We start from the raw sequence: 144179 nt of genomic DNA on the forward strand, positions 1-144179 counted from the left end.
ACCAGGGTCTTTCTTCATTTTATTTGCCAGTGCCACAGTTGCATGGCTGTGCACTGTATCACTCCTGGGGATTACCATCCATTTGGACTGCAGAAATAGAGGAGTCTGTAGAGTTGTACACTGTGCTGGACCTCACAGGTCTGCCCTGATCAAGAAGCTTGATGCTAGTGCATAATTAAGAAGTGAAGAAAAAAGTGATGGCCACCATTATGCTACAAACAATGCTGTAAAGTTGTTTTTTTCAGGGAATATGAATTATTTTAAGTGAGCATGTAAGGCTGTCATTTTGACAATAGCTTTATTAGATGTACATGGATGAAATAATAGCAGTAGTAAGTGAAATATTTTAACTTAGAAACTCTGACTATTATTCTTTGAAATACCTCTTCATATTAAAAAAAATAAACTAGTGTTTTCACATTTTCAAGTTGAAGAACACTGTGGATGAAGCAACAGTAATCATCAGAGCATTATCCCATGAATCAGAATGGAGAATGAGTTTCAATTTCTTTGAAGACCGTGCTGTGTTTCAGTGAAAATAGTTTTAGGTCTATAACTTTATCGCAGATCCCATGATAACCAGGACCCATGATTATTCATTCATAAATGTATTTATTTTAAAAATTATTAAACACTGATAAGAGACTAAGAATGATCTATGAGTTACTGAAACCAATTGGAAAACTACTTATTAAGATCTAAGTCTTTGAGAATGTGCGATACATATTTTCAATACATATTTAAAGATGTGCTGTTTAGAATACAAAAAAAGTTCTGTTGATAGGAGAGCAACATAGAGTTCAGAATAAGAAAATGTCTATGACTGAAAAAATAACCAGGCATCAACTTACCTATAACTTATTCCAGTTTCCTTTCAAAAGAAGGGCTATGCAGTCAAGACACCGAAGATTATCACCAAGCCTTTGGGCACTTTCTTGCTGCATCACCTCACTGACCATTCCAGAGATGTCTTTAATCACTTGTTCTCAATCCAGCCACTATCTCATTGAGAATTCTCAAAGTAATATTTTACAGAAAAGTACAAAAGAAGAACCAGAAGCTTTGATTAACGGAATCATTTTTGTAAGAGTTAAACATCCCCCACCCCCACAAACAACTTCTTTGTAAAGGATTTGTCCTTAAGATTTTAAAATGTAAACATAGATTAAGGCCAGAGATAGAAATTGTTCAATGTCATGAACACAATGTTAAAGAAGACCTTTGAAACTGGATTTTCCAGCTACCAATTAATATTTTAGAATTATTACCATATTTGAATTATTACAATATGATGGCATTTCCTTATTTGGGCTTTGGCATCTGACACTAAGCACAGTTGCATAGTAGGTCTCAGGAAACAGATTCTCTGCTAGTAGAGATTGACTCATTACAAACCAGATTGATTTCTAATTCCTTCAAAGCAGTCTATAATCTTAATTTTTCATCATTCATATCACATTGTCATAACTGCCACATTTCAAAGAAAAGTAATTTGAATCCCCAGGTTCTAAAAATGGTGGATATGCTCAGAGAAATTAAATCCTCTTGGGGTCTGTTAATTAGCCAGTTCCACTTATCTGAGAAAATGAAATCTTAAGAAAATCTGATGCTGCTTGGTATTTGGAGTTTGGGAATTTCAGTGTAACTAATGTCATGTTGTGCCAGGATTCACTGTGTGGAACCATGAAGCCAGAACATAATCAATGCTGTGAAATCACAATACTCAGATTATAGAAAAATAAACTCTCCAATATCTGCCAAGGGAGTCATGAGGCTTCTTAACTGAAAGCCTACCTGACTACAGAACCCTTAATGGCAATTAGCTATTTGTCTCTGTTTTTCAATCTCAAAAAAATTTAAAAGTAGTCTCTGTCCCCATTTTGCGGAGGGGGTTTCCATTCAGAGGTGTGATGGACATGAAGTTGTGCTACCCAGATCGCCCCTAAAGAAGGAACTTTCTGCCCCAGCAGACAGCCTCCAGTTGTCAACTTTGGTAGGGTTTGACCCATCTGCAGAGAGCCACATTCCCTAGCACTCACTTTTTTTTTTCAGGCAGAGTACCTGATTAAGGCAGAGGTATAGAGGCCCAGCCATCTCAGCCCAATGTGAGTCGTGTCTGATGGGCTATATGCATTCCTGCACTCTCTATGGGGAGTTCTCTCTCTGCCATCCTGCTTCCTGACCTTCACTTCCAAAGATGTCAACTCCTAATAATAATAGTAAGCCCCTATCTTTACCAGACTTTGTCTCAGTCTTTGCTTCTAGACAACTAGGCCTTTGACAAAAGATAAAATGACACAGATTTAGACATATACTATCTTGTGTTTGAGGAAATTCTGAAAAACACAGTCATATACAATTCAGCATGAAGATACTAGCAAACACAAAAAAAGATTTATTTAGTGCAGTTGGGCTAAAAATTGCATGTCTGTTGTTTAATTTTTCATCAGCTCCTCAGTCAAAGCCCACAGGCAAATCCCACACTGTTGACGCCTTTCTAGCTTTCTGGTAGCGCCTTCTCTTTTACTACAAAAATTGCCAACTTAAACAACAATGTTTCTAGGGGAATTGGATTAAAAGGAACTAAGGCAGCTGAAAAAATATTGCTATATAGAAGCCTTGGAAGAAATACACAAAATTCTAAGAATGTGAAAAGGATTACAGAAAAACACTTTCATTAAATTCGGCAAAATATAAGCCATTCTAATGTAAATGATCTATTGAGGATTATAGATCTTTGTGGTAAACAATTCAATGAAATTATTGTTTAATTAGTGCCTATAACGTATATGGCCTGCTGTACAGTGTAGTAAGAATTACAATAAAGTGAGAGCAGGAGATTCCTCTCTTCTGATAAAGGATGAAATATGAAAATATGTTAAGTGCATTTCAAATGTTGGGGATGGGGAGACAGGGAGAGAAAGAATATGCGTCTGAGGAAAAACAAAGCTTCCTGGTATCTGAGAAAGGTTATTAAAAATGAGTAATATCCTGCCAGGTAGGATTGAAGGGGTATGAAATTCCAGTTAAGGAAACAGCACGAAGGATGGAGAAGAAACTGTGTGTTTTGTTTGACTTCCACTGGTCTCAGTGTCTCACCCATGAAGGGAAGTAGTTGCAGAGAAATGGGGCATTTCAGACTGTGTTTTTGAAAACCACTTAGCTCATTAAATAGTTCTTCTGGGTTAACTTGCTTGAGGGAAGTTCTTGGAAAAAAGACCTATTATCTATTAGTACCTATTTGAGCTCCTTGCAAATGTGCACAGTTTAGAAAGACTTGTTTTCTGTTTCTTTTTAAAATTCAGGTCTGTGCTTGTTCTTTCACATAAAAACGTCTGAGTACACTGTCACCGCACACATGCGCCAAGTCCAATTAAATGTTAGGGCTCAGATGCCGGTATTCTGTACACGTGTTCATCACTGCCTAACAGTAGTTGTGCAATAGTAAGTGAGTGGGTAGGATGAAGAATTGTGATAATATCTTTTATGGGTTTCATCTGAAGGTTTTGGAAGCTTCTTGGCTGAATTTTATTTTTGTGAAGGGGAATGTGAGCAGATGGTAGATGTTGTCAGTGATTTAACTTTGAAATAAAAGTGTCCAACTACCTCCTTTTTCCAGCTTCTAGATTACATTAAAGATACACAACAACTATGTATCTTTGTGAAAGTGTGTAATCTTAGCAATTACAAAAGTAAATGAGATGTTGAGATTGACATGATTGTAAATGTCACTCATAATGTCGCTCTAATTTTCTACTTATGTTTATTAAAGCTGGCTCATTGTTCTTATTTAGTGATGTTGAAATTTTAAAAAGTTAAAAATTTGGATATATAATATATAATACCTTTGTACTAGAAAAATAGCAATTTTGCGTATTTTAAATATGTATGATATTACCTGAAAAAGAATACATTTAACAGTTTGGAAACCTCCAAAACTGAGATACCTTCCAAAGAAGTAATTTAATGATCTCTTCTAATTTCAAAGAATTTCCTATGCCCTGATGTTTATTTGCAAGAAGTAAACGGATGAGAAAGAGTATCCATTACTATTTTTCAGGAAATAAAAATAGTAGAGCAAAATACCTTTTGTTTTCACCACAAATTTTCAGTAACAAAAAAATAAGCCAAACAAAAACTGCAATTAACATGACTATGAAGAAATATTAGTGAACATCTACTATATGTCAAGAACAATAATTGACACATAGTAGTTACTCATATTTGTTGAATGAATGAGAGTTTTTGGATATTAATTCCTAGTGAGAATGTAAAGAAACAGCCAAATACATAACAATCAGGGTTTTAGAGCTAGTTTATTTAAGCTGAGTGCAGTGTCTCATACCTGTAATCTCAACACTCTAAGAAGCTGAGGCAGGAGGATCGTTTGAGCCCAGGAGTTTGAGACGAATCTGCGCAAAAAAATGGGATACCGTTTCTACAAAAAAATAAAAAAATTAGCCAACCGCGGTGCACTCCTGTGGTCTCAGCTACATGGGATGCTGAGGCAGGAGGATCCCTTGAACCCCGTAGTTCAAGGCTGCAGTGAGCTGTTTTTGCGCCTCTGCACTGCAGGCTGAGTGGCAGAGTAAGACCCTGTCTCAAAAACAAAAACAAAAAAGAGAGAGTTTATTCAACTAAAAATGAGCAAAAATATGAATCAGTATAGTTTTCAAAATATTTAAACATGAAATCTGAAAGTTATAACACTGAGTTCAACAAAAACTTGAAATTCTTAAGATGTCCAAAATAAAGCTTTACATCTAAAGAGAAGTTTTGAATAGTGATTTTGTTATGTATCTAGTATTTGGGCCAAAAATAGTAACATATGTTAAAATTACAAACAACAACAACAAAAAATATATTTCAGAGCAGAGTTGAGGAAAAGATAAGATGTAAAGCAATTGAGAAATAAGGAGATAATTCAATGTGATTACTAGCATCTTAGTATAATGTAAACAGTAATTTCTAAGAGCTCTGTTGGAAAAAAATGTATAGCAGAATTGATTACAAGGAAATATCTATAAGAAAATTGAAGTTATGGAAATCGATTTTTAAAACATCAATTTAACCTTTCCAAGAAAAATAATGAAAGATGAACAATAGGGCACTGATGGAGGATAAAGGGAAAAAAAACTATCACATCTTCAATACTTAATCGTAGAGCTTGTAAATCATAAAGGTGTAAGCCCAAATTTCATCTGTCTTGCTTTTAACAATTTAAGTAGCTTTGTTCCCATTTTACAGACAAGATCATTAAAGTCTAAAGAGATTTCTGAGTGAAAAAAAGCTAGTGCAGTTTTTCAATGTAGTAATTTTTACTTCTACCTCTAATTTGAATTTTATTTAAAAATTTATTATCAAAATATAATTGTGAGGAGCCATTAAAAAAATCAGGAGACACTTTAGGGGTCTATCAGATATCTATATCTATATCTCTGTCTATCTATCTATCTATCTATCTATCTATCTATCTATCTATCTATCTATCTATCATTTCTATCTATCTATCTGTCTATCTATCTGGAGATTGTTTGCTTAATATTTTTTTCAGCTCTTCTAAACACATTTAGCTTAATGTTATAAAATACCATAATATGTTCCTGGTGGTTATCTGTCATTTTATAGAAGTGGGATGCTCTAGACTATTCACTGCATCTTTCTGTGACCCCTCCCTGTCCTTTCAGGAGTCTCCTGCAATGCCTGTACCCTCACATAGTATGTGGTGTTAGTGGCAGTTGGTGTCAGCCTCCCACTGGATAGCCCATGTGTGAGACCTCCCTCACCCTCTAGCCTACTCTTAAACTCAGAACTCCCACAGTTAATCAAGAAATTTTCTTTAGGTTATCCGGGGTCATTTTCTGATGCTTGCAGTCAAGAACATTGAAAAATCACAATATTTATTTTTAGAAAAGATAATGATCATCTTTTCAAAATCATACTAACCCTTTAGACCTTGAACAGTCTTTAGTGATACTCAAATCAATTCACACATTTTATGAATAAAGAAGCAAAAGCTTAAAGGGTGTTATGGGTTGAATTGTGACCCTATCTCCAAATACAATCACATTCTAAAGTACTAGGATTAGGGCTTTGACATATGAATGTCATAAGAAATTCAAAAATAATTTATTCATATGTTGAAGTTCTGACCCTAGTACTTCAGAATGTGACTGTATTTGGAGATAGAGCCTTTAAAGAAATAACCAAGGTAAAATGGGGTTGTTAGGCTGAGACCTCATGTGATTGATGTCCTTGTAAGAAGAGATTAGTACACATACACAGACAAGCGACCGTGTGAACACACAGAGTGAAGGCAGCCATATGCATACCTAGTATGGAGGCCTCAGAAGAAACCAGCCCTGCTGACGCCTTGATCTCAGACTTCCAGACCCCAGAATTGTGAGAAGATAAATTCTGTTGTTTAAGCCATCTAGTCCATGGTAATTTGTTGGGCAGCCATAACAAACTAATGCTAAAGTTGCTTGGCCACTTTAGTGGCCACTGTTGCTTGGCCACTGTTAGTCATGGGAAACTAGGACAGAAATCCAAATCTAAGAAACCCCAGTCTAGTGCTTATGCTGATTCATACATGCAGCAGTAAACCCGGGGCATGTATATTATAAGAATCACAGATATTATTCCAAGCAGTACTGTAGCTAATGATGTGACTGAGTAGCATGTCATTTAAAGTTTCCAATTATGTTTACCAATCTGTAAAAATGGCTCTGAGATGGAATACAGGAATATGACGATCCACATACTAATATTCACACAAAAAATGGCTCCTGATTTTCAAACTCCCAAGTCATATGACTTCCAAAACAATCTATTAAATTTGGATAGAGACTTGTTTTTCAAGACCCACATTCTGGAGTATGATTCAGTGTGTCTTAAGAAAAGACCACACTCAACTGTGATTTCAGAAATAAATTACATTCTAAGCTTCTACCAGACAGCTTTATAGCTTCTGCCAAAGTCCATAATCAATCATTTTCTTAACTCATTTTGTAACTTAAATGCTGTTAAGCTACCAAAGGAATAATGCTAAATACAAATACACAAAAAAGAAAGAAAATGCAGCCTCTCCTTAATTCAGTGGAAAAGGGAGGGTGAGTAAAAGCTTCTCTGGGAGAATGAATTGATTCAATTAACTGTCTTAGTTAAATTAATCCCATTAGAGAGCCAAACACCATCCACTGCTCTGGAAAAAGTAACTTACTAAATGGTACTCTGGTCTCCTAGCAATTAATATAATATAGGTAGATAAACACACATACCCTAGAGTGTTTATTCATTGTAGCTCAAAGAAAACAATCAAAATATTCTTATTTTCTGTTCTGTCCTTGAAAGAAGTCCAGTATCTAGACTATTATTGTTGGATGAATCACACTCAGAATTTTATAAAAAGAAATTTCCCTTAAAGCTACCTTCAAAATAACCTCATTCAGTTTCTTACTAAGTACCTTTCCCAAACTTTTATTATATAATACTTCAGAAAAACAGGAACTCTTAAATAAAAAAAAAAATAAGACTTTTTTTTTGATGGATTAAGTGGGAGATAGAAAGGAGGCCAAAGAATGTCTTGAAAATTTCAGCAAGAATTGTGAATTAATGAACAGTAGACAATAGTTTCTTAGAAAATTTAAATGAGTGATATGTCCTAATGTAAATGTGTAGTCTCCTTAGGAATTAAAATTTAAAAAGCAAGACCATTTAAAGTAGCATCAGAAATATAGAATAGGACTAAATCAGACAAAAATCTGTACATTTAAAACTACATTGCTTGAAGAAATGAAAGAAAATACACTAAGAAAAATTCTTTGAGGTAGAGATGCAGTGAGAGTTTTTGTTGTTGTTTATAGGTTGCAAGACTCAATAGTATTACAACGTCAATTTTCCCAAAATTGATGAATAAAGTGACTGCAATCTCAATCAAAATACCAATAAATCTTTTTGTGGAAATTGCCAAGCTGATTCTAAATTTCAAACAAAAATGCAAAGACATAGAATAGCTAAAAAAAGAAGTTGGAGGGCTAAAACTACCTGGTTTCAAAACTAATTATAAACGTCTCTGTATATAAACATGTAACAGTGTGTCATTTGTGTCAAGATAGACAAATAGACCAAAGGAAAAGAGGAGAATGCAGAAATGGAACCACAAATATATGAACAGTAATTTTTTGACAAAAGCTTAAAGGCAGTTCAGTAAAGAAAGTATAACGTTTTCAACAAATAATGGTAGAACAATTATATATTGATATGTAAAAAAGTTTATTTCTATCTTGTTAAATGTATAAACAAGTAACTTAAAGTAGATAATAAACCTAACTGTAAGACTTAAACCTATAAAACTTTATAAAAATTTTGTGACTTTGGGTTAGGCAGTGATTCCCTAGTTTTGATATCAAAAGCACCATCCAAAAAAGAAAACAAATGGATTAATTGTACTTCATCAAAATGGAAAATGTCTGCTATTCAAAAGATACTGAAAGGAGAATGAAAAGATGAGCCACACACAAAAATATTTGCAAAGCATGTATTGGATAAAGGATTTGTATCCAGAATATATCCAGAACTTTCAAAACAATAATAAAACCCCAAAACCAAAGTTTAAAAGGATACAAAAAGTTGAAAAGACATTTTACAAAGAATATATATGGTTGACAAGTACATGACAAGATGTTCAACATCATTTGATAGTAGGGAAATGCAAAAAAAAAAAGCCACAATAAGATACCACTAAACATCCATAAAAATTGCTAAAATTAGAAAGACTGACCATATCAAGTATTGGTAAGGATATGGGTGAACTGAACTCTTATACACTGACGTTGAGTATGTAAAAGGGTACAACCACTTTACTGGACCAATCAGATTCACATTGAGGTCTGTTTTAAGCTTTTAGCCTTTTTATTCCTTCAATATCAAAAAGCTATATATATATATATATGTCTGTGTGTGTATACATATATATATAGAGAGAGCAATATATATATGTGAGTGTATATATATATATATATATATAGAGAGAGAGAGAGAGAGAGAGAGAGAGACAGAGTTCTTCAATCTGAACTAAATTACAGTAGCCTCCCCTCTTCTGCAAGGGATATGTTTCAAGACCTCAAGTGGATGCCTGACACTGCAGATAGTACCAAGCCTTATAAAAGTACTATGCTTTTTTCTTATATACCAATGACAAAGTCTAACATAAATTAGGTACTCTAAGAGACTAGCAATAATGAATAATAAAATAGAACAATGATAACAATATACTGTAATAAGAGTTACGTGAATGTGGTTTCTGTCTCAAAATATCTTATTGTACTGCATTCACCCTTCTTGTGATGATGTGAGATGATAAAATGCCTACATGATGAGATGAAGTGAGGCAAATGGCGCAGGCATTGTGATGTAGCATTTGGCTGCTGTTTACTTTCTGATGATACACCAAAAAGAGGATCATCTGTTTCAGGAGACCTTGGAACATCTAGCCATGACAATGTCAATGGCAGGATGTCAGGAGCAGGTGACGATGATGACTACTGAGCAGGTAGGGTATGCAGCCTGGATACGCTAGACAAAGGGATGAGGCATGTCCTGGGTGGGATGCAATGAGCCAGCAAGAGATTTTATCACACTATTCAGAACGGGGTGAAACTTAAAACCTACAAATTGTTTATTTCTGGAACTCTCCACTTGGTATTTTCAGACCATGGTTGACTGTAGGTAACTGAAACTGCACATAAAGGGATCTACTGTACCATGTATTATTTTATACTATCAGTAGAATGCAAAATGAGTTAAATTTCTTCAAACTTTCTAACACCTTTCTTTTCATTCCCACTTTTTGACCTACAGAAGCCTTATTACTTTATTTTCTGCTTGTTTCACCAGCTCATGACTCCAACAAGACTTACCTGATTTACATTCAGATAGACAACCCCCCTCCTCCTTGATCACTTTAGTCACTTCTGCTAACTTTGCCATGTTCCTTGTGTCCTTTGTCCTTTTCTACACCTCACCTCTTTCGCTTATCTAGCCTTAATCTTAAACCAATCTAATATCTTAAGTCCTTCAGTTCTGGTGAGGAAACCATACCAACCCTATCCACCAGGGCAGGCCTGCAGTCCACTCTGGCCAACCATGTATATGCTCACCGTAAGTAGTCTCTGCCATCCCTCACTTTGGCAAGTCAAAACCACCCACTAGCAAACTGTTACATTGTCCTTCACTTTCTCTGGTGACCCTCCATCCTACTTGCTCTGTGAAAGGAGTATCAGCAAAGTTGGGGTGGACTTTAATTCGGGATCAAATATTTGAATTGGCATTATCTCAGAGTTTCCTGGGCTTTGATCACCGGAAGTACATCTAGGAACTGTGCCAAGGCAAAAAGAAACATGCAGAGGAGCATAAGGAGCAAGGTGTGATGCTGGGTGAGAGGAGTGAGATTGACTGGGGAAATTAGGAAGACATAACCTTCAATATAAGCCTTGAGATGGAACTAGTGGAAAAGAAGTTTAGAGAATTTTTCAGAAAGGAAGACAGTAATGCAAAAATGTGGAAGCACGAGCACATTTGGGGGAGTTCATTAGCTATAGCAAAAAGCCCAAGAGCTGTAGGAGATAGGCACAGTGGAAAGAAGTGGGAAGAGATAAGGCTGCAGCTGAAGGTGATGCAAAATTTTGAAGCCTAAATTTTGCTAGGTTAAGACACTTTTACTTTATCCTAGAGTAATAGCTGGTAAATAAAAATTAAGAAAACTGCAGAGTAAATTTTTTTCCTAAAGTAGTAATTAACAACAGTAAAAGATGATAGAGTGGGAGATTGGTAGGAAGGAGCAGGACTGGCCATGTGGGCATAAAGCCAGTGGAATCACATAGGGCCCAGCTCAATGTGGTCAGAAGGGTCTACTAGAAGGGATTTAATGCTCTGAGGTTGCTGTCTTGGTATTCTAAATGATAATTTTAACTTTCAACAATAAAGCCTGTGCAGGGGCTTGGAACCTCAGCTTGCAGGCATCCTCCTCCTGCCACTTCTCTTGGACAGCACACATTTTCCACCTCAGCTAACACTGCCATTTTTTCCACCTTCATCCCGGTGCCATGGGCAAGGAAGTGGGTATTAGCAGAGGCAGGCACAAACGCTCCAGGACATCTTTGGGGCCAGACAAGGCAGGGGCTGTCACTGCCCCTAGTTAGCAGCACAATGACATATTCAGCAGGCAATTCAGCCCACGTGGGCCTCTCACTTAGCTCCAATCCAGGTACCAAGTAAGTCCCATCATTGCTACATTGCATTTGCTACCTTCATGGAGGTTACTATAGCTTGGGAGGAGGCCCTGTAGGAAAGGAAGATGATGCCCGGCTCGGCTTTCCTGTTGCTGGTGAAAGCACCATGCATTACTTATTCCAAATGGCATAGGTGCAGCGGCTGGTGGGAAGAGAACCCAGCAACTGGAGGGCTAAGTCAATGTGTATGCTCCAAGTCATGGGGTGGACCACTGGGGGGCCTATGAAGGTTGGCTCTTGCATCACTGTGCTGGGGGAATATGACATCAAATAGTAAGTATAAAATACTGTGATAGGTCAGGAGACAGGGACCACAGAAGAAAGGAAATTGTTTTATGTTTTAATACCTTTAAAGGCACATTTTCATTTTATACTGGGCCCCACAAATTATTTAGCAGGCCCAGAGAGGAAATTAGTTGCACTTACTGTGGTCCAGGAAGGGGCCTAGAGTGGGAGAAACAGGATGATTTCTTCTCACCCTGCACTAGGTCAACTGAATTCTAGCAGCTCCTAGATTACTCAATTCCCTAAAATAATATTATGCACACTGCATTGTATTTAGAAGTTCCTAGTCAGTTTAACCTTCCTCCATTAAACTGTATGCTCCTTAAGTGTAGACTATCTTTTTAATTAAGACGTAATCTCAGCTTTCAAAGAGAACAAAATAATGAATCCTCAAAAATTGTGTGTTAAATAGCAGAAGACTTCAGATAGTGAAATACAGAAGAATAAGAAGTAAAAATTATGGATGGATATGTGTGTGTGTTGCTTTAACAGAGACCATAACCTCTGATATTAAGAAACGTGTGTAATCTAACAACCGTAGAGTAGTGGAAGCTTCCCTCTCCCTTATGCTAGAAGCTAAGGGCTATTTTTGTCCTGAAGGTTGTTGTTACCTAATCAGAGAAAGAAGTCAGGATAATTAATATGTTAATGGTAAAGCATCGGTCCTCCTTTCTTGCAGTTTAATAGAAGTTCCACATATCTTGAAAACAAAACAATATTTGAGGAGCTTATGGGAGGGAAAACTCTATTGCCTTCATTCCCTACCCAAGACATAAAAGGCACAGGAGAGAAAGTGAAGAGGGTTTGGCTTTTTTGAGACACAAATTTCATTATTTTTCAGTTTGGGACAATAATTGTTTTATTTCCTAATATCCAAAATTGTAAACAATTAAAATATTATGTCAGTAACAAGTGTAAAATATTCTGGCAAATCAATATCTTTACTTAACACAATCTCTGGAGTCCATTACTTATTACTTTGTCGTATGATTTGGTTCCTGCTGAATCTCACCAAATCGCACCAAAAGGGTGACAAAACAACTTCCTGTAAGCAAAGGACAAACAGTTAAGTAAGGTAAGTAAAGGGCAAAAGACATGTGCCAGGGGCAAGGAATTGGGGAGGGCCAGGGGCATGTAGGGCACTCCAGGGCAGACCCCGGATTTAAAAATACATTTTTAAATTTGTATAAAAATTTAATGTAGTTGGAGGAATAGAAAAAGCACAAGGACCTGAGAAAGGGCCTTTGCAGGCAAAATTTATTGAATTTTTAAGCTAAAGAGAGTGAGAAAAAAAACCTCTAAGAAATACAAACAAATTAAGGTACTGTGTATGTTAGAATGTTAAGAAGTGCAAGGGATTTGGAAAACATTGCTGCAGAGCCTGAGAAGCATTTGCCAGTTGAGGTCACTTGTGTCTCAGAATCCATTGTAAACAAAACATAAGAAAGATAACAGAGCCATGGATCTCTATGGCTCTGTGACTTTAGGCAATTTCAACCTCTCAGATCCTTAATTTCCTTATTCACTGAAGGGCTGGATAATAATAGTTGATAGATTGATAATAATAATACTTGCCTTATAAAATTGTTATAAGGGTTAGAAATAGTTAATGCATGTGAAAGACTTAGCTCAACCTGGCATGTAATGAACATTCGTCACATGTTATCTGTTGTGAATGACAAGAATTAGTGAGAAAAATCTCAAAATTGCCTTTGTGATTCTGGAACTGAAACAGAGGGCAGGTTTTGACTTAGTTCTATGGTGATTAAAAGCTAAATGCTTCTACCTTTGTTTACCATCAACAGCTATATCTCTTTCCCATTTTTTTATCTGTCAAAATTCAATGAAAATATGCAAGTTCCTTTCTCACTGAGTCTTTTTTTTTTTCCTGTGTGTGTGTGCTTAGGGAAACAATATATTTACAAGCATTTGTCTTTCTCCTCAATTACATACTTAAACATTTATCTTTTAAAGAAACAAACAGTAAACACACATACACACACACACACATGCACACACACTAATGGCAATACTCTTGGACAAATGATAGTTGCTTTTTTTTTTTTTTTTTTCATGGAAAGAAGGAGGTTTAGTTTACAGATGTTTGAACCAGCTTAAGCTCCCCCAGGTCTCAATCTCTGTAAGTCTTCTGTTTTCTTCCTGTTTACCTTAGAGTCTTTTCCAATGATACAGTTAGACATATTAACTTTATTTTTTAAATCCATGCATAATTGGTATGATTGTAAAAGCAACAGTAATTAGTTATTTCTTTGAAGGAGGAGATTAGAATAAAAAGTTATTTGTAAAGGGAATGAAAACAATTGTTTAATCACTGCTATTGTTATTTAGGGGTGGTGAAATCAAATAAAATTTTGTTCTTGGAGAAAGAATGGAGTCTTTTCAGAAGTGCCAGGAACTTTATAGGAATTTTAAGAAAGCCTGACCCAAATTACTTCTAGATCTAAAATATTTGTTCTTTTCTATGTAACATTGAAGTGAAAGTGATAAAATATTGTAAAGGCTGACATAATAACTGATGTTCAGAGCAGTAACTGTAAGTGACAAGGAGCTGTGGCTCATGGAAAATAAAAGCAAAACAGCTTTCCCAATGCTCTGATGATATTGACTAACTAGCAACGAGGGCTCTCATGATATATTTATGATATTTTCTAAATAACTCATGCATTTTTTTAAAAAATCGATTCATTTTTCAGGGTGATAAGAGTAGCTGTGGTTTTCTTTCACTTAAGGTATGTGTGTTTATTCCTGATGTCTTTGTAAACACAGAGCTGAGGGTGGTGATCCATCTTCATGAAATTCACTAGGCGCAGGCTTCACTGTACTTAAACAGAGTGCCAAAGCTGACATCACCTTCCTTGTTCTCACAGGGCTCCAGCTGGGTGAACTATGGGGCATTTGCCCTGAGTTCATGCTCAGCATCAGGGTCAAAGCAAAGGGAACTCTGACAATGATTCCATTGTGAACTTGTTCTGGGAATGCCATGATGATTCTCTATCATGTTCCTCGTACACTGCACCAGCACCACTGCTTCCCTTTCCAGTGAGATCCCAATCAAGCTTTATCATGCAGCCCAGAAGGGTGGGGGAAAGAAAAAGAATTAGGAGAAAATGTAAGTTGAAACAATTGCTGTACTAACCTGTTGCATCCCCAAATGATGAATCTTATTTTTCCTGCTTCTGTAATTTCTGCCATCTACTCTAAAATAGAAATATTAGAATAGAGAAAATGTAAATGTCATTTTACATGTAAGGAAATCAGGACACACAGTGTTCAAAGTATTGACTCTAGAAGTGGAAATCAGGGGTTCTGTAATCCATTCAGGATCTGATTCCTATATATTATTTTAGAAACCCTTAATACATTCTAAATCTGTCTCATTATTGGCAAGTAGAAATAATCTGAGTACAGTATCAAGACATAGAAAAATGTACAGTTGGTATCTTTCCTAGCTTTAAGAGTTAAACTGTTAGGAAAAAATGTGAAAAACATTTCAATGGACAAAATCATTACTGAATGTTCTGTTAGAGTTATCTCTTTTCCTTGTCTTTGAACTATTTCACAACTCTATATGTTGTAAAAAAAACTAATAATAGGGGCTGGGTGCAGTGGCTCATGCCTGTAATCCTAGCACTTTGGGAGGCCAAGGTGGGCGGATCACCTGAGGTCAAAAGTTCAAGATCAGCCTGGCCAACATGGTGAAACCCCATCTCTACTAAAAATACAAAAAAATTAAGTGGGTGTGGTGGCACACTTCTGTAATCCCAGCTACTTGGGAGGCTGGGGCAGGAGAATCACTTGAACGCAGGAGGCAGAGGTTGCAGTGAACCGAGATAGCACCTCTGCACTCCAGCCTGGGTGACAGAGTGAGACTCTGTCTAAAAAAGGAAAAGAAAACTAATAATAGGTATCCATGGCAATGCAAATGAATTGTGTGTGGTAGAACTTAATTAGTTATTGTCAGGTGGATATTGACAGTATCACAACTACATGTATATTCACTTCCAAATTTCTGGGGATGTCTGTTGTATATGTGTGCTCTAAGAATTCTCCTTTGACGTGATTATAACATCTTACTGGTACTCTCATTAATTAATGAATTAAATAAAATATTTGACAAAGTTTGCTTTCTATTTGTGTGGTAATAGTTTTACAATAAAAAATCCTTCATCAAGAGCTTTAAACAATTTATAGATGCTTTGTTTTTTCTTTCAATTATAAACCTATAAGTAAAAAAATTCGCCACAAAATTAGAAATGTTCTGATTTGCTTAGTCAACTCCTATTAAATGTTTCTGTCTTTGGTGTTGAACAAAGGTTGTAAAAGTAATGAGATAATATGAGAATGTGCTTTGGGAACTGCGAATCTGGAGTCACTGGTCCATGAGGAATCTAGGATAAGAAGAAGGAAGCTGTGAAGAATGGTTGGCTAACAGTGCTGGCAAGGAATTCAGATCAACATACCTCTCAAAAGAATGGAAGTCTCTTAAATTCAGGTAATTGTTAAATTGGTTCAAGTGTATTATGGCAAGAATGCTTCTCTCTCCTTCCCTAATATAACACTGCCCTAAATGACTCCCTACCTCCCTGTTTTGTCTCACGCTTGACACTGAAAACAAAGATAAATATTTGAGGAAACATAAACTCAATAATGTCATTTATTGGAAAGCTACAGTTTACAGATTCTTTGCATTTATTACCAGAGCTGTTCCTTACAACAACTTTATCTGAACGGTATTATTAGCTACATGCTGTAGATGAGAAAAGCAGTGCTCAACGAAACTAACTTGCCCTAGAGTATCCATCCAGTAACTGGTGAAGCTGGGATTTCAACTTCCTTTTCTTTTTTCTTTCTTTTTTTAAAAATCTTAATTCTGAAGCTGTTATGCATTATGGAACCTGTGTAGTTCTGTTCTGAGTTCTACTATCTGGTTCAGAATCTTGGCTCTACCACTTCAGCCCTCCCCCTCACTCCAGGAAAGAAATCACACAAGCTTTTGGGGGGAAAGATTAGAATGGAAAGGTCTGAAATACAAGAGGAAAACCATAAAAGTGTGTGTGCCCAGAGGGAAGAGAGGAGAGAATTTCAATAAGAATGAGATGATTACCTGTGTAATCAGGTAATCAGCTAATATAGATGAAAACAGTATTTTGCATTGCGATATTAGATAGTTATAGGCCAACTTTGCCAGAAAACTTTAGCAGAGTACAGACAGAAATGAGATAATAGTCTGTTATAGGCAGGGAGAATGTGGAGACAGGAGAAAGAAACTGAAAACACAGGAGAGGGATGAGACGCTGGTAAATATTTCTTAACAGACCCTAGAGAAGTAGGCAAGACCATCTAAAGGAGAGACAGATGCATGAGTCTTGGAAATCAGATGGGAAAAACCTGGTGGCAGGTTTGAATGTCTCTGTGAAGTAAGAGAGAAGGGTGCTGCTAGGGAAAGGGATTAGGGTGAAGGAGCAGCAAGGAAGGTGAAGGACAACTGGACAGTTTGCATGTGGATGGTTTTGACTTGCCATTGTGAGGGATGACAAAAACTGCATTCTCTGAGCATAAACATGGTTGGCCAGATAGTCTGCAGGCCAACTGTGAGTGTAAATTTGGAGCAGCACCTGTCTGAAGGGTGGTGTGGTTTCCCCACCAGAATTCAAGAACCTAAAATAATGGAGTGGTTTAGGATTAGGGCTGGGGCCAAGTGTGATAGCTCACGTTGGTAATCACAGCACTTTGGGAGCCCAAGGCAGGAGGATCTGTAGAGTCCAGGAGTTCGAGACCAGCCTTGGCAACATAGCAAGAACCTGTCTCTACAAAAAATAGATACATTTTTAAAAATAAAAAAAAGATTAGGGCTAGGTAGGTAAAATAGACAGGTTTAGGAAAGGACAAAGAATATGAGGGAAACAGGAATGCTAACAGAACTGGCTAAAGTGATAAAGGAGAAAGATGGCTGTCTATCTGAATATAAAAGCAGTCGAGCTTGGTTGGGGTTGTGAGCTGGTGAAACAAGCAGAGTACAAAGTAATGAGGCTTCTCTAGAACAAAAAACCGTGGTGATGAAACATCCTCGGTCAGATTTCATCTAAAGGCAAGGTGAGCACACATAGGACATTGCTGATTAAATTGGAAAACTCCCTCTGTGTCTCAACCCTGGAAATATTAAAATGAATACATTATTAAACACTACTTTTTATCCTAATATAAACCATTTTAAACAGATTCCTCTTCCAGCTAAATCCAAAATAGCATTAGAATATGATGAGCTTATAAATCAGTAATGGTCTGTAGATGTATCTTATTATTTCTTTTTCCTTTGGGGGTAGGTAATATTGTTTTTGTCTGTTCGTGCTTTGCTTAGAAGCCATCCAAGTCATCTACCCAAACCCAAGAAACATGATAGCAGAAAGCCCATTTAAGTAATTCTTATAAGTGATATCTTTAGAGTCTTCTTGAAAATATAAAAGGGAAATGAGAAACCACCACACAAATCTCAATGTTCAAATTTCAAGATCTTAATCTATTTTATTTATGGACTTGATTGGGAATAAAGAAAAGCTAGTCACCTTTTTTTCTTTTTCTTTTTCTTTTTTTTGAGACAGAGTCTCATTCTGTCTCCCAGGCTGGAGTGCAGTGGCGTGATCTCGGCTCACCGCAGCCTCCACCTCCTGGGTTCAAGCCATTCTCTTGCCTCAGCCACCTGAGTAGCTGAGATTACAGGCATGCTTCACCATTCCTGGCTAATTTTTGTATTTTTAGTACAGACAGGGTTTCACCATGTTGTCTAGGCTGATCTGGAATGCCTGAGCTCAAGTGATCCACCTGCCTTGGCCTCCCAAAGTGCTGGGATTACAGGCGTGAACCATCGTCCCCGGCCCCCAAAACTAGTCACTTTCTATTCACGCACAGGAAAACGACCTATTTCCAGTCAGATCTCTGGTTCTCATGTTGAAAGATGGCAGAAAGCAAAAGGAGGAGGAGCAATTTTGATAGCTAAATAAAACTCATTTATCACCAGTTTCTATATTTTTGTGTGTTTGATAGATTTTCGCCTTGTGTTACTTGTTTGTTTAAAAACTGATGAAAATCTTAAGAAATTTAAAAGGAATTTGTCATTACTTAAGGACAGCAGAAGGGTTTCTTTTTCTTGTTTTCCTCTCACCTCTTTATGAACTCAGTATTAGTTGATTCTCTATGTTAATAGCAATATAGACACTATAAATACAAATCTAGAGAAAATCCTAGACTTAATATTTGCTGAAATTGCCCAAGAAAATGAGACATCAATTCTACTAGTCTTGAATCTGCTTAAACTTTCTCATTTTTAAGGAAATATTAAGTTAAAGTATCAATTTGGAAAACTTGCAAAATAATTTGGGGCAGGGTGGCAGGGCTGGAGGGGTCAGTGGAAGTGTTAATGATGGACTCCCTGAGATGGAGTTGGCAGTGGCACTCTGCAAATCAATCCAGAGTCAGAAGGCTAATGTATGCACACAAGTCTATTAAGCTCTTCTCTATAACAGGCTCAGCATTTTCCTTTCCATTTTTCTACCTGGAAATACTGTTAGTCAGCTAATGCACCTTGCTACAAGAAGCAAGAAAGACTTTTGGGATTTGGAATATAATAATGCCTTTGGTATTGTACAATTAATTAATTAATTGTAATTAATTGGTATTGTACAGTTTACGTTAGGCACTTTGCCTAACGTAAACTGGCCTAATGCAAAAAGGTTAACTTCTGATAAATATTATTTTCAAATCTTAATTTTCATTTCAATATTTTAATATATAGCAATATAATTTTAATAATCAATTTCCCATTCAAATCCAAAGGGAAAGGAATGCAAACGAAACAAATGCAGGGAATCATATCAGAACCAAAAGAAGTTAGATGGAATTTAAGGGCCTTCTACATACTTAGTAATAGTTAATTATTTTAGGGATTTCAAATTCTATCTTAATTCAGTAAAATTTTAAAATGAAATTTAAATGAAAACATTTCAATGAATAAAATTTAAATGAAAAATTTTAAGATGAGTCATTCTTTTTCTGAATATGTTCTTTTCTGTTTTAATTAGAATATAGCATATGCACAAGGTAACCATCTGGGATGAGCCCTGAGCAAACTCAGAACTACATCAGGAAAAGGTGGTTTTCACATTTGCTGCCTTTTCCCATTATCATGCTTTCTGGTACTCCTATTTCATGCAAGTGTTATATAATCAAGTATCTTCATTCTTGAATTAATTTGGGGGGAAATTTTAACCTTTTTTCTGGCTTTATTGAGGTAAGTTAAGACAAACAGTATAAATTCAAGGTATACAATGTGATGGTTTGATATACATATACATTGTGAAATGTATCTAATTACAATTAATTACAATTAACTAATTACTGTTAATTATCAGATTAATTAACACATTCATCACCTCACATAGTTAACATTTTGTATGCATGGCAAGGAAGGAATGAGGACACAAGTTCTATTCTCAGCAAATTTCAAGTAAACAATACAGTATTAGTAACTATATTCACCATGCTGTATGTTAGGTCCCCAGGACTTACTCGTCTTGTAATTGAAAGTTCTGGATTAATGTATTTGAGCATTAACTTGTAAATCATTTTTTTGAGAAAACCTAAAGTGTTCTAGAATGCTATATTTTAAAGAAGAATTCTCAAAGTTTATTTATTTATTTTTTAGCTTATTTTCTTTACGGCTGCCCCATAGCCAGCCCCCTAGCAACTGTCTGCTCTTGGGCCTGATGCAAAATTTCAGGTCACTTGCTGGGAACAGAGTTTGGAGGGCGGGGGTCTGGAAATGAATTTAGAGCCGTAGGATGCAGGTTCACATTTTCTCCTGGATCAGCTGTATTTCTCAAGGCTTCCGGGTATGGATCTTCAGGGAAGAAGTATCTAGGCACTCCCAAGAAAGCTCTCAGTCTCTTCAACTTCCTCATTTCAGCTTCCCTGCACTCTGGAATTAAACTGTTTTGTGCAGCCAGGCTGTGAGAACTGATGCATAAATCATGAGATAGGGCTTTATTAGGGGGAGTAAAGAATTCTCTCACATGGAAAATGTTCACAAACAGATCCTCAACAGTTGTTTAGAATGCCTGAAATTTGTTATTGATATATATGTACCACTGAAGAGTTACAGTTAATGTCAATAGAAGAATATAATTTTGCATGTCTCCATTTTGTCACCATTATCTTCAGTGTTTCAAAATCCTTTGCTTCCTTCCAAAAAAGATTCTGGGATTTAGTAACATAATGATACTAAGTTACTTTCTACTTAAAAACATATTAAAGGTAGAACTGAAAGATATTTTACAAGCCAAGAAAGAATCCCGGCTCTGGAGTTCTATTACTCTTGTAACCATTGATAAAATCACTCAACCTGAAGCTGCTGCTTGGAGCTGCATTCTGCAGTGCTAATTTTAAGTGTTTGATGTTATCAGCTGTACCAGGGAAAACCAAAGCAACAATGAGTGTCAAGTCTTGGTAGACCAAAGAAAAAGTATGCCTAGACTATTTTGTGAAAATTCAGATATCTCTAATTACTGTAAATCCAGATTCATGTGCCAGCAAACATTAGTTGCTAAAATTGTTTAAAATTCACTTCCATCACCTTCTTCATGAAAGCAGAGACCAATTTGACTATCATTGTTTATGCTGCCCTTTGAAAACATTTCTGTGATCAAAGATGACAAAAGCAATGCAATAGCCTACTTCTCTGGGAAAAGCTAGCCCCAGTGCCTAAGGGAAAACATTCACTAACTCTTTTCATATGAAAATCAGTCTTTGTTCAGAGAAGGAGGGGAACAAGCAGAGACTTTTACTGGGACAAGTAAATCAAGCCTTCAGCAACTCAAGGAACAAACATACAAGACAAGCTCAACTCCTCATTAAGACCAAATTAGGACAACACTACAAGAAAATAAATTGTTTTATCTGGTTGTGGTGCTTTGGGGAAAGTTAATTGACTACTCAAATAACAACTTTGATAGTATATGAACTGTGACTGTGTTAGTAGGTTTTAATTAGCAGGAACTTTTTGTAAATTGGACAAAAACTTTTTTTATTATGACTAGGAAAACTGCTATTTTCTATTTTTGTTTTGCTCTTTTAAATGATACCGAACTTTAGTTAATCCCTCAGTCCTAAATTATGGCTGTTGCGAATGAGGGCTATAATAGTTATCCCATATTATTTTAAATTTTGTATTAATGTTGATAGAGATGAAAGAAGAAAAATATTTGCACTCATGCTGAAATTGCAAAGGAACATGTGTGAATGACCTCTTGGATACTTGTTGCTTGGAAATGCGAGCAATAGTTTCTTTATTTTTATTTTATTTTAGTTTTTTGAGACATGGCCTTGCTCTGTCACCCAGGCTGGAGTGTAGTGATATGATCAGGGCTCACTGCAGCCTCAACTTCCCTGGTTCAAGCAATCCTCCCACCTCATGCCTGGCTAATTAAAAAAAAATTTTTTTATAAAGACACAGTCTTGCCATGTTGCCCAGACTGGTCTCGAAGGCCTGGGCTCAAGCGATCCTTCTGCCTCTGTCTGGAAAGCAGCAGTTTCTATGCAGTGACACCTATACTACTAACTATAATTGAACTTAACCTAGAAAAGCATTTTGCATGTTTAGCTTTTAAGTGTGTTTGACAGAAAAGGAGAAAGGAACCTGAAATAAGAAGTAATTTAGTGATAAAATTGTTGATGTTCTCCTTCATTGTAATCCATTCCAAATATAGTTTATTTTGCTACAGAGCATGTTCTGTAATGTAAATGGAAATAAGATTGTTAAAGAGGGAATGATGTGAACATAACTTGGGTGATGAGAAGGCTCCTAAGGGATTTTCCCCCTGCATTTTGCACTGCCAGCATTTACACTGCAGCAGAATGCAAAATATGCTAACAAAGCTGCATACAGCAAACCTTAGAAGAATACAGTACTGTACACGATGTCCATTCATCCAATCTTCCCAGGAGGTCGATCATGTGCAAAAGAAACAATGACAAGATAATGATCCAAAATCACCAGCCATATCTTTGCTATGGTATGTGTGAAACTTGCATCTACTTATTACGTAAAATGCTACACCTGTAACTTCTGATGGTGTTGTGCTTTTTTCTGTAATTCAGCAGTCTTTCTTTTACCTCATTTTGATAGGCTACTTTCATTTGTATTTAGAATAAAGTCCTATTAGTTACTGTAGTATTGCTTTCTTTATTATGATTTTAACATTTTTTAAAAACTGTGATAAATTGTTATTGAGTAGGGTTTGTTATTGTTGTTAATGCTCTGGTCATCAAGTGCATTAAGTTTTGAGTGGACTATGCTAATTCTATTTTTTTCCCCCATTAACTTTGTAACTTGAAGTGTGCAATGTAGCTTAATGCAAGCTTTTCAGAAATGCACGTGTATGTTATATCAGATGTTTGTACTGTGGTAGGACTTTCTCCCTAGTTCAGCTAAAGATGGGGTCCTTGCCATACAGCTATGAAGTATTAGGCCTGCAGACACTTTGAAGGGTGAGAAAAATGGAATTTATTGGAAAAAAGGAAAAAAGGGGAAAGAGGGACCCTCAGCAGAGTGAGAGTCCTGCTAGTATATGCTTCCCGCGTCACAGATTGAATTCCAGGTTCCACCCAGGAAGAAGAGGGGCCAGGCTCCTCCCCAGGGCAAACAGAGTGAACTTCCCGAGGCTCCACCCCAGTGTGCATTCCTCCCAGCACACAGGCCAGTTGGGGGTTCTCCAGTGACTCCTTTATATTTGGCTGTCTCGTTACTTCTAAAATATTTCATATTCATAAAATAAAAATGTTTTAATAATGTTATATATTTGTAAAGGCATTTACAATCTTCAAACTTCTGCATGAAAAATCTCTCAGAAGTAAAAAATGGATTTACTGTCCTGATGTAAAATAACCTGCAAATCTTACTTTCTAATTTTGGTGATATATGTGTAAAAAGAAATAAATCATCTCATGAACAAAATTAAAAAAAAAACAAAAACTGAGAAGTTGCAGTGAGTTCTGAGGCAGTACGGTGTGGCATAAGAATGCAGGCTCTGAATCTACAGACTGTCTGGTTCAAATACTAGCTCTGCCAAAAACTAGTTACATAAATGGAGCAGATTATTTAACCTCTTTATGCCTCAATTTTCTCATTTACAAAATTGTTATTAGCATTAAGTGTGTTAATACTTATAAAATACTTCATATTTATATGTATGAAGTATTATTACTGCTTTAAAATACAATTGACTGATCACATTATTATACAGTACATATCTTCTACTGATATATGAGTTCCTTGAAGTAAGACCTATGTCTTATTGCTGTTACATCTTCAATGCATGAAACATAAGAAATGTTCAATCAGTGCCAGTCGAATTGAATTAAATTTTTTAATTACTATTTTTTGTTTTCCTTTGACTAGATAATTTGTTTGGAGATTCTTCCAAAGATAATCACTTTTCTTCCTGTGCAACCTATATATTTTTTAAAACTATTTTAAATTATTTAGTTTTAGAATTCTTTCTTATCTCTAAAATGTAAAAAGATATCAACAGATGGCATCAACAAATAGGTATCAGATGGTGAGATAAGAGATAGCAAAAGCTGATAAATGTAAAAGCAAACAACAGTGAAAATTTGTGATATACAAGTTTCAGTTCCAAAGAAACAATGGATTAAGCTTTTATAAATAGCTAAAATGAATAGCAATTCAAGTGAATACCTCTTAAGATGTGCTACTCAACAAACGCTTTTTGAGCCAAACACTCTTTTGGATGCTGAGGACTCAGAAAAAGAAAAAAAGTGCTTTTCCTGAAAGTCTTCTGATATTATTAAAGGGATGAAACATATATATTATAACCCTTGACTAACACAGAGTCATAAAGTTTTGAATATGAAGTCGTGTCATAGGTAATTAACCAGATTGGGATCTAACCTTTAAATAATCTCTCCAAGCCCGTCAGCTGTAAAAAAGTTGTTAATGTTCCTTCAAAATGTGAAATTCTAGAGCTTAATATCTATAAATAGAGCTTTCATTGTTATGCCTCAAAATTCAACAGCTTTCTCAGTTGACAGACATTTGTCTCATATTCCTTAAGTTACCTTTTCCTACTCAGGAATAACCTTTTCTTACTTTTCAAAGAATAAAAGACATACAGATTTGGCAACAAGTAGGTTATTAGTAACATTCAAGCAAATAATAGTGCAACTTTTTAATGATAGTAGATTTAATTATAAAGCCTTATAAAGGAAATTGATAATATATTCCAAATGAGACATCTTATTCGAATGCTCTGTGGATCATTAAAACACATTTATTACTGTTGGTCAAGGAACGCAACCCTATTCCACTTCATATTAAGGTGAGACTTATGAATTAATTCCTTAGTATTCATAATGTTTAAATAGATTAAGATCAATTTCCTTAAACTCCAGTGTCTCTAAATACCTTTCTAATTTACTGTTTCCATTGTCATCCGTTGTAGAGCATGGTGTCTTTTACCTGGTCAACATATCACCTCCTCTTGCTGGCTAGTCTATGTATGTTCCAGTTTGACTGTTCAGCTATAGTCTGAGTAAGAACTGGATATGTCCTTGCTTTTTTGATGGCATAGTCCTTGTTGATTAGCTTTTCTTTCATCAGTACTCTTGATTCAGTCTTACTGTGCTCTGATCATGCTGTCTACAAGTAATGGTAAAGGGGGTGTTTTGCCTCCTATACACCTTAACATAGAAAAATAGATCACATAGTTTTTCACTGTGCATGATATTGAGTGGTTGTGTCTGCATTCTTTCTTTTGTGTCTCATACAGCTTGGCTCTGTGTCCCCACACAAATCTCATGTTGAATTGTGATCCCAAGTGTTGAAGGAGGGATCTGGTGGGAAGTGTTGGATCATGGGAGCCAATTTCTCCCTTGTTGTCCCTGTGATAGTGAATGAGTTCTCATGAGACCTGGTTGTTTAAAAGTATGTAGCAATTCACCCTTTGCTCTCTCTCCTGCTGGCCATGTGAAGAAGTGCTTGCTTCCCCTTTGCCTTCTGCCATGATTGTAAGCTTCCTGAGGCCTTCCCAGCTATGCTTCCTGTACAGCCTGTGAAACTGTGAGCCAATTAAACCTCTTTTCTTTATAAATTACCCAGTCTCAGGTAGTTCTTTATAGCAGTGTCAGAACAGACTAATACAATGTCATTTAATAATTTGACTTTCACTTCATCCTAATTTCCAGAGAACTTTGCTCCTAAATTACTTACATATTTATTATTTTATAGGGTTTCATACATATGTAGTATATATGTATGAAATATATATATATAATAGGGTTTATATATATGAGAAATATATATTTTGTAGGGTTTCATACATACATATATATACACACATGTATGTAGGATTTCATATATGTATATGTATGTATGAAAACCTAAAAAATAATACAGGCAAAATAGGAGTAAATCTTCATGATCTTGGGTTAGGCAATAATATCTTAGATACCACACAAGCATAAGCGATTTAAAAATTTGATAAATTGTACCTAGCGAAATTTAAAACTATTGTGCTACAATAAACATGGTCAAGAAAATGAAATACAATCCATTGACTGGGAGAAAAGTATTTGAAAATTATATCTCTCATAAGAGACTTGTATTCAGAATTTATAAAGCATACCTATAAATAAATAATGAAATAAAAATGGACAAGAATTGAATAGACATTTTTCAAAGTGTATACACATTAACACGTGAAAATTTGTTCAGCACCATTAATCATTAGGAAAATGCAAATCAAAACCAAAATGAGTTACTACTTTACACCACTAGGGTAGCTATAATAAAAAAAACAGAAAACAACAAGTATTGGCAAAGATGTGGAGAGATTGGAACTCTCATACATTGCTTGTGGAAATGTAAAATGGTGTAGCCACTTTGGAAAACCATCTGGCAGTTTCTTAAAAAAAATTAAGCATAGACTTGCTATATGACCCAGCAATTCCACTGCTTATTACCTACCTAGGAGAAATGAAAACATATGTTCACTGGAAGACAAATTTACACAGCAACATTTTTCATAATAACCAAAATGTGGAAACTATTCAAATGTCAATCAACTGGATAAAAGACATGAAAAAACATGCCTTATACACATATAATGGAATATTACACAGCAATAAAAAAGAACAAGGTACCCATACATACTATACTATGGAGAAACCTCAAAAATATTATGCTAAGTTGAGGGAGCCCAAAACAAAAGAACACATCTAATAATTGTATTTATATGAAATGTCTGGAACAAGCCAATCTATAGAACAAAAAGTAAATTAGTGACTGCCTAAGGCCAAGAGTTTGGGATGGAAAGGGTGGGTGGTGGGGAAGGGGAAGGGGTAGGAATAGGAATAGGGAATAATTACAAATAAGCAAAATATTTCTTCTCAGGGTGATGGAAATATTTCAAAATTAGATTGTGGTGATAGCTGTGCAACTCTGTAAATACACTAAAAAATATCACTGAATTGCAAACTTGAAACAGTGAATTTTATAGTATTTAAATATCTCAATAAATCTCTTTAAAAGTAATAAAGTACATCCAAGAATTATAAATTCAACTGCTATTTACATACTGCTGAAGTAAAATAAAATATAGAGATGAATGTCTGAAATTAAAATGTTTTTTCTGGGAAGAAAGAATTGCAATTTGGGGCATGTATGCAGACTGGCTGGTCTTGAGTATGACAGAACAAAGAGAAGGTAAGAGGTATTATTAAAAGGAGAAATGTTATGTATTGCTCTTTAAGAAACGTCATTGGCAATAGTGAAGTTTGGGGGAGCTGGTAAACTCTGACTAGTGAGTGACTGAACTGGGTAAAACTCGTCTTAAAGTTGCAGCAGTTTGTTTCAGTAGTCTTTAGATAAAACTGGCATCGGGTTACAGTTGGCAGGTTCAGCAGCCAGGCTTACAGACAATTACATTTTTGGAGCAATGTTATGTGCCCTGAGTGCTTTTCCCTGCTGGCTTTTCAACTCTGTTTTAGTTGGGTGTGATAAGAATAACCCAATATGTATTATCAACTTTCGCAATACCAAAGATGCTCATAGCTTTAACACAGATGTATTGTGAGGGAAAAAGACTCAGTAGTGTTGGAAATTGGAAATTATTCTATAAATTCTTTCTCTCTATAGTACACAAATTCTTCATAAAGTTTTCTCTCTTTTTTGGGGGATAGGGTCTTGCTCTGTCTTACAAACTTGAGTGTAATGGCACTGTATTAGTCCATTCTAACTTTGCTGTAAAGAAATATCTGAGACTGGGTAATTTATAAAGAAAAGAGGTTTAATTGGCTCACGGTTCTGCAGGCTGTACAGGAAGCATGATGCTGGCATCTGCTCAGCTTCTGGGGAGGCCTCAGAAAACGTACAATCATGGCAGAAGGCGAAGGGGAAACAGCCACATTAAATGACCAGAGCAGGAGCAAGAGAGCAAGTGGGGAGGTTCCACACTTTTAAATGATCAGATCTTGTGAGAGGTCACTTACTATCACGAAGACAGTACCAAGGGGATGGTACTAAGCCATTCATGAGAAATCCATCCCCATGATACAATCACCTCCCACCAGGCTCCACTTCCAACACTGGGGATTATATTTCAACATGAGATTTGGGTGGGGACACATATCCAAACTATATCCAGCACCATCATAGCTCATTGCAGCCTTGAGCTCCTGGGCTCCAGCAATTCTCCCACCTCAGCCTTTCGAGTAGCCACCATGCCCAGCTTATTTTTAAAACATTTGTTTTTGTACAGTTGGGGTCTCCCTATGATGCCCAGGCTAGTGTCTTACACCTGACCTCAGTTGATCCTCGCACTTTAGCCTCCCAAAGTGCTGGGATTACCGGCATGAGTCCTTGTGCCTGGCCCTACAAAGTTTTTTTTTTTTTTTTTTTTTTTTTTGAGATGGGGGTCTCACTCTGTCGCCCTGGCTGGAGTGCAGTGGCGCGATCTTGGCTTACTGCAACCTCTGCCTCCCAAGTTCAAGTGATTCTCCTGCCTCAGCCTCTTGAGTAGCTGGGACTACAGGCTCACGCCACCTTGCCCAGATAATTTTTGTATTTTTAGTAGAGACAGGGTTTCACCATGTTGGCCCGGATTGTCTCAAACTCCTGACTTCGTGATCTGCCCACTTGGGCCTCCCAAAGTAATTTTTAAATAAAATTTAGTTAAAACCAAAACCAAACACTTCCCATTAAAGATGATACACTAAATTTGCTGTTTGTTTTTCTCACTGCATGATATGTAATTTACTCTTTTGAAAGTATAGACATTTGAAACACATCAGAAGTCTAATACTTCACTTGCTTTCAAATTTATTTTCACTTAAAGAATGAAAGCCACAATTATGAATATGATTTGCTTTATGTTTCATGTACCAACAAGTACATAGGAATATGTATTTCTTAATCCAAGCTCTGTTACTAACAAGCAGGGTGACCTCAAGCAGCCTTCATAAATTCTATATAATTTTTCCTACCCTTAAAATGACAATAATAAAGGTATAGGCCCCACAAACATGTTGTGGACATTAAATCAATCAATACATGTAAGCCACTTTGAAGAATGCCCAGCAGATAATAAGCACTCAATAAACATAAATTATTATTGCTATATTTCTTTACTAAGATGAAGAGTTTTCTGAGGTCTTTTGTATACAAGAACTCCGCCAGAAATCATTTAATCCTCATATTCTTTTGCTCACTTTAGACGTCTGTGAAGAAACAGGTAGATACATCTGATTCTAACCAGGTAGGAAAATATAGGCTGTTTTCTTTCAATGGACAGAGCAGTAAGGTAAAACAGAAATAATTGTGTCTACAAACTTTTGTTACAATGATGTGGGGCCTGGTACAATGAGAGCCTCATGGGTGTTACTCAGAGTGGTTTATTTCTTTTCCTTCCTCACAGTGGTACTGTGAGGTTGATGGTGTTGGCTACAACTTTACAGCTAAAGATGACAATGGTCAGAATAGAGAAGGTGATGAGAGGGTAAATGGTGTCCTTAAGGAGGGCTATTATATGTGAGCTAATGTGTCCAATACACTAGGCATATTAACTCTGGGCATAGTGTTACGCCTATTTATACATGGAGACACTAGAGCTTAGCGATGGCAATATTCACTCAGTCAGCAAGCTAGATAGTAACAGAGACAAGACTCAGACTTCAAAGCAACTCCTATTATTCCCACAACAACACTCTGTCTTTCCCAAATACCAACCACACAGTCTGATACATTGAAAAAGTCAATTCTTTACTGCTTGAGATAAGTTGCAAGCCACCAATCCTTCCCTCCTGGAAGATTTTATTTGACAGCTGGGTACAGCTTGTGTCTCTTTTTTCTTAATTTTGAAATCTGCTCTTCCCTTTACCCTAGATCTATATAGTTCATTTTAATGTGGTTCTCTGCAGCCCACATTTTCCTGTTTAAATCTTTCCTCTGACAAGTGATCGTTTATAAATGCAATAACAGATATTAGTTGTGACAACTACATTGAAATAATTTGTATGGTAAAATTACTTCTAAATTAGTTTTTGGTAGTGCATAGATTTGCAGCTTAGTATTGTATAATTTGTACATGAAATTGGGTTATTCTGTCTGTGATTACAAAAACAGTCAGGGGCATGGGAGACATAAGAAAAAATTAAATTGATTAGTTTAAAGAGGATACATTAGTATGGCAAGAATATTTTTTTCCTGTCCATAAAATCCCACTTTAATCGTGTTATTCCCCAAATCAGAACTCTCAATACTTCCCCAGTCCTTTTAAAAAGCAAACTGTTTATATTGTTTTCAAGTTTATCGGGTACTTCTCCGGTCACATCTCTCATAGCTTCTCTTAAAAACTTCCTGCTCAACCCACTGCCTGTTCAGCACATATCCACCTCTTTCATTTTATGTACTATTTACTTTCACTGTAATACTCCACATTCCTCTCTGGCTATATGCATCCTACTCCTCCTTCAAATCTCACTTACTTCATGAAGAGCCTTCCTTGCCTTCTCTCTCCTCTGAACTCCTATGTTCTTAGTGTAGTTGTCATTTACATGATTTTAGAGATAATTTGTAAATCCTGTTATATTTTAGAAGAGGAGAATGAAGATAAATTAGGTTGTGCAACATGACCTCTTTCTGATTGAGCTCATTAAGAACAAGGCTCATGCTTTCCTACGGTTACAACATCAAAAGGAAAAAAAAAAAAAAGAAGAACAAGGCTGATTTTAATTGCTCCAGGTGGTGGTGGATGCCTACAATATGGAAAGCATTGTGCTAAGAGCTTCTGGGATGCAAAGTGAATAAGATTATCTATATGAATTACCTACTTTCAGAACAAGGCTTTCTATGTTTTAAAATAAAGGAAGAGAAGGTATTGTCTGATATTTTCTGGCTTTATGACTCTGAAGGACCTTTTATAGATTTCAGGAAAAAGTTTATATTAACACTAAGGAAAGATGTGAATGGTTTATTTGTCATCCAGCTTGGGAAATTCACTTCTCTGAGTGTCTTTCCAAATGTGCATATTGGCTGATGTGATGATTAATTTTATTTATCAACTTGGCTAGGCCAGGGGACCCATATATTTTGCCAAACACATCCTGATGTTGCTTTGAAGGTGTCTTTTGGATGAGATTATATAAATCAGTTGACTTTGAGTAAAGCAGATAACCCTCCATAATATAGGTAGGCCTCATTCAACTCATTCAATCAGTTAAAGGCCTTACTGGAAAAAAAATAAATAAATAAAGACTGACTTCCCTAGAAGAGCGAACTCTACCTGCAGTCTGTCTTTTTATTCTTTCTTTCTTTTTTTTCTTTTTTTTTTTTTTGCATATGGGGTCTTGCTATGTTGCCCAGGCTGGTCTCAAACTCCTGGGCTCAAGCAATTTGCCTGCCTCGGCCTCCTAAAGTGCTAGGATTACAGGTATGAGCCACCATGCTTGGCTCCTGCAGTCTGTCTTTGGTCTCAAGTGGCAATATCAACTCATCTCTGGGTCTCCAGCCTGCTGGTCTACCCTGAAGAATATGGATTTAGCCTCCACAATTGCATTAGCCAATTCCTTCAATAATCTCTCTCTCCTCTCTCTCTCCTCTCTCCCTCTCTTCTCTCTCTCTCTCCCTCCCTCCTTTCTCCAACTTATTGATTATTTTTCTTTGGAGAAACAATACAGCTAAGGCCCAGTTCAGCACTAGTTGCCTATGATTTATGTATAAAATAAAATTTATTTTTCAAATTAGGGTTCAACTTTGTACACAAATCCTTGTCTGCATTAACTACTTTTCCTTAGTTTATATCCTTGAAGTGGAATCACTACATCAAAAGATATTAACATTTTTAAGATCCTTGATACTTATTTAGGTTGTATAAAATACCACATGGCTTTGTGGCATATTCCTGAATTTATAATTTTTTAATTCGAATAGCATAGAAGAAATAATTACAGAAATTTTGCAATTTGCATAGTGTCATTTATTTTACTTCTCTTTCTTCTCTATGAGGTGCTCCCTTTTCATTCTATGCCTTCATGGATAACAGCAGCAATACTAGTCTATGAATATCAATTTTTTCCCATAGGCCTTAATCTTTTTTTGCTTGTGGCTGAGAAGATACCTCTGTCTAAAGCCACTCATACGAGAAATGAGTAGCTTCTAAAATACTGTTGGAGCAAAAAGGCACTTTCTAGCTACATCTGTAGGACAGTATACCCTTACAAAAAAGTTTAATTCAGTTCTCCTAAACATTATACATTCATTTTTACTGAACATTGACCTGAATGCACCCACACCTGTTATGCTGTTGTGCCATGTTTTTCTCTAAGTCTCCACTGATAGGACTTAGATTCATATTAATGCATTTTTCTTTAATGTATTTATTCAGCAAATAGTTACCCAGTTTTTAGTATATGCCACACACTGGGATACAGCGTGAACAAAACAGACTTTTTTCTGCTCTCTGGAGCTTACATTCTAGTGGGAAAAGCATATCTTTGCCAAATGCACAAAAGTTTTAAAAATTAAGAAAGTAAAAAAAAAAAGGTAAAATGAAATGGTTGGAATTACAAAGTAGGAGTGGGTTGCAGCTGATTTTTCTTCTTTTTTTCTAAGGTACATGAGCCATGGGAACATTGTATTCGTGACCCTTTTGTAACATTTAGCCTTTGGAGGGTCTGGATTATACTTCAGAACTCTCACTGTTCTCTTGGGCTTGGTGGCCTCCCAGAACCCTGCCGGGTAAGCTAGAAGACGCAAAGCTTTCAAGGGAAGTGTTAGTACATTTGATAGAGTTATTTTAAATTTATAAAACTAAATTATGTGCATTATCAAAGCTTCATAAAATAATCGAGGAGAAAGAAAAATTGACAGTTCAACTTACAATCAAGAGAGAACCACTATTAACACTTTAATATATTAAAATATGTAATTGAAATAAAATATGTACATATAAATGTACATACTTTCAACACCAGGCTCATATTGTACATAGTATTTTGTAGCCTATGTTTTTACTTAAAATTACGTTGTGGAATTTTTTGCTGTTTTTAAGTATTTTCTCAGAACATGATATTGAATGACTGTAAGAGTGTTCGTAATGCACCTAACCCATGTACTATTGGTGGGCATTTATCCTTTCTTTATCTGTTTATCTTATTATAGCACCTCTGATTACTTCCTTAAGATAATTTCGTAGAAGTAAAATTATTTTATCATTCTTGATGCATATATCTACATACTCCCACCAACAATGTGTACAAACACTAAAGAGGTTATATTAAAGGGCAAAAATCAACCAAAGACTGGAAAGTAAGATGAACAGATAAATGACAGCAGTGCACAGTCTTACAGGTATCCACAGTGATAATTGCTGTCTTTGGTGAGGACTGTCTCTGTTCGGGTCCAACCATGTCTTTAGGTCCATGTTCACATTGGTTGTTTAATGGGCTGAGTAGTATTTTACAAGTAAGATTTCGGCATTCTTCCAGCTCTGGCCAGTATTTATATAGTCAAACTCATTTCTTTGCACAAAACAGCTGAAGTGAGACTCTTCCCTTGAAGGTTTCTGGGAGTCTGTAATGTGTTACTGGCAGGAGAATCGCTTGAACCCGGGAGGCAGAGGTTGCAGTGAGCTATACCCTCCAGCCTCATAGACCTTCTTTCTGTCCCTTGAACTTAATTAAGCTCATTCTAATTCCAGTACTTTGCACTTCCAGTTCTGTATTTCTCTTTTCTCATGTCTCCTCTTCTCGATTTTACTGATTCTGACGTAAATCATCTAAAACATCTCCCTCCCCCCATTACTGCTCTCTTTCTTAATACTCTGCTTTATTTTCTTCTTAGTGCTTAGCATTATTGGAAATTACACCATTTATTTATTTGTTTTTTTCTTGTCTGTCTCTTCTTGATGGAATATAAACTCTATGAAGGCAAGGATCTTCTGTGGCTTTTTCAATATTTGCTATATCACTCTGCATTTTGAACTGTGCTGAATATAATAAATATGTGTCGAATGAATGAAGGCAAAAAGGAGTAAATGACAAGTACCAAATATACTAGCTCTGGGCTGGCAAGACACTCTACTTTTCTCCTAGTGTGCTCATTTTAACACAGAAAATTTAGCCTTTAGTTATCTGTATTCATTCAGTCTCAGCCTGTTTCTAAGTAAAGCTGTATTCAAATATGCAATTTAAAAAATCTTAATCTTATATGTCTTGAGAAGTGCCTTCCGTTCCTCAAGTAAAGCTGGAAGTTCTTACCTTTATCATCAGAGATAACTTTAAAATAATCCTATGCAAGTTTAGAGTTGTCCTACATCCTAATATTTGCCCTACAACATATTAAAGAAATTAAAGTCACACATCATTTTTTTAGTTATTCTTTAATTATTTTCAAATTTTTGTGTAAAGTTTCACATTACATTTTTGATCTCATTTTATTTACTGTTTATCTACTTTACTCTCCAATTTCTTAAATAAGATTAAAAGGCAAAACCTACCAAAAGTCCTAAAGAAGTTGATTGGCACATGGCAGGCCCTCAAAATGGATTAATTGAAAAGACATAGAATGAAAAAAACCAAGAAGCATATATCAGAACAATATGTGAAGGAGGGAAAATACTGTTATTTTTCCTTTTTAATCTCTCTTTTTAAAAAGCGTTATTGCTTTCTGTATCTTATTTTCCAAAATTTGATAAATTGGGAAACTTCCAATAACAGTTAAGGAATATTCAAGAGAAATAGGATTTATACATTGATCTGAGCTCTGCCTGCTAATCAGCATATTGCTAATGGGCAGACATTTGGAATGCTGTTTTCTTAATGCAAAACTAGAGGTTTCAAACTGGTGGCCTCTAAGATGATGATGTTAAAGAAAAATTAACTGACTACAAAACTGGGTTATTTTACACACGTACAAAAAAATTCTTGTTTTTGGTTCTCTCAAAATAATAATTAGAAATCGGACAGCACTAACCCCATAGTTCTAAATGGCAATATTTGGCTGCAGCTATATACTGTCAGCTCTGTCCACACGGGATATATTCTCTGCAGTGACCCACACTCATTTTTGTTAGGCTTTGCTCATTTATGCCACATTCTTGGCCCTGGAGACATCAGAATACGTTCTTGCTGAATGATGTGCTCTCCCAGGTACCTTATTTCCCTGACTCAATGGGACCTTGAGTATCCACCCCTGGCTTTGTTTTGCTTAGCCCACTGCCCCTACCTTACCACATTAAGAGAGACCAGGACTATTTTGTGCATTCTGGACTTGGGCCTGCACCATGGGTGAGGGTTGTGGTTTGTCTTCAGTCTGTGCCCAAGTTGAGGTGAGACACTTAAGAGAAAAAAAGAAAGGGGTGGGGAACCAAACAATCAACCAAACAAGCAAAATGAAACAACCAGGGAATTAAGAGAAAATGGTAGAGAAGAGAAGTAAATTAGAGTTTCGGCTTTTCTCCCTCATCTGTCTGACTAAATTTATGTTGACTTTGTCTGTATTTAATTTATAGTTTGCCACTCATTTAGAATAGGCTTCAAAAATGTGAACCCCCTTCCAAATTTTGGCCTCGTTAGGAAGTGGAGAGTGTGTGATAGCCTTATCATTAAGAGGAAGTTTAAAAAAAAAGCCAAAATTACACTTATGTATGTATTTTTAAAGAAACTCATTTTTTGTGCGTGTGGTTTGAGAAAAGCAAAATTTGGGAGGAATTTAGAAGAGAGGATTACTCATCAAAAGGTAGATCATGCTTAAAAACAAAATGGGAACGACGACCTTAAAAATGGGAACGACTGGGGAGAAAACTGACAAGGACACATTAGAGCTGCACTTCACTAGCAGCATGAATGTGGTAGTGGTGAAAGGAGAACAATATCTGAAAGGAAATGAAGGTCTTATCATAGGAGCCACAGAGATTTCATTTTTGTTTTTCTGAAAATTATCATTATCAGCTGTGACTGCTGATGAAGGACCACTTAGCATTCCCCCCAAGGAATAATTGCCAACCTCCTCTTTGGCCCGACCTCACATGGACTAACACGACAAAGACATAATTTTGCCCTAATTCTGAAAAGAACAGGAAACAGTGATGTAATCTATTTGTTTAATTCTAGGAAATCTTTCCCTAAAGTCTGCTTTTGCACTGCCAAACTGGGAAGGGATGTCTGGGGGAGTAATTAAAGGCTTTAAATGTGGAAGAAAGGGATTCTTAGTGCAGTGTGGGGAGTCTCAATGAGATTAATGGGAAACAAGGGAAATTTAGATGGACAAGCAAAAGCCAGTGGGAGTTATGTCAATACTGCACAAGGTGTTTAAGGTCGATGCCCATGAGGGCTGGTCAGCTCCAGTTTACCCTTGCACAGTCTGTACTTAGCAAATGAGTACTTTAAACAAGGTTGCCAGAGGCAGAGAAACGTCTGGGAAAGAGGTCTGGGAAAGAGAACAGGCTCCTGAAGGACTTGCGCTGCTTCCTGTTGCTTATAGATTGGTGTAGATAATGCATAAAGTCCTTTCCTTAGAACTTCTAAGTTTAGACTCATTAGAGTTACTGGTAAGACCTGAACACATAAAGTGTGCATGTAAAAATTACATTCTGTAATGCTAATTATATATATATATACCTTCAAATATATATACAGTCAGAATCTAATCTGACATATATATATATATACACACCTTCAAATTAGCATTACAGAATGTAATTTTTATATATATGACAATTCTACAGGCAATCTCAGCTGGACATAGTCAAAACTGAAGTCATTTGTTTTCCTCCTGCTTTGCTGGCTGATTTGTTTTTCCATCTCCTTTACTAGTCTTTCCTCTTCTTTATAACCCATATGTGTTTGCCGGATTCAGAGACTGGTTCTCAGTATTAATGCTTCTCAGGTGAACTCACTCAGACTTATGGCTTTAGTGGTAGATATACTCTTACTGCCAAATTAATATCTGCATCGCTGACCCAATTCCTGAGTTTTGGGTTTATATGTTTAACTGCTTACTGAACGTCCCTACTTTACGGTTTCCAATCTTTTCAGTATCTAATAGATACTGTGTTACATGTATCTATTAGATAGAAGTGTTACATGTTCAGAGAACTCTTGAGTGTAAACTTGATGATGTTCGGGGAAGATTTTTTTCTAGAGAAGTGCTAGAGTTGTAGTCAAAACTTGCTACATATGTGGTGAATTAATAAATATCCTGATTTACTCCCAAACCTGTCTTTTGTCCAGTATTTTTTAAATTTTAGTTAATTTTACAGCTGTATATCTAGCTGCCTAAGCTAGAAAACTTGGAGGCATTCTCAACTCTTCCTGTACCTCACCTTCCATGTCAGATCAATCATTAAATTATCTTAATCTACATTAGAAAATTATCTGTAATCCATTTTTTTCCTATCACCACCATCACTGCATATTCTTGTCTTCTCTAACAAAGGCATTATACCTTTTGCTATGGACTGAATTGTGTCCTCCTTAAAATTAATATGTGAAGTCCCAACTCCCAATACTTCAACATGTAACTGTACTTGAAAATAGGGCCTTTAAAGAGGCCAGTGGGGGGGCCTGAATCTAATCTGACTGATGTCCTTATGAAAAAAGAAAATTTGGACATACAAAGAGACACAAGAGATGCATGCACACAGAAGAAAGACCAGGTGAGGCTACAGTGAGAAGCTGGCCATCTGCAAGCCAAGAAGACAGGACTCAGAAGAAACCAACCTTGTCAACATCTTGATCTTGGACTCGTAGCCTCCAGAAGAGTAACAAAATAAATTTCTGTTGTTTAAGCCACCCAGACTATAGTATTTTGTTATGGCAGGCTGAGCAAACTAATACATTCTTCCTAAAAAGATCCTCCAGTCTTCCCTAATAAGATGTCATCTTATCTCTCTCTCTCTATCTCCCCCCCACCCCCCACCGCTTTCTCTCTCTCTCTCTCTCTCTCGCTCTCTGTCTCTCCATCTGTCCGAAGTGGATTATAAAAAGAAAAAAAAAGTAAAGACAGGAAAATAAATGTAAATAATACATACTCAAAGAATAAAACAGGGTCTCATGTATCTTTCTCTGTGGTCTTTATGCTTCCCTATGTGATCTTTCTTAAAGATGATCACAACAGTAAATGAGGATGTTACTTCATTGCTTCAAAGTGTTTGGCTCCTTATATCCTGACAAATTGCAAAGGCTTAGCAGTGTATTCAAATGCGATTTACCATTTGTTTTCCCCCACTTGCCTTTCCAAATCCATCTTATCTGTGGCCTAAGAAAGAGTAAAGCAAGAATCAGAATTCCAGAGAGAAGCAAAGAGGAGCGATAAAGACACAGATAACCGGGCTCCCATTGGAAACATGTCATTAATTAGAACACATTGGCAATTCCATATTCATTGTCGTAGTAAATAAAGAGTAAAGAATATTATGGAAGGAAAAAGAAATAGAACTAAATTTCAAATGGGAAGCCTTAGGAATTTACCTGGAGCTGTCAAGGAATGCTGCCTTCTGCCTGGAAAAACTCTTAATATCCCATAGATTCTAGGACTGGTTTAGAAGAGGCATGTGGAATCCAGAATACTGGAGATTTCTTTGATTGCATCTCTGTCTCCTCCTCTTTTGTCTCATTTTGCTTTTTCCAGATGTACTTGTAATACTCTTAGAGAGAAATAGGGTGTTTTTTTCTTTTTCTTTTTTTTTTTAAGGTTGGGCTGGAAATAGAGGGCTTTGGTCTTTTTGTAAATCTACTAGATACATGGTGCTAACATCCTAACTCTCTGCTCATTTCAATTTTGAGCTCAGAATATAGGCTTACAAAGATTGCCTGGGATTTGACACTTCTTGAAGCTCTAAGCATTTTTGAAGCATAAGGGTTCATTGCAGTTTTCTATACCAGAAGAACGAATATTACAGCTCTAAAGGTTAGTAGAAAGGATCTACTCTTATATAGATTGAAAAAACAATAAGGGAAAGAACTGCTTCCTGGAACTGATAAAATTTTATATTATCAGCATTACTAACTGAACAAACCCAAAAAATCTCCAGATTTCTTTTTCTTTTTAGCTTGTGTTCCTTGTAAGTGTTAATTCCATAAAGGAGTATAGGTTTGGAGACTGAATAGAAGTAAGGTAATCTGGTGAATTCTAATAATTCCCCCTTCTTTGTCTCAGAAGATACAAGGGTATCCCATGTACTTCCCATAAAGAAAATATTAGAGAAGGCAGGTATATGAATTTTAAGTATTTCCTAGCAGAGGACCTTATGGTAAGAATATCTGATATCTCTACTGTTATGTCTCAGTAGGTAAACATACACACTTGCCTATTAATTAGCAGATGTTTCTTCTGTAACAATTACCAATATATTAAGACCTCTAGGACTGTGAGTGATACTCCAGGACAGAAAATCATTGAGTAGATCAATTTTTTGAATACTAAAACACTTATAAATTTTTTATTATAATTCTTACGAGAAAGTTAAACAACCTCAGCACTCAGCATTCAACATAATTTCAAACATATGAGAGTTCTTATTTGGGCAATTGTGACTATCATTCCTAGAAACAAAAGGGAGAAGACCTCCTTAATCAGCTCAGCCACATTCCCAGAAGCTAGGGTTGTGGAGCCAGGTTCAGTCTTGGCTCAGCCTCTAAGAAGTCTCCACCTGTAGGATAATGGGTTCTGTAGGTACTTGTGGAAAGTGACTTCTGTAGCTTTACAATGCCAGAAATAGTGCCGTTGATTTTAATGATTGTACTTTTTCCAAGAAACTGAGTGAGTGGCCAAGAATCTGGGCAAAGTCACAGACCATGAGACATTAAGTCACCATGGATAAGTATCCACCTGGGGGCTGGCTGGAAGCCTTGCAAAATCTATCTAGAGTGGTAGACATTAAGTCAGTGAGTGTTTAGGGACTGAGGAACGTCAACGGCAGTAGAAAACTTTCTGGGCTGATGGAAATGTTCTATATTTTGACTGGGGGCTTGGTTACGTGGGTATATACATTTGCCAAAACTCATCCATTAAAACTCATTCACTAATTAAAATGAATGAATTTTATTGTAGCTAAATAAAATTATGCCAAAGAATTGTTTAAAAATAAAAATCAGAGTTAGGATGGTGACTAACTTTAGAGGCAGGATCCTGAGAAAAAATAAGGAGGCAAAGAATATCCTGGAAATTTCCCTTTTCTGAGCCCTATGAGCCTCTTGTTCTTTCTCTCCCTGCCCCATAGGTAGGGTTCCCTGGAGGACCCCTCAGACTCCTCAGGCAGAACTTGTCTGCCTCTCTATTCTCTTCACAAAAGTCTTTACCCTATCTTCCCGTGTTTGAGCTTATGATCTATTTTCACTCCTCATTTTATCCCTAGCACCTAGGTACTCTACAAATATGTGTTGAGTCAATTAATAGAAAAATAAATAAATGAAGGATGGAAAGAGCTCACTAAATTTTCAGCTCACTAAACTAGTTTCCTCATCTATAAGAGGCAGTTAATATTGCCTGTTCCATGAAACTGTAAGAATTACATGAAATAATAAGCTTGACATTTGATAGTTATTTTATCTTTTTCTTTCTTGATTGCTAGATACTCCCCACACTAGAACAACCAGTTGTGCACTAAGAGTCAACAGAAACCCTGACAGAGAACCCCAGAGACAGGTCATTGGACAGAAATGACAGGGTCAACTAGAGGGAGAATGATGGTGGCATAGACAGGGCTGTGAGGTGTATGTACTAGGTGATAGAGATGAAGGAGTGTTCCTCTATATCACAGTGTCCCTCCTTAGTTAAATGACAAATATTCTATTATAAGAAAATTAAGAGTTAAATATATCCTGTGGTGTAATGCTCTGTGAAGACAGGAATTAATGCCTGTATTGTTCCCTGCTTTATTTGCAGGGAATAAAGACTGGCACATTATAGGCACACAAATATTTGTTGTATGAAAGAAAGTCAAAACCAAAAAATATAGTCACTTTAAGTAAGACCAGAAGAAATGGGTAATACTTTTCTTTTTAAATGGCTTAGGATTTGGATTGCCATGGGAACTTTTCAGAATGGGCTTTCACAAAAGCTTTGCTCTGAGAGCATGGAAGTTGGCTACAACGTTGCCTGGGAACAATACAAAGGAGGATGGTTTTGAATGTCAGTAACTTTTCTGAATATCCAGCCTACAAAATAAAACTTTTTCTTTAATTGTAAAGTAACAAAAGACCTCTGTAAATATTTGAAAAAGAATAGAGAAAATTAAACCATACCATTCAGATATATATAAGTTTAAGTTGTCGGTGTTTTTCCTTCCAGTCTGTGTTTTTAAGCAGAACATGAATAAATATATGCATACATTTTCAGAGTTGAAATTATAGTGTGGATGAATTTTTGCTTTCTGATTTTTACTACAACATCTTTTATGCATTTTGTCCTTAATAATTCTTCATACATTTTTAAATTTCTTCATATTCTATAGAGTGGGTATCCAACATTTATGAGAAATGAGTTTAGATGTATTGCAGAAAGATCGAGTCCTGGGCAGGTGCCATCAATAATGGCCAGCTCCAGAATGAAGCACGTGTACCTCTGTGATAATGATGTCATACCCACCATGCCACTGAGAAGTAACACTTCCAGGAGTCAAAGAGAATGCATGTCAGACTAATTATATTACAAAGACAGCTGAGGACCTAGAGTTGTGAGGAAAAGAAATAACTTGTGAGGAAAAAGACCTACAGGAAAGCCAGAAAATCAATGCTTAATGCTCTGTCAGCCTGTCAAAAGTATTTTTGGCACCAAGAGTACTGTCCATTATTAAGGAATAGAGGTAATGACGTATTTGTATGAGTGCTGGCATCCTTCTCCACCTACACACTTGAGCAGCCTTGAAAGAAGAGGTTTCTAAGTGAATTGTAAAAGCTCTCTAAGATGGATTATTTTTGCTGTAATGATAGCTAACATTTACTTATTGCTTATTGTGTACCAGTATCTGTTCTATGTTCTTTCCACCCATTAACTCATTTAATCCTTACAACAATTCCAATAAGTACTTTCCATTATTATTCCATTATCCATATTTTACAGACAGAATAAAGGAGGCACAGAGAAGTTATACAAATTGTCCTGGCACAAAAAACTGATAAGACTTAAGCCCAGGAGTACTGGCCCAAGAAGATATTAGGTTGGTACAAAAGTAATTCTGGGTTTTGCATTGTTGGAATTTGCCGTTTGATATTGGAATCCATTCTTAAATAAATGTGGTTATGTTATACATCATTTTAACGGGCATTTCTTACTTTATGTTTTTTTGCTGCTTATTTTATGTTTATTTTAGACTATGGAAATGATGTTGGAGAAAAAGCAAATTTGAGCGATTTTCTTATTTGAGTTCAAAATGGGTCTTAAAGCAGTGGGGACAACTGGCAACATAACAATGCATTTGGCCTGGGAACTGCTAACCAACTCTTAGTTCAATGGCGGTTCAAGAAGTTTTGCAAAGGAGACAATAGCCTTGAAGATAAGGAGCATAGTGGCTGGCCATCAGAAGTTGACAACGACCAATTGAGAGCAATATTTGAAGCTGATCCTCTTACAACTACACGAGAAGTTGCCAAAGAACTCAGTGTCGACCTTCCTATGGTTGTTCGGCATTTGAAGCAAATTGGAAAGGTGAAAAAGCTCCATACATGGGTGCTGCATGAGCTGAGTGAGAAGAAAAAAATTGTCATTTTGAAGTTTTGTCTTCTCTTGTTCTTCACAACGGTGAACTATCTCATGATTGGATTGTGACGTACGACGAAAAGTAGATTTTATATGACAATGGGCAATGACCAGCTCAGTGGTTGGACTGAGAAGACACTCCAAAGCACTTCCAAAAGCCAAATTTGCACCACAAAAAAAGGTCATGATCACTGTTGGGTGGTCTGCTGCCACTCCGATCCACTACAGCTTTCTGAATCCTGGCAAAACCATTACATCTGAGAAGTGTGCTCAGCAAATAGATGAGATGCACTGAAAACTGCAATGCCTGCAGCTGGCATTGGTCAACAGAAAGGGTCCAGTTCTTCTCCCAACCACGTGTTGCAAAACTAATGCTTCAAAAGTTGAACGAAGTTTTGCCTCATCTGCCATATTTGCCTGATCTCTCACCAACTGATCACCACTTTTTTAAGCATCTCGACAGCACAACTTTTTGCAGGGAAAATGCTTCCACAACCAGCAGGATGCAGAAAATGCTTTCCAAGGGTTCATTTAATCCTGAACCATAGATTGTTAGCTACAGGAATAAACAAACTTATTTCTCACTGGCAAAAATTTGTTGATTATAATGGTTCCTATTTTGATTAATAAAGATGTGTTTGAGCCTAGTTATAATGATTTAAAATTCACGGTCTGAAACCGCAATTACTTTTGCACTAGCCTAATAAGTAAGTGTGTACCTGTGTGTGTGTGTGTATTTAATATATATTTGTATATATAACTCATAGTGTGTGTGTTTGTGTAGTTTCCCTGTTGGTGTCTTTCCTAATCTAGTGAAACCTTGCCTGTGTTCCCCTCCAACTATGGCCCAACTTCTTATTATCTGTTTACAAAACTTGGAGAACTGCACTGGCTATAGCTAATTTTCTTACCTCACATGTTTATTCCAGCCCGCTGGAAACTTACTTTATTTATTTCTCATGTTGTATTAACATAGTTCTCTATAAGACCACCAACAGCCTTCCAGATGCCATGAAGACTTTTAAGACATTGTACTATTGGAGCTCTTTGTAGCTTTTAAAACAGTAACTTCTTTCAAGATATTCTCTACTATTTAGTTTCTATATTGCTGAGCACCCTTGTTTCTTTTTGTATTTTTATAATACTTCTTTCTCTATCTGCTTAATACTTTCTTCCACTTGGGACCCTTAACATTGATATTCTCCAGATTTTCATTCTCATCCCATCATTCTTCTCACTTTACACATTTTCCAAGTCTAACATCATCATTTTTGAAGTTTTTGTCTATCACCTTTATGTGATAATTCTTCAGCCTGTACTTTCCAAAACTGGACATAAGTCTATTCAGACTTTTATATCCACCTGTCAACTGCATGTGTTCTGAATGGCTGATAAGCACCTTAAATTTAACATGTGTAAAGCTCAACTCATTATATTTTCCCAAAACTTGCTTTTTCTTCTGTGTACTTTATCTCAGTTAATAGTACCATGCTCCATCCTTCACTAGCTAGAATATTAGTATCATTTTCATTTTCTCACTTTCCCATCCCCACATGGCATTAGTTTTCAAGACCTTCTTATTTTATTTCCTAAATATTACCCAAGTCTTGTATAAATGATGACACTTTAGGTTCTAAGTAACTGAAACAAAACTCAGCTTCAATTTCTCTTAGGCAAAAGGGAAACTATAGGCTTATGTCGCCTTGATTGGGGGAAATATAATTGGGAGAGAAGGGAATTAATGCTATCAGGTGTCTCTTAATTTCTCAGTCTCTCTCATATTACCCCCACACTGTTTTCGGCCTTTCTCTGTATATCCTTCCTGGAAATTGCAGAGTTACAGCTTCATATAGAGATGAAAGGGTCCTTCTTCTTTTAATGCCAATCCTAGAACTGATTTTTATTGACCCATCTAGTGTTATGTCTCCCCTGCTTGGCCCCAGTTAGTGTGGTGGGCTGGAGGATAAGAGGATAGAAGGAACTGACAGATTTGATCCATCCACATAGTAGCCCCTGTTAGAACCACACTGTTGGCATGGTGGGGGGCAAGTATTTAATCCCTAAATGGAGAAGTTGGTTTTATCAGAAGAATCAGAGAACGGGGTGCTGCACAGGAAATCCTACACGTCCATTACAAATTAATTTCTCCCTCTCTAACCTTATGCTTCTCTTGTCTTTCTTTTCGCAACTAAAGTACCATTAGAACTTTCTTTCTTAACTGCCTGAGTCCAAGTCTTTTCCTCTCTAAATATATTAACACAGAGATCTGATTTCATATAAATGAATAAATAAGATTTGTGTGTGTGAAATCATTACCCATCTACACAACACTCTTCCAATGGCTCCATTCACTTCCTGGTTAAAGTGCATATTTCTTCTTCCTCCAAGAAGCCTAGACTCATACTTAGCAATTCAATCTGAAGAAGAGCTTTCATTTCAGGTCCAATATTTTACCCTGTAGTAATATCAATAGGTTTTGTTTGTACTGAACACAATTAATTTTTCCTTTGTTTCTGCTTCTCAGATTAGTTTGCCCTTCTGTCTTTCTGCTATGACTGATTCCTTACTCTCTCTGCCCAACTCCTATTCAGTCTTTAATGTTCAGTTCTTATATAAATCACCCAGGAGATCTCTCTAATAGGTGTTGAACTTCCTCAATAATTTGTGCATATTTGTATCTTTGCAAACAAATGCTTATGTTTTTACCTTCTCCACTCAAATGCAAGCTCCTGAGAACAAGAACTAAATTAAATTATCTTGAGATCCCTCATACAACAACATTGTCTGGTGAATGATAATCACTCTAGAAATACCATGAAAATGAAGTTAAGAATGGAAATACCACAAACTCAATCAATCATATGAGTTATTATTTCTGAGCTACCTGGAAAAATTCTACTCTAACACATTTATAAATCACATTTTTTACTTATGTGAAACCATGTTATTTTTTAAAAATTATACCCATTATATCTGAGGTTCAATTTAAAGACCTTTTGTTTAATTATCTGTTTTGAAAATTAGATGAACTGATTATTTTGATTTTTTAAATAAGTGGATGGTTTCCAGAATCATATGCTAGTCTATATTTTCCAACAGAGCATATTGGCCAAAATAAAATTTTTCTTTGATTCTGAAACTTATACTATCCCAGCAACACCATAATTTTGTCACTTATATGATGCTTTTGTCACTTATACAATATTTGAAGAAGGTTTTGGATTTTAGGTCGGATCTCTACTAACCCTGGAATTCTTTAAAAATGAATACTTTGGCCTGGCATGGTGTCTCACACCTGTTATCCCAGAAATTTGAGAGGCTGAGGCAGAAGGATCACTTGAGGCTAGGAGTTTGAGACCAGCCTGGACAGCATAGCGAGAACCTGTCTGTACAAAAACTTTTTAAAAATTAGCTGGACGTGATGGTGCCTGCCTGTAGTTCTAGCTACTTGGGAGGCTGGGGTGGGAGAATTGCTTGAGCTCAGAAGGTCCAGGATACAGTGAGTGAAATCCTTCCTCTAAATAAATAAATAAATAAATATCTTTATCAACCTATATTAGTGCAATCTGTTCCATAGCTTTATTTGTCTAAACTGATCACTCTTTTTTTCCTTTTTTAAAATAATGCTTACCTTTTCCTTCACTTGCTTCATGGAAAACTTTCTCAGTCTCCTTGGCTGCTCCATTCATTCATTCAACAATTACTTCCTGGGTCCTTCCTGGGAGCTGTCTGTCTCAGTCCCCCTGCTCACCAGCCACTTTCTCCCATATGTCTCTCTTGTTTACTCCCATGAAGCCATGTTGTGCTGAACAGGGACCTCTCTTCTGAGCTCCAAAACCATATATCCATTTGTTTGCTTTATATCATGGATTTCAATTGCTACCTCTGACTCAGCATATTCCAAACTGAACATAGGTTTTCCTCCCCAGTTTTTGCTTTCTTTTCAGTGAATGTCACCATTACTCATGAGATATACAAGCCCAAACACTGGGAATAAGTCTTATCTTTTTCCTGTCCTTCATCATCCTATCAATCACCAAATCACATTGACCTTGCCTACTTGATAGCTATGTAATCATTCCTTATTTTTATCTCTACTACCACGATCATAGTCTCAGTCACCATTATCTTATTTTTTTTGCACTACTCTAATTCACTAGTAAATAGTCCCTAGCATCTATTTTTGCTCATCTCCAATCTATTATTCACATGTTTACCCAGTGATCTATTAAATAAACATTCATTTGATCATGTTGCTCTCATGCTTAAAACTCTAAATAATTTCCCATTACTTTTAGGACAAGATCCAAAATATTTAAAATGGCCCACAAAGTCTTACCTTCCTTTCCAAGCAATTATTATTTCTCTTCTGCATCTGGCTCTATGCATCAATCATGAAAACTTCCTTTTGTTTCTCAAAGAATGCTCTTTCTCACCTCAAGGCCTTTGTACACATTTTAAAATTGCATTTCTGTTCATATTAAGGCAGAAATAAATTATCCACATGGCTAGAAAACTAAAGCAGTACAAAAATCTATAAAATAAAAAACTAAAAGCTTTCCTCTCACTCCTCCATGTCAGTCTTCTCCAAATAACCAATGTCATTTGCCTCTTGTATATTTTCCTAAAGTGTGTGTGTGTGTGTGTGTGTGTGTGTGTGTGTGTGTGTGTATTTTGGGAGACGTGGGAGAAATGGGTGTGCTCTATACTCTGCAATATAGTACAATGATTAAAATACAAATTTAGGAACTTGCCTGCCTGAATTCGAATCCCATTGTCTCAGGATGTTTAGGGTGTTGGTTTTCCAGCCAGAAACCTCTGTGGCCAGTGGTGCCTTTGCCCAAGTTTTCGCTGAGGCCTGCTGGGCTCATTATGCCCATTTGGCCTGGCAGGCTGCACTCAACTCATGCTACCAGCCCAGATCCCACAACTGCTAAGGGTGAGCCAGGCGCAGAGTGGCAAGCAGTGTGTGAGCGAGCATGGGGTCCAGCCACTGTGCACAGCCAGGCATGCCAGCTGCAGTGGGGTGGGCAGCTGCAGGCACTGGAACAGGTGCCGGCTCCCTGCAAGGCTGCGGTTGGACCAGGCATACCACAAGTGGCTACCAGTGCAGGCACCACGGAATGTGGTGGCACCCAGAAGCTTGGAGTTGCCAGGAACTGCAGAGCCCCAAAGAGGGAGTCATAGCCCTGGCTCAGGGAGTTCCTAGGTCTGGGGTCACCGAAGGGCTGCAGTTCTTCTCTTCTCTCTTCTTATCACCTGCAACATGGCAAGCAGGGAGTGTGTTTCAGCCCTGTTTGTGTTACAGCTCTTTCAGTCCCACCATTTGGCAGGTCCTGAGTTCTTGTCCTGTGTTCAGGAGGAATAATGAGGTATGTGGACAACTGGAGGGTGAGCAAGGTGGAGAGGAGCCTCACTGAATGACAGAACAGCTCTCAGGAGACCTGAAGTGGGTCTCCTTTCCACAGGCAGGTCATCCCAATAAGCACCCAGCTCTCAGCAGAGAGGATACCCATAGTGGGTATCTCCTTTCTGCAGGCAGATAGTCCCAAGTGTCCAGCTCTCAGTGGAGGGAGACCCAGAATGGGTAGCTCCTTTCCACAGGCAGGTCATCCAAAGAGTGTCCAGCTCTCAGAGGAGAGGGGACCCAGAATGGCTAGCTCCTTTCCACAGGCAGGTCATCCAATGAGTGTCCAGCTCTCAGAGGAGAGGGGACCCAGAATGGCTAGCTCCTTTCCACAGGCAGGTCATCCCAACAAGTTGGGGAGACCCCAAATGGGTAGCTCCTTCCTGCAGCCAGTAGTCTCAATGTCTGCGTGAGTCTGACTGAGTCCAGGATTTTTATGGGCTCAGAAGGGAGGAAGTGCATGCTGATTGGTCAATGGGTGGCCATGGGCAGGCCCAGAGAAAGCATCATAAGTTCTCATTCTGGGCTGTGGACTCTACCTGGAACTGACAGCTCAGCCTCCAGGCTTCAGGCCATCCCTGGCTTGAAGAGACCAGGGACCCACCCCTTTCTGCCCAGGAACCCGTCTGCCTCCTGCCATCAACATGTTGTCCATGGTGCCCAAGCTGTTCATGCCAAGGGGTGCCTGCAGGCCCATGCTGAGCTGCCCTCAGCATCACTCCTGGCCTCTCTCCCACAGTCATTAGTGCCTGTAGTTAGGAGGGGACTGAGGAAGTGTGGGGGCTGGCATGTCAGCACCACCCTGAGTGCATGCACACTCAGCTGGGTTGTGACAGCACCCAGGCTCGGCCACAGATTTGCTCCAAAATTGGAGTGGGCATTGGAAGCAGGGAGAGGTCAGGGAGCAGGAGAAGGCACTTCTGATCCTGTGAGGGCAAAGGGGGTTTCCCGGGCCCCCAAGAGTGCAAGGATGCCCAGGTCAGGAGCCGTGGCTGGGTGGCTGCAGCTGCACCCAGAAGCATGGGGCTCCCACCCTGCCAACTCAGTAGGGGTCGTGGCTCCCACCTGTTCCTGCCTCCCACCAGCTCCATAGAGAGCACAGCCCTGGATGCCCTTCCCCTGCTGCAGCTGGCATCCCTGCAGTGGCTGCTCCAGACAGGCTGCTGGGAGCATCACCATCTCTGCCACAAACTTGGCTTGTGACCTTAGGAGCAAGTTACTTATTCATTCTGGGTCTTAATTTCTTTATCTGTAAAATGAGAAATCAGTGGGCTCTGCTTTATAAGTTGTGAATTAAATGAATATACACAAACACACACACACACACACACACACACAAATACACAGAGCCACATGTAGCTGATGCCGATTCTGCCCATAGCTGAGTATATTTATTTTGTTAATGTACACTAAACTTCAAAAATATCTATAGAATAAACACATGGGCCTAACATTTCTACTGCAAGATGGTCCCAAATCCAAATCCCATTTATCACTGAGCCTCCAAAGGCTCAGTCTAACTGGTGGTTATATTCTGGGTTAGCTAACAATCAGAAAGGTCTGGACATTTCCTTTACCAGCAATGTATACTTACTTTAGCAAATAGGTACATGTCCTTTTGAGAAAGGGAAATGGAAACATTATAAAACATATTATTGATGCTGCTATTATGGCTTTTTCTCAAAGTGGCTGGTCCTCCCCTTCATTTGTGAGCTTTGAGTCTAAGAACTGTCCCAGGACTCAGTAACTGTCTACTTACTAAGAGGCTTTGGGGATTTATTATTGTGGGTGGAGTCAGTCCTCTGCTCACCAGGTGAGTTACATGTCCCAGACAGAATCTTGGTGAAATCCTATGATCCACTTAGGAAGCCTATGATCAATTAGCCACTACCTATGATTTCTGTAGATAAGACCATTATGAGAATTACTTTGGCTCTGCTGCTTGTTATGGTAACTACACCCCTTCTGCCATGCTGAGATTCCTGCAGTGTCTCCTACTAGCTTCTTCAACCTGTAAAAAACCTGCCACTTCACACTTTTTAAGCACTTTGGTGCTTTTCTCACCAGTGCATTTATCATGAAGACATAAGTTTCTGTCAACCCCTTTGAGGGGACACAGGGAGTGGGTTCATTGGTCACATATGGCACATGTGATCTAAGACTTAGAGTGCCTTCCTTTGCCATACACTGATTATTTTTCTCATATCAACTTTATTCAGTGTGGATCACCATTGAATATAGTTTTTAGTCAACTGAGTGTTACTGCTGTTCAAGCTGTCATGATGAATTCCAAATCTCTGATGAATTCATATATATTGATGAATCTGACTGATGTAAAATTATATGTTGCACCTTGGTCTAGCACTTTGGAATTCTATTGTCTCAGATATTCTCTATGTTTTGTCTAGAAAAATTATCAAAGTTTTGCAATTCCTTTGCTAGTAAGCTTTCTCTTTCAAGGTACAATTTGTGTTTATGACCAAGAGCCACATAGGGATTGATTCTACTTACAGGTCTAGGAATTTTAAAGATGGTGGTGGTAAGGCATAAAAAGACTTAACTTCCCGTTACATTGTCTTCAAACAAAGGAGGAACAAATTCTACAATAGACTGGAGATAAGGTGTTGCTTCTGCTAGCGAAGCATTCTCAGTGGAATCTAGGAATTTTGGATAGTCTGAGTCATCTAAAACTCTCCCATTTCAATTAATGGAGACCCATTCTTTCCCAACGAATGCCTTAATTTTCCAAAGGAGACTTAGTCTGTGAATTCATTCTAGGTTACCTCATGTGGCAAATTATCTATTCCTTCCCTTGTGCACCATGGGCTACCCAAATCCTGTCCCTAGTGCTAGTTAGTTTTCGAAGCCATCAGCACCTATCTAATCCAATCTTAGTTTTCCTTAGTTCCATGAAGTGTGTTGCCCACACATTTTTTGATAGCCATTTCTGGATTACTCAAAGCTCTTAGTTTTATACAACAAAAGTTGAACCTGGGTGTTATTTTAAACATGATTTTTCCTTTTATTATATTTTGCATTGGGTTACTTTTTGATCCAACCTATTGATTTTTGTAGCTCTTTGTTTTAGCTGCTATTCCAATATGCAATTATTATATATGCAAACATTGGTAGTTTTCTCTTCCCCTTCAGTGTTTATGTCTCATTCATTTCTCTTGTATATTTGCTTTTGCTAATGTTTACAAAACAATTTATTTAACGGATGTACATAATGGAGGTATTAGTGGGCATTCTTGTAGTGTTTGTGCCTTCTACAATTGGCTCACTATTAAGTTTATTGATGCTGACTTTTGGATTGAGGGAGATACATATGCAATAATAATTATAATGATTTCAAAGGTATCTATACTTACTCTACTAAAGATGTTTATGAAGTACAGGCATACCTCATCTTATTGTGCCTGACTTTATTGCACTTCTCAGATAACATATATATATATATATATATATGTTATCTGAGATACACACACACACACACACAGAGTCTTGCTCTGTCACCTGGGCTGGAGTACAGTGGTGCAATCTCGGCTCACTGCAACCTCTGCTTCCAGGGTTCAAGCAATTCTCCTGCCTCAGCCTCTCGAGTAGCTGTTATTACAGGTGCCTGCCACCACGCCTGGCTAATTTTTGTATTTTTAGTAGAGACAGGGTTTCACCATGTTGTCTAGGCTTGTCTTGAACTCCTGACCTCAAGTGATCCACCCGCCTCTGCCTTCCAAAATGTTGGGATTACAGGCATGAACTACCATACCTGGTGATCCAATATTTTTTTCAAATTAAAGATTTGCAGCAACCCTGCATTGAGTAAGTCTGTCAGCACCATTTTACAAAAGCATGTGCTCTGTATCATACTTTGATAATCCTCATAATATTTCAAGATTTTTAATATTATTATATCTGTTATGGTGCTCTGTGACCAATTATCTTTGATGTTACTATTGTAATTGGGGGACATGACAAACTGTGTTAATATTAAATGGTGAACTAATCAATACATGCATATGTTCTGACTGCTCTACCAGCTGTTCCCCTATCTCTTTCCTGCTCCTTGGATGTCCCTATTCCTAGATAAAAAATATTGAAATTGGGTCATTTAATAACCTTATGATGGGAAAAAATGAAAGATAGGAGGCAGAACTAACTTCCAGCTCCCATTCTGACAGACAGAGTGGTGTGTAGAGACTCACATTGTGAATTTCTGCTCCAAGAACCACACAGGAACATACCAGGAAAGCCAACAGAATCCATAGACCTTTTGAAAGGGTGGATTGTCACTGCAGGCTCCATGGGACAGCGAGGAACTGTGAGTCGGCTTACTTTCTCAGCTGGGAGGCTCGTAGTCTGGGGCAAATTCTCAGCCTTGCTCACCAGCTGCCTGGAAATAAACTTGGTGCTGTTGAGGGGGCATGGTGGGAGTGAGACCGGCCTTTCACGGTGTGAGCTCTGTGGGAGCTGGGTGAGGCCTGTGGCTGCCAGCTTTTCCCACTTCACTGGCAACCTGTGTGATGCAGCAGAGGCAGCTATAATCCCCCTGGGAACATAACTCCATTGGCCTGGGAACCACACCCACATCCCCCACAGCAGATGCAGCAAGGAGAGTCTGAGCTCAGACATGCTTAACACTGCCCCTACCTGATGGTCTTTCTCTAGCCACCCTGGTAGCTGAAGAGAAAGGACATAACCTCTTGGGAGCTCTATGGCCCTGCCTACAACCTGAGAAACCTGAATACGTATCCAAAGGCAACACTAGGGAAAATTTGTATCCTCCCTATACTACCGCAGCTGATGAGCTCTTGAAAGAGCCACCTCCTGGCTGGCCACCAACCAATACAAAACTGGTGCACTCAACAAAATACAACTAAGGACCCTCACAGAGTCCACTTCACTTTCCTGCTACCTCCACCAGAGCAGGTGCTGGTACCCATGGTTAAGGGACCTGAAGATGTATCACATCACAGGATTCTTTGCAGACACTCCCCAGTACCAGCCCAGAGCCTGGTAGCTCCACTGGGTGGCTAGACCCAGAAGAGAAATAACAATCACTCCAGTTTGGCTCTCAGAAAGCCCCATCCCTAAGGGATAGGAGAGAGCATCACATCAAGAGAGGAGCCCGAGGGACAAAAGAATCTGAAGAGCAGCCCTTGAGTCCCAGACCTTTCCTCTGACATAGCCTACCCAAATGAGAAGGAACCAGAAAAACAATTCTGGTAACACAACAAAACAAGGTTTTTTAACACCCCCCAAAAAATCACACTAGCTCATTAACAATGAATCCAAACCAAGATGAAATCTCTGAATTGCCAGAAAAATAATTCAGAAGGTTGATTATTATGCTAGTCAAGAAGGCACCAGAGAAAAGTGAAGCTCAGCTTAAAGAAATAAAAAAAAAGGATACAGGATATGAATGGATAAATCTCCAGTGAAATAGATAGCATAGATTAAAAAAAATCACAACTTCTGGAAATGAAGGACACACTTAGAGAAATGCAAGATGCATGGGAAAGTCTCCACAACAGAATGAAACAGGTAGAAGAAAGAACTTCAGAGCTTGAAGACAAGGCTTTCAAATTAACCCAATCCAACAAAGGCAAAGAAAAAATAATTTAAAAAATGAATAAAGCCTCCAAGAAGTTTGGGATCATGTTAAATGACCAAACCTAAGAATAATTGGTGTTCCTGAGGAAGAACAGAAATCTAAAAGTTTGGAAAATGTATTTGAGGGAATAATCAAGGAAAATGTCCCTGACCTAGCTAGAGATCCAGACATCCAATACAAGAAGCTCGAAGAGTACCCAGGAAATTCATCGCAAAAAGATCATTGCCTGGGCACATAGTCATCAGCTTATCTAAAGTCAAGACAAAGGAAAGAATCTTAAAGCTGTGAGGCAAAAGCATCAGGTAATCTATAAAGGGAAACGTATCAGATTAACAGCAAATTTCTCAGCAGTAACTCTACAAGCTAGAAGGGATTAGGGTACTATCCTTAGCCTCCTTAAACAAAACAATTATCTGTCAAGAATTTTGTATCCAGTGAAACTAACCTTCATAAATGATGGGAAGATACAGTATTTTTCAGACAAAAAAATACTGAGAGAATTCACCACTACGAAGTCAGCACTACAAGAACTGCTAAAAGGAGCTCTAAATCTTGAAACAAATCCTCAAAGTACACCAAAATAGAATCTCCTTAAAGCATAAATCTCACAGGACCTATAAAACAATAACACAATGAAAAAAAGAAAACAAGGTATACAGGTAACAAATAGCATGACGAATAGAATAGGACCTCACATCTCAATACTGACATTAAATTTAAATGGCCAAAATGCTCCACTTAAAAGATACAGAATGGCAAAATAGACAAGAATTCATGAACCAAGTATCTGCTGTCTTCAAGAGACTCATCTGACACATAAAGACTCACATAAACTTAAGGGAAAGGGGTGGAAAAAGATATTCCATGCAAATGGACACCAAAAGCGATCAGGAGGAACTAATCTTATATCCGACAAAACAAATTTAAAAGCAACAGCAGTTAAAAAAGACAAAGAGGGACATTATATAATAAAAAAAGACTAGCCCAACAGGAAAATATCACAATCCTAAATATATACGCAAGTAACACTGGAGTTTCCAAATTTATAAAACAATTACTACTAGATCTAAAAAATGAGATAGATGTCAACACAATAATAGTGGGGGACTTCAATACTCCACTGACAGCACTAGACAGGTCATCCAGACAGAAAGTCAACAAAGAAACAATGAACTTAAATGATACCTTAGAACAAATGGATTTAACAGATATTTACAGAACATTCTTCCCAACAACTGTAGAATATACAGTCTATTCATCAGCACATAGAACATTCTCCAAGATAGATCATATGGTAGGCCACAAAACAAGTCTCAACAAATTTAAGAAAATTAAAATTATAGCAAGTACTTTCTCAAACAACAGTGGAATAAAATTGAAAATCAACTCCAAAAGGAACCCTTAAAACCATGCAAATACATGGAAATTAAATAACTTGCTCCTCAATGATTGTTGGGTCGAAAATGAAATCAATAATGAGATTTAAAAATTCTTTGAACTGAACGATAATAGTGACACAACCTATCAAAACATCTGGGACACCAAAAGCGGTGCTAAGAGGAAAGTTCGTACATTAAATGCCTACATCGAAAAGTCTGAAAGAGCACAAATAGACAATCTAACATAAAATCACACCTCAAGGAGCTAAAGAAGCAAGAATGAACCAAACCCAAACCCAGCAGAGAAAAAGAAATAACCAAGATCAGAGCAGAACTAAATGAAATTGAAACAAAAAAAAATACAAAAGATAAATGAAATAAAAAGCTAGTTCTTCAAAAAGATAAATAGAATTGATAGACCATCAGCAAGATTAACCAAGAAAAGAAGAGAGAAGATCCAATTAAGCTCAATTAGAAATGAAATGGGGGATATTACAACCAATACAACAGAAATACAAAAGATCATTCAAGGCTACTACAAACATCTTTACATGCATAAACTAGAAAACTTAGAGGAGATGGATAAATTCCTGGAAATATACAATCCTAGATTAAACCGGGAAGAAGCAGAAGCCCTGAATAGAGCAATAAAAAGCAGCAAGATGGAAGTGGTAATTTAAAAGTTACCAAAAAAAAAAAAAAAAAAAAGTCCAGGACCAGAAGAATTCACAGCTGAACTCTACCAGACATTCAAAGAAGAATTGGTGCCAATCTCAATGACACAATTCCAAAAGATAGAGAAAGAGGAAATCCTCCCTAGATCATTCTGTGAAGCCAGTATCACCCTAATAGCAAAACAAGGAAAACACATAAAAAAAAAAAGAAAAGAAAACTATAGACCAATATCCTGATGAAGATAGATGCAAAAATCCTCAACAAAATACTACCTAGACAAATCCAACACCATATCAAAAAGATAATCCACCATGATCAAATGGGTTTTCATATCAGGGATGCAGGGAGAGTTTGACATATGTAAGTCAATAAATGTGGTAGACCACATGAACAGAATTAAAAACAAAAATCACATGATTATCTCAATAGACACAGTAAAGGCATTTGACAAAATCCAGCATCTCTTTATGGTTAAAACCCTCAAAAAATCAGCATAAAAGGGACATAACTTAAGGTAATAAAAGCCATCTATGACAAAACCACAGCCAACATTATACCAAATAGGGAAAAGTAGAAAGCATTCCCCCTGAGAACTGGAAGAAGACAAGGATGCCCACTTTCACCCACTTCTATTTAGCCTAGTTCTGGAAGTCCTAGCCAGAGCAATGAGACAAGAGAAAGAAATAAAGGGCATCCAAATCAGTAAAGAGGAAGTCAAACTGTCACTGTTTCCTGATGACACGGTCGTATACCTACAAAACCCTGAAGAGCCATCCCAAAAGCTCCTAGAACTGATATATGAATTCAGCAAAGTTTCAGGTTACAAAATTAATGTACACAAATCAGTAGCTCTGCTATACACCAACAGTGACCAAATTGAGAATCAAATCAAAAAGTCAACTCTTTTACAATAGCTGCAAATAAAATAAATAAAATACTTAGGAACAAACCTAACCAAGGAGGTGAAAGGCCTCTACAAGGGAAACTATAAAACACAGCTGAAAGAAATCATAGATGTCACAAACAAATGAAAACATATTCCATGTTCATGGTTGGGTAAAACCATTATTGGGAAAATATCATACTGCCAAAAGCAAACTACAAATTCAATGCAATTCCATCAAAATACCATCATCATTCTTCACAGAACTAGAAAAACATTCTCAAAATTCATATGGAACCTAAAAAGAGCCCACATAGCCAAAGCAAGACTAAGCAAAAAGAACAAATCTGGAGGCATCACACTACCCTACTTCAAATTATGCTATAAGGCCATAGTCACCAAAACAGCATGGTACTGGTATAAAAATAAGCATATAGATTAATGGAACAGAATAGAGAACCCAGAAATAAAGCCAAATACTTACAGTCAACTGATCTTTGACAAAGCAAACAAAAACATAAAGTGAGGAAATGACACCCTATTCAACAAATGGTGCTTGGATAATTGGCAAGCCACATGTAGAAGAATGAAACTGGATCCTTATCTTTGACCTTATAAAAAAATCAACTCAAGATGGTTCAAAGATTTAAATCTAAGACCTGAAACCATAAAAATTCTACAAGATAACATTGGAAAAACCCTTCTAGACCTCAGTTTAGGCAAAGACTTTATAACCAAGAACCCAAAAGCAAATGCAACAAAAACAAAGATAAATAGATGAGACTTAAACTGAAAAGCTTCTGCACAGGAAAAGAAATAATTAGCAGAGTGAACAGATAACCTACAGAGTGGGAGAAAATTTTTGCAAACTATACTTCTGACAAAGGACTAATATCCAGAATCTACAAAGAACCTAAACAAATCAGCAAGGAAAAAACAAACAATCCCATCAAAAAGTGGGCTAAGGACATGAATAGACAATTCTCAAAAGAAGATATACAAATGGAAAAAATGAAAAAATGCTCAACATCACTAATTATCATGGAAATGCAAATCAAAACACAATCTACAATGCGATACCACCTTACTCTGGCAAGAATGACCATAGTCAAAAAATTTTAAAAAAGTAATAGATGTTGGCATGGATGTGGTGAAAAGGGAACACTTTTACACTGTTGGTGGGAATGTAAACTAATACAACCACTATGGAAAACAGTGTGGAGATTCCTTAAAGAACTGAAAGTAGATCTACAATTTGATTCAGCAATCCCACTACTGGGTATCTGCCCAGAGGAAAAGAAGTCATTATACAGAAAAGATATTTGCACATACATGTTTATAGCAGCACAATTTGCAATTGCAAAAATACAGAACCAGCCCAAATGCTCCTCAACCAATGAGTAGATAAAGAAAATGTGGTGTGTGTATACATATATGGAATATATATATATGGAATATATATATATGGAATATATATATATGGAATATATATATGGAATATATATATATGGAATATATATATATGGAATATATATATATGGAATATATATATGGAATATATATATGGAATATATATATGGTATATATATATATGGAATATATATATATGGTATATATATATGGAATATATATATATGGAATATATATATGGAATATATATATATGGAATATATATATATGGAATATATATATGGAATATATATATATGGAATATATATATATGGAATATATATATATGGAATATATATACATGGAATATATATACATGGAATATATATATATGGAATATATATACATGGAATATATATATATGGAATATATATACATGGAATATATATATGGAATATATATATATGGAATATATATATATGGAATATATATATGGAATATATATATATGGAATATATATATGGAATATATATATATGGAATATATATATGGAATATATATATATGGAATATATATGGAATATATATATATATGGAATATATATGGAATATATATGGAATATATATATATGGAATATATATATGGAATATATATACGTATGGAATATATATATGGAATATATATACGTATGGAATATATATATATGGAATATATATATATTTGGAATATATATGGAATATATATATTTGGAATATATATGGAATATATATATATTTGGAATATATATATTTGGAATATATATATTTGGAATATATATATTTGGAATATATATATATTTGGAATATATATTTGGAATATATATATGGAATATATATATTTAGAATATATACATATGGAATATATATATTTAGAATATACATATGGAATATATATATATTTAGAATATATACATATGGAATATATATATATTTAGAATATATACATATGGAATATATATATATTTAGAATATATACATATGGAATATATATATATTTAGAATATATACATATGGAATATATATATATTTAGAATATATACATATGGAATATATATATATTTAGAATATATACATATGGAATATATATATATTTAGAATATATACATATGGAATATATATATATTTAGAATATATACATATGGAATATATATATATTTAGAATATATACATATGGAATATATATATATTTAGAATATATACATATGGAATATATATATATTTAGAATATATACATATGGAATATATATATATTTAGAATATATACATATGGAATATATATATATTTAGAATATATACATATGGAATATATATATATTTAGAATATATACATATGGAATATATATATATTTAGAATATATACATATGGAATATATATATATTTAGAATATATACATATGGAATATATATATATTTAGAATATATACATATGGAATATATATATATTTAGAATATATACATATGGAATATATATATATTTAGAATATATACATATGGAATATATATATATTTAGAATATATACATATGGAATATATATATATTTAGAATATATACATATGGAATATATATATTTAGAATATATACATATGGAATATATATATTTAGAATATATACATATGGAATATATATATTTAGAATATATACATATGGAATATATATATATTTAGAATATATACATATGGAATATATATATATTTAGAATATATACATATGGAATATATATATTTAGAATATATACATATGGAATATATATATATTTAGAATATATACATATGGAATATATATATTTAGAATATATACATATGGAATATATATATATTTAGAATATATACATATGGAATATATATATATTTAGAATATATACATATGGAATATATATATTTAGAATATATACATATGGAATATATATATATATATATATATATATATACACCATGGAATACTACTCCACCATAAAAAGGAATGAAATAATGGCATTTGCAGCAACCGGGATGGAATTGGAGAACATTATTCTAAGTGAGGTAACTCAGGAATGAAAAACCAAACATTGTTATGTTCTCACTCATAAGTGGGAGCTAGGCTATGAGGACGCAAAGACACAAGAATGATACAATGGACTTTGGGGACTTGGGGGAAAGGGTGGGAGGTGGGTGAGGGATAAAAGATTGGGTATAGTGTACACTGTTTGGGTAACGGGAGCACCAAAATCTCAGAAATCACCGCTAAGAAATTTATTCACATAACCAAACACCATCTGTTCTCCAAAAACCTATTTAAATAAAAAGTAAATTATATTACTTTAAACAAATATTAAATAACCTTACAATGGACTCTAAGTGTTCAAGTGAAAGGAAGAATCACACATCTCTCACTTTAATGAAAAGCTAGAAATAAATGAATAAGCTTAGTGAGAAAGACATGTTGAAAGTTAAGATAGGCCAAAAGCTAAGTCTCTTGTGATGAACAGTTAGCTAAGATATGAATTAAAAGAAAAAAAGAGTTCTTGGAGAAAATTAAAAGCGCCACTCCAGTGAACACAGGAATGATAGGAAAGCAAAACAGCCCTATTGCTGATATGAAGAAACTTTTGTTGGCCTGGACAGAAGATGAAACAAGCCACAACATTCCCTTAAGCCAAACTCTAATCCAGAACAAGGCCTTAACTCTATTCAATTCTATGAAAGCTGAGAGAGGTGAGAAAACTGCAGGAGAAAAGTTGGAGGCTAGCAAAGGTTGGATCATGAGGTTTAAGCAGATGTTGTCTCCATACCATCAAAGTACAAGATGAAAGCAGGTGATAATATAGAAGCTGCAGCAAGTTATCCAGAAGATCTAGCTAAGATCTTTCCTGATTTGGAACAACTGATAAAGATTCAAAAGAAAAAGGAATTAAAAATCAAATTCTAAAAAACGATTTTAAATGTAAGCAATACTTGTTATTTTTCCCAGTTTAACATTTCTCCAGGAATGAAATTTAATGTTTTGAGCTGCCTTATAATGAAATGCATAAATAATTAGCATTTTGCCTCCAGAGGGTGATATTATCCAGCTAACTGGTGAAAGCACAATATTACATGTCATTTTAAATCAATCCCAAGTAGCTTTTTAAATGTAAGTCCCTAATTTTACAGCATCTTTATGTAAATTTTGGAAATAGATTTCTCTCCATCCTAGAAGAGCATCAAGTGTAATAAAGATTTTTAATGATATACCATCTGTTGTTAGAGCATATTATACAGACAAATGGATGTAAGTCTGGAAGTTACAAGTTGAGGGGCACTAAATGCATTTATTTGAGTACTATATTTTGAGTAGAAAGTGTCACATATGAAAATCACCATCCTCATAAGTTTTCAGTTTTTGTTAAGTGCTACTACTAATGATGACATTGATGATGGTGTTGGGAGGAGAGTAAATGGTGATGCCAGTCTTGGGAAACATGTGTAAGACCATCTCAGGAAATTGTTTTTAGAGAAACATAAGTTTGAAGCCATATCCAACCTTCTGCCCTCAAATGACATCACTAATTTTGTTGCATATCTTACATAGGAAATTCTCTCTAAGATAATTTTTGATGCTTCAAAAAATCAAATTTACTCCTTAAGACTGAATATTTGACACCTCTAAGGATATGTATAAAAATGTATTGTAGGTGCCAATGGAAGTTGAAAACTATGGCAATGACAGCATTATTGGAACTTAGCCTCCTGGGATGACCATTTTGTATGGGAAGACATTCAGATGGATGCTTTGATAAAAACTGCTAGTTGTCCTCTACATCCATTTTCTTTTCATACATGGTAGTAGAATCCCTGATTTTTAGCTGGATACATGACTTCATGGAAGAAAGGCTACATTTCCTTGCCTCCTTCCAAACAAGATGAAATCATGTCACTTGGTTTTTGTCAATGGGATATAAGCAAAAGTGTTATGTGGCAACCTTGAATTTTCATTACTAGACAAACATCCATGCATTTTTTGCCCTTTCTTCTTTGTCCATATCTTTTTCCTACAGGCTGAAATGTGACAAAATAGTTGGACTGAAACAGTTACTTTGGCCCATGAGATGATCTTGAGATTGGAGGTGACATAAATAGTAGAGCAGCAAGAGATACAATTCATATGCTTGAAACATTCATGGGATCCAGCCCTATGCAAGTCCTAGCCTGCATAACTTCAGGCTTTTATGTAAAAGAGAACTAAGCATACCTCTTCTGCAAGTAACAGTCATTAGGTGCCTCAGCAACTCTAAAGGAACCTCACCCTATATAGTAAGTGTGAATAAGTTCCAGTGTGTTTGTTTAAAATATATACTTTTAGAATAATAGTACAAACTCAACATATAGTTTTAGAATAACAGTAAAAACAGAAGTGTTTTGTAATTTAATAAACTCAGTTATGCTTTATAGTCATGTTTGTGTATTATCATTTAAATACTAATTTTCAAAAAACTTTGGGAGTTGGGAAAAATATTGGAGTACACTGAGGTAGCCAGGAATGGGAGTAGTGGTAAGGAGAAGCTGCATTCCAGATTTCCTCGTACAGAGTTTAGGAGAGGATATGAGGCCTCTTGTGTTTTAACTGAAATCTAGAGTTGCTCAGTTCCCATTTGTTAATTCTATCACAAATATCTATTTGGTGACCATTGTGCTATAGGCACTATTAGAGGGGATTACTATAGTGTAATGATTAAAACAGACAAGTTCTAAGTCCCATGGAACTTTTATTTTAGTGGGAGGACACAGATTGTAACGAGTAACCAAATAAATATATAATACGTGAGAGGTGATAAGTGTTATGTAGAAATTAAGCAGGATTAAGAGGTATAGTGGAAATGACTGTAGGTTAAGAGGGAAAGGGTGAAGATTCAGAGATGTTCTTTCAGTCAAGAACAAGGCAAGTATTAAACAACCTTATACTTAGGTCTACTGTTCTTAATATGTTCCAGCTCTTGCATGGTCACTGTTGAGCACACACGAGCAAACAATGACCACCTTCTTCTTATCCCAAGAGCAATATGAAACTTGTGATGGTTAATACTGAGTGTCAACTTGATTGGATTGAAGGATACAAAGTATTCATCCTGGGTGTGTCTGTGAGGGTGTTGCTAAAGGAGATTAACAGTTGAGTCAGTGGGCTGGGAAAGGCAGACCCACCCTTAATGTGGGTAGGCACAATCTAATCAGCTGCAGTGTGACTAGAATATAAAACAGGCAGAAAAATGTGAAAAAGAGACTGACCTAGCCTCCCAGCCTACATTTTTCTCCCATGCTGAGTGCTTCCTGCCCTTGAACATCAGACTCCAAGTTCTTCAGTTTTGGAACTTGGCCTGGCTCTCCTTGCTCTTCAGCCTGCAGACGGCCTACTGTGGGACCTTGTGATTGTGTGAGTTAATACTTCATAAACTCATATATATATATATATTCCATTAGTTCTGTCCCTCTAGAGAACCCTGATGAATACAACAATCATAAACTTGGAATCTCCTTAGAGCTTGGATTTTAGGATGAGAAAGAGGAGATCCAATATTTTTTGTCTGTTTCAGGTTACTTTTAAATTCAAACACACATCTTGACAATAACATTGGCATTTTGTAAGATCCTAATCTGTGTTCACTATTATTATCCCAGAGATGATCCCACTCTATTATCCCAGAGATGATGCTTTTATTTCTCATCACTTTTATCAACTTTCATGGATAGATTTTACAAATCTTTTGACACTGGGAAAGTAGTCCTATAACAAAAAGCACAGAATTCAAGGTGCGAAGAAAACTACATGTGTTTACAGGCAGTTTCAGTTCCAGACTACCACAATAAAGTGATTATCACAATAAAGTGTGTCAAATGAATTTTTTAGTTTCTCAGTAACTATAAAAGTTATGTTTACACTATACTATAGTCTATTAAGTGCTCAATAGCATTATGTCTTTAAATATATATATATCTTAATTAAAAACACTTTATTGCTAAAAATGCTAATCATCAGCTAAGCCTTTAGCAAGTTGTAAAGGGTCTTTCTTCAATGCTGATAGCTGCTGATTAATCAGGGTGGTGGTTCTTGAAGATTGAGGGGACTGGCAATTTCTTAAAATAAGACAACAGTGATATTTGCCACATTGATTCACTCTTTAGTATATGAAAAATTTCTCTGTAGCTTGTGATGCTGTTTGATAGCCTTTTACCCACAGTAGAACTTCTTTCAAAATTGGAGTCAATCATCTTAAACCCTACTGCTACTTTTTCATCTAAGTTTATGGAATATTCTAAATCATTTGTTGTAATTTCAACAATGTTCACAGCATCTTCACCAGGAGCAGATTCCATCTCAAGAAACCACTTTCTTTGCTCATCCACAAGAAGCAACTCTTTATCCATTCAAATTTAGCCATCTAGTCACATCATTAGACTTCACTTCTAATGTAGTTCTCTTTTTATTTTCACCACATTTGCAGTTACTTCCTCCACTGAAGTATTGAACCTCTCAAAGTCACCCATGAAGGTTGGAATCAATTTCATTCAAGCTCCTGTTAATGTTGATATTTTGACCTCCTCTCATGAATCATGAATGTTCTTAATGACATGTAGAATGGTGAATTCTTTCCAGAAGGTTTTCAGTTTACTTTGCCCATATCCATCAGAGGAATTCCTATCTATGGCAGCTATAGCCTTAAAAAACGTATTTCTTAAAATAATAAAACTTGAAAGCCCAAATTACTCCTTGATCCATAAGCTGCAGAATGGATGGTGTATTAGTCCATTTTTACACTGCTGATAAAACATACCCGAGATTGGGAAGAAAAAGAAGTTTAATTGGATTTATAGTTCCACATGGCTGGGGAGGCCTCAGAATCATGGTGGGAGGTGAAACACACTTCTTACATGGTGGTAGCAAGAGAAAATTAGGAAGAAGCAAAAGCGGAAATGCCTGATAAACCCATCAAGTCTCATGAAACTTATTCAATATCACGAGAATAGCTCAGGAAATACCGGACCCCATTATTCCATTACCTCCTCCTGGGTCCCTCCTACAACACACGAGAATTCTGGGAGATACAATTCAAGTTGAGATTTGGGTGGGAACACCACCAAACCATATCATATCATTCTGCCACTGTCCCCTCCAAATCTCATGTCCTCACATTTCAAAACCAATCATGCCTTCCCAACAGTCCCCAAAAGTCTCATTTCAGCATTAACCCAAAAGTCTACAGTCCAAAGTCTCATCTGAGACAAGGCAAGTCCCTTCCTCCTATGAGCCTGTAAAATCAAAAGCAAGCTAGTTACTTCCTAGATACAATGAGGGTACAGGTATTGGGTAAATACAGGCTTTCCAAATGGGAGAAACTAGCCAAAACAAAAGGGTTACACAGCCCATGCAAGTCCAAAATCCAGTGCAGCAGTCAAATTTTAAAATTCCTTTGACTCCATGTCTCACATCCAGGTCATGCTGATGCAAGAGGTGAGTTCCTATAGTCTTGGGCAGCTCCACACCTGTGGCTTTGCAGAGTACGGCCTCCCTCCCAGCTGCTTTCATAGGCTGGTATTGAGTGCCTGTGGCTTTTCCAGGTGCACAGTGCAAGCTGTCAGTGGATTTAGCATTCTGGGGTCTGGAGGATGGTGGCCCTCCTCTCACAGCTCCACTAGGCAGTGCCCCAGTAGGGACTCTGTGTGAGGGCTATGACCCCACATTTCCCTTCCTTACTGCCCTGGCAGAAGTTCTCCATGAGGGCCCCACCCCTGCAGCAAACTTTTTTCTGGGCATCAGGCCATTTCCATACATCTTCTGAAATATAGGTGGAGGTTCCCAAACCTCAATTCGTGACTTCTGTGCACCTGCAGGCTCAACACCATGTGGAAGCTGCCAAGGCTTGGGGCTTCCACCCTCTGAAGCCACAGCCTGAGCTGTACATTGGCCCCTTTCAGCCATGGCTGCAGCAGCTGGGACACAGGGCACCACGTCCCTAGGCTGCACACAGCACGGGACCTTGGGTCCAGCCCATGAAACCACTTTTTCCTCCTGCTTCTCCAGGCCTGTGATGGGAGGGGCTGCTGTGAAGGTCCCTGACATGGCCTGGAGATATTTTCCCCATGGTCTTTGGAATTAGCATTAGGATCCTTGCTATTTATGCAAATTTCTGCAGCCAGCTTGAATTTCTCCCCAGAAAATGGGGTTTTCTTTTCTATCTCATTGTCAGGCTGCAAATTTTCTGAACTTTTATGCTCTGCTTCCCTTATAAAACTGAATGCCTTTAACAGTACCCAAGTCACCTGTTTAATGCTTTGCTGCTTAGAAATTTCTTCCATCAGATACCCTAAATCATCTCTCTCAAGTTCAAAGTTCCACAAATCTCTAGGGCAGGGGCAAAATGCCACCAGTCTCTTTGTCAAAACATAACAAGAGTGACCTTTGCTCCAGGTCCCAACAAGTTCCTCATCTCCATCTGAGACCACCTCAGTCTGAACCTTATTGTCCACTATCACTATGAGCATTCTGGGCAAAGCCCTTCAGCAAGTCTCTAGAAAGCCCCAAACTTTCCTACATTTTTCATTCTTTTTCTGAGCCCTCCAAACTGTTCCAATCTCTGCCTGTTACCCAGTTCCAAAGTCACTTCCACATTTTCAGTTATCTTTTCAGCAACACCCCACTCTACTGTTACCAATTTACTATATTAGTCTGTTTTCACACTGCTGATAAAGACATATCTAAGACTGGGAAGAAAAAGAGGTTTAATTGGACTTACAGTTCCACATGGCTGGGGAGGTCTCAGAATGATGAGGGGAGGTGAAAGACACTTCTTACATGGTGGAAGCAAGAGAAAATGATGAAGAAGCAAAAGAGGAAACCCCTGATAAACCCATCAGATCTCGTGAGACTTATTGACTATTATGAGAATAGCATGGGAAAGACCAGCCCCCATGATTCAATTATCTCCTCCTGGATCCCTTCCATAACTCTTGGAAATCTGGGAGGTACAATTCAAGTTGAGATTTGGGTGGGGACACAGCCAAACCATATCAGATAGTTTGTGAGCAGACATGAAAACAGCATTAGTCTTCTTGTACAGCATTAGTCTCCATCAGAGCTCATAGTTGACCAAGTGCATTATCAATGAGCAGTAATCTGCTGAAAGAAATCTTTTTTTCTGATCAGTATGTCTCAACAGTGGGTTTAAAATATTCAGCAAAGCCTGCTGTAAACAGATGTGCTGTCATTCAGGCTTCATTATTCCATGGATGGAGCACAGGCAGAGTAAGTTGAGCATAATTTTTAAAGGTTCTGGGATTTTCAGAATGGTAAATAAGCTCTGTCCCCAACTTAAAGTCACCAGCTGCATTAGCCCCTAACAAGAGAGTCAACCTGCCCTGTGAAGCTCTGAAGCCAGACATAGACTTCTTTCTAGCTATGAAAGTCCTAGATGGCATCTCCTTCAAATAGGAGGCTGTTTGTCTACATTAAAAATTTGTTGTTTAGTGTAGTGATAATCATCAATGATCTTAGTTAGATCTTCTGAATAACTTGCTGCAGCTTCTACATCAGCACTTGCTTCATCTTGCACTTTGATGTTATGGAGACAGCTTCTTTCCTTATGAACTAGCTTCCTCTTCTAGCTTCCAACTTTTCGTCTGCAGTTTCCCCACCTCTTTTAGCCTTCATGGAATTGAAGAGAACTGAAGCCTTGTTTGGGATTAGGGTTTGGCTTAAGGGAATGTTGTGGCTTGTTTGATATTCTATCCAGACCAATACAACTTTCTCCATACAAGCAATAAGGCTGTTTTGCTTTCTTATCATTCCTGTGTTCACCGGAGTAGCACTTTTAATTTTCTTCAAGAATTTTTTTTTTTTTGCATTCACAAATTAACTGATTGTTTAGCACAAGAAACCTAGCTTTTGGCCTGTCTTAACTTTTAACATGCCTTTGTCACTAAGCTTAATAATTTATTTCTAGCTTTTTATTTAAAGTGAGAGGTGTGTGACTCTTCCTTTCACTTGAACACTTAGACTTCCTTTCACTTGAACATTGTAAGGTTATTAAATCACTCAATTTCAATATTGTTTCTCCAGGAACAGGGAGGCCCAAGGAGAGAGTGAGAGATGAGAGAATGGCTGGTGCAGCTGTCAGAGCACACACAACATTTACATATTAAGTTTGCCATTGTACATAGGTGTGGCTCGTGATGTCCCAAAACAATTGCAATGGTAACATCAAAGATCGCTGATTACAAATCACTAGAACAGTTATAATAATAATAAAAAATTTTGAAAATATTGCAAAAATTACCAAAATGTGACATAGAGGCAGGAAGTGAGCACACGCTGTTGGAAAAAATGACTCCAACAGACTTGCTCAACACAAAATTGCCACAAACCTTTAATTGGTTAAAAATGCAACATCTTTGAAGCACAATAAAGCAAAAAAAATAAAATGAGGTATGCCTGTAGTGGTCATGCCATCCTACTCACTACCCAGATGTGGTTGAGCAAGTCACTAAGCTCATTTCTCCATATGTAAGATGAGACAACATTGACAAGCTTTTAGAGTTAAATGATATCTTTCCAGTGGAGGAATGTGAAATTACTAAAAGACCCTTGACACTGGCAGTTATTATTATATCTATTGTTCTCTGAAGGACCAGGGAAAAGGACATTTTAGGGTGTTGAAATTCCTTGAAGCTCATGTGAATGCTGTGTGGGCAGGAAGAGCAGCAGCTTCTGGTAGGCAGAGTTTGAGTAAGCACATATTTGTTTAAACTTGTTTCCTTAATTTACTACAGCTATTACTCTCTGTCAGTAAGCACATATTTTTAACATTCTATGAATAATTGTGAATTAAAGGGAAATTTGTGGAACATACACCTATCTTCGTATTTCATATTTCTATACATATATATTAAATATTTGTCAACAAAAATGAAATGCAAGTATCTAAAAACAAAATTAGAAGATAATATCTAGCCAGGTGGAAAATTGCATCATATGTGACAAACAAGGTAAATAATCCCCAGCATAGAGGAAACTTTTAGACATGATTATGGAAGAGGTATATATCCCAAGAAAGTTAAGAAAGTATCTGAATTCACAATTTAAATAAAGGGCATATATGAGATATACGAGAAATGTTCAGATATATGGGAAATTTTCTTCTTCATTGATTATCAAAGAAAAGAAATTTACAGGTATGAGATGCTGTTTTTTTTCTATCTGCAAAGATTTTACAAAAATTTATTTTGAAGGCTGGGTGCAATGGCTCATGCCTGTAATCCCAGCACTTTGGGAGGCCAAGGCGGATGGATCGCTTGAGGCCAGGAGTTCCAGGCCAGCCTGGCCAACATGGTGAAACTCCGTCTCTACTAAAAATATACAAATTAGCTGAGCATGGTGGCACACACCTGTAATCCCAGCTACTTGGGAGGCTGAGGCACAAGAATCATTTGAACTCAGCAGGTGGATATTGCAGTGAGCTGAGATCATACCACTGCACTCCAGCCTGGATGGCAGAAGGAGACTCTGTCTTAAAAAAAAAATTGTTTGTAAAGCAGTATGTGTTCAAGAGAAGGGAGAAATGGACATTTTTGTATACTGCTGGTAGGTGTATGAATTGGCATAGCTAGAGAGAATTTCGTAATATGAACAAAAAGTCATCAAAATGTTCAAATGATCAAAAAGACTTGAAAATGGAACTCTTTTGTTTTATTTCTATAAATTTATCTAGTTAGAAATAATACAAAATGCATGCAAAGTTTTATAAACCTGGATATTCATCAGAGTATTTTTTAGAAAAGAAAAGAAAGAAATCAAAATACCTAACCACAGGGTATTGATAAAATGAACTATGTGATTAATAGTAAAGCCACTTAATGGTATGGAAAATTTCTTTAAAATATTGTTAATATACATAACGTATAGTCACTAAATGAATACATGGAGAGATATATTCAAAAAATGATGTGAGAGTCAATGAGCTGTTTTTCTTTATATTGAATTATAAATATTCCAATTAATTTATCTGCAATAAATATGCATTCGTTTATAATTATAAATAAATCCCAATGAAAGTAATTTATTTCTTTTAAAAACTATTAAATACTGGGACCTAGGGTAGAAAATTCTACTCTCTAAATGTGCTTCCTTTCTCTCAAATTTATATACCAGTCAGTGGCTAATGTGAGTTCTTTGTGGGTCAGGAGAGGTTAAATATTTCAAATTAAATACAGCAGAATTTGTCTTGGTTTAAGGGGTCATTTTGAGATACACATTGTGTCAATTCAAAGATCTGACAATTTCCCCCTGTCAAGGAGTCTCTCCTGCCATCATCCTTCCCTGAATGTGTTCAGGATGCAGAAGGAATACCATATGTCTAGGATGAGAGAGTCTTCTCCAGGTTGGTCTATGAATACACTGTCTTATGCCACTGATTTCTGAGTATTGGCCTCTCTTTTAATTTTATTATTACTCAGATATGGTAAAGCCAACAGATCAATAGGTAATTCCCATTGAAAAGATAGTTTGTTACTCACAGTTCCAAGAGAAGGGGACACGTCACTTCACATGGGTGGCCACATGGGTAAGTACCAGGGTCAGGAGGTAAGGGAGTTGAGGAAAAAGCAAGGGCAAGAGCCATTATTATGATATCTGAGGGAAGAAGTGGATGAGGTAGGGTAAGCAAGCTTAGGATTGGCTGGTTTGAATAATGTCAGCAGCCTCTAGGTTTAGGTGCTATTTCTAGTTATTTGGCACCTGGTGGTGAGGTGGTTAGGGCAGGGGGATAGTGGCCCTGAATGTAAGAGTTTAATAGAAATGGTTGGGGATGTAGGCATTGGATTGGTTGGTTTGCATATGAAAGGTGCACTTGCATGCAGCAAGCCCTTTACCATCTCTAGAAACTGGCTAGCCTTTGGAAGGGCAGACTCTCCAGGGTTAGCAAGGCCCCAGATGTGAAAACACCAGAAACACATGGTTAGTTCAGCCTTTCTTCCTGCACCAATCCCTAATAGAACTTCCCTTTCCTGATCTCCAAGTAGCTGATAACTCCAACACCCGTGGATCCTATGCTTAACTCACAAGGTTGCACCTCCTGCCAGTTTCTTGCCTGGATTTGCCTCTTCTGGCCCCTGGTTCTCTTGACGCTTTCACTTCACCTTATGTGGGACTGGGGCAGTTGCAGAATCTTCTGCTAACACCACATATGCCTAGGAAACTGAGGCCTGAATTCAGGCTTTCTGCCTAACCACCGACAATAAATTTTGTTCCTTTTCTGTAGTCCAGCAAATACTGGAGTCCTATACTGGTGGTAGTATTGACCCAAAGTAGCAGAGTCAAGATGACACAAACACCTCTGCTTTGGAAATCTCCCTCAGCTGTGTTTCTGGAGAGCAGATATTTGGGTCTGATCTCCTGACTTTCTTTCCTCTCGTCCGGCCCTTTCTTTCTCTCCACTCCACCCTTTCCAATTTATCTCCTCCCCTAAACACCAGGAGAGCTTTCCTCTTTCCTGATGACGTCCTTATTTCTCCATACTCTACACCTTATAAAAGCAACACTGCGGCTGAGTCACCTGGGGTTGGCTTTTATTATTGAAGCTGTGAAAAGTCCAAGAGTTAGGTTTCACTGCTGACGTTAAACACAATGGTTTAGTGTATGTTACGGACGGACGTTTGTCCCCACAGTCTTCATATATTGAAACCCTAACCCTCATTGTGATGGCATTTGGAGATGAGTTCTTTGAGCACTGATTAGTTTTAGATTAGGTCTTGAAGATGGAGCCCTGGTCCAATAGCATTAGTGGCGTTATAAGAAGAGACATCAGAGTGCTTGCTTGCTTTCCACAAGCTCTCACTAAGGAAAGGCCATGTGAGCATACTGCGAGAATTCAGTTCTCTGCAAGCATGGAAGAAAAGGTCCTCACCAGAACTTGATCATTCTGGCACCTGATCTCAGACTTCTGGCCTCCAGAACTGCGAGAAAATAAGTGTCCCTTGTTTAAACCTCCCAGACTGTGGTGTTTTGTATAGCAGCCTGCACAGATTAAGGCAGTATATTGAAGTATATTATTCTTGCTACAATCTCATCCTAGTAAATTTTGCATGCCCACAAAGGACATTTAGCTCACCTGTATATCTTTCCTTTCCAGAAGAAAAATTTCTCAGGCTCTGTTATTCACATCTCTTTAAGTTGATCGAGGGAAACTTTGGTACTGTGCAAAGTCCTCACCTTTCTCTGATAAAGGATGTTAACACTTTTCTCAGAATGCTGAGCTTCTTTCTATTCCTAGCTCCATGCTTATCCTTTCAGGTGCCCTCCTTTACCAATGGGAAGCTTAGCCAAAACTACAAGCAATGCTTCCCCTGAGGTGGTATAAAGTATGGATAAGGCTTGCAGTCCTGGGGTGGAGGCATTTAGCAGCTGTCAAATGAAAGTCAGCAGGGTAGCCCCAGCCCAAATCTCCCACTGTGCTTCCCATTTGCCCAAGTCACTGTCTAATGTCTGGCCCTCAGTCACTGATTGAAGAGGGATAAATGTACAGATGGAGCCTCAGGGACCATTTCATCTTTCCTGCGATCTTACCAGCAGATGGTAGCTTCTACGTATGCATTGAGGTTTCACTTTCTGGCTCAGCTACAGTCTTCTATTTCAAAATAGTCTGCAACTATGCCTGAGGTCTCAGTGCATCTCCCTGAGCTGCTACTTCTGAAATTAAATTCTTCTCAAAAGAGTTGTTTGAAAGTTTAGAGTCCATGTCAGGGGACTAAAAGATGACTTTCCAAATCCCTGTCTCTTTTCTTTCCCATATAGGTGACCTGTATCTGGTTTTGCATATGGTTGTATTCACAGAATCTTGACCATCACCTAAATATGACATGGCTTCTGAATTCGGGTCTATTTTAGGTATAATACATTTTGACCCCTACATGTTGTAGTTTCAATATTTGCATATTAATATACAGATATAAAGTAGCCCAAATTTTCATTTTTTATTAAGTGAAAAAACAATAACAAAATTTGAGCAGAATATACACATATATATCCACATTTAGAGACATCATAGCAAACCTGCAGAACATCAAAACTAAAGCAAAAACATTAAAAGATATCAGAGGAAAAAACTAAATTCATCTGAATGAATGAAGAAAGGAATGAAGTTTGAACCTTGGAAACGTTACACAGTTAGCTATCATTCAAGAATTGAATAATAAATGCAGATATGGAAGGCCAAGATAATTTACCATTCATGACTCTTACTGAAATAGTTAATAAGGGAAGTAGTTCAAAACGAAGAAAAGCAAATCATCACAGAAGAAATGGAATATAGGAAACAATGAAAAGAACAGAAATTTTCAAATATGCTGGCAAAAATAATAACAGAATGTCATATGTTTTGAAAAATATAAAACCAGAGGAAAAAAACTAATAAATAGTTTAGGAACTATTATCTGTCTATATGCAAATAGTTTGACCAATTGATGTTTTACTTTTAATTCGTTATTGTGGCTTTTTTGTTTTGTTTTATTTTTTGTGAGTTGGCGTCTCACTCTTGTTGCCCATGCTGGAGTGCAGTGGTGTGATCTCAGCTCACTGCAACCTCTGCCTCCCAGGTTCAAGTGCTGCCTCCCGAGTTCAAGCGATTCTCCTGCCTCAGCCTCCCAAGTAGCTGGGATTACAGGCACCCACCACCACACCCGGCTAATTTTTGTATTTTTAGTAGAGACGGGGTTTAACCATGTTGGCCAGACTTGTCTTGAACTCCTGACCTCAGATGTTCTGCCCACCTCGGCCTCCCAAAGTGCTGGGATTACGGGTGTGAGCCACCACACCCGGCCTACTGTGTTTTTGACTACACTAACACTCCACATTTTCATAGGGTAAATCTACCAACCTTCTCCTTTATGCCTTTTTAAAATTTTGATACATTATTTGGAAATTGTTTCTGGTACTCCAAGGTTATGAAAACTTTAATTTTTAAGAACTTATGTTGTTCTCCTATTTATAAAACTAAGAGGCACAGGAATCTACTAGTGTAGGAAATAAGAATATCCTTACACACTGAAATACAGGACAGGAGGCATATTAAAGAAGAAAATTATAATTTTAAGGACTATGAGGCTAGAAAGAGATGAGATTTTGTTATAAAACCTTGAAGATTATTACAAAGAATTTAAATTTACACTGTATGTTGCAAGTAAGGATACTAATTATTTCTTCTAGTTTACTGACAGGTTGCTCTGTCTCCAAAGGGAGAAGAATACCATCAATAGTCTCACTGGTAGGGTATTTTTAATTAGAGATTGACAGCATCAAATGTGACAAGACATTGGGTCTACTTTCTTTTTTTCAGATATTTTATATTGTATTTTTAAGTGCTACAGAACAGCTTAAATGTGTAATGGAATTATTGGGTTGGAAAAAGTTCCAATTTGATGACAGTTGATTGAAGCAAAAGGTTAATTTTATTAAAGGCACATGTAGCTATCTACTCCAAAAAAAAAAAAAAACCCCAAAAAGCTCCTTCCTCATCTTCAGATCAAAATTATACTTTTTTCCAAAGTGTGGATTGTGGGCCACTTTCATATGTATTATATATATGGCAACTAAAGTAAATTAAATTACAGAATATGGGCAAAAATATTTTCTGAATTTGCATGTATTTCCTGATGTATTGAGTGCACATTGTGGGACGAAAGGAGCACAGCCTTTGAGTCCAGATGGCCCCGGATTAGAGTTGCCAGATTTCACAAATAAAAATACAGGATGCCCAGTTATATTTAAATTTCAGATAAACAATGGATAGTTTTTTTGTGTCTGTCCCATGCAATATTTGATCAGGAAATGCTATTCTTGATTTAAACCCCAGCTCCACCTTTCCCTGCTGCATGACTAAGAAGTTACCTATTCTCTCAGACCACAATCTTCATTTGACAAGTAGGAAGAATAATAGCTATTTTCATGTGGTTGTAAGTCTTTAAATACATTTTGCATGCAAAATACTTGAACAATATAAAAAATATGATTGCTGCTTAAGAAATGTTGTATTCTTTCCCCTCTTCTGAGACTCATTGTAGCTACAAGGAAAGAGCTGCAGCTATAAATTCACAGTCCTTTATGTCAAAAAAATATGTAAATCAGCAATTGATAAATTAATGATTTGGATATTGCCAGCCAGTGACTTAAAAGTTTGGAGGGTCAACAGGGCCTAGATTATTGCTCCAAATAGAATTTTTGATTCCCCATCCCCATCTAATTGTCTCACCAATTTTCTAACTTCAATAAAAGATATAATAATCTGTCTAGTGTCCAAGCTAAAACCTAGGAGGAACTCAATATGATCTCAATCAAAATAAGTAAATTTTTCCATAAAAACACAAAGGATATTAAAAATCCAAAACAATTTTGAAAAATAATGGAGCATACCTAACATTCAAATCTTGATTTTTAGTACTATTTTCCAATAAAAGGAACCAGAAGTCCTTGGAGAAATGGCTGGTTCTTGGACTAACACGGGGAATACACTAGATGAACCTGGAACATCTTGCTGTGCTGGAAAGTAAGAAGTGCTTAAAAAAAAAACAAACCCACAAACAGCACAATGTCTATGGGGGTGTGTGAAAAAGACACAGGAGCCAACAGAAAGAGCTTCCAATGGCCAAAGCTGGAACAATTTGAACAACAAATAAAACAGTATTGGACTATAACCCAAAGCATAAAATAAATATTCATGAGTTACTATTATAAGTGCATGATTGAATAAATAAATAAATAAATGGGAAGAAGAGTCAAATTTCCCTTGCATGATTCCAAATAATTTATGTAGATACTCCACTCTCAAGGAGGCGGAAGACAACCCCCGCCTCCTTAATAGTGACTTCCTTCCAAACAGTACAGTATAGAAAGAAGGAAAAAGAGTAATTTATGTTGAAGAGACCTGGCAAACCCTATCTTACTTAGCCAGGCTATCGAGGTCAATATGAATGGTAATAAATTATATTGGTACTATGCATGCCTCATATGATGTGATGAAAATGCCACTTTACTTCTGTGATCTTGCTCCCAAAACCCCATAACCCTAATCTAAACATGACTTTAAAAGAACAAATTGCAATACAAGGGCATCCAACAAAAAATATTTAACCAATACCTTATGAAACTATCAAGGTCATCAAAAAAGAAAAGTCTGAAAAGCTGGCACAACCGAGAAGAGTCTAAGGAGATATGACAAGCAATGTCATATGGTGTCCTGGAAAAAAAAAAAAGGCAAACCTAGGCAAATGTGAAAAAAGTGTGGACCTTAGTTAACAACAGTGCATCAATATTGATTCATGAACTGTGGCAAATGAGTTTTAACACATGTATGAAACTATCTAACTACCACCACAATCAAGATACAGAATATTTACATCACTTAAGAGTTTCTTCTGTAAACTTTTAGAGTTAATTCTCCCCATCCTATCCCTGATCCCTTCCACTCCAAACACTAATCCGTTGTCTGTCACTATAGTTTGCAAACTGTGTCATCTTGCAAAATGGAACGTATGACCTAGCAATTCTATTCTCCTATACTGATGTAAGATGTCAATAATATGGAAAAGTGGGTGCAGGGTATATGAAACCTCTCTGTACTCTTCTCAGTTTTCCTGAAAACCTAAAATTGTTCTACAAACTGAGAGAAAAAAGTTGAGGACTCTCAGTATCTGATTTCAAGATTTATTATACAATTACAATTGCAATAAACAAGACTATACAATTGGCATAAAGATAGACATAGTAATCAATGGAACAGAATAAAGCCCAGAAATAGACCCCCACATAAACAATCAATTAATTTCTTTTCTTTTCTTTCTTTTCTTTTCTTCTTGTTAATAAAAGTGCTAATGTAATGGGGGAAAAGATACTCTTTTCAAAAATAGTTTTGGAACAACTGGATATCCATATCAGAAAAAAATAAGTATCATTACCTCACACCTTACACAGAACTAACTAGGTATGAATCATAGACCCAAGATAAAAGCTAAAACTGTCTTCTAAAGAAAACATAGAAGAAAATATTTGCAACCTTGAGGTAAGCAAATTTTTTAGGACAACAAAAAGCATTAGCTATTAGAAAAAAAGTAATGTTAATTGAACTTAACCAAAATTAAAAACTTTTGGTCCTCAAAAGACACAATTAAGAAAACAAAAATGCTCTCAGACACAGATGGGGAAAAAATATTCACAATACCTACATAATAAGACAAAAAGAAAAAAAGTAAGTGTAGGGAAAGTAAACAGTTTTAAAAGATAATATATGAATGGCCAATAATGACATTAAAAATGCTAAACATTATTAGCCATCACAAAAATATAAATTATATATATACTAGAATAGCTAAAGTTAAAAAAGATTGACAATAGCAAATGTTGACAAAGATGGGAGCAAGAGGAATTCTCATACATTATTGATGAGAATGTAAAATGATACAACTTTGGAAAACTGTTTAGCAGTTTCTTGAAAAATGGAACATATGACCTAGCAATTCTATTCCTAGGCTTACATTTATTCAAAATGTAATTTTAAAAAGTTTTATGAAAAGATTTGTACTCAAATTTTTTTCATAAAAAAAGTTATATGAAAAGACTTGTACACCAATGTTTCTGGCAGCTTTATTCAAAATAGCCAAATATTGTAAAAAGTCCAAATATTCATCAATTAGTAAATGGATAGCGAATTTTGTTATAGCCATACAATGGAATAGCATGCTACAGTAAAATAAACAAGCTCTAGATCCATGTAACAACATGGTTGAGGCTTAAAAACATTTAAGCCGCCGGGCACGGTGGCTCATGCCTGTAATCCCAGCACTTTGGGAGGTCGAGGCCAGGTGGATCACCAGCTCAGGAGTTTGAGACCAGCATGGTCAATATGCTGAAACCCCGTCTGTACAAAAAATACAAAAAAATTAGCTGGGAGTGGTGGTGCGGGCCTGTAGTCCCAGCTACTCAGGAGGCTGAGGCAGAAGAATCGCTTGAATCCGGGAGGCGGAGGTTGCAGTGAACTGAGATTGCCCCACTGCACTCCAGCCTGGGCAACAGAGAGAGACTCTGTCTCATAAATTAATTAACTAATTTAAGCTAAGGGAAAGACACCAGACACGAAAAGTATGTACTTGTATAATTCCATTTATAAGAAATACCAGGCTGGGAGTGGTGGCTCATGCCCTTAATCCCAGCACTTTGACAGGCTGAAGCAGGCGAATCATGAGGTCAGGAGTTCGAGACAGCCTAGCATGGCAAAACCCCGTCTCTACTAAAAATACAAAAAATTAACCGGGTGTGGTGGCAGGTGCCTGTAATCTCAGCTACTTGGGAGGCTGAGGCAGGAGAATTGCTTGAACCAGGAGGCGGAGGTTGCAGTGAGTGTGTAGCAGGACGAGCCGCAGACAAAACTCCTCAGACACCGAGCGAGTTAAAGAAGGAAGGGGTTTATTCGGCTGGGGGCATCGGCAAGACTCCTGTCTCAAGAGCCCAGCTCCCCGACTGAGCAATTCCTGTCCCTTTTAAGGGCTCACAACTCTAAGGGGGTGCTCATGAGAGGGTCGTCATCGATTGAGCAAGCAGGGGGTGCGTGACTGGGGGCTGCAAGCACCGGTAATTAGATCGGAACAAAATAGGATAGGGATTTTCACAGTGCTTTTCTATACAATGTCTGTAATCTATAGATAAAATAACTGATTAGGTCAGGGTTCGATCTTTAACTACCAGGCCCAGGGTGTGGCGCTGGGCTGTCTGCTTGCGGATTTCATTTCTGCCTTTTAGTTTTTACTTTTTCTTTCTTTGGAGGCAGAAATTGGGCATAAGATAATATGAGGGGTGGTCTCCTCCCTTAAGCGGAGAGCAGGCCATTGCACTCCAGCCCGGGCAACAAGAGCGAGACTCAGTCTCTAAATAAATCAATAAATTCAGAACTGGCTAGTGTTTGGAGCTGAAGGGATCAGGGGCAAAGTGGGGAGAATTAAGTCTAAAAGTTTACAGGAGAAACTCTTAGGTGATGTATATTTTCTGTGTCTTGATTGTGGTGGTAGTTACACAGTTTCATAATTTGTTAAAACTCAGTGAACTGTACACTTACAAGTGTTGCATTATATGTAAATTATATCTCAAAAAGTTGATTTAGAAAGAAAAAGGTATATACTGTGTGGTTAAGTATGCAGTTTATAGATTCAAATCATAGCTCTGCCACCTACTGTCTGTGTGACTTTAGTCTTGTCACTTAACATTTTCATGCCTTAGTAAGCTTAAATGGGGCTAACAATAGTACTTGTCCCATAGGATTGTTATGAGGGTTAAATGAGTTAATAAATGTGTGTGAAGTGATTAGAGGCAGCCTGGCACACAGCAAATTCTAAATAAGGAACAGCTGCTCTCATTACCCTTTGTTTTTCTCTTCTTTAACATCCTCATTCAATTCATCTGAAAATCCTATCACTTCTACTTGCAAAATATATCTGACATTTTTCTCCATCTTTTACTACTACTGCAAATAGCCTTTAAATTTATCTCTTTTATATTCATTCTTGCCCCCTTTCTCTGCCAAGTGGTTTTTAAAAATATAAATGAGTTCATATTACTCCCTTGCTAATATCTTTCACTGGTTTTCCTTAGCACCTCAATAAACTTCTAAACTTTTTATCATCACCAGTGTGGCCATTCCTGAGAGCCTGTCTATGCATTTTTCATCACTCCTCCCAGGCCTCCAGCTACATTGGACACTTTTATTTTTCTAGTCTTGGAATTCATTAAACTCCTTCATGTCTAAGGCCTCTGCACCAGCTGGTCCTTCTTCCTGGAACCCTCTTCATCCAGGTCTTTGAATGACTGACACATTTTTCAGCTCTCAGCTTGAAATGTCAACTCTTCAGAGAATATTTTCTGGACAACACAAATAGAGGAGTTGCCTATGTGCAGTATGATATTAATCTATCGTATTAAATTTCTACAAATGCTTTATTTTGAAACAATTAAAAACTTACAGAACAGTTAAAACTGTAGAAAGGAATTTATCCTTGAACTACTTGAGAGTAAGACTGTGACAAGATGACCCAACCATTCCCTGTGATTTTAGTGCGTATTTTCTACAAACATAGACGGTCTTCTAAATAATCACAATACAAGTAACCTCAGAAAATTAAAATTAATACATTACTACCATTTAATTGTTTGGCTCTAGTCACATTGTCCCAATAATATCTTTTATAACAAATAGATGCAGTTCAAAGTCATGCAATGTATTTAGTTGTCTGTAGTCTTTTTGATCTGAAAAGTTTCTAACTCTTTCCCTGACTTTCATGACCATATTCTTTAAGATTATAGGCCAGTTATTTTGTAGAATGTCCCTCAGTTTGGGTTTGCATGATATTTCCCTATGATTAGATTGAATTATGCATAATTGGCAGAAATATCACAGAAATGATGCTGTGTTCCTCTCATTGCATCCTCTCAGGTGGCAGATGGGTTGGATTCTGCTGTTTACAAGTGATGTTCACTTTGATCACTTGATGAAGGTGGTGTCTGCCGGGCTTCTTCACTATAAAGTCACTCATTTCCCCTTGTAATTTGTAAGGATTTTGGGGAGAGGTACTTTGAAAGTATAAATATCATTTTCCTTGTTGAATTTCCAGTTTTTTCATTTATTAATTTATATCTGTATCAATGAATGGTTCTCTATTTTATTTAACACGTTTTCACCCATTACTATCACTATTTATTTTGATGCTGCAATTGTCCCAGATTTGGCTATTAGGAGCCTCCTCAAGCTGACTTATTTTCCCTTTTGAGATATTATCATCATCATTTGAGTCTCTCTTTGATTTCTGGCACAATAAGATGCTCCGGACTCATCTTGTACTTTCCCTACCCAGGCTCTGGAATTAGCCATCTTTTCAAAGAGACTTTTCTTTTGGCAGAAAATTGTATTTAGAATCCAAAATCTGGGCTTCAAGAGTGCTTATTGCTATTGTGGTATTGGTGCTTGAGCCTTCTCAGTGGAAAGAGCCAAGGAATATATAGAAAATATATAATTATATATATCATACAATCACATAATATATAATTATGTATTATATATAAAATTATATTAGATATTAGATATATTTGTTATATATTACTAAAGTATATTTCTATTTACATATTTATTTCTATACTTATCTGCAAATACATTGAAAGCTATGTTTTTCATTCCAATCCAGTTGTACATGATTTATTCTAGTTGTCCCATTTTCTATTAATTGTAACTTGGTTTTCCAGAGGTGAGAAATCTGGCTTCTATGGTTTCTAGTGTATTTTCTTACATGATTAATTCTCCTATATGTAACCAGTCTCCAGTCGCCACCGTCCCTCTCTACTGCAGGTGTTCTCACCCTGTTCCGGCTCTGATAATCTACACTAAGTGATCAAACTCCTTCTCCCCCTACATTGCTCTGCTCCATAGAATAGTTTTAGGGCTGAAATGTCCAGAAGGGAAGGGAAGAGAAAGAAGTAGAGGAAGATGAGTTCTGTTCCATATTCTTCATGCCAGTCCCCACAATGTAATTTACCTGTTTCTTTCTTTCTCTTTCTGTTCTTCCTTTCTTTCCTTCCTTCCTTTCTCTTCCTTCCTTCCTTCCTTCCTTTCTTTCTCTTTCTTTCTTTCTTTCTTTCTTTCTTTCTTTCTTTCTTTCTTTCTTTCTTCTTTGTTTTGTATGTCTCTTCCAGCTAGAGCATAAACTACAAAGGCAGTCACCGTTTCTTTCTTGTTTCTGGAAAATTCTTGCACTAGGGAGACATGCAGTAAATGTTTGTTTCTTCAACAATGTACACATTTGAGAATTTAAAAAAAATAAACCACTTACTTTTCTTTGAATTAATATGAGTTAAGTCTCTATAACAGTGCAGATGGCAATCAGTTTGATTTCATATTTGACTCAACTAGGCTGTTTTAGACTTGTGAAAGCATAGTTTTAAATTCTCACACTATTATTTTGTAACTTTAGAGTTACTGCCACCAGGAAACAAAACTTATATTTCTTAGTGTTTAGTGATAATAGCTTACTATTTAACATTTTTAGGATCTTATTTATAATACTCCTCTCCAAAGACAGAGATAATTCAGTTGCAGAGGTTTACAAGTCAGTCAATGTACTTATTCAGACAGTTCAACTGAAGACTTACTTTGTGCACTTAGGGCATGTAGTTTGTTTTTTTCTTTATCCATGTAATATAAATATTATCATTTTGGATAGCATAAAAAACTGATTTAAGTATAAATTATTTTCTACCTGTCAAGGAGATAAACAACATAACTCATTAAGTGGAAGATTTGGTTTATTTTCCTATTTCTTAGTATGATGTCTTCCAGAGGGAAAAGCTTTTGACTTTGAGACGTTCTGCGTGCTACAGCATGTCCCATGTGATATACTAGTTGCTAAGGTAACTGTGTTTTCCTGAAAATACCAAACTAAACAGGAGCCTGAATCATCAGTGCAATTTGCAGCTATTACATTGATTTAAATTTTCCTTAGCATTCAAATAAACACAGACTTCCCAGATAATTCTGGATCCTTTCTGTGACCCATCTTTCTCTGTCTTTGATATTCAAAGCGTAATTGCACAATTACACAAAGACGTCAAAATATTTTATGAATTAGAACTCACATAAAATCTCAAGTTCCACTAATTAGGAATATGTGATAATTTAATCTGGATTGAAAATGTCTTTGCAATTTCTTTCTATAAGAATTTGCTAAGCAAAGGAGCAGAAGAAATTGGATGACAGGGCACCTAAGAGGTTAAACTTATTTGAGCCTTATCCTATTTTGTAAACAAATCGACATCTATAAAAACCATTAAATATTTTTTTGAAGCAGAACTTCAAAACAGAATCTGCACTTCAAAACATCTTGTTAAAAATAGTATAGTAACTGCATGTTGATAACTATGCATGTGTATTATATTCAAAAGCAATAAATCTGAAAGTCTTTATTTTTCTATCATTCACATATTTTCTAAATAGCTATTTATTCCATCAATTAGCAAGTTTATTTGTTACAGGTTTTATTGAATGAAGCAATTTAATAAGCTACATAGAATTGAATAGGTTTGGTGATTCTATTCATGAAATTGATGAAACTACGTTTTCATTGATTTCTATTAACTGAAAGTGTACCTTAACATTCTGAATGAATTTCTCTTGCATACCTTCTTTGATTCTTTATGTATTTTTTTAAATCAAGAAATTCGACTTCATTTTGAAATAACAGAAATATATTTTCTGAATAGATTTAGTTTTAAGAGAGCAGATTAATATTTTTGGTAAAGAAATGTACATACCTGGTACAATGACAAAGAAAACTACTTGAATCAAATATTTCTTCTGTTTCTTGAGTCAAATAGCTAGAATTCAAATTCAGCTCTGCCCCTTGTCTGCAGTGAGACCTGGCTTGAACCAGTGAAAGCATCAGTTTCCTCTTTTGTACTTCAGAGATTATAATAATGTCTCCTTCTAAGGGTTGTAGAGAGAGTAAATCAGATAATCTCTACAAGGTATCAACAGGGTGTTTGACATATAGTGAGCATTATCTGCTATTATTTCTATTATCATTATTAAGTACATTGGAATAATAAACTCATTTTAAAAATTATTTCATATAATGAATATAATCCTTGGGACTCAGGCACTTTAGATTTCAGGAAGTGCTATTTTAGCATTTTATCTCAGAGCCCTCTGAGGTATCTTTTGGTGAAAGCTCATACCTGCTTTATAAGAAATGAAGGTTCAACCAAGCAAATTTTTTAGAGTGAAGCCTGGCCCCTCCCTTAAATGACAAAGCTTTCTAGTTTAAATTAGTTTATTACCCACTCCCAAGTCTTAGTGAACAAGGAGTATTTGAACACTGGTTGACATTTTCTGGATGACTCAGGCTGCTCGTTATACTTCAAGTAGAATGCTGCAATCCAACATTGCCCTAGGAGATTTCTGAAATACAGGGGCCAGTGTGCCATGGACAACTGTGGTTTTCTGTTTGGTGTTTCCTTAGACTCCTTCCTCACTCCCAGCTGTCACTTCTGTGCCTTCAGCAGTTCTGACTCTGTCTAATCTGCAACAGAGTAATGGGGGAAGAAATCAGGTTACCAAGTGAAATAAAATGCCCAAGCAAGTAGAACAATTGACAATAAATTTACATACAGTGGTAAGCCATTTGGACCAAGGATAGCTGCTCTGCTTCCTGTGGTGATTTTAGGGACTTTTGTGTTTGGGAGTGTGAGGTGGCTAGGATTCCAACACGCTAAATGAAACAGTTTACAATTAAACCTAGAGGTCTTGGGTGAGTTGGACATAAAGATGTAATGTTGAAGAATGTTTCATTTAGTGGGGACACTGTCAGTGCCTATCTATTCCACTCTTAGTAGAAGGAAAGAAAAATGAGTCATGCATGTTACATAATCCATTAGTCACGTGAGTCATACCAGTTCTCCAGAAGTAGCTTTTCATCTGCTCTCCTTCAGATAGTAATCTAATTGCTCTTAATTATAGTTAAAGTTTCTGCATCTTGGCTTACACTATATATTCTCATGTGGAAATTAATTAATTTGAAGCTCTTTTTAACATTTTTTGATAAAGGAACTTCTGTAATTTTATTGATTAGAATCTGTCATTTGAAAATACTATATGCCAAAATCTGCTGCCTTTAAACTCTGGAAGCTTTCTTCTTTTTGAATGTATACTTTTATACTGTCTTATTTTCATTTCTTTTCAGTAATAAAAAATTTGAAGATATGTTGTCCTATTTATCTGTATTAATTATATAGTTTACCTATTTATCATATCTGTTATTTTTGATAACCAATATATTATTATTTGGTTGATTCAATATTTTTATTTATTTCAATATTCTTAGAGCTTAAACAAATATATACTATGGTCTTGTGAATCATTTTTCTATCTATGCTTATCAGTGAATAAATAAATGAATAAATGTTGATGCCAAGTTTAGTGTTACCTTAGTTGTTACACTTTAAAGAACTTGGTGGAGATACTTTTGTTGATGTTGTTATTGGTGGTATATTTTTGCTAATCCATCAGCTTATTCATTTGTTTTTTGTAATGGGTTGGAAGTTTTACAAGATGTGATTTTGTTAGTATAAAGGAATGCAAAAAGAGGCTAAGCCTATTAAGCTCTCCATTATATATCCAGCACCTCACTAGGTACAAGACACATGGTAGATGCTCAATAAGTATATTTCAGATTTAATGAATGGATTCAGAATGCTCGAAAGAGGAAGGTTAATAAATAAGTAGACTTCTAATTTATTAGCTTATGGTGAGAGCTATGGCTATAACATTTCCCTGACTACTAAAATCTCCAACAAAATTTCATTATCCCTTTGTGAACAGTTCTATATGGGAAGACAAAGGCAAATGATAATTGTCTTCAGTTTTGGGAGATGACTATAAACTGCTCCCCAACTATGTCAGCCTTTTTGAAGAGTATGGAAACTGAACACGTTCTCACCCATAGCTCCATCATTGAGACTATATCGATCCACGAGTCAGAACACACCATCCCTCCAAGAGCCCAGTCATTTATGCTAATGTTTCATGTGAGGATAGTCTTGCTTACCATATCATCCCTTTGATAACCACATTATTTCTTCAACTATGAAAACCATTCTTGTGTCATCCACGATATTGTAACTGAAACACAGGTTCAGCCGCATGCCACTTGCAGAGTCCAATTAACAAGAGCAAGGCCTGGTATAAAGAAAGTGGCTTTTTATTCCAAAACTAGCTTAGAGGAGGAAGTATAGGCTTCCTGACTAAGGATACCACTTCACTTTTGGAGTAGAAAGCATATCCTTTTAAAAGGGGGCCTGGCATGCTGGCATAAATGGCATGCAGGGGAGGAAGTGAGCAGTTGGGGGTCCACATACTTGCTTTGGTGCCTTATCTACCAGGTGGTTGAGTTGGCATCTTCATGGGCAGAACTAGGTTGTAAAGGTGGCCAAAACTCACCAGATAGGAGAGGATTTTATAGCAGGGATACTTTGAGTTGTAAATTGACTGTTTTCTCTTGAGACAGTCTCCTGGTGGGTGAGAGTTTCTCACTCTGGAGCTTCTAAGCACATAGTTAGATGAACCTGCCCTGTAAGGAGTGTCTGGTGAAGGGGAGGTGAAGGGCTATATTTGCATTTCTAAAGGGCTATGTAGGAAGTGGGGAACAAAGGAAAACAGAGAAGAGAAAAGAAGAGAAAAAATAACTCTGTTCTCCTTTTCTTAAAAAAATGAGGGTACTCAGTCACACTATGTCAATCTCGTATCTTAAATTCCTGATAGTGAACTTACTTCCAAGTTAAAGAAGTCCTCAGTGTTTTTCCTAGTCCCTCATTGGAAGAATGACTACCAACATGAGTATACTTGGAAAGTGACAGATTTTTAAATGAACCATCCCCTTGTTGCTTGCTACTTTCCATCACGGCTCAAAATATTAAGACTGATATCTGCTTCTAGTCTAACATGTCTATGATGTCTTCTTCACAATCATGTTGCTTAAAAGCACTTTTGTTAGCTGATCACTGGAAGAAGAGAAAAGATGTAAAAATAACATATCTATGAGTATATGACAAGTGACATATCTATGAGTATATGACAAAGTGCTATCAATAATACAGATCATAAGAGCTAGAAGACTCAGCGGAAAGAGGCTTTGGAAAGAGATTTTATTCTACAAATAGTTGTTAACAACTTACTATGTGTTAGCATAGGTGTTTGTGGTGTAGGCTAAAAAGTGCATCCCACATCTTAATTCCTAGTACCCGTGAATTTTACCTTATATGGCAAAAAAAAGGTCTTTGTCCATGGTTATCAAGTTAAGAATCCTGAGATGGGAGATTACTCTGGATTATCTGGACCCAATGTCATCACAAGTGTCCTTACAAGAGACAAACAGAGGGATATTTGAAACAAACACGAGAGTGTGAAGACAAAGCAAAGGGAGATTCCATGAAGACAGGAGTGATGCAGCCACAAGCCAAGAAATGTCAGCAGTCACCAGAAATTGGAAGAGGCAAGACACAGATTCTTTCCCCTGGAGCTTCCTGAAGGAGCACAGCCCTGCCACGCCACATTTTGATTTCAGAACAGTGATACTGATTTCAGATGCTGGCCTCCAGAACTGTGAGAGAATAAATTTCTGTTGTTTGAAGCCACTATGTTTGTGGTATTTGTTACAGCAGCCTCAGAAAACTTATACAGTGCCTGAAGCTGTACCAATTTTTTAAAAAGACACAAACCTGGCTTTTTATTTACAAAGTGTATGATTGCTAAAAGTAAGACAGAAATTCTAACTAATAACTGCCTACTTTATGCCAGGCATGTATGCACTTTATTTTCATAATTTCATTCTTCACAACTCCATTCTTTCTGCCTGACCAGCATTCACATTTTTTAGTAAGAGCTTTCACATTGGTGTAAGCTTTAACTTGGGCTTTTTAATGCAGTGGTTTGAATTTACATGTGAAGTTATGTGTAAATAGTGTGTGGTTAGCTAATAATAATAGCATTTGCCTTAGATGGTATATGTTTTTCAGTTTTTAATTTTTACTCAAAGTAGCTGTAGTTATTGGGTTTCCAGCTATTTTGATACCAAGCCTGTGAGGTTTGATATCAGCTATTCTGTCTGGAGTGAATATTAGGGAAATCTGAAGGCCAGACCCCAGTCTAGTCAGTTAATGAGTTGAGAGAGAATAGAAGAGATATTTCTTAGGGAGGAAAGGTTCAGCCGACAGAAAACCATAATTCATTAATCATTGTTTTTTTTGAGACAGGGTCTCACTTCAGTTGCCCAGGCTGGAGTGCAGTGGTGCAATCTCAGCTTACTGTAGCCTAGACTTCCCGGGCTCAGGTGATTCTCACATCTCAACCTCCCGAATAGCTGGGATTACAGGTGCACACCACCACATCCAACTAATTTTTTGTGTTTTTAGTAGACAACGGGGTTTTGCCATGTTGCCCAGGCTGGTCTCAAACTCCTAGACTCAGGCATTCCACCCGGCTCAGCCTCCCAAAGTTCTGAGATTACAGGTGTGAGCCACCGTGCCTGGCAGCAATCACTCTTATTAGCTATCATCTGAGCAACTGCTACTTATCTCTAAATATTCAGGAAAATGCAGAATTGGTAGGAGGCAGTCACCCTAGGAAGTAGTCCACAAACCCTTAGGGTTTGGAGGGGTCTGGATAAAAAGGCAAAATGCCATGTCTAGTAGATACAGGTTGACTATTTCTTGTCTGAAAAGCTTGGGACCAGAAGTGTTTCAGATTTCAGAATTCAGATTTCTCAGATTTTGGAATATTTGCATATATGTAATGAGATATCTTAGAGATGGGACTCAAGTCTAAATACAAAATTTACTTATGTTTCATATACACCTTACATACATAGCCTGAATGTAGTTTTATACAATCTTTTAAATAATTTTGTGCATGAAACAAAGTTCATATAGATTAAGCCATCAGAAAGCAGAAATCACACTATTTCATCCACCCCTGTGGTGTCATGTTAATGTTAAAAAAGTTTTAGATTTTGGAGCATTTTGAATTTCAGATTTTTGGATTAGGTATCCCCAATCTGTATCATGTGTTTTCATCAACTCCTATGCCCAACCAAGCTTCAGTGCTGCTCTGATAGTTCCTCTGAGAACACCAGCCCCAGTGGTAGTTGCCATAGAGTTCTGAAACAAGAGAACTATTGATGATTTTCCCAATAATTGAACACAGTGGGCAAGGGAAGCAACAGAACTTTATTTTACTATGCCTTTTTCTGCTGCTACCAGCGGCCTTCTTCCCTTGACAGCAGGCTCACCATATCCCCACTCCAAAACATGCACCCTTCCCAACTACTTTCCTTCTCTCAAAAGCTTTCTCGCGTATTTGTTGATTCTTTCTTGGCAGTTGTATTTCCTTCATAGAATGTTAAGCAAAGAAGAGAGGGCCCTATGAGCATCTCTCCAGAGCAGACATTGGACTTGCACATCAACCCCCAACTCAAGCTTATTTACAAGCCAAAATCTGGCTTCACTCCTACCAGAGTGAAGCCCCCAGATGTCCCACTACTATTAAATCTGCTGGACTCTCTGTCAGAAGGTCTGTTTCTTGGTGACTATCGAGATTGACCTAGCTTCTTAGGGACTTAAAGGCTGCAGGAGCCACCCGACCTCTTCTTTGCCTTGTGCGTATAGCCTGAGATTTCTCCTCTTTTCTCTCTACTGACTCTGGAAATCTGGGAGGTAGCATTAACTTTTCATGTGTTTTTTCCCTTTAAATGTTATATGGTATGCTTTAGTTTCTATGTCAATGCCAAAGTTGTTACAGGTAAAGCAATCTTCTTTTATTTCCACCTTCCACGCTCAGAAATTAGTCTTAATCAGATTGAAACATCTGGACAAGAGAATGGGTACAAACTCCAAGTCTGGCCAGACAGACTGTCATAAAAATGTGAACCTTGGACAGAATGTGATAAAACCTGAAAAAGCATTGGAACCAGATGCTTTCAAAGAAAGTGCTTCAATTTGTCTGAGTTCCAGCCTTTAAAATTAGCATATTTTTAATATTGTTTAAGTTAGACAGTATATATTTGTCTGGTCAACAAAAACCTTACTTAACTAACCTAACTTGTAAGTTATTAGAAAAAAGTGAAATAAGATAATGTATGTAAAACATTGAGCATGATGCCTGGCACAATCATTCAATTGAATGTAAACTATGGATATAATTAAGGGTGATAGTAAATATCAAATCAGAATATGTACAAGCACTTTATGGAATTTATAAAGCACTATACAAATGCCAGGTATTACAAGTTTATTTTTATTTTTACTCTAAGGGGACAATTTAACATGTTCAGATTTTAAACTATTGTTACTTGAATTCACGTTAATTATTTAAAGGGTTCAGTCTTGTGTTCACTCCACTATATTAGAACTTATTGTACCTGTTCTTTCTCTTTAGATAAACAATGATAATGTGTTCAAATTAACCCAGTTGGAATTAATTAAATTAGCCTATTGGAAAAATAACATATTTGGGGTACATTTCTGAAGACCCATCTCAACGTTAAACGTTTCCTTAATAAATTAATAAAATCAGGTGATGGTCTGTCTCTTCTGACCATCTGGGTTTTGACACTAATTGCTGTTGATGAGTTCTTTCTGTTGAATTTTTAAGTTCAGGTAGAAACAACATTTCGTTCTTTATCATTCATGCTTCAATTCACACTTCCTCACTAAGGAGACTTCAAACAAACAGATTAGGAAAAATTAGCCGGGATATAACTCCAGGGTATGTTCATATACTTTAATTAGAAAATATGTTTAGGCTTATAAGTTAAATATTTCTAGATAAACTTAATTAAAAATAGATAACACCATCAAGTAGAAGAAATAGAATTAGGTTTTGCCTTCCTGGTGTAATCAGTAGATAGTTGACTAAGAATCTTTTTTGCCCGATATAACAGGTGTGTACCGTTCAATCAACCAATTAGCAAACATCTTATTAGTGGTTTTGTGCTTAGCCATTGATATTGCAGTTACTAAGGTTACACAAGATATATAAAAGAAGAAAGGAATTCTAGAGTCATAGACAGTTGAAGATTCAACTTCGCTACCTATTAAATATTGTATTTACTCTTCCTCGGCTGAAAATAAGGGGGGCTAATGGCTCAGCCAACCTTTCAAGGGGTTGATTGAATGAATAGTGCCTATGAGAATGCTTGGCAAATATCTAAAAGTTATTTTTTATAATAACTTTAATATATGGGAACTGATAAGCTTATACATTAACTAGGAAGGCATTATCAAATACAAGGTAATTTTTTTATCATTAAGTCCAAAATTGGTGATATAGACTACTTCTGGCAACATTCACAACTGGATCAGAGTTTTGTTGAGCCAACAAAATGTTAACTGATGTTTTTCTTATTTCAGTAAATATCATCATCTTGGAATCGTATTTGATACCTTTTTCTCTCTCAAGCCTATATCTGATCTATCAGAAAATCTTGTTAACTTTACTTTCAGAACAAACCTCAAGTCTGTTCATGGTTCACCACCTCCACTGTTGGAATCCCAGTCCAAGCCTCCATTATCTCTCACCTGGCAAAGTGCAGAAGCCTCCTAACTGGTTCACCTGCATTTACTTGTGCATCTCTGTTAATTATTCTCACAGTAGTCAGTGATTCTTAGTGAGCTAAATCTTACCACATCACACACCTGTTCCCAATTCTCAAATAGCTTCCCATACATTTAGAACAAAATTTAAAAAGGTTACCAAAGTCAAAGAGGTTCTTCAGTGGGTGGCAATGGCTGCCTCTACACCTCATTTCCTCTCCCTCTTGCCTCATTCACTGGCTCCAGCCTCCTCTTCTTCTTCTTCCTCCTTAGATTCAGGATCTTGACAGCTGTCTTAGTGTTAGCTATTCTCTCTGCCTAAGATGTTGACTTCTATCTCACAGCAACTATAAAAGTACAAATACAAAAAATAATTCTGAATTGTGAAAGGGAAAGCTGTTGGCAAAAGGCAAAACAATATTCTAGAAAGCAACATAAAAGAATATCTTCATCACTTTGGGTGTCTTTGTTTGGGCTGCTATAACAAACTACTGTAGGCTGAGGGACTTATAAACAACAGATACTGTATTTATTTCTCACAGGCTTAGATGCTGGGAAATCCAAGATTAAGGCACTGGCTGATTTACTGTCTTTTGAGGGCCCACTTTTTGGTTCCTTCTCATTGTGCCTTCTCACTGTGTTCTTTCATGGCAAAAAAAGGCAAAGGAGCTCTCTAAGGCCTCTTTGATAAGGTCATTAATCCCATTCATGAGAGCTCTTAGCTCTTCCCTCATGACCTAATCATCTCCCACGACCTTATCTCCTAATACCATCTGTGTTAGTCTGTTTTGCATTGCTAGAAAGGAAGACCTGATTCTGGGTAAATTATAAAGAAAAGGGATTTATTTTGGTTTATAGTTTTACAGATGTACAAGAAATATGGTGCCAGCATCTGCTTCTGGTGAAGGCCTTAGGAAGCCAACAATCATGGCAGAAGGTGAAGGAGGAGCAAGTGTGTCACATGTAAGAGAGGGAGCAAGAGAGGTTCCAGGCTATTTAAACAACCAGCTCTTGCATGAATAGAGTGAGAACTCACTCATTACTACAGGGAGGGCACCAAGCTATTCATGAGGGCTCCACTCCCATGACACAAACACCTCCGACAAGGCCCCATCTTCAACACTGGGGAATCACATTTCAAAATGAGATTTGTAAGAAACAAACATCCAAACCATCACATTTGGAACTAAATTCTAACATATGAATTTGGAGACAAGGGGGCATAAACATTCAGCCTATAGCATTGGGTAGAGAAAAGTTTATGAAATAGAACACAGAAACACATTAAAGATTACAAACTGGAGTACATTAAAATAAATACTTTGTGTTCATCAATACTATTAAGAGTGAAACTGCATCATTAAAGTATACCTTTTGGTTGCGTGTACTTCTCTGTATATGTTTTATTTCACACAATTGCACATACACATGAGTCACATACTTGGGAGAGTGACTTACATCCTTCTTGGGGGGTAATCCGTGAAGGAAGAAGTTATTGAGAGAGAGAGATAGAGAAAGAGAGAGAGAGAGAGACAGAGAGAGAGAGAGAGAGAGAGAGAGAGAGAAACAGGACCTACAGGCTCCTTGAAGTGAAAGGGGGAGTTGCACGTTATGGACCAGGAAAGAAGATGCTGTTAAAGCACAAGAAAGAAAGTGAGAAGCCCAAAAATTTGGGCCTGGAGCGACAGCGAGGCCCAGTCTCTGCAGTGTCTGGTAACTGTGCTGAAACACATATTTCTCTCTACCTTATGTGTGGTAGGTTATTGTGAAAAGCTCAACCTCTTGATTCTTGGGATTCTCTTCATTAAGTGCTTCTTCCTGTAAAAACCACATTACAAAAAATGAAATCGTTATGTATAGTTTTACCTTTTTTTCTATAGGATTGAAAAGAACAAAATCACCTTTTCATGAAATCTGATTCAGATACTAGATGGCAATCTGACAATGCTGCTTTAACATGATTGTCGATTAATGAGTTCAAGTTTTATAATCTTCAGTATGTATTAAAGAGAACAAATAGCAGTTTAAGCATTAAACAAATTAACAATCAAAATGATTTCTAACTATTTGGTAAACTTTGGCAGAGAAGAGCTCAATATTTCACACCCAATCAGGATCTGTCCTGTGATATATTACCACCATGAATAAAAATGTTATACCGTATATGGTTATCTTTCCCTAAAGTCAAGAATGTTAATTTGTGACCTCTGGAAATAAACTCATCATAGTTTCTAAATATCTTGACTCTGAGCTTTAAAACAAAAGCAACTTGTTGTAAATATTTAGTCAGTAATTATTAAATAGATCAGCTCAGCGTGACTATTCCAGCTGGAGGAGGAGAACAGATTTCTTGCTGCCCATGTCACTGTATAAACCATTGTTTAAATAAGGCTGAGAATGATGGAACTGCTTATTTCTGCTCCTGGTATTCATTACATTTTCACAACACACTTGCCAATTAGAGTCCACATAATCTTAGAGCTAAAAGGAAGTCTGCAGTTAAAGCTTTCAGGTTATTTCCATCACTTGAATTTTCATTTGTAGGAAGTAATAAGGAGGAATATTTCTTTTGTGAAGTGAAAAAATTTATAGGTGTTTTGTGACTAGATATGTGGAGTGAGATATAGCTAGCATAAATCTAGCTCATTTGTCTGCAATAGAACTACCTATGCAATAGTGATAATTTTTTCTTGTCTTGATTCCTAATCACAGTCTATATTGCACAGTTTTTCTTTCCTTCCTTCCTTCCTTCCTTCCTTCCTTCCTTCCTTCCTTCCTTCCTTCCTTCCTTCCCTCTCTCCCTCCTCTCTCTCTCTTTCTTTCTTTCTTCTCTTTCTTTTTTTCTCTGGAAATAGAGTCTTGTTCTGTCACCCAAGCTGGAGTGCAGTGGCATGATCATGGCTCAATGCAGCCTCCACTTCCCATGCTCAAGCAATTCTCCCACCTCAGCCTCCTGAGTATCTAGGACTACAGGCACACACTACCATGCCCAACTAATTTTATTTTTTTTCTTTTTTGTAGAGATGGGGTCTCATTATATTACCCAGGCTGTTCTTCAACTCCTGGCTCAAGCTATTCTTCTGTCTTGGCCTCCCAAAGTGTTGGGATTACAGGCGCAAGCCACTGCCCCGGCCCACAGTTTTCAAAAAGAATATTCGAGTACAATTATGCATGCTGGTCTCTAAATACCTTCACGTCTGAAGTGTACTTTTAAATTTATGTCTACATGTAAGTTTTTCCTAAGAAAACTTACCAGAAGTCTAATTAATATTAAAAATATTTTACCCATCTGCCCATAAGAAGACTCATCTCAGACGATAGAACAGAAAAGGCCACAATGTGATAAAGTTGAGAGGTATAATTCATTATTGTTATTGCACTATCCATATGCGTTTCCAATTTGGAAACACATACACTTTTATGGATTCTAAAATTATACATTATTTTCTATATTTCTTAAAATCAACCCAATACAGTAATTACTGCATTTATTTTTTTTTGGTGTTGATGATTAATAATTAAGCTTTCTCTGTTCCATTTCGATTTCCAAGAATTTTCCTCATTATTCAAATTTAGAAAATGAAATTTTAATTTAGATCATGCCCCGCAAGATGTAACCACTCTTTTCTCTCATACGATACTTGACCACCTGAAAGGATATGAGTAAAATCTTCCAAACACTTCATGTTGTAAACACATTTCCAGTAAAGTTATTTTACTTTGTTTTTTAAAAAATGAATGAAAACAGATATGGTGCCGTGTAAAGTTAACTCCTCTATAAAGTTAGCTTTTCTAATTGCCATATAAAGGAGGATAATTTGATTTCAATTTCCACAGCTACAGTGTAAGCTGCTGCTCATCTGGTCGTATTGTCTAGCTTATGTAAAAAGAGAATGTGTAGGCAGCTGAGCACATTTCATTACCTGTAGCACAGAAGTAACACAAAAGGCAGAAGTAAAAACTAGTGTGTGTGATGCATCTCAGTGTTCAAAACACTTCCGCAGCCATTGCATTTTAAACATAACAATGTATGGCCATATTCTTACATGGTTAGTTTCACGGGAGACAAGAAATGCCTGTGAATTGTCATCTTTGCAGGAGAAGTGGGAAAAAGAAAAAAGGATGGAGTATACGGATCGCTTTTAAGATTTTCATACTATCCCCAGAAAATTTCACTGAATTGGTTTGAGAATCCATGAGGGTGGTCCACTTTATCAAAGCCTGAGGTCTTTCCACTTGCCCTAGCCGAGTATGTACACAAACTCCAGACCTCCTCTGATGCACAAAGGATCTTTGTATGTGTTAGGGTACAGGACCCCTAGAAACAGTAAAAAGCTGCAGAGCTGACCAGGTGCGGTGGCTCACGCCTGTAATCTCAGCACTTTGGGAGGCCTAGGCGGGTGGATCACTTGAGGTCAGGAGTTCGAGATCAGCCTAGCCAACACAGTGAAATCTCATCTCTACTAAAAATATAAAAATTAGCTGGATGTCGTGGCGGGCACCTGTAGTTCCAGCTACTCGGGAGGCTGAGGCAGAAGAATGGCGTGAACCCGGGAGGTGGAGCTTGCAGTGAGTGAGATCGCGCCACTGCACTCCAGCCTGGGTGAGAGAGCAAGACTTCATCTCAAAAAAAAAAAAAAAAATTAAATGTAAGTTTAACATAAATATACTTATATTAATGAATCAAGGAAGAAGACAATTGATATTTAGGAGGTAACAAATCCATAAACACATAAAAAACATACAGAAAAATAACCTAATTTAGCAAACATGAACACATAAATAAATTAATATAAATTACAGTATTTGGACTATTTAAAAATGTTTTAGTAATAATACATGCTGTAGGTGAGGATCTGATGAAAAATATCCTTATGTATTATTAGAACTATTTTAATGGGAAGAACCCTTTTGGGAAGCAATATGATAATAAGAATCAAGAATAATTTAAACTATACATAGTTCATCAGGTTAATCCATATCTGCATATCAAATTTAAGGTAATAATATAAAATTTATAAGGAAAAACTCAGAAATATATTCATTGCAGCACTATCTTTTAAAAAATGGAAAAATATAAGCAACTTAAATGTCCACTTATAGGAATAGCTAAATTACTCTGGGCATGTCAGCATACTAAAATATTAGGTATCTTTTAAAGATAAAAAATATAAAATGTATATATAATTTTATCTGCATAGTAACAGAGAATACGTGCTACGATGTGAAGTAAGAAAAGCAGAGATCAAAGCTGTGGACACATTGAGATGGCAACTATGCAAATAGAAAGCCTGCTTATTGCCAGACTTTAGAAGTGTTTTTGGAGAAATGAGAAAAATTTTATTTTGTAAGTTGCCATGACCATGAGAACTATCTCTTTCATTAGGGTTATGTTGATGATACCATATTGGTACTATAAAATCAATTAAAACAGCACATATATCTTCAAGAAAAAGACAGGAAACTCTTTGGTACGTTCTTCATCACATTTAAGAGGGGACTTGCTACAGAAATGACATGCGTATTAGACACAACTGTGGGAGTTATATGCAAGGGTAGATGCCAGGACTTGAGCTTGGATCTGGTTAGTACATCTGTGCCCTTGGGCCTGTCTCCCTGCTTGTTAGTTTACAGAATGAGTGGGTTTGAGGAGGTGTCCTCCTAGGAATATTTATGGATTTTTAAGTGTATACTTGTTTTTTCCAATTATGTTTGTATTTAGGCCGCAGCAATCCTCTTTTGGTGGCACCATTATATTCTTTTTGTAGGAAAGTATAATACCTAGGAAAAGATGTCTGTTATTAGTGAAATGATTGTGATCTCTGAATCTGAAGATGTCACTAAGGAGAGCAACGCCCTAACAGAAAGAATGAATGCTATCACGAATTTCAAGATAACTTGGAGACACTTGAAAATCTGGCAAGCAAATAGGTGTATATAGTGGATTAGTTATAAAAACCACTCTGCAAATTATCAAAGCCAGGTTAGATTAGGTGTGTTCATTTGTTCTCACTTGTTTATGAAGTTAAGACATTGATACCAAAATTGTATTTACTCCAGAGCAATTGCATTAGTGCATCTCACTACTGTTTAACATATACTAAGAAAATGCTCTTTTACCACCAAGAACATTAAGCTTAATTAGAACATATACTCATTGCTTAAGTCAAGTTGGTTGTCAATTTTAACACAATACTCTGACTAATCTAGCAGTATCACAGCCTAAAAATATATCTTTTTAGAGTTATAACCTGCAATTTAGAGTTAACATTTTATTATCCTTCTTCTTTGAAATTTATAACTGGTATGATTAACTTACTTGTTAATTGCCTAAATGTATACCAGTAAATTTGATAATTCATAGATATTTGCACATCTACAAAGAGCTTAGGATATATCTACATAGATATGAACACATATATTTATATGACATGCACACACGCCCCAAATAAGATCACTTTTAAAGAAACTAAAGAGGTTAGAAGTGAAATAAAGAGCAGCTTTACAAAGCTTCCATTTTCTGTCATATTCATCTCAAATGAAGTCAAAATTGATCACTATATTTAGCTAAATAAACTTGGAATAAATATAACCATCTCTTAAAATACGTGTCCTAACTGAAAGGTGAAAGAAAAAAGTCTGTTTTTGTCAATTTTAGGTACAGAATACGCTGGAGAACAATTCAGGGTTTAGCATGATTACAGTCTTTTGTAACAAGTCAGAATTGATTAATCTCTCCTAAAATTTCATTTTAACTTAAAACCTTTGCAAAAACCACAATTCTTACATAGAACCTTAAGGGATCTACTCCATTAAACGTCCATTTCAAATAACCCTTAGCAAGTAATTTTTGGCAACACCGTATTTAGATATTACTTCGTGATTCTACATTGAGTTACTCAGAAAAAAATTGGTACTTTTTAAAGGGAAAATGGTTTAAAACTCTGTAACAGTTGTCATTCTCAAAATATTTCTATTTCTAGTTTTCTGATCTTGGCTACTTATGATTAAATTCTTAATTATGCTTCATATATTGTAGTTTTCTATAATTTCTATTCTTAAGCAGAGTTACTATGCATTCATTTTTTTCAACAAATATTTGTTGAATACCTACTATAGATCAGCATAACCCATTTACTCATGAATCTTATTTCCATGTAATTTACATAATACGTATTTTTAAGTAAGATATTCTTTACCATAAAATTAGTTCTCTTAAAGTATACAATTCTGCGGCTTTTTAAGTATATTCACAGATTGTACAACAATTACCACTATCTGATTGCAGAATAATATCACCCTGAATAGGAACTTTAAACCCAATAGTGATCACTCTTTAATTCCCAATTCCGCTAGTTCCTGGCAACCAATAATCTATTTTATATCTTTATGAATTTGCCCATTCTGGACATTTTACATAAATCTAATCATGCAATATGTAGTATTTTGTGTTTAGCTCCTTTCACTTGGCATACTGTTTTCAAAGTTAATCAATGTTGTAGCAAGGATCAGCACTTTATTCCTTTTTGTGGCTGAATAATATGGTTGTGTGAATATACTGCATTTTGTTTATCCATTCATTGGTTATGTGCATTGGGTTGTTTCTATTTTTTGGCTATTGTGCATAATGCTATAAACATTATGTAAAAGTTTTTATGTGAACATGTATTTCCAATTATTTTCAGTATGTACTTAGGTGTGGAAGTAATTGCTGGGCCATATGGTAATTCTATGCTTAAGCACTTGAGGAACTGCTTGACTGTTTATCAAAGCAGCTGCAATATTTTACATTCCCACTACCAATGTGTGAGTGTTCTAATTTTTCTCCATCCTCTCCAACACTTGATATTGTCTGTCTGTTTGATGATAGCAATCTTAGTGTGTGTGAAGTAGTATCTTATTATAGTTTTGACTTGCATTTGCCTCAGGGGAATCTCTGTCTATAGTGGGGTCTCGCTGTATCATGCAGAGTGATCTTGAACCCCTGACCTCAAGTGATCCTCATGCCTCAGCCTCCCAGAGTTATGGGATTACAGGTGTCAGCCACAGTGCCTGGCCTTGTTCTTTTAAAGGACCGTTTTGGTTATTCTGAGTCATTTGTCCTTCCATATACATTTTAAGAAGAGCTTGTAAATTTCTGCAAAAATGACAGCCAGATTTTAATCAGAATTATATTGAATCAGGAGGTCAATTTACAGATTATTGCCATTTAAATAATATTTAAGTTTTAAATATCATTTATGCCATTTGTGCCATTTAAGTTTTCCAATCCATAATAATTATGCCATTTAAATTTTCCAATTCATAATACTTATGCCATTTAAGTTTTCCAATCCAAGAACATGAGATGTCTTTTTATTTATTTAAACTTCCTTAATTTCTTTCAATGATGTTTTGAAATTTTCAGTGTACAAATCTGGCACTTTTGTTAAATATACTCCCAAGTATTTAAATATTTTTTATTGTATCATAAATGAACTGATTTTAATTTCATTTTTGGATTATTTATTGTGGTACAGAGAAGACCACTGATATTTGTATACTGATCTTATATTCTGCAACCTTGCTGACTTATTGATTAGCTCTAATGACTCAGTGTTCTTGTTCATTGTTTAGAATTTTCTTTATAGAAGATTATATTATCTGCAATTGGAGATAATTTTACTTTCTCCTTTCCAATCTAGATATTTTTTATTTCCTTTTCTTGCCTAATTGCCCTGGCTAGAAACTTTAGTACAATTTGAATAAAGTTGGAGAGAGTGGATAACCTTGCCTTGCGTCTGATCTTAGGGGGAATACTTGCAGTCTTTCACCATTAATTGTGATGTTTTTCTTTTATCAGGTTGAGGTGCCTTTAACAGGTTGAGGAAGTTCCCCTCTTTTCCTAGTTTGAGTGTTACCATGAAGTGATATGGATGCATCGCAAGTTGTTCATATGAGTTTCATATTGTATTGCAACAATGGGTAAGATTTCAAACTATATCTAATATCATCTCTTTCTATGACAAGTACAGAAAAATAATCAAGTGTGGGAAAGAACCCAACATTAATGGTAAAATCTGTTTTTTTTTTTTTTGAGATCCTAATAAGTGTATCAAGAGTAAAACTTATCTTTCCTCCCTAAGGTCACAAATTCAGGTTATCCAAGATGATTACAGTATGTGATAGTGATTAGTTCTGGAGTCAGCTTACCTGAGTTAAAATTCTGACTCCACCATTTTTTCTCTCCACGACCTACAGCAATTTACCTAATACCATTTTTAAAATGTGTATAATAATAACTGTCACTTCAATGGTATGTTATGAAAATGAAATGAAGTTTAAGTATGTAATATGTATGGGTAATGCCTGACACATAGTGTATGCTCAATAGCAGGGTGATAGCAAAAAGGAAATGGGAAAGAAATACCTGAACCTTTCCTCTCACTCTCCCATCTCCTGCATGTGCTTCCCATTGGTCAAAGCCAGTAACAAACCAATCAAGAATCTTGGGGGACATCTTAAAATTCTGCCTCCCAAAGGTCCACAACATTGCATTCAAGTTTACCATAGTTTAGCTTTTGGTCATTGCTTTATTGTTAATGCAGTTCTTTCTCTTAATTGTGAATTCCTTGAGATAGGAATAATATATTTTCATAATTGAATCTAGTAGAAATTTAATAAATATTTTTGAATTGAATAAATGCCCTAAGAATGATACATACTTAATTAAGTATGGAGGAATTCAGAGGAAGGAGAGAAGGAGACAAAGGAGACCTTTGTCTGTACATTTAACACATAGATGTGTATATGTGCTATGGATGTGTAAATATTTAGTTATATAGTCTGAATTTTATACAATGTGGTACATATTTTCTGTTGCAATGTTCTATGTCCTGATTCTTTCACTAGAAAATGTATCTTTAAGATTTTTTCATCATATAAACAGTGCTACAATAAATATTTTGTACATGAATTTTCATGCACATTGGGAAAGTGTTTTTTTCTACAAAATACCCTACAAATGGGAACGCTAAATTGAGAGTGATGCACATTGTAAATACTGACAGAATAGGAAAAAATTTAAAATAACTTACATGCCTAAAATTTTATCTTGATATATATTCTAAAAAGTCTATCAATTTGTAATGAAAATATCTAGGTAAATGAACATCCAAGTAGTCAAATAACTATATATTGAGACTCCAGTTAAATAAAAGTACAAAGAGATTCATTATTGGTAAATTGGTTTTAAATGCTATCTATTTATCAACTTGTTTCCTTAAAGGGCTTAATGCCTGTGTGAATTTCTAAAATGCCATATAATGCAGGTTTAATGGAAAAGATAATAGAGGATACAAATAAAATAAACATTATTAACAGATTAAAATTGATCATAAGATAATATTTACTTTGAATAAACATGGGTATATACATGCCAAGAACCATGTTAAGTGCTTGGAACACAGAGTTAGATTGCCATTTAGAAACTTAATATTTAAAGGAGTATACAAAGATATCTTAGCTAAACTATGAATCTCTAGATTGGATTTTCCAGGACAGAGCCTGAGATAGGGATTCAAGAGTTGTTCTGAGGCATGCTGTTTAGGAATAGCCTCTAGGGAAGGGTGTGAGGCAAGACAGAGAAGGGGAAAGAGCAGTACAAGGATGTGGTCTCAAGTAAAACCCAGCCATGTCCTTATGTGCAAGGTGAATTGTTCTGAAACCTAAACCACATGAGCATTTTTGGCCTCTGAGGCAAGGGGGTTGGCCTTTTGCATCCTTGTATGAGTCAGTCACTGGCTGTGTTACCCAAGGGAAGGAGGTGGCTCTCATCAGCTAAGAGCAATTTTCCAATGAAGGGCCAATTGTGGAGCCCTTACAAACCGACAGTTGCAACAGTTTTGTAATTTCTAGAAAGAAATTAGCAAAAACTATACATAATTGGATATATTTAAACATGTGAGTCTTGCCACAACTTATGCAAATTTCTGGACCTTTATTAGTGCTTTCTTGACTCTCCTTAATATACTCTCAAAACATTTGTTATTTTTCTTCTTCCAACATTATTTTATATTATTTGTCAGACTGCTAATTAATTGGCTAGTTCACTAATCTATTTTTACTGGGATCTTGTTGTGATGGGCAAGAAATATCTATTAACCTCCTTGTCTTTCTTAATCTGTATAGCTTCAGCCAGACCTAGAAGTTTATCTGCTGAAGCTGTATATACCCTATCAGTAGCCCATCCTGCAGTTGGCTAACTCTGATTCCAAATTCCTTTCCGGTGGTGTCCATCTGCCGTGCAAAATGTTGTGAAAAGGCTTCCTATTGACTGTGATTCTCCAATGTGCAGAGCAGAGGGAATGACTTTCCTCTTGATAGACTTGGGTGTGTGAAGAACTATCCCTCTTATAACCGCAATGAAATTTGAGTACTGGAGTGAAATTTGGTAATTTCATCAGTTCATGGTGTTTTTTTTTTTTTTAATGTAGTAATTTTCTGTTTTTAAAAGACTACTACTTCACAAAAGCCTAACAAGGAGATATAACACTAAGAGAAAACTTTGCTTATGGTTATCAATAAACTTTAGTTAATTAACAGTATAATAATTTTTGTATATAAATTGTATTAAAAGATATATACATTTTCCTCATTCCGCTCTTAGGCTACCTATTATATATGTGATGCTGAATAGTTGCTTGTTTCTGCATGCTCATTCTATTTTTTAATATCACGAATCTTTTAAAGAGAAATAATAATACCAAATCCTGTGAGCAATGCCAGTTTTACAAATACTTCTCAATTAGCTTACATGTATTAATTTAAAGACCAATTTTGTTAGTTCTGAAAAATCATTTGAAATTTAAACAAGGCAGTTGAATCACACTTTGTGATGTTGCTTTTTTTTTTTCCTGGGAGGTGGTAAACAAATGGAGCTATTTTAGGATCACAACCATTTAAAATGTAAGATTGAAACATAAGCCAAGATTCAGCTATGACTTTGTTTTTCTGCAAGTAAAATTATTTGTTTTCTTCCCCAATGTTTATTCTTTCTTTCTTACAATGTAATTGGATAGTGTTTTTCTCAAAGAACAGTGAACAAATATGTAATTTTGATACAGTAATGCATTGTTTTGTTGAGGCTAGGGTCCAACACAGTGGAGAAATATATTAGTTTCCTATTGAGAACACTGGTGCTCAAAATAACTGACAAAAGTCTGTTTCTCCTGAAAAGTGCATTTTGAAAAATTAGTTGTTCAGCGTGGTAGTTATTGCAAGAAAAAGCATCTGTTAACTGGAACAAGTTATTTTTCTTGTGGAACAATGCAAAATTCAAATTTTGCATTCAAAGGAATTGGCAAAAAGCCTGAAATGTGTGGGTTTCACTTTTGCTTGACATCTCTTTGCAGTCCACAGTCACCACAAGACAAAACATAATTACACAACAAATGACTTAAAGGAGTAATACAAATTTATCTATAATATTCAAGTTTGTGCCAGTGACAGTTCATTTATATGTTGAGATGATTAGTAAAACGCGTGATAGGATTTTTTCCACTCTTAGTTAGAACACAAAATTCAGGTCTCAGCCATAACCTCCTGACATTTACAGATGCCAGATCTTTGTCCTACAGCAACTCAAATGAAATAATAGCATGATAGATATACGTACAAGCGTATTTATTCCCTTTTCTTTCAGACATTCTAATTTTTGCCAAATTTGATCCAGTGTGTTTATAACAATTGATTATTAGAATTCAGTTGTTGTTGCATATCTACTTCAGTAGAAAAATAGATCAAGGAAACTTTCACTAGCTTCAGGTTGTGCATTTGGAAAAAAATGTGTAAATCTTTTACTTTCATGCCCAAATCAAATATATCTGAAGTGTAAGGAGCTACAATGTGAAGCTCACTAAAAGGAATGTTAATTTTAAAGCCTCAGTTATAAAATCTGTTCCCATAATTCTCAGAAGGCATTCCTCAGAAGGTTAGCAAAGTGGCACGACAGTTTCCTTTCACTGAGAAGTTACATGTTAAAATGAAAAGTATCTGCTTGGTGGATTTATCTGTGCATCTATGTTTCTAATTTTTGTAAAATAAATAGTATCTTAAGAAAATCATTTGTTGTTTTGTGTATCACTATGCATACTTATTAAATTGTTTATTGTTTGTTGCCATAACATGAAAATTTTCTTTGTGGTACAAATTATTCACGGAGAATAGAATCTTAATGATTTCACATTTGCCTTTTTATTAAGTAATGAGACGTGCACATTAGTGTGCTTCCCTTTTAACTCTATTTACTAGGAAGCTCTGCCTACTTTTGTATTTAACTGTAAGTTTCCTTTATCCTAGATTGTCATTGTTACGACTTGAATGCCTCCTCTAAAATACATGTTGAAATTTAATTACTATTGTGACAATATTAAGAGATAGGACCTTTAACAGGTGATTAGGTCATGAGGGCAAAGCCCTCAAGAGTGGATTAATGCCATTATTGCAGCTGTGGATTAGTTATCAAGGGAGTTTGGCCCCCTTTCTTTCTCTGTCTTGCACACTTGCTTCAGCCTTCTGCCATGGGATGATGCGGCAAGAAAGGCCCTTACCAGATGCAGCCCCTCAATCTTGGACTTCCCTGCCTCTAGAACCATGAGCCAAATAAATTTCTTTTCTTTATAAATTATCCAATCTGTGATATTTTGTTATAGTAGCAGAAAATGGACTAAGACAGTCATATACTTATTTTACACTTCTTGCCTCTTTCATTGATTGTATCATTTTATTTTGTTCTATTGGTTATATTTTAGTCTATACTTTATTGTAAGCTATAATAAACTAAAAATTAAAATCAGAGCTCACTAAGTAATGCTGTTATCCAGACTTTAATGGGTACCAATACATCTCTGAATGAGTCAATACATGGATGAATAAACTTTCTGGAAATAAAAATATTTAAAAAAATGAATTGAAAGTAAATTTCAGAAACTTTAAAAGTAAAAGTTGACATCATGGAAGTAAATGACAATACAAAGGAAATAATGTCAACACAGAGAAGAAAGTTATGATAGAACATTAGAAAGACTTGCATTTAAAGGACAGAACTATGCGAGGAGACAGGGAAGAACTGCTAAGGAAAATTCATAAAGAAGAGAGATTTTTAAAAATCTCTATCAGCATGTCCAGATGCTGCAGAAGACAGAAGAGACTGATTACTCCTCAAACAACAGATTTGTGTATAAGAAGGTCCAGATGACCTTCACGACAGCATTTTCAGTAAAATAGAGGCAAATTACAAGCAGATAAAGGGTATATAATAAGGAATAGATGAATTGTGACTATTGTTAGAAATTCAGCTGGGACATGAAGAAGAAAGATCCGCAAAGTAAGGGGACTGGGGAAGGGACCATATTTATAGGAATTGGGGAAAAGAAACCTACAACATACCATGGTGTGGAGTATGGGGTATGCAAAAAGTCCTGGTTGGAATATGATGATATGTGGAAATTAATCCAGAAACCAATTTGATCTTGAGATGATAGGGTAGATCTCTGAAAAGAACAGTCCTTCTTTCAGAGAAGGATTTAATAGAAGTGTAAGGAGAGTAATGACACAGAGAGTTTTTAAAATAGAGAAAAGGTGAATTCAAATTTCTTACTTCAGACTCAAAGTTTTTATTTAAAAATAAAAAAATAATAATCTCAGAATGCAAGGGAGATGGGCTCAGTGAAGAAGGGAAAATAATAGTTCAGTTATTTGTTGTAACTACAAAAGAAAGTCAATGAAGTATTTTTCAAGCAGCAGTGAGAACCCAGCTAAATATGCAGGATCTCCAATCAGATTTTGTTTAATGTTTCCAGGATCCCTGGATCAGTTGGAACTTTGGAGAGGTAAAGAAGACAGTAGGGGATTGAGAGTAAAAGCTAGAAATTCAGCCATTATATGATACCTTTTTAAGAGATTTTTGTTCCTAAAAGACAATTATTAAATCCTAATATTGAGACATTGCCTGTTTTTGCAAGCAACACCATGTGCTAGAGGAAATAGGATGAGGCCCATACACCAGACTGGGTGGTTACTACTGGGGTAAATATGTGCAGATGCTTGGATTTTCTGAATTTTTAACTTACCTGTGAAATAGCAAAAATGACCTATGTATTTGTAAAACTAAATGTAATAATGTTTTTAACACGTTTAACCTATAATGGTCAATAAAAATTGATCATTACCTAGATTAACTTATTGTTGTTTAGTATTCACTCCCTGAGCCAGCAAATCATAGACACATGTTAACATCTATTAAATTTACTCTTGTCTAATTCTTTTGAATTTTAGGTTCTAGCAATTTGGTAGATTAAATAAATGTGACATTTCATCATTCTCTCCTCTTGTTAAAATTTCAGCATTCATTAATTTCACCTTTCTGCATTTAGTCTTGAGATTTCTTCCACAGGTCATTGTCTAGATTTTGTCATTCCTTTTGCTTCCCCAAAGTAATGTCATATGGCCACAAGGAAAGAAATACCCTTTGCTAATATGTGGCAGTTTTTCTTTTGTCCCTTGCCTTCATTTAGGTCAATATTAGTGATCTCTATTTATGGCTTTTTCCTGGCAAAAGAAATAACAGTTGTCAACTTAGCCTTGAACTGACCACAATATTTTCTCTATTAACCTAGCCCAAAACATGTTGTTGTCAGCTTCTATATACACTTCATTTTTAATTTTCCATGGAATTTTAGTCTTCTCCCTGCCAACATCTTTGGGATTTTTTGCAAGCTATTAAAAAATAAAAACAAAAAAGAAAAAACAAACAAACAACAACAGCATAAACAAAGCAAATCTCTCACCTACCTTGGGAGACATCAAAATTTCTGACTGCTTTCATAATCTTTTTTTCTTGGTACTTGTGGGATTTTTATTATATATAAAAGATAAATCTTTAAGATATATGTTTGAACATTAAAAGTAGTCATAATGCAGATTTATTTCCCAAGAATTTTGAATTTATGGTCTTGTTTTAAAAACCACTTTATTTTCACCTCTTCACAGATAATTTTAACTGAATCTGTGACAAAATAAGTTTCTTTTCTATATTTGTATTATCTTAGATTAATGTTCTGTTAGTGAAACCCTTTACCTATGACCGACCGTTACTGAAACCATGTAAGTAATACTCCCTAAAGCTGTCTCCAGCTTTATAGGTATTAAGTTGCTGCTTTAAATTTACTTTTTAGGTGTAGGCTCACCTCAAATTTGTTTTCCTCTAATAATATCTCTCTAAGCAATAATTTCATGGATCTTTCTGAAGGGTATACTTGCTCCCAAATATATGCTTTTCATCAGGAGAAGGCTTTAAATAGATTGATAATTATCACATTTGGAGCCATCTTAAATGAAGATGAGGAATTTCCCCTTGCTGTTGGGATCCTTTCTCCTTTTATCCTTTACTTCTTCTTCAACCCCATATCTAAACTATCAATAAATTCTGTGGTATCTTCCTTCACCCCGTGTATTAGTCTGTTTTCACACTGCTGTAAACAACTTCCCTAAGACTTGGTAATTTATAAAGGAATGAGTTTTAATTGACTCACAGTTCCACATGGCTGGGGAGGCCTCAGGAAACTTACAGTCATGGTGGAAGGAGAAGCAGGAACCTTCTCAACAAGGCAGCAAGAAAGAAAGAAGCTCAAGCAAGGGAAATGCCAGATGCTTATGAAACCATCAGATCTCATGAGTATTTACTCACTATTATAAGAACAGCATGAGGGAAACCGCCCTCATGATCCAATCACCCCCCATAAGGTCCCTCCCTAGACACGTGGGGATTGTGGGGATTATGATTTGAGGTGAGGTTTGGGTCAGCACACAAAGCCAAACCATATCACCACATATCCAGCTTATGGCTACTTCTCACCATCCTAGTTCATGCTCTTGTCTTTTTCTTCCATATGCTATTAAAATAGTTCCTTGCTGAACTCTGTGCCTCTTCCCCTGCTTCTCTTCTACATCATAGGCTTAATACAGTAGCAAAGTGGTCCTCTAAAAACATTTTTCAGATGACCTCACTCTTCTGCCCAACTCCCCCCAACCCAATAGTTTCCCATCTCTTTTGGAGTAAAATACAAAGTCCTACAATAAACAGTTGGCCTTACATGACTTAGGCCCTCTGCTATCTCTCCAACATCTTTTCTTACCACTCTTGTTCTTGTTCTGATGACCACACATATTGACCTTCTTCCTCCTAGTTGAATGCACTAATGCCTTTAATTCTCGAGCTTTCTGCTCCCTTTACCTGAAATCATTCCCCTGGATGAGCTCATGCCTCACTCCCTTGCTTCTTATAGATGTCTGTTTAAATTTTACCTTACCAGTGATGTCTTCCCAGATCACTCCAAGTAGAATAAAAGAGCAAATCAGTCAACATCTCACCCAGTATAATCTTTCCCTATTTCCCTTCTTTATCTTTCTCCATAGCACTCATTGCTATTTGACATAATACATTGCTATCTCTCTCTTCTCTCTAGGAAGAAATCGCCACAGGACAGGACTTTGTTCGTTGCTCTTTCTCAGTACCATAAACAAATGCCTGGAGTAGACTTCAGTGCTCAAATATTATATGTTAAATGGAAGAATAAGCATATGTATAGATCCTACTACCTGTTGTAACACAACATATTCCTTCTTGAACTCTAACGCTAAAGGACTCTAGTCAATTGATTTTTCAGCATATTTCCCCAAAATTTTTGCAGAAATCAGTCCCCTGTTTTTGCCACCTTCTTTGCTGACTACCTGCCTCTAAGATATTTTTTCAATTTACAAATCTACCCTGAAAAGCAGTTAAACAAAATAATAAAATGCCCAGGATAACACTTTAATACTTCTTATCAGTTAAGTTAGAAAGTATGCTAGGACAGATAGAATGAACCTATTGTAAATACTGAGCACTTGTAGTGCATTATTTATGCTAAAATATGGTTTTGTATTATGCATTAATTTCAATATCTGAGCTAGTCATATAACTATTACCTTATCTGTATTTCTGTCTTTCAGAGATACAAGATTAAAGTTCTTAAGCCCCAGAAAAGGCCAAGGTATGTGGTGCCTTAATGATACTGTGCACCATGCAGATAAATATTATGTACCTCCTCACACTGATTTTTTAAAAATATTTGTTCAATAGAGTTTAAAGATGAGGGGTCAGGTGCGGCAGCTAATTGTAGCACTTTGGGAGGCCGAGGCAGGAGGATCACGAGGTCAGGAGATCGAACCATCCTGGCTAACGTGGTGAAACCCCATCTCTACTAAAAAAATACAGAAAAATTAGCCGGGAGTGGTGGCGGGTGCCTGTAGTCCCAGCTACTCGGGAGGCTGAGGCAGGAGAATGGCGTGAACCCAGGAGGCAGAGCTTGCAGTGAGCTGAGATCACACAACTGCCCTCCAGCCTAGGCAACAGAGCGAGACTCCATCTTGAAAAAAAAAAATTCGCTGGACGTGATGGTGCACACCTGTAATCCCAGCTACTCTGAGGTTGAGGCAGGAGAATCGCTTGAATCCGAGAGGCAGAGGTTGCAGTGATTTGAGATCACACCACTGCACTCTAGCCAGGATGAAAGAGTGAGACTCTGTCTCAAAAAAAAAAAAAAAAAAAGAGTTTAAAGGTGAGGATGGGGATTTTGTAGGAAAGGAAACTAAGAAAAGACACTTGGTGGGAGATGAGGTACTTTATCCATTGTCATGTGTCAATCCCACTCTGTCTCTAAACTTAGACTTCACCCCTCTCCACTGGGCAAAATAAAAACCTTGTTTTCATTTTTTGCCAGGCTTCTCAGCAACATCTTTTGGGATCTTACCTGTCCCATTCCAAGTAGCTTGAAAAAATAGTCCTTTCAGCCTCATACTCTCACCGAGAGGAGTTCTATAAATAATCTTTTTTCTCCAGCTGTGTGCCTTTATAGATTAGTGCCCTGGGCAAGGGCCCAGCTGACTGACCCTTAATCCTGGCCTAGTCAAGATCTTACAGTTCTACCTGTCATTTGGGAAAGGTGACGATTGTTCTTGCTAAAATTAGCAATATTTTAGTAAAATTAGCTAATATTTCTTAGCTATAATCAATTGAATCCAATCTTTTAAATTTGCTACCTAAGTAAGCCCTTCAGAATATCAGCATTTTTTATTGTTATCATGGCTAGAAATCAATCTTCAAAAACAAACAAACAAACAAACAAACAAAACTGTGTTTTTGCCAAAATCTAAGTTAACATTTAAAGTCAAAGAAAATTACTTCTCTAAGGATTGGTTAAATGAATGAATCAACCAAATTGTACTGTGGTTAAGTTTGTTTGCTTTATTTTGCATTTAATTTACATTCCTGGGCAGGTTGTAAATGGCCTCTTAGGGTAGCTGTTAAGGAGCTTTATTCACTAATATGGACTGCCAGGGGATCTGTGGGACTCTCTTCTACATAGGTCAATGCTAATGGGCACACAAAGGCAATTGTGTTGGTGGCTTGTTAAATACCACAAGAGCAGGCAAGCATAGTAGAACAGCCAAGGTCAAAGCCCATGTAAAACCTCAGTAAGCTTAGTAGATTTTTTGTTTGTTTGTTTGTTTGTTCTTGTTCATTTGTTTGTTTTAATTCCAAAACCACCGTTTCCAACAAGTGAAGCAAAGTTGGGTCTGGGGGAGGTTGGGATATCTATCGGTTTCAAAGCAATAGGTTTATGACTATTTATGTCTTTCTGGTAATGAGCAGAGACTAGATTAGATAAAATTGTCAATTATATTTTGTTACCTCTTAAAGGAAAGTGAAGAGGGTGGAAAAAGAAGATTACTTTAATACCTGTTAGTACTATGTAATTGTGTCCAGTATTCATTAGGGCCAGGTGGAATCTCAAGACTCTTCAAATGACCCCAAATCACCCCGAGGGTTCTTGGTACAAAATCTGGATGCTATTTCTCTAGCCACACTTAAGAACTCCCCATTCTAAAATGAGATTGGTTTTGCTAGTATAATCCAGAAATCAGTTGCCAGCATACTGAAGTCCTGCAACCTACCAGGACTACCATGCACTTCAAGATTTTAATAAATCTGCTCTCAACCTCTTCTTATTGTTTGGAGAGAAAACAAGCATTCTACCAAATAATTAGGAGTACTTAAAGATTTTAAGCTTTACTTTCACTAAATTTTATGCTTCTACTGTACATTTAATCACCATTTCCTTTTCCATGCTTAATTAACCCCACTGAAAAAAAGTCTCAATTTCTAATACCTCAGAATATTATAAAAATAAGGCAGTGATATTATACCATTTCACTTCATTTTTAATTCAGCTTCAGTGGAACAATTTTTCTCATGAGTTATATTTTCATGCTTCTTGCAGGTCTTGCAATTTTTTTAGTTCAGTTGCCAGTGTGAATTTAACCCTTTTATGCCTAGATATTTTCATATTCCTGTGAATATTCTTGACTTTTGTTCTGCATGTGGTTATTTGGCAAGAGTTTGATCCTTTTGGGCTTTAGTTTTAATCATTGTTAGACCAGAGAAGAACTAAGGCTAATAATATTTCTCCAACAATGAGGCAAGATTTTTGTTCTTAAGGTCTCAATTTGTCACCCAGGCTGGAGTACAGTGGTATGATCACTGCAGCTTTGAAATCTTGGGCCCAAGAAAGCCTCCCACCTCAGCTTTCCCCATAGCTAGTACTTCTTGCCAATGCCCTCTAAATTATGAGGTTTTCTAGTCTGGCTGTTGCATAGAGGCACTGTTTTGATCCTGGGTTCTGTTTTGACCCTGTGTGGTCTCTGAGTGTTGTTCCCTTGAATTCTTCCACGTGGTTCTTTTCCTGAACTACCATTCATATATTGACCAGTAGTATAATGAACCCTTGAAGGGTTCTCACATCTTGGGTACTCTGCCTTATAATTTCTAGCCGCTTTGGCCTTCCTGGACTTGCCATTGCATCTCATCAATTTAGGGAGACTGCAGGGTTCTGCCTGGGTTTCTTTTCTCTTCTTGCCAAGTCCCTAGAGAGTAAGCTGAGCAATATAAGGGCTCAATTTATTTGATTTGTGACTGTCAAGGATCAGTGCCCTTTGTTGTCTGATAACCAGTGTCTTATGTATCATTGTTTCAGATTTTTTTTTTACAGCAGCAAGAGAGAAATAAAAGAACAATAGATCTACAAAACAATCAGAAAATAACTAGCAAATTGGCAATAGTAAGTATGTCAATATCAATAATTACCTTGAATGTTAATGAATTAAATTCTGCAATCAAAAGACATAAAGTGGCTGAGTGAATTAAAAAACAAGACTCAATTATATTTTGTCCACAAGAGACCCACTTCACCTTTAAGGACATACATAGAATGAAAGTGAAGAGATGGAAAAAGATATTCCACACAAATGGAAACCAAAAGAGAGCAGGAGTAGATATAGATACATAAGATAAAATAGACTTTAACTAAAAAAATGATAAAATCGGACAAAGAAAGTCATTACATAATGAAAGAGGACTAATTCATTAGAGGATTTAACAACTATAAATATATACGCTTCTGGTATATAGAAGCATATAGCTATATAGAAGCAAGGTATATAGAAGTACCTAAACACATAAAGCAAATATTAATAGATCTGAAGAGATAAATTGTAATACAATAATAGTAGGAGACTTTAATACCTCACTGTCAGCAATAGATAGATCATCTAGAGAGAAAATCAATATGAAAATATTGGACTTAAACTACACTTTTGGTCAAATGGACCTAACTGACACATACAGAACATTCCATCCAACAGCAGCAGAATGCACATTTTTCTGAAGTGCACATAAAACATTCTTCAAGATAGCTACTATGTTAGGTCACAAAACAAGTTGTAAAAATGTAAAAAAAGTGAAATCATATCAAATATATTTTCTGACCACAATGCTATAAAACTAGAAACCAGTAACAGGGGAATTTTGAAAGATTCACAAATATATGAAAATTAAATAACATGCTTCTGAACGACCAATGGGTCAAAGAAGAAATTAGAAGAGAAATTTTAAAATATTTTGAAACACAAAAATTGACACACAACATACCAAATCTTCTAGGACAGAACAAAATCGGTTCCAAGAGAAAACTTTATAGCAGTAAGTAATTACATCCAAAAGAGGAAAGATTTCTAATAAACGACCTAACATTATATCTTAAGGAACTAGAAAAAGAACAAACTAAGCCCAAAAAGTTTGTAAGAGGAAGGAAATAGCAAGGATCAGAGTAGAAATAAATGAAATAGAGACTAGATAAACAATAGAAAAGTTCCACAAAACTGAGTTGTTTTTTCTAAAAAGATAAACAAAATTGATCAACTTTCACCTTTTTATTTTTACAGAAGCAAGAGAGAAATAAAAGAATAATAGATCTACAAAACAAAGAAAAGACTCACATAAATAAAGAAGACATTGCAACTGATACCGCAGAAGGAATCATGAACCTATTAGGAACAATTACATGCCAACAAATTAGATAACCTAGAAAAAATGGATAAATTTCTAGACAAATTCAATTGACCAAGACTAAACTATGAAGAAGTAGAAAATCTGCACAGACTAATAATGAGTAAGAATATTGAATAAATATGATATAATGTCTCCCATTAAAGAAAAGCCCAGAAAATGATGGCTTCACTGTTAAATTCTACCAAATATTTAAAGAATTAGCACCAAATATTCTCAATTTTTCCCAAAAATTGAAGAAGAGAGAATACTTTCAAATTTATTTTTCACAGCCAATATTACCCTATTATCAAAGCCAGACAAGAACACCACAGGAAAAGAAATTACAGACAATATCCTTGAGGAACATAGATGCAAAAATTCTCAATAAAATACTAGTAAACAAAATTCAAGAGCACATTAAAAAGACAATTCATGATAATCAAATGGGACTTATCCCTGGGATGCAAGGATTGTTTGGCTTATGCAAATCTATAAATGTGATACCACATTAACAAATAAAGGGCAAAAAAAAAATCATCTCAATAAATGCAGAAAAAATAGCACAATTCAACATCCTTTTATGATTAAAAGCTCTCAAAAAATTAGCTATAGAAGAAATGTACTTCAATGCAATAAAAGCCATATATGAAAAGCCCACAGCTAACATGATACTCAATGGTGAAAAGTTGAAAACGTTTCTTCCAAGATCAGGAACAAGACAAGGATGCCCACTCTTGCCATTTCTATTCAACATAGTACTGGGAGTGGTAGCCAGAGCAATTAGACAAGAGAAATAAATGAAACGTATCCAAATTAGAAAGGAGGAAGTTAAATTGTCCCTGTTTGCAAGTGAAATAACCTGATATATGGAAAATCCTAAGGACTCCACCAAAAAGCTGTTCAAACTAATAAAAGAATTCAGTAAAGTGTCAGGCTGCAAAATTAACATGAAAAATCTGTAGCACTTCTATACACTAGCAATAAACTATCTAAAAAGTAAAATCATGAAAACAATCCCATTTATAGTAGTTACACATGCATGCACATGAAAGCACACACACACACAAACAAGGAACAGGAAAAGGATGCCCATTCTTGCCATTTCTATTCAACATAGTACTGGAAGTAGTAGCCAGAGCAATTAGACAAGAGAAATGAATGAAACGTATCCAAATTAGAAAGGAAAAAGTTAAATTGTCCCTGTTTGCAGGTGAAATAACCTGAAATATAGAAAATACTAAAGACTCCACCAAAAAGCTGTTTGAACCAATAATAGAATTCAGTAAAGTGGCAGGATGCAAAATTAACATACAAAATCAGTAGCACTTCTATACACTAGCAATAAACTATCTAAAAAGTAAATCATGAAAACAATCCCATTTATAGTAGCTACACATGCATGCACATGCAAGCGCACACACACACAAACACCTGGGTATAAATTTAGCCAAAGAGGTGAAAAACATATAAACTGAAAACTATAAGACATTGAAAGAAATTGAAGAAGATAAATAAATGCAAAGATATACCATGTTCATGGATTAGAAAAATTATTATTGTTAAAATGTGTATACTACTGAAAGCAATCTACAGATTCAATGCAATCTCTATCAGAATTACAATGACATTTTTCATATAGATAGAAAAAACAATTATAAAATTTTTATGGAACCACAAAAGGCCTTGAACAATCAAAAAATCTTGAGCAAAAAGAATAAAGATTGAGGCAACACACTATCTCACTTCAAAATATCCTACAAAGCTGTAGTAATCAAAAGATCATAGTATTAGCATTAAAAACAGACACATAGACCAGTGCAACAGAATAGAGAGCCCAGAAACAAACCCACACATTTACAGTCAATTGACTTTTCAACAAAGGAGCCAAGAACATACAATAGGGAAAGGACAATCTCTTAAATAAATGATGTTGAGACAATTGGATATCCACATGCAGAAGAATGAAATTAGACCATCACCTCACACCATATACAAAAATCATGTAAAAATGGTTTAAAGACTTAAAGATAAGACCTGAAACTGTACAACTACTAGATAAAAGCATATGGACAAAACTCTACAACATTGGTCTGAGCAATAATTTTTTGGATATGACCTCAAAACTGTAGGCAAAAATAGACAAATGGGATTACAGGAAGTTAAAAAGTTTCTGCATGGCAAAGGAAACAAGCAACAGAGAAAAAGATAACCTATGAAATGGAAGAAAATATATGCAAACCATACATCTGATAAGGAGTTAATATCCAAAATATATAAAAAACTGAAATAATATAAGGAAGACAAATGGCCTGATTTAAGAATAGGAAAAGGACCTGAAGACATTTTTCAAAAGAGGACATACAAATGGCTATCATGAATATGAATAAATGCTCAACATCACTCATCATCAAGAAAATGCAAACTAAAACTACAATGAGATATCACCTCTCACTTGTTAGAATGGCTATTATCAAATAGACAAAATATAACTAGTACTGGTGAGAATGTGGAGAATAGATGACTCTCTCACAGTGTTGGTGAGACTATGTACACCAGACTATGTAACTGAAATTACTTCAGCCACATTGGAAAGCAATATGAAGGTTCCTTTAAAAATTAGAAATAGAATAACCATATGATCCAGCAATCCCTCCACTGGGTATGTATGAAATTAAATCATGAATCAAAAAGGAAACCAAATCAGTATGTATAGCTACACTGTCATGTTCTTTGCAGCATTATTCACAATAGCCAAGGTAAAGAATCAAACTAAAAATGTCCATCAAGAGATGAATGAATAAAGAAAATATAGTATATATACAGAATAAAATACTGTTCAACCCTAAAAATCAAGGAAATCCTGTTTTGACAAGATGTATGAATCTAGAAGACATTATGTTAAGTGAAATAAGCCAGATACAGAACGACAAATATCACATGATCTCATTTACAGGTGGAATCTTAAAAAGTTAAACTTATAGAAGCAGAAAGTAGAATGGTGGTTACCAGGGACCGAGTTTTGGGGTGGTTGGAAAGATGCTGGTCAAAGAATATAAAATTTCAGATAGACAGGAGGAATAAGTTCAAGAGCTCTTTTATGCAATGTGGTGACTATAGTTAATAACAATGTACTGTATTCTTGGAAAATTAGTAAAAGAACAGATTTTAAGTGTTCTTACCATAAAAAATGATATATAAGTTAATGTTTAGGTTGCTCTGTCTATGGAGTAGCCATTCTTTTGTTTCTTCACTTCTCTAATAAACTTGCTTTCACTTAAAAAAAAGTTAATGCTTATGTTAATTAGATCAATGTAACCATTCTGCAATGTATGCATATTTCAAAGCATCATGTTGTAAATGACAAATATATATACTTTGTATTTGTCAATTTAAAAAAATAATTAATTAATTTAAAAAAAGAGAAACTGGCAGGACATCCAGAATCCTTCCTTTGTTTGTGTACTAGACCAAATTCCCAGCAGAATTGTAGAGATTTAATAAAGGATATCTGAATAAAGTTGGAGATGGAACTACTGTACTAAACATAGGGATGTTAAGAAAACTGGAAGTATTTGGGAGTACTGGGGATAATTGGGATTTTTGTACTCTTAACTAACCTCACTGCTGCTTTCTCTCATCTGTGCCAAAGCACTAGCCAGCCTTTACATCATTTTTATGTGTAAAAATTATGTACTGCTGAAATAATAGTGGATATTTATTAAGTTTTTATTATTACATGACTTTTTATATTAAAGGTAATAACTACTTCATTATTTTAAAATATGCTTACCTATTTATCACTGATTCTTTTTTGAAAATGTTCTCACAGATATGTCAAACATTAGGCAACACTATTCCAAAGGCTCAATTACTTCAAATCATCTATCAATCCCCTGGTGTTCCATTTTTGTTTTGTTTGCTTGTTCTAATTGAAGATCTGGCTCTGACAGATCTTTACTTCTTGCTTCAATCTAGACTATTAGGTTTTTAGGGTTAAGTCACAGTAGTCATGCTGGAATGTCCCTTTTTTCCTCTCTTGTATAGAAGACAAAGTTTCTCAAATCCCCTGTCTCCCTTGTTCCTGATTTACTACTTCATTTTTCATGAATTATATATATATCGTGGTAGCTTCCAAGGAAAGAGTAATAGGAAGCATGTTTTTGTGAATTATTGCAGATCTGAAAATGTCTTTATTCAATCCTCACATTTCAGTGATACTATACTTTGCTTGGGTATAAAATTATAGGCTGAAAATAATTTTCAATCAGAATTTTTAATACTATTGTTATACTATCTTTTGGTTTTTTGTGTTACTAGTCTAATATTTATGTTGTGAGTTTTAAAAAATCTGCCCTTTAAACCCCGGTCTCCTGAAACTTCATGATAATATGCCTTTGAATATTATATTATTTCATTAATTTTTTCTGGGAATTCAATGGGAACTTTTAACTTAAAGACATAAGCCCTTACACTTTGGAGATATTTTTGATCATATCTTGATCATTTTCTTTCCTCTTTTTATACTCTCTTTCTCTCTCTAAAATTTGTACTTGTTGGATGTTGAACCACCTACATTAATCTATATTTATAATTTCTTTGTTCTTATTTTCCACATACTTTATAGATTTTCCTGACTTCTAATGATTTATTTTTTACTGTAATTTACTCTATTTTGCAGTGCCCTTTTTTCTCTGATTGCTTTTTAAAAATAGTTCCCTCTTCTTGTTTTATATATGTATTATTTGACCTGTTCATATGTTTTAATTGGGTCCCATTTTCATAAATATTTTAGTCACTCTTTGTCATGAGAAAGGATTTCGTATCACATACATTACCTCTTCAGGAAACATCTGTATATACTATCAAAGTACAAAACACTTATTAGAAGCTCTGGGTGGTGGGGGAGATGCTTGAGGTGTAGGACAAGTTCCAACTAGTTGACTTTACTTAGAGTGAACTCCTATACATCTCAAGCAACTCCTAAATCTCTAGAGGTCTATATCTGGGGCCTTTCAAAAACAATTTTTACACAGATTATCCTCCAATTTTCTTCAGGAAAAATTAAACATGGCAATAAGTATTCTTGAAACAGAGCAGAGGAAAGGGCTGTGGGTAGTATAGGGGATGTGTGTAGAACAATTTAATCACCTTGTTCTACCCTAAACCAATTTCTTGGTGTTCACTGCTTCCTGAATCAACTTCTCCAGAGACTAGACTTTTCTCTTAGTGTGTATTTGTGGAGGGGTAAAGAAATTCTCAAACAGTCTCTGAGTGTTCAGTCTTAAACTGACTTCTGCTTTCCAGGTAACCTGTTTCCCCACAATCAGAGACTCTCAGGGGATTTGTGAGGTAAGAAAGCCCACTTGCCATTAGAAGCCCCTCTGTGTGATGAATTAGTTTTTGTCATTTTCTGCTTTGCTATGTCTGTTACCTCTCCTCCATCTTATTCCACTTTCTAAAATATTACTGTAAGGATTTTTCTGATGTTATATTTTCTGTTTTTCTCTTTGTTCTCATTAATTAACAAAATTTCTATTTTTAATTAATTTTTGTGGTGTTTGGGAAGGAAAGGATGTGATTACCTATGATCAGACCATTACATTTAACCGAGTCAGCAAATACATTTTTAAATATTTCTAGATATGTGTTAATTTCTTATCATTCTGTTTTCTCACCATAGATACTAAATGAACATGATGCAAAATGAACAACACATAAGTTTCTGAGAGAAAAGTCCTCATGCTGAGAAAGTTAAGAAATCCTTAGTAACACGGGGTTCTGAGTGAAGAATTACTAAAGGAGATTCTAGAAATCCTTGGTAGAATCTGAACTGTCAAAGGACTAAATTGAACAATTACTGCTCTCCCACTATTGCAAAGCCATTTCCTATAGTTGCTGCCACAAGCTAGAACTTCATCCTGGGCATGATTCAACCCCTAATTTGCAAATTTATAACAGCTCTTGGCTACTAAGCATGGTTTTCTTCTATAGACCATACTTCAATAAAATACTGTTACAAATAACAGATGGACAATGCATTCATTTGTAGATGGTTCCTTGTAATAATAATTTATTAACTTTTTTCTTTCTTAGGGCAGAAGTAGCAAACATTAAACTAAATTGCCTATAGCATAAATGGAAGGAACTTTTTAAGCAGGTGGGAATTTATTTAGACTCCTTCATTTAATGTGGCATAAAAAAGCAAAGCTAATAAAATGTGGGAAACTATTTTCATCATCAACGAACTTGTTAGTTTTGCATTTTTTCTTAGTTGAGTAAAAAATACAGGTCATTGACTATTTTGTTTATGAAAGCAAAATAAGGCATCAATCTTCATGCTTTCCATATTATCCTACCAGAGTGATCCTACCAGAGAAAAATTAATATATATGACTCATGGTTTATATAATGATTAATAAGGTAATAGAAATGATATTTATGTCTACATTTGTGACCCGAGAGAAAAGTCTATCCTAATAGACTAAAGCTATATTATGAAACTACTTGCAAGGAATTCAATTCTGGTGGATTTTGTTTATTAGATTCAAATGTACTAGATTATAAAACAATAACATAATTAAGGCTATACTGATTTTATCTATAAAACCCACAGAAAGAGGAAGGGCAAAGTAGGGAAGAAGTAAAGTCATGTACAAATGGCAGCAAAAATGTTTTAATTAGGAAATATAAAGGAACACAAAAATGTGACTATCACTAAGTGATTGTTAGCTAAGGTTTCAACTAGAGGCCCATTGCCCATAGGAGGAAGCCTATCACAGCACACAAAATTCCGAGGCCCTCCATCGTCAGCTTCTGCTCTGGCAGACACTATCAGTGCCAGCATGATGCTTATTGCACCTCCTTTTTCCTTGCTAAGAAAACCTTGACTTAACAGAACAAGGTTCCTTGATCTTAGGAAATCTAGATTTTTCATCTGAGGTGGGCATGTTATCCAGGTAGAAGAGGAAGTTTTCTGGAGAGTTTCTGGAAGAGAATTTTTATCCCTGATTAGAAAAATACTGTAAGAGAAAGGGTATTTTTCTGTGCCACGCAACCTCTTACTTCCTACATTTACCATGGGGTTAGGATGACATGATTGGAGCTGCTACAGCCATGTTGATCCCATGAGGGGAAGGCCTCGAAAATGGCTTTTATTCTTGATGTAATTAAGCTACTGATCAGATTCAATAACTGCTTACCATAAAACTTCTTCTTAGAAAAGTAAATTGTTAATTATTTAAGCCTATGTTGTTTGCGTTCTTGTTTGCAGCCATTAGCAATCCTCACTGACATGCCTGCCTCTCCTCCTTTGCCACGGTGCTCTGCTGCACTTGTCACCACTCTATACTCTAGCTATACAGGCCAATGCGCATTTCCTAAGATGCATCTTCTGTCTCATACCTCTCTCTACCTGGGTCTAGCAGCTCCTGTCCGAATGCCCTTTCCCTTCTGTTACCCTATGAACTTCCACTCACCTTCATTTAATGAGTTTCCACTTTACAACATTTTTTCTAGGAAAGTTTTCCTGTCACAAAATTCTCTCTTCCACCTCTCATCTTTTGTTTCACCCACTACAATCTGAACAGAAATATATTTTTTATTGTTTTCTATGTTTAGGCCATACTCATTTTTTGGAGTCAAATATACAGATCTCATTTCTACGTTAGAGCCAGACTCTTGCTAGCAATGTCCTGGCCCAGTATCACTGCATGATTAGTTACTTTGTGTCCTTCAGGTTTTAGTGTACATCCTCTACAATGAACTTTAAATTCAGAGAGGGCAAAATCAGGTTCCTCTGATTCAAAGTTGCATCCTTAACACATCTGAAAGAGTGTTGAATTGAGTAGGTTCATAATAAATATTTGAAAATGAATGAACAGAATTTCATACTTTAAATGGGAAGCCCTTCAATGTCAGATGTGGCATTCTAGTTCTCTATGTAGATTACAAAATCTGGCTAAGTACACTTATACCCTTTGGGTGAAAAACATGAATGTTCCATAAATGCTGAATGAAAGAATGACAAGATGAATGACTGACATACCAATTTTACTTTTTATTCTTCTCTCTGGTGAAAAGCACATGCTTATTTCCAGGAAAGAATTTGCTTCTGAATATTAGGAGTGGCAACCTTTGTGAGGTCAATTCTCTGTAAGTAGATTATCTTTGTAAATCTGGACTTGAGTTTGAATAACCTTAAAAGCACACATTAAGTTTAAGTATTCCTAGGAAGACTAGGAAGACTTTGTTCCAAGCATCTATATATTGGAAACCTGAGAGATCAGGCCATTGATTCTTTTGTATTTTGATGGGAGTATCTATGAAAACATTACTCTTGCAAATATTTCTCTCCATAATAGAGACGGATGCATCATTAAAAAGTTAATGGTTAGTCTTTAGTCAGTAGAATTTTAGAGTAAAAACATGGAAGTAATAATTAGAAGTTTGGTTTAAGTTCAACATAAATCTAACTCTCTTTACAAAGTTATCAACATAAATAATGTTCAAAATGTCTATATGTTAAATAACAAAGATTGAAAATGTATACAAATCAAACATAAGAGCAAGAAAGGAAAACAGAACCTCTAACATTTGTAGGGATAGAGGAACTGAAAGAAAAATGTTCTGAGGATTTTTCAGCGTTTTTCTTTTTACACAACTTTCTCTAATTGTATTGATATACTGCATTCTATCAATCAATCTGGATCTACTTTTTGTCAAATACTTTCAAGGGAATTGAAACAACAACCACTGTTATAAACATTTCCTCCTCCATTCACCTTTGAAAATGCCTCTTTGAAACATCACGCTGTAATCATTAAATAATCTACTTCAAAATGCATATATGTTTCAAGATAGAAACTTGAATCAAATGCAATTTCCATTACTTAGAAAAATAAGATTTATACTGGTGAAATGTTTAGACTAAATACATAATATTTTTAAAATACCAAAGCATCTGTTATAATAGATGTTTTAGAAGATTGAGAAATGGAAAGTTACTTCAGGGTAGCACTATCTCATGAATAAGGGTAGATTTGAGACAAACTTTAGAACATTGAGAGGACTGAGCAAAAACTAGGTGAACACTATGTGAAATACATGTGTTATGAGAATGAAAATGCTCAAAGCCTGATACTAATGAAACCATATTACACATTGAAATAGATCACTGCAGAAGAGAAAGGGATTTATTTTATTACTGGTGTTAGGATATGGAAATGCTGTCTGATTTCAATGTCACCTTTGCTGACAGTAGTGAATCAGGTCATTAGAGAATTATGTCCATGGCCTGTTTGTTGAGGCTCCTGGGGTCTGGCTAGTGAGATCAGATTAGAAGATGCAATAGATTTTACAAGGTCATTTAGTATTACCTCTGTCTTTTTTGGCTTTAAATCTATCTATCTATCTATCTATCTATCTATCTATCTATCTATCATCTATCTATCATCTATCTATCTATCATCTATCTATCTATATACTGTATTCTTGAAGAGGTTTCTTGAGGATTCATCTGATGATTATGTATCATTATGACAAAGAAAGCATGAAATGACTTCTTTAAGTCATTTCTATCCACTTATAAGTTCATAGCCAATTGAAGAGAAGACTAAGTCCCTCATATTAAAAGTTCTGTGGTGCTACTCTCTGAGCTGCTGGAGAAAAAGTGTGCAACGAGTGAAAACACACTTCTTCAGATCACATCAGACAGGTCAAGAGCATTACAGGATCATTAACTTGGATCTGTTATTGTATTTAGTACATAAATTCTTTTAGCTCATTACTAAGTGTTACGCCATGTGCAAATGGGGAGGGGAAAGTCCAAAATTCATTCTGGAGAAAAATATTAAAAATAAAATGAAAACATATGTAAGCACATGGAAAGGGATTTGTAGTTAACGATGAAAATCTGCATTTATTAATTTTCGGGTCTGCATTGTATTGTTTCTAGTTCTAAGTATTGTAGCTTAGAGGCCATGCAAGAAACTTGAAACTAGGAAAATGGGAGAATTATGTATCATATTTTTGTTGGCATTTCTGATTAACCTTTCAAGTTTTGTTTATATTACAAATAACACCCATATTCACTGTAATACATTTTCTGTATTAAATGTTGGGCAAAGACATTCATATCCCAAGCATTTATAAACATATGATTATGTTCCATAAAATTAGATCATTTTAAAAATAAGTGACACATATTTTCTTACAAGATATTTTATTAACTTTATGTTTTTACTCATCAGGTAAGATGAATTTGAATTGCTACAATATAAATTTTATACCAGAAACTTGTACTTAGGAACATATGTGGTTCATGCGGTCTGTATTTCATTTACTTTGATCACAAAATCATCTTTTAACAGAGAATTTACAAATTCAGTTGCATAATGATGACTTTTATTAAAGATTGAGAAGTTGAAATTTATCCACAGTAAACCATAGACAGCTTTTCATACCCTTTTATACTTATTAAAATTACATGAAAAATTAATCCTTCTAAGTCTTTATTGGAGTGCCTGTTTCTTTTCTTGGAATTAAATAATAATATTCTCCAATGCTTGCTAAGATATTTTAAAGTAAACATAGTGCTTATTTCTGTAGATTAAAGACATTATGTTTTCCTGTCATGGGAGAAATTGTGATCAGAAATGTGGAAAGTCAAAAATGTCCTATTTCTTGTTCCTGTCCCTTGGTCCCTCATACCTAACCATATCCTATTGCTTTTTTCTCCCTCATTTTCCCCATCTTCTGCCACTTTGGCCATTAGGATGAAGGAGCAAAAGTAAAAAAGAAAGCAATAATATAGGAATAGGTCAAGAGAGGAAAAGCTAAAAGAGAACTTGGATAACTTTTCCTCTCTTTTGAAGTGGAAGTGAAGTAATGCAATGCATGAAGCACTTATTTAGTGTCTTCCATATATAAGAGAATAAGAAAAAAGATCTGAAAGTGTCAAAAATAGGGTATAAATCTCCACTCTCCACTTGTCTCCTCTCTTACCTCCCCAAACATACTTCACAAACAACATTCCATATCTCTGTTTACAGAAATAGAATTGAGTCAAATTAAATTCTACTGACAGACAAAAGGCAGTCTTAGGAAAACTGAAGCAATGAGGTCTAATTTTCGCAAGCTCTGGCTTGATTTTGTTTGTGTCCCCTCCTCTCATCTGGTTCTTTTCCAACAAGACTGAAATTTCACAAAAGGCCTAGATGTCCCTCAGCTACACTTTCTCAGGCTTACCCTTTCCACAACTCCCCAGATAAAATTTATCTGTAGGCCATCTACTAATGTTCTGTCTGACAGGAGTGAATAAATGAATGAGTTACTGTATGTTAATCTGTTCTGTGCTTGAGAAGAGATTTAGTGTGGAAATGTGTTAAACCAAGGAAGTGGCTAAAATAATGATACCACAATGAGAATTTAAAGCACTAAGGTTGACCAAATGTAAGAAAAGATTTGACTTTGAGGAACCTCTCAAATCCGAAAGTATTGGAGGATACACACTCTGTCACAGATGCCTGACTAGTGCTATAGCTTGGGGAGCTTTTGTCCTCTACAACAGGGGACTGCAAACTATTATTCGTGGACCAAATCTACCCAGCTGCCTGTTTTCGTAGATAACATAGTATAAGAACACAGTCAAATCCATTCTTCAGTGTTTCTGTGCCACAGTGGCAGAGTTTCAGCAAAGATCATATGATTCACAAAGCTTCAAATACTTACTGTCTGGCCCTTTCAAGAAAAAGTTTGCTGACCTCTACTCTATAGGAATAATAACATGGAAAAGAGGGGCAAGTCTTCTATCTTATTTCTATTTCTTTCTTTTTCTTTTCCTTTTCCCCCCCAATTTTTTTTCTTCAATTATAGAACAGAGCAATTCAAACTTTCAGTTTGACTACTTAGCAAAAGCTAAAACTAATGAATCACGGTTATCTTAAGACATCTTCAATTTCTGCTGCTTTTACACTGTAGACATAATTGAATGAGTGGTTGTAGTGATTGTCTTGCTTTGGTTATATAACTCCAAATCAATTCCTATTTAGCTTCCTTTAATTACTTCTAATGACTGCTGATTTATCACACAAGGAATTTACCTCTAACACAGTACAGAAAAATGCATATTGTCTTCTTATCTTACACTGCTAATGCATCATGTGCATAAAGGAGGCACAGATGTTTAGAGATTATAAATATTTTTGTGATAATATAGACGTAACACAAAACCTAGGCCATCACTCTTTGATGGAACTTTAGAATTACAAAGTGCTGGGCGTGGTGGCTCATGCTTATAATCCCAACACTTTGGAAAGCCAAGACAGGAGAATGCTTGAGCTCAGGAGTTCGAGAACAGTCTGGCAACATAGCGTGACCTTGTCTACAAATAACAAAAAAGTTAGCATGGTGGTGTCTGTGGTCCCAGCTATTTGGAAGGGTGAGGTGGGAGGATTGCTTGAGCCCAGGAAGTCGAGGTTGCAGTGAACTGTGATCTCGCCACTGCAATCCAGCCTGGGAAATATTCTGTCCCTGCTAAAAAAAAAGCACACTAAGATACCATTGCATTCTTCCAAAATAAAACTAGTATAAGAAAAAACTATAAAGTAGCCAATATTTTTAAAATATGGATTTTTGTAGTGCCTTAGTAGCCCATCCCCCCACGTTTGCATTACCCAAAGCATGCTTCCCAGAGTTCTAAGTAAGTAGGTTAAGAGAGAAAAAAATAAGGAGGTCAAATAAGCTTAGGAAAGACAAAGTTAAATGGATATCCTTACCGTACAACTTCTCAGAAGTTTTAATGTAAAATGTTCATTATTAATTGCAAAGAGAGGATAGAGTATGCTTTGTTTCTTAATTTACTTATTTACCCATTTTTTTCAATAAATGTTTTCTGAGTGCCTATTCTCTGCCAATCAGTTTTCTAGGTATCTGAATAGAGCATTTCAAAAAGTTCAAAGGTTACGAAGAGTTGGAGGACATCACGTAAATTTAGAAAGTTTTAGAAAGAATTCATGAAGGGAAAGGACTGAAAAACGAGTGGAATTATGGTATGTGGAATTGACTAAAGGAGCTGCATTCCAGTAACTAGAAATATGACTACGGATATACATAAATGGGGGTTAATATACACTTATTGGATTTAAATGAATTACATGGAATGTGACGATTGCAATAGTATGATGAAATCTTCTGCTTTGAGAACAGCACCTTGCATATGTTGTTAGTTTGTACACACACGTTCTTGCATGCTCGCATACACACAACAATATACTGAAATAGACTTCATTATTAATCTGCTAAATATTAATCAAACTATTAACTGAGTTTTATTGCTTCTGAGGGATTTTTCAAATTTTACTTTTATTTAAGGGTTTTTCTTCAGCATTTGTTTGACTTGTCAGTGTCATTATTGTTCTGAAGTCACACCTTCTAGTTTCGCTTTTACTTGTTTTAAGGGCATCAAACAAGCAAAATAAAATGTGATAATTTTATTCTCAAATGTTGTTTAATTTAATACATAAATGGTGATGCTCAGATGTTTTTTGTGGTCTTTCTGTTGTTAGCCTCATAATTTATTCAAATTGACTGAGGAGCAAAGTGATCTATTTAATTTACTGTTCTATTTAAAAAAGAGTTGCTTTGCCGTATATTAATCTGACCTGGTGAAGAATTTGCATAGGATCAAAATGAAATGTATGTAATGTTGAACTATATTTAACATATTTATAACTCCACTGGGATCACTCCAAACACATAACCAACTGCCATATCAACATACTTCCTTGGATTCTAACAGGCATCTCAAACTTAACATGTCCAAAACTGAGATTTTGATCTTTCCCCAAAATCTGCTCCTCCCAGTTTTCTCTTCTCACATTTCCTACCAATTCATCAGTGAATTTTATGGACTCAACTTTAACACATTCTACCTTGGGTTGTTTTCACAACCTCCTCTGCTACCAAATGGTGGGCCAAAACCTCATCATGTGTCTTCTAGATTATTGCAGAATCCTCCTACATAATCTCCCTAATGTTTTTAGTCTCATCACAGCTACCAGAGTGATTTTGTTAAAGTTAGATTATGTGACTTCCTACTCAGAGCTGGCCACAGGCAACTGCATTTAATGTGAATTAAAAACCTGAATTCTCAGTGATGTAGAATGGCCTGCACCTAATTGTTACATCCCTGTCTTCCTCTCTCGGTATGTTCCCTTAATCACTCTGCTCCAGCCACTCTGGCCACCTCGAGGTTCCACCATTACATCTGACCAGACCTGCTTTCTCCACTTCGGATTGCTATTCAAATATTAACTTCACAGAGAAACATTTCCTAATAACCCTTTTAAAAATGTCAAGAACCGTATTCCTCTTCCTCATTTTAGTTTCCCCACTGCCATTCATCACTTTCTAATATACTATATATTTTACTTATTTATTTTGTTTATAGCTTTTTTCCCTCCAGTAGATTTTAAACTCCATGAGAGTTCAAATCTTATGGATACAGAAGTAGATATAGTATCTACTTCATAAAATAATTATAGGATTAAAACAATTAGCATATATATATAAGGTGCCCTGTACAGTGCCTGGCTGGCTTACTGTAGCTAATTTATACATTGAAGTTTTCATTACAGAATGGAAAAGCATGCAGTCATATGGGTCTGCCAAAATCTTGCAGTCAAATGGGCCAGTATGTGGAGCTAGCTCTGCCATTTACTACCTGCTTGGGAATCTTGGTTTGTAGTCCAATGCTGTATACTCAGACAGAGCCCAGAATAGTGCCTGGTACACACAGTGACACTTAACATATATCAAATAAATGAATAAAAACACTTTTTTGATAACTCAAAATTTACTTGTGGATTTTTTAGTATCTGAGGGATTGCTATTACGAGCATGAGTTCTATCATGCCAAACTTACATAGTCTGAACTGATTTTAAAACATGCAATGAAATTACTGCTTTTTTTTGAAAAACAAATTCCTGATTTTAAGTGACAAATATAATTCAAAAATATCTTCTATGTAAAAAGCCAATAAAAATGTGTTTGAATTATGTCAGCTTTCAATAATAGTGATAATAATATGTATAATTTTTATACTTACAAGGCATTGCTTATATTTTACCTTATTTTAAACTTTCCCCAACTCAGCATACAGGAGTTATTATCCCTGTGTTGCAGAAAAGATGGACGAAGGAATTTCTACAAAGTCAGACATATAGTAAGTGGCAGAGCTAGCTTCAAATACAGGCCCATTTTAAATGGGTTAAATGCCCCAATTAAAAGACACAGACTGGCAAATTGGATAAAGAGTCAAGACCCATCAGTGTGCTGTATTCAAGAGACTCATCTCAGTGCAAAGACACCCATAGGTTCAAAATAAAGGGAAGAAGCAAAATTTATCAAGCAAATAGAAAGCAGAAAAAAGCAGGGGTTGCAATCCTAGTTTCTGACAGGACAGATTTTAAACCAATAAAGATCAAAAAAAGACAAAGAAGGGGATTACATAATGGTAAAGGGATCAATTCAACAGGAAGAGCTAACTATTCTAAATATATGTGCACCCAATACAGGAGCATCCAGATTCATAAAACAAGTTCTTAGAGACCTATAAAGAGACTTATACTCCCACATAATAATAGTAGGGGACATTGGGCTGGGCATAGTGGCTTACGCCTGTAATCCCAGCACTTTGGGAGGCCGAGGCGGGCAGATCACGAGGTCAGAAGTTTGAGACCAGCCTGGCCAACATGGTGAAACCTTGTCTCTACTAAAAATACAAAAAATAGCCTAGCATGGTGGTGCAAGCCTGTAATCCTAGCTACTCAGGAGGCTGAGGCAGGAGAATTGCTTGAACCCAGGAGGCGGAGAATGCAGTGAGCAGAGATCATGCCACTGCACTCCAGCCTGAGCAACAGAGTGAGAATGTGTCTAAAAAAAAAAAAAAATAGTGGGGGACTTTATCATCCCCCTGTCAATATTAGACAGATCAACAAGATAGAAAATTAACAAAGATATTCAGGACTTGAACTCAGCTCTGGATCACGTGGACCTAATAGACATCTACAAAACTCTTCACCCCAAATCAACAGAATATACATTCTTCTCAGTGCCACATGGCACTTACTTTAAAGTCAACCACTTAATTGGAAGTAAAACACTTCTCAGCAGATGCAAAAGAGCTGAAATCATAACAAAGAATCTCTCAGACCACAGTGCAATCAAATTAGAACTCAAGATTAAGAAACTCACTCAAAACCACACAACTACATGGAAATTGAACAACCTGCTCCTGAATGACTCCTGGATAAATAATGAAATTAAGGCAGAAATCAAGAAGTTTTTGAAACCAATGAGAACAAATAGACAACGTACCAGAATCTCTGGCACTCAGCTAAAGCAGTATTAAGAGGGAAATTTATAGCACTAAGTAGCCGCACTGGAAAGCTAGAAAAATGTCAAATTGACACCCTAACATCACAGCTAAAAGAACAAGAAAAGCAAGAGCAAAGGAATCCAAAAACTAGCAGAAGATAAGAAATAATGAAGATCAGAGCAGAACTGAAGGAGATAGAACACAAAAAACCCTTCAAAAAAAATCAATGAATCCAGGAACTGGCTAAAAAAATTAATAAAATAGATAGACCAATAGCTGGACTAATAAAGAAGAAAAGAGAGAAGAATCAAATAGACATAATAAAAAATGATAAAGGGGATATCACCACTGACCCCACAGAAATACAAACTACCATCAGAGAATACTATAAATACCTCTGTGCAAATAAACTAGAAAATCTAGAAGAAATGGATAAATTCCTGGACACATACACCCTCACAAGACTAAACTAGGAAGAAGTCAAACCCTTAAATAGACCATTAACGACTCTGAAATTGAGTCAGTAATAAATAACCTACCAACCAAAAAAAGACCAGGACCAAACAGATTCACAGCCAAATTCTAAGAGAGGTACAAAAAGCAGCTGGTAACATTCCTTCTGAAATTATTCCAAACAACTGAAAAGGAGGGAGGGACTCCTCCATAACTCCTTTTCTGAGGCCAGCATCATCCTGATACAAAAACCTGGCAGAGACAAAACAACAACAATAAAAAACTTTAGGCTAATATCTCTGATGAATATTGATGTGAAAATCCTCAATATAATACTGGCAAACCGAATCCAGCAGCACATTAAAAAGCTTATCCACCATGATCAATCGGCTTCATCCCTGGGATGCAAGGCTGGTTCAACATAAACAAAGCAATAAACATAACCCACCACATAAACAGAAACAATAACAAAAACCACATGATTATCTCAATAGATGCAGAAAAGGCCTTCGAAAAAATTAAAATCCCTTCATGTTAAAAACTCTGAATAAACTAAGTATTGATGAAACATATCTCAAAATAATAAGAGCTATTTATGACAAACCCACAGCCAATATCATACTGAATGGGCAAAAGTTAGAAGCATTCCCATTAAAAACCAGCACAAGACAAGGATGCCCTCTCTCACCACTCCTGTTCAACATGGTATTGGAAGTCCTGGCCAGAGCAATCAGGCAAGAGAAAGAAATAAGGATATTCAAATAGGAAGAGAGGAAGTCAAATTGTCTGTTTGCAGACAACATGATCCTATATTTAGAAAACCCCATCATCTCAGCCCAAATGTTCCTTAAGCTGGTAAGCAACTTCAGCAAAGTCTCAGAATACAAAATCAATGCGCAAAAATCACATGCATTCCTATATACCAACAATAGACAGGCAGAGAGCCAAATCATGAATGAACTCCCATTCACAATTGCTACAAAGAGAATAGGAATACATCTAAAAAGGGACATGAAGAACCTTTTCAAGGAGAACTACAAATCGCTGCTCAAGGAAATAAGAGAGGACACAAACAAATGTAAAACATTCCATCTTTATGGATAAGAAGAATCAATATCATGAAAATGGCCATACTGCTCAAAGTAATTTATAGATTCAATGCTATTACCATCAAACTACCATTGACATTCTTTACAGAATTCAAAAAACTACTTTAAAATTCATATGGAACCAAAAAAGGGCCTGTATAGCCAAGACAACCCTAAACAAAACAAAACAAAAAAGCTGTAGGCATCATGCTACCTGACTTCAAACCATACTACAAGGCTACAGTAACCGAAATAGCATGGTACTGGTGTCAAAATAGACATACACACCAATGGAACAGAATAGAGACCTCAGAAATAAGACTACACATCTACAACCATCTGATTTTATACAAACCTGACAAAAACAAGCACTGGGGAAAGGATTTCTTATTTTACAAATGGTGCTGGGAAAACTGGCTAGCCATATGCAGAAAACTGAAACTGGACCCTTTCCTTACACCTTATACAAAAATTAACTCAAGATGGATTAAAGACTTAAATGTAAAACCCAAAACCATAAAATCCCTAGAAGAAAATCTATGCAAGACCATTCAGAACATAGGTATGAGCAAAAATTTTATGATGAAATTGCCAAAAGCAACTGCAACAAAAGCCAAAATTGACAAATGGGATCTAATTAAACTAAAGAGCTTCTGCATAGTGAAAAAAACTATCATCAGAGTGAACAGGCAACCTACAGAATAGGAGAAAATTTTTGCAATCTACCCATCTAACAAAGGTCTAATATCCAGAATTTACAAGGAACTTAAACAAATTTACAAGAAAAAAAACAAACCCCATCAAAAAGTGGGCAAAGGATATGAACAGTCATTTCTCAAAAGAAGACATTTATGCGGCAAACAGACATGAAAAAAAGCTCAACATCACTGATCATTAGAGAAATGCAAATCAAAACCACACTCAGATGCCATCTCACACCAGTTAGAATGGCGATGATTAAAAAGTCAAGAAGCAACAGATGCTGGCGAAGCTGTGGAGAAATAGGAATGCTTTTACACTGTTGGTGGGAATGTAAATTAGTTCATCCATTGTGAAAGACAGTGTGGCAATTCCTCAAGGATCTAGAAGCAGAAATACCATTTGACCCAGCAGTCCCATTACTGGGTATATACCCAAAAGAATATAAATCATTCTATTGTAAAGATACATGCACACGTATGTTTCCTGCAGCACTATTCACAACAGCAAAAACATGGAACCAACCCAAATGCCCATCAATGATAGACTGAATAAAGAAAATATGGTACATACACACCATGGAATACTATGCAGCCATAAAAAGGAATGAGATCATGTCCTTTGCAGGGACATGGATGAAGCTGGAAGCCATCATCCTCAGCAAACTAACACAGGAACAGAAAACCAAACACTGCATGTTCTCACTTATAAGTAGGAGGTGAACAATGAGAACACATGGACACAGGAAGAGGAACAACATACACTGCAGCCTGTCCACAGAGGGGAGGGGAGGGAGAGCATCAGGATAAATACCTAATGCACGTGGGGCTTAGTACCCAGACTACGGGTTGATAGGTGCAGCAAACCACCGTGGCACATGTTTACCTATGTAACAAACCTGCACCTTCTGCACATGTATCTCAGAACTTTAAGTAAAACAAACAAAAACTCAAATGCAGGATTTGGATTTGCCTGCAAAATCTGCATGCTTTTCCATTCACTCTCCCATAATGAAAACTTCAACATATGGATTATTTACCATAAGCCAAGCACTATACTAGGCACATTATATACATATGCTAATTGTTTTTATCCCATAAGTATTTTATGAAGTAGACATTATATCCTTATTCTATAGCATGGTGGTTACCAGTACAGACTTTGGAGCCAGACTACCTGGGCCAAATTCCAGCTTCACTACTCATTAGCTATGACCTTGGACAAACATTTCTGGGCCTCGGGTTTGTCTAAAGATAAGTATTCTAAATTTGGGCGGGGGTGAGGGTGGGGGAAACCTGTCCTTTCTGGTTGTTTGAATTCCAGGTAAAAATAGGCTTTGCCTATTTTAGGGCATGATATTGCTATAGTTTGGGTAAATCTAGCCACAGTGTTTATTCATTCATATTTATCAACTTTGTGCTGTACACAGTATATAAAATAACCTTAAGTATTTCAGCAAATGATTTGGGTATTAATGCCAGTTTAAAACTGTGCTGAAATAAATTTAAGGGGAAAAAAAAGAAAACCTCTCTCATGTAGCCAGATGAACCTGGCAGGGAATCTGAATAATATTATTATCCAACCACATCATTTAAAAAACCTGCTCAGGCCACATGGTTGGCTTTGCTGCTGTGATTATGGAAACAAGTTTTTCACTTTCTCCTCCTCTTCCTCTTCTTCCAACTGGCCTGCATTTTCAGTTTAAAGAAGTGGCACAGTAGTATTCTTGGGATCTTAGAGAGAATATTGAAAATTTAATTCACAGTATCTTTTAAAGCAATAAGAAAATAAACATCTGTTAATATTTATTAATTTATTTCAATTTATTGTTTTTTATTTATTAATATAGATGACACTGGTATTCTTACTGGATCCTTATGTCAGAAAGTAATTGTCATATATGCAAGGCATCCTAAGGGAAGACGGGTGTATCATCATGCCGAAGGTTGGAAAATGTTCCCCCACCTGTTCTCTTTCTGCCTATAATAATGAATTTGTCTTTGTGTGCCTGATAACATGGATTTGCAGGTTATATTATCTAGTTTAAACTAAATTCACTCTTACCAAATGGACAAGTGGCTTAAGAAGCTTCCAGCAAGGAAGCTGCAGATGTTAAGATAATACTAATAATGAAAGCAAAAGCAAAGTACAAGAACATGGCAGAACAAACATTTCTTCTACTCTGTGTACAAGTGCTTTCTCAGTCATATTGTGAAATAAGAATGATGACCTAATGGCATGTGTCAAGATGTCAGAAATTATCAAGAACATTGAAACAGGAATATTGACCAACCATTGTTAATGGAAAAAAAAAACTCATCCTAAGTGTATGCATTGTTTTTTACACCAGTTAATGATGATAAGTGCACACTTGATTGGCAGACACTTTAACTCTGAGCATCCAGAAGCTATTTCTCATGACAACTCAAAGTGGGTTTTTTTGGTATAATTAAAAATAAAATAAATAATGATTTAAAATAAGCTTATCTCACCCTTTAAAAATTCCATATTTGTGCATGGTTTATAATGCACATTTTCCATAGAATGGGACATGTCTATAATTTATAAATAAATTTTAAAATCCCATATGTTAAGGGTATCATGCTAAAAATGTGTTTAGGGATGGGAGTTAGCAAGTTTGGAAGACACCCTGGGGTAAATGGTAATTTTAGGCAAGTAATAGATAAATTGTATATAAGTTTTCTTTTTTTTAATACTCATCATGACTTTAGCTGATACAAAAGAAGCCTTGTTTGGCATGTATTTTTTCTAGGTTTCTCCAGATGCTCAGAATAAGTTTTTAATAAGCTCAGGAAAATATAGTTAACCAGTTGAAAAATTATCAAACAGCTAATGCTCTTTTTGTTAGGAATTAGTCTCCTCATAAATCCTTTAAAGGCCTATTTCTTTTCTTCACATATGAATGAATGTAATTGCACATTTTGTTATAAATAAAGGCACTAGAGAACTTTAGCGGGCTGAGTTTTCCATTAGCTCTTTTCCAATTCTCTCAGCCCTGCAGAGAAACCCAAGGTTCATTATGAAAAGAGTGATTTGCCACTAATCAGCAGTTCCAATGGCAATGAAGACATATTTGTGTGTTCTAAGGCAGCTTAATTAGACTGTACTCTGAGATTTGCCTCACAAACCAAGCTAATAAGATTATTTTGAAACATGTGTTGAACTACCAGACCTCATTTATTGAAAATTAGTTAGAACAATTTATATTATAGGATAAATAATCAGTAATTTACCAAAGCTACTCAAAGAATCTTCTTTTAGCATGGCCATTGCAGAGGTCAAGATGTGGTAAAATATATGAGAAAAACTGCATAGAGATATTAATAACATATCCTAAACAAGTCCATCCCCCAGTAGTGTTGTCTGGGGTCTGAAATAGCAGTGACAAAGGCTTTTTACTGTAGTTTTTTCATATATATATATATATATATATATATATATATGTATCTGTTGCAGGAGCACAGTCTAAAACGTCTAGGAAACTAAGATTTATTTGCTGTGCTATCTTGGGTAAGTTATTTAAATTACCACGCTTAAGTTTCTTTATCTTTGAGATGAAGACAATAATGATATTTTTCTATAATATAGTTGTAAAGATTATTAAATGAAATAATGCAAATAAATGTCTTATCAAGTAAATGGTTAGCTGTGAGTTTATGTTTAATAATTGAAAATTATGTCATTATAAATAATTTTAATGGTACACATAACCAGTTACAAAGAGTGATGTCATACTTAGTATCAGGCCTTAATTGTGAAACATCAGAGATCTAAAGATTTTAATATGTGGTGACATCAATGTGAATACATGTCTTTTACCCTCTATCAGGAGACATTAGTTTAAACAAATAATGAATAATTTAAAAGTAAAACTTTTTACCAATCAATGTAATATTTCCCTTAATTTTTTCTAAAATTGACCAATGACTGAAATAGTTTATACCAGGAAGATGGTCATGTGTAGAAAACTTCTCTCTAATACATGAAATTAGAATAACTGATCTAAATTATCAAAATGAAAACTGCCTTCAAACTCAGCTATCATGTCTCGCCTATTCATTTTTGTTTGTGTTTCCTAAACCAATGTTATGGTAAAAGAAATGAAGCTGAAGAAGTAAGGACGTAGACGTAGAGCCTAATTTTTGTTGTTTAAATAATGTATCGTCTCTTGAGTCATAGACGGTGATCAAAATTAATAATAACCATCCTGGCTAACATGGTGAAACCCCGTCTCCACTAAAAATACAAAAAAAATTAGCCAGGCGTGGTGGCGGGCGCCTGTAGTCCCAGCTTCTCGGGAGGCTGAGGCAGGAGAATGTCATGAACCCGGAAGATGGAACTTGCAGTGAGCCGGGATCGCGCCACTGCACTCCAGCCTGGGCGACAGAGTGAAGACTCCATCTCAAAAAAAAAAAAAAAAAAAATTGATAATTAACATCAAAATCTAAAATATCATTGAAGAACAGTATTTCTGGAAATGTAGATAATCCCTTGAAAGTTCAAGTAAATCCGATTCAACCAAGATACTTCAACAACCTCCTGGGTCCTGGCCATTTGACTGTCTTTGGGCAATATTTTAAAGCTGGTGATGCTGGGAGCAGCAGCTCAGTTAGCCAGGATGGAGGGTCTAGTGGCAACATCTTTGTAAACCTTTTGGTCTTGTCACTGATGTTTCTAGTCTGTGTGTGGTGTGTGTGTGTGTGTGTGTGCGTGTGTGTTCAATTACTATTTCTTTATATTCCTTATTTTTCTTCTGTTGAAAATAAGAGCCAGTACTTTGAAGGTATAAGTTTCAGGTAAGAACCACATCTCCTTACAAATCACAGGGAAGACACTCACCTTGAAATGCCACATCAGTAGAGGACAATGGAACAAAGCTCTGCACATACCTTTCTTCTAGACTTTTATTTCCATGCAGAATGATTATCTTTGTTGATATCTGTTTAGGAAATCTGGAATTCTAAAAGATCAAGTACAGTCGTTTCCCAGGAACACTACTAACAGAAAGTACAACAGTATTCCTACTAAAATTCAGCTTTCTTTCTCTTGGTCTATAAGTTTACAGAAAAGGAGAATGGAGCCAGCCCAGTAGTGACATGCCAAGGTGAAGCTCAGATAAGCCCCTCAGTAATGCCTTTGCACATTTTCACATTCTTCTTAACTCCAGCCTAGCAATGATTTTCTAGCCAAGTTTTGTGGCACCAGTTCCTCCCTTCTTTAGTGTACCTTAGATAAAGCCAACTCTGTTAATAGTTTTCATTCCCTGTAATGAACATAAAAACTTAGGTTTTAGCTGCCCAACCCTTAAATCCATCATATTTTGATCACATGACCATCTTCCTGGAATTTCTCTTTATGTGAGTTTTAGCAGTTGGTTGGATGCTGTCTTCCTAGAAAATATATGGAAAAATAATCCCTCTTCTCTCCCTGGACAGCTATGGAACAGGTGAGTGACCTGCAAGCCATATGTTTCTACTCAGCACTCTGAATCTTAAGCAAGTGATATAAAAAAAGGAGAGGCCATTTAGAAATTATACACCGGAATGTTGTAGTTCAGTGGCCAGCATTGAGTAAACAGCAGCAGCAATTCTGGAGTGCCAGCATCTTCCTAATTACACAGTCTTGCTTGTTTGTTTGTTTTTGGTATTTAGGTGGTAATTCTTTTTTTTTTTCCTTTTTTTTTTTTAATTTTTGAGACGGGCAGGCTTGAGTGCAGCAGCACGATCTCTGTTCACTGCAACCTCTGCCTCCCATGTTCAAGTGATCCTCCTGCCTCAGCCTGTCCAGTAGCTAGGATTGTAGGCCTGTGCCACCATGCCCAGCTAATTTTTGTATTTTTAGTAGAGACAAGGTTTCACCATGGTGGCCAGGCTGTTATCGAACTCCTGACCTCAAGTGATCCACCTGCCTTGGCCTCCCAAAGTGCTGGGATTGCAGGTGTGAGTCCTGATGCCTGGCCTAGTTGGTCATTCTTTTTGTCCAGCCCTTCTTGATTCCAGGCCACTTTTGAGCCTGTTTCTAACATTACCATCCATTCTGTGAGGATGTGGGACATTTTTTCCACAATTTCCTTTGTGACTTAATTCTAACCCACCAGAATTTGACCTTTACTTTTCTTTCTAGACTTATCTCTAATTACACCCCTCAACAAAAACCATATTCCTGTCAACCTGCTTGCCATTCTCTGAAAACATTCTATGAGAAGCAGTTGTTCTCTCTTCCTCTGCCACGCCATCTCTTGACACATCTTCCATTCTTCATGTCCCCATGTGAATCTAATCATCTCCAATTTGGAATTACTCTTTCCCTTACTAATGGGAAGGCAGCATCATATAGTAAAAGAGAGTCATTGATTGGGACCCTGTCAATTCCTCTCTACTGTGCTTTATAGTCTCTATTGGATTTTATAGTTCATCTTTCTTCCAGAGAAATATTTTAATTTATTTAAGGTAGAACAGTTCAAAAGCAACATATGCATTCATCCAAATGATATTATTCCCTGCTATTCTAGGGATAACATAAGGAAAGAATTATTGAAACAATAACATTTAACATGTTAAATTTAAATTTTATAACGTGAAAAGTAACTCATAGTAAGCACTCATTAAGTAGCTAAGGTTTGTTGAGAAAAGTAGTTGTATTAGTCCATTCTCATGCTGCTATGAAGAAATACCTGAGACTGGGTAATTTATAAAGAAAAAAGGTTTAATTGGCTCACAGTTCCGCATGGCTGGGGAGGCCTCAGGAAACTTACAATCATGGCAGAAGGCACCTCTTCAGGGGCGGCAGTAGAAAGAATGAGTGCCAAGTGAAGGGGGAAGCCCCTTATAAAACCATCAGATCTCATGAGAATTCACTCACTCATGAGAACAGCATGGAGGAAACCACCTCTGTGATTCAATTATCTCCACCTTGTCCCACCCTTGACATGTAAGGATTATTACAATTCAAGGTGAGATTTGGGTAGGGACACAGAGCCAAACCTTATCAGTAGCAAAAAGAGGCGAGGCTTTTAGCTAGAATCATTTTCTGTTGTTTTGCAACCAGACACCCTGATGTGAATTTCTGCTTAAGGTTCTGCTTAAAAATTACCCAGCTTTGTATTGCATAGAGAATCAAGTAAACAGTAATCAGTTTGATTTTCAAAACTACCACATATGCCTGAAAAAATATCTAGCCATTTAAGATGGCACCACAAGATCTGACAAGGAAACTAGAAATCCAAAAACTGTTGCCAATAATTAGCATTGTCAATCTTCTCTTGCAGAACTTTTGTTATGATCCTTGAAGTTAATTGACAGCAAGCCTTGATGAACTTACGGGGAGGAGAAGATAAAAAGTAATAATAGAATAAGAAAACAGAAAAGAAGTGTGATGTAAAGTAGGTATACCAGGCTATTATTTTAAAACCTTTGATATGTCTAAGGTTCTAAAAATGCAATCTCTTGGAAAGTTGATTTTCAGCTATAAAAACTATTTGGTTAAAGAGTAGAGTTTCGGCTTTCTGTTGGGTATAGGCTAATTATGCTAGTTACCAACCCCCACCCCAATGTGGTTACTAAGTTGTACTGTGCTGGAGTGAAGCTGTATTAGGGACTTTCTCTAGAAAACTCATTTTTATATAGGACCTATTAGTATAGAGATCTGCTTCACAAATTAAATAAATAGTTGTAATCTAATAGCCCTACTTCATCATTCTTCTCCACCCAGCAAATTCACAAAATGTAATTCCAGGAAGAGATGGGTATTGGGCATGTGTAGGGTAAGATAGAGTGATGAGTATGTGACCTAGATTATTAGATTGACTTCTACCGTGTATTTTGGTATTGATTTTGTATTATCCTTATATAGAAATCCTATATTGAAATGTTCTGGTTTTGGGAGGATATGATTATATCCCTCTTGTAAATTGCTAGGAAGGTAAATTGCTTTCTACTTAAATATTGAAGATTGAAATATGTCTCTCTGTGTGGTGAACTTAGCTGTAATGCAATGGCCTCTAACAGGTTTTAGCCACAGGACTCTTTATTTACATGGAACTGTATGCTGAAGACTTGCATGTGAAATATATAAAAGTGGAACTCTTTGTGGCAGCGTAGAATATCAGGAACCTCCATTTTGCTCCTTGTCAACCTGATGTTTTTTATACCACAATTGTCACTCCTACATGGTCACTCCCATGAAACTCATAGGTGATCTAAGAACCGAGGGTTCCAGAAGTCTGAGTTCAAGCTAAATGTCTTAGTATTTGAATATATATATGTATTTTTTAATTAATGTATTATTATGTAACGCAACATAGGCATGTAAGCAGTGCACTATGTATACGTAAAATATTTTAATATAGACTGTTGTCAATGAAAAATCCGTATGTTTTCTACTTTTTTAAAACATATCTTTATCAAATTTGTTTTTTTTGTTTTTGTTGAAACCATCTAGATAGAACTCCTATTCTGATCATAATTCAAAGCCACTAAGAAGTTAGAAAAAGAGAGAGAGAAATCACAGGATACTGCAGTAGGAGTCTCATATCCGGGGCTGACTTACTGGCCATGTAACCTTTGGATGCATCTCCTCCTCTCTGAAGAAATGGAGCTGGGCTCAAAGTTTCCATATTTTCTAAAATTTCCTAAGGATAAGGATCACCTGTGGTACTTGCATTGCTAAAAGTACAAATTCCCACACTTACTCCAAACTCACTAAATCAGAATTTCCAGGAGAAGGCCTGGGAAGCTTGCATTTGACAGGGTCTCCAGATGATCTGCATCATTGAGAGTCTGGGAACCAATTAACTCAACATCTCAAACAACCATTCTGATTTTAAAAGCCTGTGATTCTCTGTCTTTGTAATAAATGTTTTCAGTGAGGCCGTGGAGTTTGGAATAGAGATGGTGGCAGAAAGAAAAAAAAGCTCATCTTTTAAGATAAAAATGGTGTTGAATTTAGCATTTTCCATAAAAATGTTAAAATAATTTAAAAATATGGAAGAGTTATAAGTTAGTTTTTTGGTTTTTTTTTTGTTTTTTTGTTTTTTTTCTAGATGGAGTCTCGCTCTGTCGCCCAGGCTGGAGTGCAGTGGCGCGATCTCGGCTCACCGCAAGCTCCGCCTCCTGGGTTCACGCCATTCTCTTGCCTCAGCCTCCCGAGTAGCTGGGACTACAGGCGCCCACCACCACGCCCCGCTAATTTTTTGTATTTTTGGTAGAGACGGGGTTTCACCATGTTAGCCAGAATGGTCTTGATCTCCTGACCTCGTGATCCGCCTGCCTCGGCCTTCCAAAGTGCTGGGATTACAGGCGTGAGCCACCGCGCCCGGCCTATAAGTTAGATTTTATCTTCAAGCTTCTTCTTTCAATTGGTGATTCCCTGTATTTTTTCTGGGTCCGTATTCTGTTTGGGGTGTTGTGGGGACTAAAAAATAGATTGCTATCTGGCTTTAAAAAGAATCTGTTCAAATTAGTATCTTCAGAGGCATCCATTGGCTTCTCTGGAACTTAGCTATCGGTCAGATGTTAACAATAAGATGTCATTCGTTCTTGGTACCACGGTTGCCTCAAGGCTGGCTGCTGCTTTTCTTGTTTCTCCTCTGCCACTCCTGAGAGCATACAGATTCTTCTACAGCTCACGGGGACCAGGAAATCTCTGTGAACTTGTCTAAAGTCCCATGTGACTAGACATAACGTACAGTTATTTTCTTTTTGGAGTCTTGCCCTCTTCTTGTATATCCACCCCACAAGTAATGCACAGATTCCTTTTACTCATGAATCCCACAAAAATTGCCTGGGATTTTTATTAAACAGCTATGTTAGAATGTTGCTTTGTATTTAATTCAGTTTTAAAAGCAACCTAGCTGAAATATAGATGCAATGTGCTACAGTAACATTTATTTGTAATATGTAATAGACGTAAGCACATACTTTTCTCTATCTAAATCTTAATTGCAGCAAATATTTAAGTATCTCTTTTTAAGAATAATAACTGTTTTCCCCCATGTTAACCTGAATTGCTAATTTGTTAAATAGACTCTCTAAAACTTTATTCCAAATACTTCAAGGATTTCTTCATAGCTTAAATATAACAGACTATTATATGCCGGTGGTGAGTAATCTAAGGCTTAATCAGGTGGTTTATCTGAAAATATTTTTTGAAATGACTTCAGGATAGAGAAATTAATTTCACACATAAATTGAATATACAAGTATCTGTTTCAAAAACCATTTAAATATTGTTATTGTCCCCCTATAAAAATGTCAGTAACATTCTGAAAAATTCAAAAATATTGCATCATTTGTTCCACGGCTTGCTTTTTGAGTTTATGACTTTACTTACGTTATTTGTCTTCTTATTGAAATTTATTTTGTCTCCCATGACATTGGAAGCAATTACTTTAATCTGTTTTATTTCTTAGAGAAATTCCTGATGTTTTTCTTGAAATGTTGACTTTTATTTAATATCTTACAGCTTGTTTGTGATACTAGAGACATCACATTTTTAACTGAACTAAACATAATGAAAGCAACTAAATGCCGTATAGCATAAATCAATAGTTTCCATTTTCTACTTTTCAGTTCTTCCCACATGGTTAAATAAACGTACTTCAAACAACAGCATGTATTCTATTTTTTAACACTATATTATAATATAAATCCTTTTTTGTATTGCTACTTGGTCTTTACGACCATCTTTTTAATAATTATGTAATATGCTGACAGTTGTTTTGCCCTAATTTAATCAGTTCCCAAATTGCTAGGCATTTAGCAAAATCCATTTTAAAAAATATTATAAAGAACCATATATATAAAACCTTCACATACATACATTTTAGCCGGAACTAAAGAGGATGATACTACTGGGCTAAAGAGTGCTAATGTTTTTTTTACAGCTTGAGCCATCTGTAAATGACTTTACAATTAAACCACCAATTTCGAAGTGTAACAATTTTAACGTATACTAACAAGAATACTTCTGATAAATTTCATAGTTATAAAATGATGTTTTGCTCTTTTAATCTTCATTTACTTGATAACTATTCATAGTAAGCAACTAGTAGTATCTCCTACTGTGTGAATTAATATTGGTTTCCTTTTATACTTAGCGTAGATATTGCTATAGAAATTCTGATGTAGAGAGGTAAAATACAGGACAAAATTAAATGCACATTAAAACAACCATGAGGAAGTGAATAAATATTATTATATTATTATATATGAATTTTTCTTTACTTTAAACTCATTCTTATATTTGAAATCTTTCCTATATAATTTTCTAGTCAAAATTTAAAAAATGATTTTTTATATAATTTCCTCTTATTTGAAAATCATCCATGGAATTTTCTATTTATAGTACTCTGTCCTAAGTGTTGAGAAAAGTTAAGGTGATAAAGTTGGTACAATTAGTATAATTATGATGCTATTGAGGATAGATACTATGGCTGACCATCACGTTAAAAGTCAGCATTTTAGTTTTGCCTTTATGCTTACTTTTAACAAACGCTTTACCTCACAAATTGCCTTTCAATATCAGAGAGTTAAGCTGTCAAATGTCAGAATTAGATTGGCTTGACTGCCTAATTAAATACAGATTCATCTGGAAAAGTGTTCTCTTGCTCTCACATTTCAGTCTAATATCTGCTCAAATTCATCATGACCCCGACGTGGCCTCAACTTTAGAGCAA

At 36.0% G+C, this 144179-nt stretch overlaps 1 long non-coding RNA gene across 3 annotated transcripts; it reads left to right on the forward strand.

The window, feature by feature from the left end:
- Positions 1-14464: 14464 nt before the first annotated feature.
- Positions 14465-117643, forward strand: LOC117979796 (uncharacterized). Of its 3 annotated transcripts, XR_010111677.1 has the most exons (6): positions 14482-14706; positions 15911-16089; positions 42223-42319; positions 100246-100367; positions 112517-112600; positions 113763-117643. It is a non-coding gene; the product is annotated as an uncharacterized LOC117979796 (long non-coding RNA). The 3 variants fall into 3 exon arrangements; XR_010111676.1 differs by lacking the exons at positions 112517-112600; positions 113763-117643 and adding an exon at positions 102573-104606 and having other exon boundaries at positions 14486-14706; XR_004670781.2 differs by lacking the exons at positions 100246-100367; positions 112517-112600; positions 113763-117643 and adding an exon at positions 42473-43505 and having other exon boundaries at positions 14465-14706.
- Positions 117644-144179: the final 26536 nt, after the last annotated feature.

The sequence above is a fragment of the Pan paniscus genome, chromosome 2 (assembly GCF_029289425.2).
Source record: "Pan paniscus chromosome 2, NHGRI_mPanPan1-v2.0_pri, whole genome shotgun sequence".
Taxonomy (NCBI): Eukaryota; Metazoa; Chordata; class Mammalia; order Primates; family Hominidae; genus Pan; species Pan paniscus.